This window comes from Scyliorhinus torazame, chromosome 19, assembly GCF_047496885.1.
Source record: "Scyliorhinus torazame isolate Kashiwa2021f chromosome 19, sScyTor2.1, whole genome shotgun sequence".
In the NCBI taxonomy this organism is placed as follows: Eukaryota; Metazoa; Chordata; class Chondrichthyes; order Carcharhiniformes; family Scyliorhinidae; genus Scyliorhinus; species Scyliorhinus torazame.
Genome location: NC_092725.1, coordinates 145,325,925 through 145,470,103, shown reverse-complemented (window position 1 = coordinate 145,470,103; position 144,179 = coordinate 145,325,925). Strand labels below are relative to the sequence as shown.

Genomic DNA, 144,179 nt, shown 5'->3' with positions numbered 1-144,179 from the left:
GCGGGTGTCCTCTCCACACACCTCCAGTTCCAGAAGCGCCGGGATCCGGCACAGCTGTCGCAGGGTCTCGCTGGTCAGCCAAAGTCTTCAGGAGCACGCTGGGTCCGGAAGCTCCTTGAAGGACAGGATGGTATCCACATGCCCTTATGCAGCACCTCCTTCACACCTCCTTCCTGGCTCGGTGGACGGCCGATGCCCCAGCCTGACTGGCTGGCCCCTGCTCCTGTTGTGCAGAGCCCACGACTAACAGCTCCTGTGCCTACAGCCTCCGAGCGTGTGCGAGGGCAGCTGGGGCCAGGGCCATTCCTGGCTGTGTGCCTACATTCATTCTCTGCAGGGGGAAAAGGAAAGACATGTTGGTATGGTGTGTATACCTGTGCCCATCCAAGTCCCACAGGCCCTGCACTGCAGCTCCACCCTCCGCATGCTACCGCCCCCCGCCACCCCAATCCAACCGCCACACCTCGGCTATTCCCACCGACACTTTACCTTCAACACTGCACCCCTGACCCCATTGGTGACTGGCACCAGAGGGGGCCCTCTAACCTCACCACCCGTCCCTGTCAACACGGGTCCGATGGTTGCCCTAACCCATGTCAGCCATATTCTCTGCCACTCCTGTCCTGCTCCCTCCAGTGGGGGCTCCAGTGGGTGTCCTCCTTGGGAGGGTCGTGTGTTACCCCGCCAGCAGGGTGGCACCGTGTTGTGGGGTGGGAGGATCACCGTGTGCTACCGACCGCCCACGTGCTCAGAGGCTTGCGTGTGGCAGGGCCTATTGATGGGGCTGGGCACCTGTTGGGACCATAGCTGCCGTGTGCTGTGGGTTCTGTCTGTCACACCCAGGCTGTGGCAAGCTGTCCAGGGCAGGATGGATGGGAGCAGGGGCGCGGTGAGCAGGCAGGGTCTGGAGACGGCTGTTGGTCCTGCAGAGTGGGCCGGCTGATGGTTTGAGTATTTAGTGAGGCCTCTGCCCTGACTGGGGCAGTGTGCCAGGGAGGGTGCCAGAGGTCACGGTGCAGGTGTCCTTTGTTTGGGGTGAGCTCTGCTGTTCCCCTGCAGTGGGTCTGAGCTTCTGATGAGTGAACTGAGGAGTGGCAGCACCTGGTGGGCCACTGATTGGTGACTGATTGAGCTTGGCCACGCCCATCCCGGTGATGGGTCAGCGGGGGTCGGAGGGTTTCCAGGGGGGCGGCCTGGGTGGGCTCCCTGATGACCAGAGGCTCTGTGAACATTTCCAGGACACAGTGAGCAGGCAGCAGAGTGAGCAGCCAGGGCCTGGAACAATGGTTGCCTCTCAGACTGCAGCAATGGGGGTCCGTGGCCGGCCACCCTGATCCCGGGTGGGGACCCCCCCGAATCCAGGGCCCGTCACCGAGTCACTCCCTGCGACGCTCCCCAGCCCTGACGGACACCCCCCCCCCCCACCCAGCGTGGCTGCCCGGCCCCTGTTTTTCGTGAACCGTGCTCGTGTCACTTCCGCCTGATGGGGGGCGGAGCATCGCGGAGGCCCGGAGAATACTGCACCAATCCCGGTTATGATACGTTAACGGACACAAATGCACGGGGTGTGGAGCGCGTTATCGTCACCAGCGGGGCTCCGGGGACTGGCGGTCAGCTCAGCGCTCAGCGCCAACCCCAATTTGCTCATTCGCCACCCTATTGTGAGATCCTCTTCCCACATCTTTATGAACCATTATTATAGTATGTTCTATTATTATTAATGATTGTAGTATGTATTCGTAAATGGAGCATGTACCTCGGTACACGTGACAATAAATCAAATCCCGTCATTGCGAGACGGAGAATCCACCCCTTTGACCCTATAACCATATTTTGTCTATCTATTTATCGAGACATTTCGAGAGATGTGAGCAATTTTCATCACAAGGATAATTTTGTAATCTGATCACCTCAGACATACTGAGAGCATCAGTGTGACCATGTGTCAATCTGCTCCTCAAACATGTCCTCCATTTCAGTATACTTCCTTCCCCACAGATCACAGAAGTAGCTCATATATTTTGCAAGATCTTTAAGTTATTATTTTATACGTTGGGAAAATAAGAAAATAACCCCCAGGTTTTCATATTGATGCATTCAAAAGATGGCACAGTCTGTGCGATTGGCTAAAATTTCCACCGGATTTTCCCGATCTATTGTTACAAATCATGGTGCAGTGGCATAAATAGTGGTTCAGACCATTTTCCTGAGATTGCTACTGAGGATGGTGGGAAATTGAGAGAAGCCACGATATCTCAAAGGTAGGCAAAGTAATGGAAAGGGTACTGAAGGATAGGATTTCTGAGCATCTGGAAAGACACTGCTTGATTAGGGATAGTCAGCACGGATTTGTGAGGGGTAGGTCTTGCCTTACAAATCTTATTGAATTCTTTGAGGAGGTGACCAAGCATGTGGATGAAGGTAAAGCAGTGGATGTAGTGTACATGGATTTTAGTAAGGCATTTGATAAAGTTCCCCATGGTAGGCTTCTGCACAAAGTAAGGAGGCATGGGATAGTGGGAAATTTGGCCAGTTGGATAACGAACTGGCTAACCGATAGAAGTCAGAGAGTGGTGGTGGATGGCAAATATTCAGCCTGGATCCCAGTTACCAGTGGTGTACCGCAGGGATCAGTTCTGGGTCCTCTGCTGTTTGTGATTTTCATTAATGACTTGGATGAGGGAGTTGAAGGGTGGGTCAGTAAATTTGCAGACGATACGAAGATTGGTGGAGTTGTGGATAGTAAGGAGGGCTGTTGTCGGCTGCAAAGAGACATAGATAGGATGCAGAGCTGGGCTGAGAAGTGGCAGATGGAGTTTAACCCTGAAAAGTGTGAGGTTGTCCATTTTGGAAGGACAAATATGAATGCGGAATACAGGGTTAACGGTAGAGTTCTTGGCATTGTGGAGGAGCAGAGAGACCTTGGGGTCTATGTTCATACATCTTTGAAAGTTGCCACTCAAGTGGATAGAGCTGTGAAGAAGGCCTATGGTGTGCTCGCGTTCATTAACAGAGGGATTGAATTTAAGAGCCATGAGGTAATGATGCAGCTGAACAAAACCTTGGTAAGGCCACATTTGGAGTACTGTGTACAGTTCTGGTCGCCTCATTTTAGGAAGGATGTGGAAGCTCTGGAAAAGGTGCAAAGAAGATTTACCAGGATGTTGCCTGGAATGGAGAGTAGGTCTTACGAGGAAAGGTTGAGGGTGCTAGGCCTTTTCTCATTAGAGCGGAGAAGGATGAGGGGCGACTTGATAGAGGTTTATAAGATGATCAGGGGAATAGATAGAGTAGACAGTCAGAGACTTTTTCCCCAGGTGGAACACACCATTACAAGGGGACATAAATTTAAGGTGAAAGGTGGAAGATATAGGAGGGATATCAGAGGTAGGTTCTTTACCCAGAGAGTAGTGGGGGCATGGAATGCACTGCCTGTGGAAGTAGTTGAGTCGGAAACATTAGGGACCTTCAAGCAGCTGTTGGATAGGTACATGGATTACGGGAAAATGATATAGTGTAGATTTATTTGTTCTTAAGGGCAGCACGGTAGCATTGTGGATAGCACAATTGCTTCACAGATCCATGGTCCCAGGTTCGATTCCGGCTTGGGTCATTGTCTGTGCGGAGTCTGCACGTCCTCCCCGTGTCTGCGTGGGTTTCCTCCGGGTGCTCCGGTTTCCTCCCACAGTCCAAAGATGTGCGGGTTAGGTGAATTGGCCAATGATAAATTGCCCTTAATGTCCAAATTGCCCTTGGTGTTGGGTGGAGGTGTTGAGTTTGGGTAGGGTGCTCTTTCCAAGAGCTGGTGCAGACTCAAGGGGCCGAATGGCCTCCTTCTGCACTGTAAATTCAATGATAATCTATGATTAATCTAGGACAAAGGTTCGGCACAACATCGTGGGCCGAAGGGCCTGTTCTGTGCTGTATTTTCTATGTTCTATGTTCTATGTTCTATCTGTTTCTCCCAGACTTTCTACATTTTTTTCATATTTTTAATCTTTTTCTTGTTAATAGGTAGCAGTAATAAATCTAATTCTGACAGCAAAAGTGTACTCTCAGCTGGTGAGGGAGTCTCCTTTGAATAAGGTAGAGGCAGAAGTTTCAATAGCGAATGGAAATCACAAGGCCAACAAATTGCTGTCTCACAGACCAACAAACGGTTCTATTGGACTTTGTTTAATTTCCGATAGATTTTGCCGTGTACGTTGCTGGAGGTATGAGATGGAAATGATGCAGCAAAGCTCTCTACAGTGCAGCAGGGGTTGGAGTGAGTGAGGCAAACTGTTTATCGCCTTAACTGATTAGACTAGTGGGTTCAATTTCAAATCACGTACAGAAAGAGTTCTACAGAGAGGGACCAAAAGGTGGAATTAAGGGAGGGAGAGGAGAATCATAGAATTTACAGTGCAGAAGGAGGCCATTCGGCCCATCGAGTCTGCACCGGCTCTTGGAAAGAGCATCCTACCCAAGGTCAACACCTCCACCCTATCCCCATAACCCAGTAACCCTACCCAACACTAAGGGCAATTTTGGACACTAAGGGCAATTTATCATGGCCAATCCACCTAACCTGCACATCTTTGGACTGTGGGAGGAAACCGGAGCACCCGGAGGAAACCCACACACACAGGGGGAGGATGTGCAGACTCCGCACAGACAGTGACCCAAGCCGGAATCGAACCTGGGACCCTGGAGCTGTGAAGCAATTGTGCTATCCACAATGCTACCGTGCTGCCCACAAAAATCGAATTGAACTTTCACCATCTGCCGCAGTGGGATTCAAACCTGGGTCCTCAGAGTATTACCTTGGGTCGCTCAATTACTAATGCAGCGACAATACCACTACACCACTGCCTCCCCAGAAGAGGCAGAAAGAAAAGTATTTTTTGGAAGAATGAGTGAATAACAAGGGGATATAGTTTAAGGTGAAAGACAGGAGGTGCAGAGGGGATTTGAGGACAAATATATTCACCAAGAGGGTGATGGGAGTCTAGAATAGACTGCCTGGGAGGGTGGTTGAGGTAGGAAAACTCATAACCTTTAAAAAGTATGTGGATGAGCACTTCAAAGATTTCAGGGCTATGGACCAAGTGCTGGGGTAAGCGTAGGTTTAGTGTAGTTTTGTTGGTGCTGACTCTATGGGTCAAAGTGCCTCTTCTGTACTGTATGACTAGAACTCCACACTTTTATACCTCAGCACCTCCACACACACTCCACACCTTTACCACCTAGAATGACAATTGCAGCACATAAATGGGAATATCATCATCAGCACACTCCCCTCCAAGCCCCACCACCATCCTGACTTGGAAATATATCGCCCTCCTCCACTGCCACTGGGTCGAAACCCTGGAACTCCCGTGCAGCATTGCTGGTACCGCCAGCAGACAGTGCCAACAGTGCCCCGTGAACGAATAGTGAAAAGATTCAGTGTCACAGAGGTTGAATGGCAGGAATTAAAACTTAGCTTGTTGTTAAAACGGGACATAGATTTGAAATGACTTCATTTAACTTTCGACAAGAACAACAATTATTTTTTTTAACATAATAAATATCCAAAGGTGTGCATCACAGAAACACAACAAAACAAAGTTTGACACCAAGCCACGGTGAGGATATGTTAAGCCAGATGTGTGAAAGCCTGGTGAAAGATGTAGGTTTTAAGGATAATTTTAAAAGGAGACAGTGAGATCGGAGGTGGAGAGGTTTAGGGAGCTTAGGGTGTGGGCAACTGGTGGCACTGCCAGCCCAGCTGGTACGGTTAGAATCCGGGATGGTCAGGAGGACTGAATTTGATGAAGATAGGTATCTCAGAGAGTGGTGTGGAGGAGATCGCAGAGATAGGGAGGGGCAAGGTCATGTAGGGATTTGAATAAAAGGAAGCAAATATTTTAATCAAAACATTGTTCGGCTGGAAGCCAAGATTGGACAGCGAGCGCAGAGGTAATGCCGTAGACCAGACTGATCACAAATTAAACAGTTTTAGATTACCTAAAGTTTGTGGAGGTTCGAGTTTGGGAGAGCAGCCCAAACATGTTGGATTTGCCAAGTCAAGAGGTAAGAGAGGAATAAATGAGGGTTTCATTAGCAGTTGAGCTGAGGCAGGGTGAAGTCAGGAAATGTTACGAGAATGGAAAACTTTGTGATAGTACAATGATGTGGTTGAAAGCTTATTTCAGAGTCAAATATGATTCCAAGTTTGCAAACAGATCGCGTGCGGTGGAGGCAGCTTCAGTCGAGACATCCAGTGGCGAATTCGACTGTTATTTGAAAAAGAACAACGTGCGTGGCTATGCTGAGAACTCAGGAGAATGACACCAAGTAAATTGATCATTTGGAGAGCCAGGGCCGACACAATTGGCCAATTGGCCTCCTTCCGCACTGTAACAATGTAATTCTGTGATTCCGAGTGTTTTAACGTCAGACTGTTACCGGAGAGAGGCATGAGGTTGGCAGCTGGGGAACAGAGTGGAACAGGAATGGAAGGCTTTATTTACATTTAGATACTAACTAACATATCTTCCCATATTTAATTGGTGAAAGTTCCTGCTCACCCAGTACTAGATGGTGGAAATTTCCGCCCCGCCAGCTGGCGCGGAAATGACATCTCGGGGCGGCGCATGCGCGGGAGCGTCAGCGGCCGCTGACAGTTTCCCACGCATGCGCAGTGGAGGGAGTTTCTTCCACCTCCGCTATGGTGGAGACCGTGGCGGAGGCGGAAGGGAAAAAGTGCCCCCACGGCACAGGCCCGCCCGCGGATCGGTGGGCCCCGATCGCGGGCCAGGCCACCGTGGGGGCACCCCCAGGGGCCAGATCACCCCGCGCCCCCCCCAGGACCCCGGAGCCCGCCCACGCCGCCTTGTCCCGCCGTTCAAAAGGTGGTTTAATCCACGCCGGCGGGACAGGCAATTTATCAGCGGGACTTCGGCTCATCTGGGCCGGAGAATCGAGCGGGGGGGCCCGCCAACCGGCGCGGCCCAATTCCTGTCCCCGCCGAATATCCGGTATCGGAGACTTCGGCAACCGACGGGGGCAGGATTCACGGCAGCCCCCGGCGATTCTCCAACCCGGTGGTGGGTCGGAGAATGACGCCCCACATCACAGTAACTTCATTTGAAGCCTACTTGTGACAATAAGCGATTTTCATTTCATGTCATAAGTGTGCGATACAAAGTGACCTGTGGCATTAACCGGTGATATCGACCATGTTGAGTTTAAGTGTTCGAAACACAATGCTGTTTCTGGAAATGACAAGAGGCGAACGCTGAAGTTAGCTGTGGTGACACTGTCATAAAAGCACAGCTCAGCTCCTCCCCTGCAATTGGTCATTCTGTCGCTTTAGGATTTGCTTGGTGGTTTTATCTTTTGCTTTTTATATTCCAGGATGATGATGGCATTGTGCCATTTTAACTAAAGTGGGAGAGAGGGGATTGAGAACATTTCATCTTTGCAAATAGCAGCAATTTATAAAATTGATGTGAAGTTAGAAAAAGTGACCTGTGGATGTCGTTTCCCGGCACTCTACCCACAATGTGAGAGGTGCAGGGGGAGATTTTCAGTGGTCTGTTGGGTGGAAACACAGCCATTGACCTGAACGTTTCTGGGAAGACTTGACTGCCTCATTTCAGTCAACACAAAACAAAAGGGACATTCCACAAACAACCTGTTTAAAGCCATTTTCAGTGATTTCAAATCGGGTTACTCAGATGTGGTGGATTGGTTCACAGATGCAGTACAGGACGTTTCCTCTGGTTGTTGAGCCGACAACCAAAGATCATGGAATAGAATAACGGGCAGCACGGTAGCATTGTGGATAGCACAGTTGCTTCACAGCTCCAGGGTCCCAGGTTTGATTCCCGGCTTGGGTCACTGTCTGTGCGGAGTCTGCACGTTCTCCCCGTGTGTGCGTGGGTTTCCTCCGGGTGCTCCGGTTTCCTCCCACAGTCCAAAGATGTGCAGGTTAGGTGGATTGGCCAAGATAAATTGCCCTTAGTGTCCAAAATTGCCCTTAGTGTTGGGTGGAGGTGTTGACTTTGGGTAGGGTGCTCTTTCCAAGAGCCGGTGCAGACTCGATTGGCCGAATGGCCTCCTTCTGCACTGTAAATTCTATGATAATCTATGAAACGGGCCGGACATTCAGGACTGGGATGAGGAGTGATTTCCTCACTTGGAGGCTGGTGAATCTTTGGAATTCTCCATCCGCGAGGGCTGCGGAAGCTCAATCATTGAGCATGTTCAAGACAGAAATAGATAGATTTCTGGGTTATTAATGACAGGAAGGGATATGGGGGTATCGCAGGAAAGTGGCCTTGAGGATCGTTAACAGCCGTGATCGAACTGAATGGCAAGACTGGCTGGGCTGGGCTGAATGGCCTACTCCTCTATATTCCTAATAAAATGCTATCTTTGTGATCAACCCCGTTTTCCATTGTATTAAACAAACCTTACCAAATGAACACTTACATATATCAAACAATATTTTTAAATGGAAATTTTATTTGATAAAGTTACATTTTAAAACATTGCCTGGTTGCGCTGATTCGTGGCAGATCTTGCATTCAGAAATAGACAAGTGAGTTTGGGTGGAGACTCGGGGTAAAGAAGAGACTTTTCAAAATGGGTGCAGTCTGGGTGGCACGATGGCCCAGTGGTTAGCACTGCTGCCTCACGGCGCCGGTTTCCCAGGTTCGATCCCGGCCCCGGGTCACTGTCCGTGTGGAGTTTGCACATTCTCCCCATGTCTGCGTGGGTCTCAAAATCCAAAGATGATGTGCAGGGTAGGTGGCTTGGCCACGCTAAATTGCCCCTTAATTGGAAAAAAATAATTGGGTACTCTAAATTTACATTAAAAAATGAGTGAAATTTGGGTACAATATGCACCAGAATCACTGACTGTTCACAAAGCAGAAACTCTATTCCAAATAATTCGAGAATAACCACAAAGTTAACAAAAATAAATATTCATGAAGTCAGATCACATCTTACAAAATAATTGCCAAGCACAGTGTGAAAAAATCTCAAACTGGTTCATGTCTCCTCTTCATGACCATGGAGAACAAGAACAGCTTATTCACTGAAAATATTCTGATATGTGACTGTTTCTAACCTAGGTCTCCGTTCAGAACAGGCTTCAGGCCTACCCGCACAGTTCAGTGGGGAACCAGGAGTGTGCAGTCCAGCAAAGCACCCTCCTTAACATCGAGCAAGAAAACTCAGCCGTAACGGGAGCTGTGGATCATCTCCCTGAGACATTACTGCAGTGCCAACAGATTGTGAACCTCATAGTGCTCCCTGTGAAAACGGACAAGCTGGACACCCCTCAGAATGAGACGCCTACTCACCAAACGGGGACAGAAACCAACTCCGCGAGCTCCACACCTCGCAAACTGAAAGAAGACAGGCTTCAAGGAACACCCGTGAAAACCGCTCATCAGCCACCCCTGCCACCTCCACCCCCACCCTACAACCACCCTCACCAGTATTGTCCTCCCAATCCTTTTGTACGCAGGCGTAGGTACTCCAGTGGATCACGGAGCTTAGTGTAGTCGGCCTCACACAAAACATTCTTAAAGCCAGATCAAGTCTGTTTTTATTTCACGGGTTCTTAGCCAATGAAAACTCCATCTGTCATTTTCCTCTGTCTGCATTATTCAGATGGTAACCTTGCCCTGTTCTTAGCACAGTGACTCAGATCTCTGATGGGTTGTCAAATTGTACATACTGTGTAAATAATGTTTTAATTTTTGAATGTTTTCCATGCCAAGCTATCTCTCCCTTGCCTCTAATTCCCATTGCCTAAATTTCTGCGCTGAATGCATCAATGAAGAAGGCATGGTCGATTCTGTGACCAGCTTCAATGCAAATACTTGGTTGATCTATCAGAAGATGTATTTGAATGGTGTGTGGGTTACTCCCTCACTTCCCTCCCTCTGATCACCCGACACTTGCCCGAGACTGGGCAACCTGCTGAACCCTCAGTCGGTCAGACTATAATGCTCATCATCGCAATTTACTACTTCATTTAATACTCAGCAATTTGTTTGTGTTTGATTAACAAATGAGCGTGGGTATTTTAAACCTGCTTCATCGCCAGTCTGTGCGCAGTATATGGTAAAACTGTTTAGAAATTTAGGGGTTAAGATTCCAGGATTCATTAGTCATCCCTCAGCAGAACAACCCTGTACCTGAGAAATCAAAATGGACTTTTCCTGGCTTGAAGACAGAAACACCCAGGAAACAACTTCCCGAGTGCAGACTACTCATTTCCTCATGCACCTCGTGTTTGGTAAACATTTGATGAGAATTGTGTATCTTTGGAAGACAAGTACACAGCTTTGATAACTTCCAGATTGTAAAACTCACCTAATGTAAAGGCTGCTTTGATGGAAACATTCCCATGTTACTGTAGATAATCCAAATTCACAGATTGCATTGACCATCATTGCTGTTAATAAGCTTTTGGTAGGTTAAAGAAAGCAGAGTAAGTTTTTATATTGAGTTTTCATGCACAGCTGTTTTTAAATGTATCTGAATTTATAGATCACTTCAGTTTAGAATAGAATCTTCAGGAATTTTATATTTTCTTTTGTCACCATTTTGATTGGTTGGAGTACCTCGCTCATCGCATCCGCAATGTAGATAATACAACAATAGAGCAACATCTGACGGAAAGATTAAAAGGTTTAAACAGTTGCATTGTGTTTCAAAGAACAGTGGGTGAAGCAATGGAACTGGAATAGAGATTCTGCAGTAGAGGCCTCTGTAATGGAAACGATTTTCATTGGGATGCACATGTCAGTGCATTCAGAAAACAAACTCTTATCATGATGAAGCACCATGGTGCTCCTCGTCAAAGTATTGGTACTTGTTGCTTCAAGTATTCTTTTGGAGTGAAATAACACTGGTCACGTTTGACTTTACATATTGTTCGATAGTGTTGTAAAAAATACTTTAATGAAAGCCCTCCAGGATCTCAGTAATGTGGATTGTCACATAGATAACTTTGAAAGAAGTATGATATTTGGTCCGATAATGCACACTTTTCATTGAATCACAATTTAGTCTCTTAACAACTGGCAACTCTACCATTTCAGTATAAAACCGATACTCCACATTGACAGTATTTTTCAGTCCATGGTTCAGTATGTGCTAGAATAGGCTGTGTGTTTGAAAATCACTGTTGGTGCATCTGACCTACATTTAGACAGTTGTAACTTGTGTAATATATATAAGAACAGGAAGATAAGTAAAACTATTTTTGTGGGATCTGATCGAATTTTGAACATTTCACATTGTGTCCTCACTACTCCACATTTATGCCAAGGTTTGTATATCCCAGTAATTGCTATGTGACCAGACCTACTGAACTGATTTTTCTCTTTGTCCATTACTGTGTGTGCTTTGGCTGTTGCTGCAGATCCGAGTCCATCACTTCCGTTTTCATTTTATTTTCTGCCCCTTTTAAAATTTCTGTTCCACTTACCTCTCCAAGGCCCTTCGTTTCATGCTGCCTCTTTCATTTCTCCCCTCTCACATTCTCGATCTGCTCTCCCAAATCTCTACCCAAACCAGGCACCACTATGCAATCTTCCTTTTCTACTGATTCTGTCCCAAGCTTGACTCCCTCTTGGGCAAGCCTACAACTTTCCTCTGCGCCTCTCTTGGCATCCTACATTGATCCACTACGTATGGATAGCAATTCCAGTTGCACCATCTTACTCTCTCACCAACCCTCCCATCCAGTGCACCCACTGAGGTCTAGTCTTGCCAATTTCCTTCCTATTCAACTCACCTCTCCCAGTGCCAGTCCTGTGAACTTTGACAAGTCAAAGCCTCCGTGGCCTCTGAAATAAGGAGTTAAGTAAGTATCAAGGTGTCATCATCCTTCAGAAGTCTCCATTAAGGCCGTGATGGCAATACAATACTATACAAAGTAAGGTAATGGATGGCAAAGTCCTTGTTCACAGGTGAATGGACATTCTGTTGTGGAAAATATCTTATGGTTCATCTGTTTCAGAATGTCACTTTTGGTTTTGGAAATTAAAGTTTTGACTGTGATGAATGAGGGCATCTGGTACAGGAACTGATGAGAAATCTGATGAGAATTCACCAAGCCTGGAGGTTATTCCACTTAAACTGGTGAGGGCCAAGTTAATGTAAGAGACCAACAGCGAGCAAGGCAGGTGAACTCATTTAGCTAGAGAACTGGGGACATGTCTGCAGTTATTCCAGTAATGGGTTAAGAATTAAGGAAAGCTTTGGAATTGAAAGGTAGTTAATTTGCATTTTTACCCGGGGAACAGGCTGTTTATGTCACATTGCCATGGGGATGGGTGGTGCTTAGTGAGAGTCGTGCTCTGAGTTTATCTTTGGGAATTCAGTTAGGGCGTAGCCAGCAGGCAAGACTGGTTGATGCTGAGAAAAGCGGCTATGAGACTATCAGCTTTTGGGTCTTATGTAGCTGGTGGGTCCTTGGAAGTCGAGAGATGAAGAAAGACCTGAGGCAGAGTAAATGCTAAATCTATCATCCATGATGCAGCCTGTGATTGAGAGCTTACTTTGTATAGTATTGTATCGCCACCACGGTCTTAATGGAGACTTCTGAAGGATGATGACACCTTGCTACTTACTGAGCTCCACTTTCAATAAGACAATTTGGAAAGGGGAAAAATGACGGTTTGTTTAGTTGGAAACTGAAAGAAGAAATTGACAGTAATTCCCAATAAAGGACAGTTGCAGTTCTGGAAGTAATCAGCTTGGTTGCCATTTGAAACCGTAGCAATGGGCTGTTGGAAACCGAGGGTATTTCCTGATGTTTTAAGTCACTGTGCAGGAGTAATGGGGATGTCCATGCTCGAACTGTGGAATCCAGGGTCATGAGGGCAGTGAAGTAATTGGAGAGTCGTTTAGCCAAAAGCTAATGGAAAGACTCCATGGAATTCTGCACTACAGCAAACAGCTGAAACATTGAAGAGGAATCAGAGTGAATCCAGAGATTCTGCCTTTTCAGTTTGTCCCCAGAAAAGTGAATGGAATGTAAAGGTTTTCTAACATAAGGGAACTCTTGGGGGAGAAGCGAGTTTATTTCAATTTCCTTCACTGCCCATCGAGACTGCCACGTTGACAGAGTGATGCTTTTCATCACCTTACACGTTGGCCTGACCCCCGACCCCTCTGGAACCTTCTTTTCCTTTGAGTTAGTTCCAGCTCCTTACCACTCTTTCTCTACTGCCTTCCCAAATGCAATAAACATTTCTAATAATAATAATAATCTTTATTAGTGTCACAAGTAGGCTTACGTTACACTGCAATGAAGTTACTGTGAAAATCCCCTAGTCGCCACATTCCGGCACCTGTTCGGGTCCACAGAGGGAGAATTCAGAATGTCCAATTCACCTAACAAGCACGTCTTTCGGGACTTGTGGGAGGAAACCGGAGCACCCGGAGGAAACCCACGCAAACATGGGGAGAACGTGCAGACTCCGCACAGACAGTGACCCAGGCCGGGAATCGAACCCAGGTCCCTGGAGCTGTGAAGCAACAGTGCTAACCACCATGCGGCCCACTTGAGATATCTTCACTGTTTTCCTACCTTAGCCTCAGCACTGAGCGACCTCTCATTCCCGATGATTAAAACCTCCATCTCAATCCATCATACCATCTCCCATCTGCATCCATTGTTCTCCAGGGAAACTCCTCAAACCATTTTCAGTGTCACCTCTTTGATCTTGCCATCTCAAACAACCTCACTAGTCCCTTTAGTACTTATCACAGGCTTACTTACCTCCAAAACTTTCAACTGTCTAACCTTTGACCCTCTACCACAACGATTCTACAGCTACTGGTCTGTCCCATTGAAACTATTACTCTCTGCCTGCCCAATCCTTCTAGTCTCATTTCTGCTCACTTATGTCCAAGAGTCGCAAATTCAAACCAACTTAATGGGCAATTGGTTCAGCATTTCACTGCCAGATCTGGCTGTGAGGTATTATTGGTTCTTGCTCACATTTGGAAAAACTGCTCACAATTCCACAAGACCGTAAGACATAGGAGCAGAATTAGGCCACTCGGCCCATCGAGTCTGCTCCGCCATTCAATCATGGCTGATACTTTCTCATCTCCATTCTCCTGCCTTCTCCCCATAACCCCCGATCCCCTTATTGATCAGGAACCTATCTATCTCTGTCTTAAAGACACTCAGTGAATTGGCCTCCACAGCCTTCTGCGGTAAAGTGTTCCACAGATTCACCCCCCTCTGGCCGAAGGAATTCCTCCTCATCTCTGTTTTAATGGATTGTCCCTTTAGTCTGAGATGGTGTCCTCTATTCTAGTTTCTCCTACAAGTGGAAACATCCTCTCCACGTCCACTCAATCCAGGCCTCGCAGTATCCTGTAAGTTTCAATAAGATCCCCCCTCATCCTTCTAAACTCCCAACGAATACAGACCCAGAGTCCCCAACCGTTCCTCATACGACAAGCTCTTCATTCCAGGGATCATTCTTGTGAACCTCCTCTGGGCCCTTTCCAAGGCCAGCACATCCTTCCTTAGATACGGGGGCCAAAACAGCTGGGGTCTGACCAGAGCCTTATACAGCCTCAGAGGTACATCCCAGGTCTTGTATTCTAGCCCTCTTGACATGAATGCTAACATTGCATTTACCTTCCTAACTGCCGACTGAACAAACCTGCACGTTAACCTTAAGAGAATCGTGAACAAGGACTCCCAAGTCCCTTTGTGCTTCTGATTTCCTAAGCATTTCCCCATTTAGAAAATAGTCTATGCATAAATTCCTCCTTCCAAAGTGCATAACCTCACACTTTTCCACATTGTATTTCATTTGCCACTCCACTGCCCACTCTCCTAGCTTGTCCAAATCCTTCTGCATCCCCCTTTATTCCTCAATACTACCTGTCCCTCTACTGGGGCGAAATTCTCCCCAAACGGCGCGATGTCCGCCGACTGGCGCCCAAAACGGCGCCAATCAGACGGGCATCGAGCCGCCCCAAAGGTGCGGAATGCTCCGCATCTTTGGGGGCCGAGCCCCAACATTGAGGGGCTAGGCCAACGCCGGAGGGATTTCCGCCCCGCCAACTGGCGGAAACGGCCTTTGTTGCTCTGCCAGCTGGGGCGGAAATGACATCTCCGGGCGGCGCATGCGCGGGAGCGTCAGCGGCCGCTGACAGTTTCCCGCGCATGCGCAGTGGAATGAGTCTCTCCTGCCTCCGCCATGGTGGAGACCGTGGCGGAGGCGGAAGGGAAAGAGTGCCCCCACGGCACAGGCCCGCCCGCAGATCGGTGGGCCCCGATCGCGGGCCAGGCCACCGTGGGGGCACCCCCCAGGGCCAGATCGCCCCGCGCCCGCCCCCAGGACCCCGGAGCCCGCCCACGCCGCCTTGTCCCGCCGTTCAAAAGGTGGTTTAATCCATGCCGGCGGGACATGCAATTTATCGGCGGGACTTTGGCCCATCCGGGCCGGAGAATCGAGCGGGGGGGGGGGAGCCCGCCAACCGGGGCGGCCCGATTCCCGCCCCCGCCGAATATCCGGTACCAGAGACTTCAGCAACCGGCGGGGGCGGGATTCACGGCGGCCAACGGCCATTCTCCGACCCGCTGGGGGGTCGGAGAATGACGCCCCAGATCTTTGTATCATCTGCAAACTTAGCAACAGTGCCTTCAGTTCCTTCTTCCAGATCATTAATGTATATATTCCAGTGTAACTTGGAATGCAAAGATAATCTCTGCCTTCGGTTTACTATTACTAAAGGTCTTCTTAAACCCCTCTCTCTTCTAACTGTACATTGAACAACAGGCACTAACAGTTCATGAACTTCTTTGTCACTGACATTGAGATCATCTGATCAATTGCCTCTGTCACTTCCCTCTTCTAGCCCACTGGGAAAAACTGTTCTCCAAGACTGCTCCCCATCTGACCCACATCCTAGCCCTAAACATGAATCTTTATCTTCTCCCCAATTACCTCTCATACTGTCTGAGTTCATCTTGTCCATGATGCCCACCTCCTGCTTGCTTGGCCTATTCCCAGTAAACTACTGACCACCCATGGCCCCTGTGATAGCTGACATTGTTAACAAACTCTCTCTTCAAATATTACCCTCCTCACCTTCAAATCTACCATCATCATCTCTTCAAAGCTCTGTTTTGATTGATCCATCCCTGCAAAAATCCTCCCCATCTACAACCTTCTTTTCCTCTCCAAAGTCTGTCAACTCCCAAATCATTGTCCATCTTCTCGGAACTCCGTGTTTGAATCTCTTCCACTTTATTTCTGCCCTTGCTACAAAACAGCTCCTTTGTGACTATGCCAAAGTTAAACTTTTCTTCCTTGACCTTCTCAACCTGCCTGAAACCTTTGACAAGGTTATCCACACCATCCTCCTCCAACACCTCTCCACTGTCACCCAGCTGGGTGGAACTGCACTCACCTGGTTCCACTTTCATCTCATGGCAGTGTTTTGCACTGACTTCTCTTTCTACTCCTGAGCAGTTGCCTCTGGTGTTCCCACAAGATCTAGTTGTGTCCCTTCCAATTTCTCATTTACATGCAGTACACTGGCAACATCATTCAAAACATTTCATCAGTTTCCATATGTACACTGGATATACCCAGTTCACCCTCACCATCAACACTCTTGGTTCCTCCACACGCTCTAAATTATCACTTGACCAACATTCAGCACTGGATGAGCAGAAATATCCTTCAAATAAGTGTTAGGAAAACTGGGGCGACATTCCCCGACCCTCCGCCGGGTCGGAGAATCGGCGGGGGCTGGCGTGAATCGCGCCCCCGCCGGTTGCCGAAGTCTCCGGCACCGGAGATTCGGCGGGGGCGGGAATCGGGCCGCGCCGGTTGGCGGGCCCCCCTGCTCGATTCTCTGACCCGGATGGGCCGAAGTCCCGCCGATAAATTGCCTGTCCCGCCGGCGTAAATTGAACCACCTACCTTACCGGCGGGACAAGGTAGCGTGGGCGGGCTCCGGGGTCCTGGGGGGGGCGCGGGGCGATCTGGCCCCGGGGGGTGCCCCCACAGTGGCCTGGCCCGCGATCGGGGCTCAGCGATCCGCGGGCGGGCCTGTGCCGTGGGGGCACTCTTTCCCTTCCGCCTCCGCCACGGTCTCCACCATGGCGGAGGCGGAAGAGACTCCCTCCACTGCGCATGCGCGGGAAACTGTCAGCTGACGCTCCCGCGCATGCGCCGCCCGGAGATGTCATTTCCGCGCCAGCTGGCGGGGCAACAAAGGCCGTTTCCGTCAGCTGGTGGGGCGGAAATTCCTCCGCCGCCGGCCTAGCCCCTCAATGTTGGGGCTCGGCCCCCAAAGATGCGGAGCATTCCGCACCTTTGGGGCAGCGCGATGCCCGTCTGATTGGCGCCGTTTTGGGCGCTAGTCGGCGGACATCGCGCCGTTTCCGGAGAATTTCGCCCCTGAAGTCATTGTCATTCTAAATATTTGTTTAGAAAGGCCTGGATTGATTTGAAGCAGTCAGCATGTGTTTGTTCAGGGAACACTGTCTGAATAAGTTGGTTGAAATGCTTGTTTTTAAAAAAATGTATTTTATTACGAACATGTATCAAAACAGGTTACAGCGAACAAACACTCCAGGAAACATGCTTCCCTACAGTCAACTATACAGTCTGGACAGATTTTTCCTCTTTTTTCACCCCCTCCCCCCACCCTCCCACGCGATGAACAGCCTCTCAAACACGGTCACAAACATCCCCCACCTTCCCTCAGACCCCCCTGAAGAGCCCCTTAACTCATACTTTATCTTCTCTAATCGCAGGAAGTCGTACAGGTCGCCCAACCAAGCTGCTACCCCCGGTGGCGATGCCGACCGCCACTCCAGCAAAATTCGCTGCCGTGCAATCAGAGAGGCGACGGCCACGACATCGGCCTTCCTCCTCTCCATGAGCTCCGGCTTCTCTGAAACCCCAAAGATCGCCACCAAAGGGTCCGGGTCCACCTCGTCCTCCACTATTCTGGCTAAGGCCGCGAATACTCCTGCCCAGAATCTTCCCAATTTTCCACAACCTCAAAACACGTGCGCGTGATTGGCTGGCCCCCGCCCACACCTCTCACACTCATCTGCTACCCCCTGAATGAACCCTCTCATTCTCGCCCGAGTCATATGCACCCTGTGCACCACTTTAAACTGTATCAGGCTCATCCCGCTCGCCTGGTTGAGGGAGCAGCAATAAGGGTTGGTGAGGGTAGTGAAGTTGGTGCACTCTATATTGATTTTAGCAGGATCCCACATGGCAGATTGGCCGGGAAGGTAGGATCCAAGAGAAAGTGGCAGCTGGATCTCATGATATTTATAATCATCTGGAAAGGAATAATTTGATTAGGGATAGTCAACACGGTTTTGTGAAGGGTAGGTCGTGCCTCACAAACCTTATTGAGTTCTTTGAGAAGGTGACCAAACAGGTGGATGAGGGTAAAGCAGTTGATGTGGTGTATATGGATTTCAGTAAAGCGTTTGATAAGGTTCCCCACGGTAGGCTATTGCAGAAAATACAGAGGCATGGGATTCAGGGTGAAATAGCAGTTTGGATCAGAAATTGGCTAGCTGTAAGAAGACAAAGGGTGGTGGTTAATGGGAAATGTTCAGCCTCGAGTCCAGTTACTAGTGGTGTACCACAAGGATCTGTTTTGGGCCACTGCTGTTTGTCATTTTTATAAATGACCTGGAGGAGGGCGTAGAAGGATGGGTGAGTAAATTTGCAGATGACACTAAAGTCGCTGGAGTTGTGGACAGTGCAGAAGGTTACAGAGGGACATAGATAAGCTGCAGAGCTGGGCTGAGAAGTGGCAAATGGAGTTTAATGCAGAAAAGTGTGTGGTGATTCATTTTGGAAGGAGTAACAGGAATACAGAGTACTATGCTAATGATAAGATTCTTGGAAGTGTGGATGAGCAGAGCGATCATAGATCCCTGAAAGTTGCCACCCAGGTTGAGAGGGTTGTTAAGAAGGCATACGGTGTGTTAGCTTTTATTGATAGCGGGATTGAGTTTCGGAGCCATGAGGTCATGTTGCAGCTGTTCAAAACTCTGCTGTGGCCGCATTTGGAGTATTGCATGCAATTCTGGTCGCCGCATTATAGGAAGGATGTGGAAGCATTGGAAAGGGTGCAGAGGAGATTTACCAGAATGTTGCCTTGTATGGAGGGAAGATCTTATGAGGAAAGGTTGAGGGACTTGAGGGTGTTTTCGTTAGAGAGAAGGTTAAGAGGTGACTTAATAGAGGCATACAAGATGATCAGAGGATTAGATAGGGTGGACAGTGAGAGCCTTTTTCCTCATATGGTGATGGCTAGCACGAGGGGACATAACTTTAAATTGAGGGGAGATAGATATAGGACAGCTGTCAGAGGTAGGTTCTTTACTCAGAGAGCAGTAAGTGCGTGGAATGCCCTGCCTACAACAGTAGTGGACTCGCCAACATTAAGGGCATTCAAATGGTCATTGGATAGGCATATGGACAATAAGGGAATAGTGTAGATGGGCTTTAGAGTGGTTTCACAGGTCGGCGCAACATCGAGGGCCGAAGGGCCTGTACTGCGCTGTAATGTTCGATGTTCTATGGATCAAATATTGTCCCTGTGGCAAGACGTGAATCGTAATGATCAATGGGGGTTTTGAAATGCAACATAGGTGTAATTAAGGTATAATTCACATCGCAGGTATAATTAAGGATTTTGCATATTATATAAAAATTGGTTGTGTGGTTGATGAAAGTTGTGGTGATCAATGGACCTGTCAGGTGGGCAAAAAAGTGACACATGGAATTCAATCTGGAGAAGTATGAATTGATGCATTTGGATAGGGTAAACAAGGCAAGGAATGCACAAAAACTGCTGAGCAATGCAAACAAGCAAAGGGACCTTGAGGTCTGTGCCCAGAGATTCCTGAAGGTAGCAAGGCTGGTCAATAAAGTGGTTAAGAACACATATGGGATATTTTCCTTTATTAACTGAGGCTTGTTTACAAATCCCTTATGACTTTGCCCCTCACTATCTGTGTAACATCCCCCAGTCCTCCAAACCTCCCAAGATGCCTAATTTGGGCCCCTTGAGCATTCCCAATTATAATTGCTCCACTATCAGTGGCCTTACCATCAGCTGCCAAGGCCCTAAATTATGTAATCTCCTCTCTAAACCGCTTTGCCTTTCTTTCCTCTTTTAACATGCGTCTTAACACCAACCTCTTTGGCAAAACTTTCGTCATCTGCCCTAATATCACCTTATGTAACTTGGTGTTAATTTTGTTTGATGTCACTCCTATGAAGCACCTTGGGACATTAAAGGTGCTATATAAATACAAGTTGTTGGTAGTGTTGTTGTTGTTGCTATTGTACTTTCACAGGTTTACCTGTAGCTAGTTTATAAAAAAGTACATAAATTGGATGTTATTTTTGTTAATCCTTCATCTAACTTGGGATTTATAGACAATCCCTTCCAAATATTGATTAATTCTGATGTGGAGATGCTGGCGTTGGACTGAGGAAGGAGCAGTGCTCCGAAAGCTAGTGTTTGAAACAAACCTGTTGGACTTTAACCTGGTGTTGGAAGACTTCTTACTGTGATTAATTCTACAGTGAGAGGGCTCCCATGGGGGAATATTAGGTCAATAATGTGATTGAAGGGTTTAAGAATGATCAGAGACTTTGTGGAACATTATGGTTTTGGTTGTGTTGATACCACAGTTAAGTTACCCATCAAGGACAAATAACAGGGACTGGCATCTATATTTCTGCTTGATCGGTGCCTGGGAGAAAGCGAATCAGCTGTTCTCCTCCCCTGGCAGTAAAAATGTGAAACAGACCTTTTATAAAGTTGGTTGATTTGAGGTCCATCACACATTGCAAAGAGAGTTGGAGTGGCACCTGTCACCGGGGAAGGCTGAGGGTTTTAGAGATAATAATGAATTCTTGATTTTGTTTTATTTGGAGAAGGAAAGGGATTTAATATTCCTTAAAGTAAAGAATAAACAGATGGTTCTACATAGACATAGCCACTGGACGGGGTTGGGCTAAATGTCCCTTATTTTGCTTTGGATTTTTCTGGGTTTCAAATCTTAGATGTGACAGTGGATTTTCTCTGTCTTACGTTTTTACCTCTTTCCCACCACAGACTTGAATTCAGTTTATTACTTTTCCAGAAAGTGGAGTTCCATGGTCGGTTCCACTGAAATTTGCTTTTTGCTTTGAAACACAAGGACAAATGTTCCTTTAAAAAGCATTTAGACAGTTACATGGGCAGGGTGGGTTTGGAGGAATATGGGCCAAATGCAGGCGAGTGGGACTAACTTAGTGATAGAAACTGGGCGGCATGGACAAGCTGGGCCGAAGGGCCTGTTTCTACACTGTAAACATCTATGATTCTAAGTAAAGAGTCAAAAAGTCAATCCAATTTTCCACATCATCCAAGCCATATTCCTGGAACTGATTAAGAGCTTTTCATGTTTCCCTCAATGTCCAGGCACTTTTTTCTATGAATCAGATATTCTTTAATTCCAATCTTTGTACTAAGTGAACATCCATTACATATGATGGTCACCAGATAACCGGCTGCAAGGGGGCAGCACGGTGGCGCAGTGGTTAGCACTGCAGTCTCACGGCGCCGAGGTCCCAGGTTTGATCCCGGCTCTGGGTCACTGTCCGTGTGGAGTTTGCACATTCTCCCCGTGTTTGTGTGGGTTCTGTCCCCACAACCCAAAGATGTGCAGGGTAGGTGGATTGGCCACGCTAAATTGCCCGTTAATTGGAAAAAATGAATTGGGTATTCTAAATATTAGGAAAAAAAAGATAACCAGCCACATTTTCTGAATGTATGTCAGTGGGAAGCACGCTGACAATTCAGATCGCGAGTGACTTTTCTGATGTGCACTTGTTTGTAAACAAGATTCCTGCCACCAGCACATCCTCTGCAATCATGTCCAATGACATAACTGTGACGCTATGTTCAGTATCTGGTCCACATGATTTTCTTTAAAATTGCCAAACTCAAAAAGTAATAAATCATCACAACATATGTGAATGACAGAAGGTTTGATTCTAATTTACAGAGAAGACCTCACAATGTTATTGCCTTGCAAGTTCCACTTACAACTTCCTGCCCCAACCTGACTCTGATCAATTGTTTCAAGACATTAAGCAATAGTAACAGGGCAGGATTAAGATATTGTCAGTGTTTAGTTTCCTGTTTTTGCTCTGTAACACTTGAGGCTTTAGTGACAACTTTGATGAACGTATTGCCTGTGAATGCAGGAATGCCGTGCGATCCCAGATGTGTACATTTCCAAGAGGCAGCAGACCCCGTTAATATTAAATATTGAAGCAGCCACGAAAATGAAGTCCAACTTAATTGTGTTTATAGTGTTTCCATAGGTTTCCAAGCATTGTCTTCGCTCAAGGAACAGAGTATTGCAATTGAAAGCACTTTTACTGGAAAGCTTTCGAGTGTGTTGTTTACGGGAATTGTGTGAAGTGAAGATGTAAAATAGAATGATTGTGTTGATAATCGAGGATTTACTGCTATAGTAATTAGTGAATATTTTTAAATTCGTTTTGTCTTCCTAAATGAAAAAAAAGCACAGAATCGTCATTCAGCTTCGATAATGTTTGCAGCTGTGGTTATATTTTTAAAGAAAATGTGTGTTTAGAAAAAAAGAAAAAATCCTTCCGAGGAATGTTTTGTCCTGGAGCAGGTGTGCGGGGATACAGCACGAACAAAGAACACTGGGAATGCAGCCAAAGTGTTAATAGTTACCACAGGTTCCTCTCAATGTTAGTCACAAACAACCAGACAGGTCAACAAATTGTTTAAACATCAGGAACAAAGATAAATGAGCCGTGGGGATGGGAATTTGGGGAGAGTTCGCAAGCTGACACTGGGTGAAGAGGGTATATAATCAATGGCAAAAGATTTGGGGGAACACATTGCATTGTCTTCCATTCCCCTTCCCCATTCCATCGTAATGATTCAGTGACTGCCCTGTGGACTTTGGCTGTTTCTCCTCTGGCTAATGTGACTTGTTTATTTAAATATTTAAAGTTACAGCTGATAGAAAACCATGATTCTCATCATTGAAGGTCAGTGTATTCATTTGGTCCAGAACACAAAATCTGGGTTAAAGGCTTAAATCAGTTGCACTGTGAGGAGAATATTATTCTAATTTATATTATTATTATTATTTCTGAAATTAGATTCATTTAGACTGCTCCTTCCAGCAACTTCCGTTTAATTATAGTGATGTGAAGAAGCCGGAGCCGCTGCCAGAGATTACTTTCTGCTTCTCACTTAAAGCACCAAACCGCCAGTTGCAGTACCGTTAGTTATTTATTTTTTCATAAAAAGCTGCGTTGATTGGAATGTTTATTGTGCAGATTTTCAACAGGCATAGCAATCTCCAAATTGCACAGGCAATGGACTAAATCCACCAGGCTCAGCACTTCCCCCCCGCCCCGGGTTCCTGCCAATCACAGAATTAGAAGTCCAGCGATGAAGGGCAGGGATCATTGTCGAAATATCGAGTGTCAAAGCAATCATTTCTGAAGATTGGTGCAGCAGGCACCTCAGAGTCCTGGGTTCTGAATCACCAGCACTGATATTTTGAAAATTTCTTCTCTCTGCCTGCCCTAAGGATCTAATTAAAATGGATTGGTGCAGTCTGAACCTTATGGTTATTTGTAATACATTAAAATGTAACGTTATGCAGAACATCAAAAACATTGTTTAGACAGTCTTATCCTAGGGGTTTCTGTACAAAAGCAGTGAGAACACATCTGGTTTCATGTAAAACACAACTCATTGTTTACCTACACCAACAGAGAGAAAGTCAGCAGAACAGAGATTGTTCCGTTCCTCTCAGCCCCAACCCTGGTCCCAGTGACTCCATTTCTTGCTCATTGAAACTGTGAGTAAAGTTCAAATTGCAGTTTGGATTTTACAGAAGGCCAAACTCCCAGGTTTCTGATGCCACAAACTGGGTGATTTTGGTTCACATCAATGCGATCTCTGTCTGCGAATTGAGCCAAGGGTAAAAGGAGAGTCAGAAGGCTGTATCCCTTGCCCACTTGCTCTCAAGATTGAAGATGGGATATTTCTGACACAACACAACACTGCTTCAATGGAGCACTGCACTCGAGATGCTTTTGGAGTATTTATCCACCACATTCACAAATTAACCTGTCAATGCAAAATGAGGGGATGTTTTTCTACTCACTCATAAAGTGTGCAATTACACAAAGGTATGGCATGTTGACGTGGTGGTGATATTTGAAGATATCCACTCGACACCTGGCTCTTACACAGACACATCACAGCAACTATGGGTCCTGAGATTTGCCATTGTTTGAATATTGTTAAATAATCACAACACTGCTCCTCCCATTGTGTGTCCCCTTAATATTAAAGAAATCTAATGGTTTGTGAAGGTTTTTCCCTTTACTTCTTTTATTCAACTTGTTAGACATTTGCTTTATTCAAGTGAAATATTTATGTTTCAATAAAATATAAACTGAAAAGGGACCTTTTAACACCTGCTGTCTGATTCTCCATGCCGACTATTACTTGTCACCGAGCAGAGTAAAGTTAAATTAAATTTACTGTTTGGAAACTATCCAACTTACAACTGGTAAACGCACATCCTGATGACATTGTTGTAAACTCAATTAAAGGCATCATGACCTCAACCCCTCTGAATCCAGGCTGGAGGAGGCCCAGGACAGTGTATTTTTCTAATTTGTAAAAGCTCCGTGTGAGCCAGGAGGAATGGGAGCGACCTGCACTTGGCTGTGCCCAGCTCACCAAAGACTTGCTTACTCTTACATACTTTAGCAGGAATCTTCCTGTGGGCCCTCAGAGCTGCCTAACCTCCCCCCCTTCTCAGTTTGGACCGCTGACTATCGGTGGTGATATAATTCCGACTGACATTAGGCAGATGTCAGTGCTGGGAAATGTTAATGAGGCTGCAAAGTTCAAATTTCCCAAGCATTGGCCTCCAGGATTCACAGCAACCATCAACCTGCACTCCCTTCGAGTGAGATCAGGTTAAAGGGAGCAAATGGATTGTTGTCAGGATGGTACAGATTTAACCAATACTTTGAGAATTGAACTGGTGCCTAATCCAAAATGCAAAGCCCTTCAAAGGTAACATTGGAGTTTGAAAATGGTGGCATGGCAAAAAGTAAGCAAAATAATAAAATTGCTCATCGGAAACTTTGGAGGTGTGGCCTTGATGAAAGCACAGTGAGAAAGACTGTGGCCTTAATGCGGCGACTTGTGCTGGATTTGCATCGATAGGTCTGGCACTGTTCCAGCACAGCTAAATTAGATTTCCCTGAAACAGTTTGTTTGTGGATCCACAGGAAGACTTCTGTCATATAGGTGCTGGGAAGATCTGGGCAACGTATGTAGGGGTGACACGTGGTTAGCACTGCTGCCTCACAACGTCACGAATCCGGGCTTAATTCAGGCGGAGTCTGCACTTTCTCCCCGTGTCTGCGTGGGTTTCCTCCGGGTGCTCCGGTTTCCTCCCACAGTCCAAAGATGTGCAGATTAGGTAGATTGGCCATGATAAATTGCTCCTTAGTGTCCAAATATGTGCAGGTCATGCTATGTGGTGTTATGGGGATAGGGTGTGGGAGTTTCAGATGGTCGATGCAAACTTGAAGGGATGAATGGCTTCCTTCTACATTGTAGGGATTCTATGGTTCACTGAAATGGATAACGGACTTCAAGGAGGGGTGAGGGGGGAACAATCCCTTTCTGGCCCTAGAATGTGAGAACTGAGAGATTAACTCCCAGATCCCGGGCGAGATTCTCCACTCCCGCGCCGGTTGGGAGAATCGCCTGGGACGCCAAAATTTCCCGGGACGCCGGTCCGACGCCCTCCCGCGATTCTCCCAAGCGGCGGGAACGGCCCGGTCGAGTTCCGCGGGCCGCAGGCCGGAGAATCGCCGGAGACATCGAAAATGGTGATTCTCCGGCACCCCCGCTATTCTCAGGCCCGGATGGGCCGAGCGGCCAGGCCAAAACGGCGGGTTCCCCACGGCGCCGTCCACACCTGGTCGCTGCCGTCGTGGGCGGTGCGTGAACGCTGGGGGGGCGGCCTGCGGGGGGGCGAGGGGGTATCCTGCACCGGGGGGTACCTCAAATGGGGTCTGGCCCGCGATCGATGCCCACCGATCGTCGGGCCGTCCTCTCTGAAGGAGGACCTCCTTCCTTCCGCGGCCCCGCAAGATCCGTCCCCCATCTTCTTGCAGGGCGGACTTAGAGAGGACGGCAACCACGCATGCGCGGGTTGGCGCCAGTTATGTGGCGCCGGCCGCGTCATCTATGCGGCGCCGCCTTTACATGGGCGACAAGGCCTGGCGCGTGTAGATGACGCGGCCCCGATCCTAGCCCATTGTCAGGGCCTGAATCGGTCGGGATCGGGGCCGTTTCGCGCCGTCGTGAACCTCGACGGCGTTCACGACGGCGCGGCCAATTTGGCGTGGGAGTGGAGAATCCCCCATTTTCCTGGCCCAAGACAGTGAGCTGAACCCGACTGCCAGGTGGGGAATGCTATTTGGCCAGAGTTAAGACCATGCTTGGGGACCATGTGAACTGCAAGGTAAGTGAGGACGGGTAAAATGTACATGTAATTTCACTTTTATGTCCTTTGATTAATTCAAAAGTAGTGTAAATTTTCTGATAAATCTCTGAAACTTTAGTTATTCATGAACAATATTACATTGTCTTGTGCATTAATTATATGAACTTACAGAATATTCTAATTGCTAAAGGGATGATGAGGATCTCACCTGGGGTGTCATTCTCCGACCCACCACCGTGTTGGAGAATCGCCGGGGGCTGGCGTGAATCCCGCCCCCGCCGGTTGCCGAAGTCTCCGGCACCGGATATTCGGCGGGGGCGGGAATCGCGCCGCGCCGGTTGGCGGGCCCCCCGCTCGATTCTCCGGCCCGGATGGGCCGAAGTCCCGCCGATAAATTGCCTGTCCCGCCGGCGTTGATTAAGCCACCTTTTGAACGGCGGGACAAGGCGGCGTGGGCGGGCTCCGGGGTCCTGGGGGGATGCGGGGTGATCTGGCCCCGGGGGGTGCCCCCACGGTGGCCTGGCCCGTGATCGGGGCCCACCGATCCGCGGGCGGGCCTGTGCCGTGGGGGCACTCTTTCCCTTCCGCCTCCGCCACGGTCTCCACCATGGCGGAGGCAGAAGAGACTCCCTCCACTGTGCATGCGTGGGAAACTGTCAGCGGCCGCTGACGTTCCCGCGCATGCGCCGCCCGGAGATGTCATTTCCGCGCCAGCTGGCGGGGCGGAAATTCCTCCGGCGCCGACCTAGCCACTCAATGTTGGGGCTTGGCCCCCAAAGATGCGTAGTATTCCGCACCTTTGGGGCGGCGCGATGCCCGTCTGATTGGCGCCATTTTGGGCGCCAGTCGGCGGACATCGCGCCGTTTTGGGAGAATTTCGCCCCTGATCTATTTTACAGACTAGTCTGTAGATCAACAGGGATAATGAACCCAAACAATAAACATGTTGGAATATTTTAAAGCGGATGAAATAGTCAAACATCCCATCACATCATTCACATTTGAGCCAAAGAGCAACTTGGACAAGATGGAGTTGGGATTGAACCTTGGCTTTGGTGGTCTGAACAAAGAAAGCTTAACGACAGAGAATGCTGAGGTTTCCACGAGCTGTAACTCACAGCTCAAGCAGTGACCCCGACCTAGGAACCCACATGCCTACAAAATTATGAAAATGAAATGAAATGAAAACGCTTATTGTCACATGTTAATCCCAGAGCTGAAGGGGTTGGATTACGAGGAGAGGTTGAGTAGACTGGGACTGTACTCGTTGGAATTTAGAAGGATGAGGGGGATCTTATAGAAACATATAAGATTATGAAGGGAATAGATAGGATAGATGCGGGCAGCTTGTTTCCACTGGCGGGTGAAAGCAGAACTAGGGGGCATAGCCTCAAAATAAGGGAAAGTAGATTTAGGACTGAGTTTAGGAGGAACTTCTTCACCCAAAGGGTTGTGAATCTATGGAATTCCTTGCCCAGTGAAGCAGTAGAGGCTCCTTCATTAAATGTTTTTAAGATAAAGATAGATAGTTTTTTGAATAATAAAGGGATTAAGGGTTATCGTGTTCGGGCCGGAAAGTGGAGCTGAGTCCACAAAAGATCAGCCATGATCTCATTGAATGGTGGAGCAGGCTCGAGGGGCCAGATGGCCTACTCCTGCTCCTAGTTCTTATGTTCTTATGTCGGCTTCAAATGAAGTTACTGTGAAAAGCCCCTAATCGCCACATTCCGGAGTCTGGTACGGGTGAGGGGCATAGACAGAGTGGATAGTCAGAGGCTTTTCCCCAGGGTAGAGGGGTCAATTACTATGGGGCATAGGTATAAGGTAAGAGGGGCAAGGTTTAGAGGAGAGAGAGGAGCAGATAGGTAGACAGATTTTGGAAAAGAGTAAAAGCAACAGGGTTGTGGTGATGGGAGACTTTAACTTCCCCAATATTGACTGGGACTCACTTAGTGCCAGGGCCTTAGACGGGGCCGAGTTTGTAAGGAGCATCCAGGAGGGCTTCTTGAAACAATATGAAGACAGTCCAACTAGGGAAGGGGCTGTACTGGACCTGGTATTGGGTAATGAGCCCGGCCAGGAGGTAGATGTTTCAGTAGGGGAGCATTTCGGGAACAGTGACCACAATTCAGTAAGTTTAAAAGTGCTGGTGGACAAGGATAAGAGTGGTCCTAGGGTGAATGTGCTAAATTGGGGGAAGGCTAATTATAACAATATTAGGCGGGAACTGAAGAACCTAGAATGGGGGCGGATGTTTGAGGGAAAATCTACATCTGACATGTGAGAGGTTTTCAAGTGTCAGTTGAAAGGAATTCAGGACCGGCATGTTCCTGTGAGGAAGAAGGATAAATACGGCAATTTTCGGGAACCTTGGATAACGAGAGATATTGTAGGCCTCGTCAAAAAGAAAAAGGAGGCATTTGTCAGGGCGAAAAGGCTGGGAACAGACGAAGCCTGTGTGGAATATAAGGAAATTAGGTAAGTAAATTTGATTAGTAAGTTTGCAGACGACACAAAGGTTGGTGGAATTGCGGATAGCGATGAGGACTGTCGGAGGATACAGCAGGATTTAGATTGTTTGGAGACTTGGGCGGAGAGATGGCAGATGGAGTTTCATCCGGACAAATGTGAGGTAATGCATTTTGGAAGGTCTAATGCAGGTAGGGAACATACAGTGAATGGTAGAACCCTCAAGAGTATTGAAAGTCAAAGTGATCTAGGAGTACAGGTCCACAGGTCATTGAAAGGGGCAACACAGGTGGAGAAGGTAGTCAAGAAGGCATACGGCATGCTTGCCTTCATTGGCCGGGGCATTGAGTATAAGTATTGGCAAGTCATGTTGCAGCTGTATAGAACCTTAGTTAGGCCACACTTGGAGTATAGTGTTCAATTCTGGTCGCCACACTACCAGAAGGATGTGGAGGCTTTAGAGCGGGTGCAGAAGAGATTTACCAGAATGTTGCCTGGTATGGAGGGCATTAGCTATGAGGAGCGGCTGAATAAACTCGGTTTGTTCTCACTGGAACGAAGGAGGTTGAGGGGAGACCTGATAGAGGTATACAAAATTATGAGGGGCATAGACAGAGTGGATAGTCAGAGGCTTTCCCCCAGGGTAGAGGGGTCAATTACTAGGGGGCATAGGTTTAAGGTGTGAGGGGCAGGGTTTAGAGTAGATGTACGAGGCAAGTTCTTTACACAGAGGGTAGTGGATGCCTGGAACTCGCTACCGGAGGAGGTAGTGGAAGCAGGGACGATAGGGACATTTAAGGGGCATCTTGACAAATACATGAATAGGATGGGAATAGAGGGATACGGACCCAGGAAGTGTAGAAGATTGTAGTTTAGTCGGGCAGCATGGTCGGCACGGGCTTGGAGGGCCGAAGGGCCTGTTCCTGTGCTGTACATTTCTTTGTTCTTTGTATGCACACCATGGGAATCTGTTCTCACTCAGAGCATTTACTGGTCATAAATAACTAGGACTTTGATAGCAGAGTCTTAAATGTTCCAGAGAGGTACAGACTGTGTCTCCAGCCAAGGTAAGAAAGATTGGATCATTTGTGACTATTGAGTCAATTCCATAGAATTATATAGAATATACAGCAAAATTATAATTGTTTTCGCTGGAAAGACGGAAGCTGATGGGAGACCTGATAGAGGTCTACAAAATGATGAGAGGCATAGACAGGGTGGATAGTCAGAGGCTTTTTCCAAGGGTGGAAGTTTCAAGGGGGCACAGGTTCAAGGTGAGAGGGGGAAGGTTTAAAGGAGATATGCGGGGAAGCTGGTATTTGGCAACATTTAAGAGATCTCTGGATGGGTAGCTGAATAGGGAGGAAACAGAGGGATACGGACCGAGTAAGGGCAGAAGGTTTTGTTTTCAGTTAGGGCAGCATGGTCGGCACAGGCTTGGAGGGCCGAAGGGCCTGTTCCTGTGCTGTACTTTTCTTTATTCTCTGTTCTTTGTTCTATACAGCATCAAAACCATTTAGCCAGTCCATACCAGCATTTATACACAAACCTTCTCCTATCCTTCATCCTCTAAATCAATCAGCATAATCCCTGATTCCCTTCTTTCTCGTAAACTTATCCAGCTTGTCTCTAAATCAATTTGGGGCTGGTTTAGCACAGTGGGCTAAACTGCTGGCTTGTAATGCAGAACACAGCAGCAGCACGGGTTCACTTCACGTACTGGCCTCCCCGAACAGGCACCGGAATGTGGCAACTAGGGACTTTTCACAGTAACTTCACTGAAGCCTACTTGTGACAATAAGAGATTATTATTAATTTGCTTCAGCTACTCTCTGTGGGAGCACCTTACACATTCTCAACACTGGATAAAGAAGTTTCTTTTAAATTCCCTATTTGATTTCTTGCTGGCTACCTTCTATTTATAGCCTCTAGTTTTGGGGTGACAGAAAAACTTGGAGCAGGAGTAGGCCATCTGGCCCCTCGAGCCTGCTCCGCCATTCAATGAGAACATGGCTGATCTTTTGTGGACTCAGCTCCACTTTCCGGCCCGAACACCATAACCCTTAATCCCTTTATTCTTCAAAAAACTATCTATCTTTATCTTAAAAACATTTAATGAAGGAGCCTCTCCTGCTTTAGTGGGCAAGGAATTCCATAGATTCACAACCCTTTGGGTGAAGAAGTTCCTCCGACATGGCAGCACATTGGTTAGCACTGCTGCCTCGCAGCACCATGGACCTGGGTCGGCACGGTGGCACAGTGGTTAGCACGGCTGCCTCACAGTGCAGGGACCCGTGTCAGCACGGTGGCACAGTGGTTAGCACTGCCGCCTCGCAGCGCCAGGGATCTGGGTTCGATTCTGACCTTGGGTGAATGTGTGGAGTTTGTACTTTCTCCCTGTTACCCTTTAGTCTGAGATGGTGTCCTCTGGTTCTAGTTTTTCCAACAAGTGGAAACATCCTCTCCACGTCCACTCGATCCAGGCCTCGCAGTATCCTGTAAGTTTCAATAAGATCCCCCCTCATCCTTCCGAACTGCAACGAGTACGGACCCAGAGTCCTCAACCGTTCCTCATACGACAAGCTGTTCATTCCAGGGATCATTCTTGTGAACCTCCTCTGGACCCTTTCCAAGGCCAGCACATCCTTCCTTAGATACGGTGCCCAGAACTGCTCACAATACTCCAAATGGGGTCTGACCAGAGCCGAATACAGCCTCAGAAGTACATCCCAGGTCTTGTATTCTAGCTCTCTTGACATGAATGCCAACATTGCATTTGCCTTTTAAACTGCCGACTGAACCTGTACGTTAACCTTAAGAGAATCGTAAACAGGGACTCCCAAGTCCCTTTGTGCTTCTGCTTTCCGAAGCATTTCCCCATTTAGAAAATAGTCTATGCCTAAATTCCTCCTTCCAAAGTGCATAACCTCACACTTTTCCACATTGTATTCCATCTGCCACTTCATTGCCCACTCTCCTAGCCTGTCCAAGTCCTTCTGCAGCCCCCTTGCTTCCTCAATACTACCTGTCCCTCTCCAGATCTTTGTATCATCTGCAAACTTAGCAACAGTGCCTTCAGTACCTTCTTCCAGATCATTAATGTATATTGTGAAAAGTTATGGTCCCAGCACAGACCCCTGAGGCACACCACTAGTCACCGGCTGCCATCCTGAAAAAGACCCCTTCATCCCCACTCTCTGCCTTCTGCCAGTCAGCCAATCCTCTATCCATGCCAGGCAGCACGGTAGCATAGTGGTTAGCGCAATTGCTTCACAGCTCCAGGGTCCCAGGTTCGATTCCCGGCTGGGTCACTGTCTGTGCGGAGTCTGCATGTTCTCCCCGTGTGTGCGTGGGTTTCCTCTGGGTGCTCCGGTTTCCTCCCACAGTCCAAAGATGTGCAGGTTAGGTGGATTGGCCATGCTAAATTGCCCTTAGTGTCCAAAATTGCCCTTAGTGTTGGTTGAGTGGGGTTGCTGGGTTATGGGGATAGGGTGGTGTGGGCTTGGGTAGGGTGCTCTTTCCAAGAGCTGGTGCAGACTCGATGGGCCGAATGGCCTCCTTCTGCACTGTAAATTCTATGAAATCTTACCCTGAACACCATGAGCTCTTAACTTATTTAACAGTCTCCTATGCGGCATCTTGTCAAAGGCCTTCTGGAAATCTAAATAAATCACATCCACTGGTTCTCCCTTGTCTAACTTCCTTGTTACCGCCTCAAAGAACTCTAACAGATTTGTCAGATATGACCTCCCTTTGACATAGCCATGCTGACTCAGTCCTATTTTACCATGCATTTCCAAGTGCTTCGCAATCTCATCTTTAATAACAGACTCTAAAATCTTACCAATGACCGAAGTCAGGCTAACCGGCCTATAATCTACCGTTTTCTGCCTCCCTCCCTTCTTAAACAGTGGTGTTACATTCGCCACTTTCCAGTCCTCTGGGACCCTTCCTGCCTCCAGTGATTCCTGAAAGATCACCACCAATGCCTCCACAATTTCCTCAGCTGTCTCTTTTAGGACCCTGGGGTGTAGTCCATCCGGCCCAGGTGATTTATCCACCTTCAGACCTTTCAGTTTCCCCAGAACCTTCTCCTTAGTGATGGTCACTGCACTCACCTCTGCCCCCTGGTTCTCCTGGAGCTCTGGCATTCCACTGGTGTCTTCCACCATGAAGACTGGTGCAAAGTAACTATTCAGTTCCTCTGCCATTTCTTTGTTTTCTATAATTACTTCTCCAGCCACATTTCCCAGTGGTCCAATGTCTATTTTTGCCTCTCTCTTACCTTTGATGTATTGAAAACATCTCTTCCTAACTTCCTTTATATTACTAGCTAGCTTGCGCTCGTACTTCATCTTCTCCCCCCTTATTGCTTTTTAGTTGTCCTCTGCTCGCTTTTAAAGGCTTCCCAATTCTCTGGTTTCCCACTAATCCTCGCCATTTTGTATGCTTTTTCCTTAGCTTTTATGCTGTCCTTGACATCCCTCATCAGCCATGGATGCCTTGTCCTCCCCTTAGCATGTTTCCTGCTCCTTGGGATGAATTTCTGTTGTGCCTCCCTCATAACCCCCAAAAACTCCTGTCCTTGCTGTTCCACTCTCTTCCCTGCTAGGCTCCTTCTCCAATCAACTCTGGCCAGCTCCTCCCTCATGTCTTTGTAGTTACCCTTATTTAATTGTAATACCGTTACATCTGATTGCATCTTCTCCCTCTCAAACTAGGTAAATTCTATCACATTGTGGTCACAGCTCCCTAAGGGTACCTTCACCTTACGTTCCCTAATCACCTGCCTCATTACACATCACCAAATCCAGAATTGCCTGTTCCCTAGTAGGCTCTGTCACAAGCTGCTCCAAAAAAACATCTCTTAGACATTCCACAAATACCCTTTCTTGAGATCCACTACCAACCTGATTTTCCCAGTCCACCTGCATATTGAGGTCCCCCATGATTATTGTAATATTGCCTTTTTTACAGCCTTTTCTAACTCCTGATGTATTTTCTGCCCCACATCCTGACTATTGCTAGGGGGCCTGTACATAACTCACATCAGGGTCTTTTTACCTTTGCGATTCCTCAAATCTACCCACAGAGATTCTATGCCTTCCGATTCTATATCGCTCCTTGCTATCGATTTAACTTCATTCCTTACTCACACTGCAACCCCACCCCCTTTGCCCGTCTGCCTGTCCTTTCGATAGGCCATATATCCTTGGATATTTAGATCCCAGCCCTGATCCCCTTGCAGCCACGTCTCTGTGAGCCCACAACATCGTACCGGCCAATTTCAATGTGCGCAACAAGCTCATTGACCTTGTTCCGTATCCTGCGCGCATTTAGGTACAACACCCTCAATCCTGCATTGGCCACCTCCCTTTTCACACTCTCCTCAGTCACTGTACCCTCTACTGTGCCCCTTTTTGATTTTTGACTATGGCTTCTCTGCCTTACACTTTCCCCCTTACTGCTTTTTGTTTCTGGCCCCGTTTTACTTCCCTCCGACGTCCTGCATTGGTTCCCAACCCCCTGCCACATTAGGTTAAACCCTCCCCAACAGCACTAGTAAACACCCCTCCCCCCCAGGCCATTGGTTCCAGTTCTGCCCAGATACAGACCGTCCGATTTGTACTGGTCCCATCTCCCCAGAACCGGTTCCAATGCCCCAGGAATTTGAATCCCTCCCTCTTGCACCATCTCTCGAGCCATGCATTCATCCTATCTATCCTGACATTCCTACTCTGACTAGCTCGTGGCACTGGTAGCAATCCTGAGATGACTACCTTTGAGGTCTTACTTTTTAGTTTAACTCCTAAATCCCTGAATTCAGCTTGTAGTACCTCATCCCGTTTATTATCTATATATCTATATTGTTGGTGCCTATGTACACCACGACAACTGGCTGTTCACCGTCCGTCCCCCCCGTCCCGTCCCGTCCCGTCCCCCCCCCCCCCCGTCCCCGTCCCCCCCAGAATGTCCTGCAGCCGCTCCGAGACATCCTTGACCCTTGCACCAGGGAGGCAAGATAACATCCTGGAGTCTCCATTGCATCCGCAGAACCGCCTGTCTATTCCCCTTACAATTGAGTCCCCTATCACTATAGCCCTACCATTCTTCTTCCTGCCCCCCTGTGCAGCAGAGCCACCCACGGCGCCATGAACCTGGCTGCTGCTGCCTTCCCCTGGTGAGCCATCTCCCTCAACAGTATCCAAAGCGGTATATCTGTTTTGCAGGGAGATGACCGCAGGGGACACCTGCACTGTCTTCCTACTCTTGCTCTGTCTTTTGGTCACCCATTTCCTATCTCCCTCAGTAATTTTCACCTGCGGTGTGACCAACTCGCTAAACGTGCTATCCACAACTTCCTCAGCATCGCGGATGCTCCAAAGTGAGTCCATCTGTAGCTCCAGAGCCGTCAACCGGTCTAACAGGAGCTGCAACTGGACACACTTCTTGCACGTGAAGGAGTCAGGGACAGTGGACGTGTCCCTGAGCTCCCACATGAAAATGAAATGAAATGAAATGAAAATCGCTTATTGTCACAAGTAGGCTTCAAATGAAGTTACTGTGAAAAGCCCCTAGTCGCCACATTCTGGCGCCTGTTCGGGGAGGCTGTTACGGGAATTGAACCGTGCTGCTGGCCTGCCTCGGTCTGCTTTCAAAGCCAGCAATTTAGCCCTGTGCTAAACAGCCCCGGTAACGCACAAGGAGCATGACACGGTTTGGGATTTCCTGCCATGTCTTAAACCTTAGGTTAACTTATACAACTACAATTCCAAAAAACAAAAGAATAAATAAATAAATAGACAAATGAAAAGTAAAACTACTTACCAGTCACTTACCAGGGATAAAAAGCACCTCCTCCCCACCCAGCTTTGAATTCCCACCTAGATTCAAATTCCCAAACTCACTCTTTGCTGTCTCACTCTGGCTGTGTCTTCTCTGGCTCACTGGGAGAACTCACTGGGATTGAGTTAAAGTTGTTCTTTTCAAATTGCCTGAGTTGACTCCCCCCCACCTGCTTTTAGATCAAAGTAGCTTAAGGTGACTGACACTTAACTGCGGGGGGAGGAGGGGGAGGGGGGGGGCAGTGGGGGGAATCTATGTGTTGAGCCAGAGGAAATGGGCGAGGTACTAAATGAATACGTTGCATCAATGTTCACCAAAGAAAGGGACTTTGTGGAAGGTGACTCTTGGGTCGGGTGTGTGGACAGTCTGGATCACGTTAACATCAAAAAGGAGGAGGATCTTTTAAAAGATAGTAAGGTAGATAAGTCTCCTGTGCCAGATGGGATTTACCCCAGAATACTGAGGAAAGCAAGGGAGGAAATTGCTGGGACCTTGACTGACATCTTTGCATCCTCATTGGCTACAGGTGAGATCCCAGAGGATTGGAAAATAGCTAATGTGGTATCGCTGTTTAAGATAGGTAGCAGGTATAATCTTGGAAACTATAGGCCGGTGAGCCTCACGTCGGTAGTCGGTAAATTATTGGAGAGAATTCTCAGGGACAGGATTTATACCCATTTGGAAATAAATGGACTCATTAGCGATAGACAGCTTGGTTTTGTGAAGGGGAGATCGTGCTTCACTGACTTGATCGGGTTTTTTGAGGAGGTGACAAATTGAGGTGATTGATGAGGGGAGGGTGGTGGATGTTGTCTGCATGGACTTCAGTAAAGCCTTTGATAAGGTGCCTCATGGCAGACTGTTACAAAAGGTGCAGTCACACAGGATCAGAGGTGAGGTGGTAAGATGGATACAGAACTGGCTCGGTCACAGAAGGCAGAGGGTAGCAGTAGAAAGGTGTTTTTCTGAATGGAAGGTTGTGACTAGTGGTGTTCTACAGGGATCTGTGCTGGGACCTCTGGGGCGTCATTCTCCGAACCCCCCAGCGGGTCGGAGAATGGCCGTTGGCCGCCATGAATCCCGCCCCCGCTGGTTGCCGAAGTCTCCGGTACCGGAGATTGGGCGGGGGCGGGGATCGGGCCACGCCGGTTGGCGGGACCCCCCGCTCAATTCTCCGGCCCGGATGGGCCGAAGTCCCGCCGAGAAATTGCCTGTCCCGCCGACGTAAATCAAAGCTGGTATTTACCAGCGGGACCAGGCGGCGTGGGTGGGCTCCGGGGTCCTGGGGGGGGCGCGGGGCGATCTGACCCCGGGGGGTGCCCCCACGGTGGCCTGGCCCGCGATCGGGGCCCACCGATCCGCGGGCGGGCCTGTGCCGTGGGGGCACTCTTTCCCTTCCGCCTCCGCAACGGTCTCCACCATGGCGGAGGCGGAAGAGACTCTCCCCACTGCGCATGCGCGGGAAACTGTCAGCGGCCGCTAACGCTCCCGCGCATGCACCGCCCCGAATGTAATTTCCGCGCCAGCTGGCGGGGCGGAAATCCCTCCAGCGTCGGCCTAGCCCCTCAATGTTGGGGTTCGGCCCCCAAAGATGCGGAGCATTCCGCACCTTTGGGGCGGCGCAATGCCCGTCTGATTGGCGCCGTTTTGGGCGCCAGTCGGCGGACATCGCGCCGTTGGGGGAGAATTTTGCCCCTGTTGTTTGTAGTGTACAGAAACGATTTGGAGGAAAATGTAGCTGGTCTGATCAGTAAGTTTGTGGATGACACCAAGGTTGGTGGAGTGGCAGATAGTGTTGAGGATTGTCAGAGGATACAGCAGGACATAGGTTGGAGGCTTGGGCAGAGAAATGGCAAATGGAGTTTAATCCAGACAAATGTGAGGTGATGCATTTTGGTAGGTCTAACATAGAGGGGGCATATACCGTAAATGGTAAAACTCTTAGGAATATCGAAAGTCAGAGAGAGCTGGGCGTGCAGGTCCACAGATCATTGAAGGTAGCAACACAAATGAAATGAAAATGAAAATTGCTTATTGTCACAAGTAGGCTTCAAATGAAGTTACTGTGTAAAGCCCCTAGTCGCCACATTCCGGCGCCTGTTCGGGGAGGCTGTTACAGGAATCGAACCGTGCTGCTGGCCTGCCTTGGTCTGCTTTCAAAGCCAGCGATTTAGCCCTGTGCTAAACAGCCAAGTGGACAAGGTAGTCAAGAAAGCAGACGGAATACTTGCCTTCATTGGACGGGGCATCGAATATAAAAACTGGCAAGTCATGCTATGGTTGTATAGAACCTTAGTAAGGCTGCGCTTCGAATATTGCGCACAATTCTGGTCGTCACACTACCAGAGGGTGTGTAGGCTTTGGAGAGGGTGCAGAGGAGGTTTACCAGGATGCTATCTGGTCTGGAGGGTGTCAGCTATGCGGAGAGGCTGAATAGACTAGGACTGTTTTCATTAGAAAGACGGAGGTTGAGGGGTGACCTGATAGAGGTCTACAGGATTATGAGGGGCATGGATAGAGTGGATGGGCAGGCACCCTTTCCCAGGGTGGAGGGGTCAGTCACCAGGGGTCAGAGGTTTAAGGTCCGTGGGACAAAGTTTAGAGATGTGCGAGGCAGGTTTTTTACACAGAGGGTGGTGAGTGCCTGGAACGCGTTGCCAGGGGAGGTTGTAGAAACAGATACATTAACGGTGTTCAAAAGGCATCTTGACACATGGATAGGACGGGTATAGAGGGATACAGCACAAGGAAGTGCTGAGGGTTTTGGCCAAGGTTAATATCGTGACCGATACAGGCTTGGAGGGCCGAAGGCCTGTTCCTGTGCTGTATTGTTCTTTGTATAATTTTAAAACCCCTAATTAGCATTCTCTTTTCAATAGAAGACACACAGCGTACTGATCCTTTACTGATAAGTGTTACTAAAATCAGTCCCTAGCTTCAGCATAACCTCACTATTTTTCAATTCTATCCGAGAAATAAACCCAAATGAATTACTGACTTTCATCATAACGTTTAGTGACTATATAATATATAATATATAATATATAATATATAATGTATAATATATAATATATAATGAGGACACCAGCATCCACAGTCAGCCAAAGCTGAGCTACAATGATTTTCGGTAAAGATCTCTTTGCTCTTCTAAATATATATTACATTTTGTTCTCCAATAAACCATTTAAGTTTGAACCGTGCAGAGGTTATGAACCTTCAGTTGCGGCGGTAACCACCACAGAATTACTGACTCTGGCACTGACCAACTTATTGCAAAATGGCTGAAGCGCAAGTTACTCATCATTCCTCTGAGACAGGTAAGGTATTGCTGCCATCTAGTGTCAGAAATATTGTATTGCCCTTGCCATCAAAAAATAATCTCTCGGCACATTTACAGTGCAGACACAAATTAATTTTAGTCACGTCAGCATTCTCTAAGGTTCGACTCACTCTGCAGTATTGACACACATGATTACCTGATGAGGCAGGTCACACGCTGCTCCGGCAACACAGGCAGGTCAAGGCAGGAAAAGTAATGAAGACCCTAATGTTTGTCCAAACCCAGCCAGTTGTTTCAGACAATTAATCACCCAAGTGATCGCGCATGATGCTTTTTTTTCGCAAAGAGCAGCTATTCACCCTCCCGGCTCCAGGAATTACCTTGGGTTCTGTGTAATCCTAGCCAGCACTTTAAGAACAAAGAACAAAAAAAAGTACAGCACAGGACCAGGCCCTTCGGCCCTCCAAGCCCGTGCCGACCATGCTGCCCGACTAAACTACAATCTTCTACACTTCCGGGGTCCGTATCCCTCTATTCCCATCCTATTCATGTATTTGTCAAGATGCCCCTTAAATGTCACTATCGTCCCTGCTTCCACCACCTCCTCCGGTAGCGAGTTCCAGGCACCCACTACCCTCTGTGTAAAAAACGTGCCTCGTACATCTACTCTAAACCTTGCCCCTCTCACCTTAAACCTATGCCCCCTAGTAATTGACCCCTCTACCCTGGGGAAAAGCCTCTGACTATCCACTCTGTCTATGCCCCTCATAATTTTGTAGACCTCTATCAGGTCTCCCCTCAACCTCCTTCGTTCCAGTGAGAACAAACCGAGTTTATTCAACCGCTCCTCATAGCTAATGCCCTCCATACCAGGCAACATTCTGGTAAATCTCTTCTGCACCCTCTCTAAAGCCTCCACATCCATCTGGTAGTGTGCCGACCAGAATTGAACACTATACTCCAAGTGTGGCCTAACTAAGGTTCTACACAGCTGCAACATGACTTGCCAATTCTTATACTCAATGCCCCGGCCAATGAAGGCAAGCATGCCGTATGCCTTCTTGACTACCTTCTCCACCTGTGTTGCCCCTTTCAGTGACCTGTGGACCTGTACACCTAGATCTCTCTGACTTTCAATACTCTTGAGGGTTCTACCATTCACTGTATATTCCCTACCTGCATTAGACCTTCCAAAATGCATTACCTCACATTTGTCCGGATGAAACTCCATCTGCCATCTCTCCGCCCAAGTCTCCAAACAATCTAAATCCTGCTGTAAACTCTGACAGTCCTCATCGCTGTCCGCAATTCCACCAACCTTTGTGTCGTCTGCAAACTTACTCATCAGACCAGTTACATTTTCCTCCAAATCATTTTCTATACTGCAAACAGCAACGGTCCCAGCACTGATCCTTGCGGAACACCACTAGTCACAGCCCTCCAATTAGAAAGGCCTTACTGAAGTCCATATAGACAACATCCACTGCCCTACCTGCATCAATCATCTTTGCGACCTCCTCGAAAAACTCTATCAAGTTAGTGAGACACGACCTCCCCTTCACAAAACTATGCTGCCTCTCACTAATACGTCCATTTGCTTCCAAATGGGAGTAGATCCTGTCTCGAAGAATTCTCTCCAGTAATTTCCCTACCACTGACGTAAGGCTCACCGGCCTGTAGTTCCCTGGATTATCCTTGCTACCCTTCTTAAACAGAGGAACAACATTGGCTATTCTCCAGTCCTCCGGGACATCACCTGAAGACAGTGAGGATCCAAAGATTTCTGTCAAGGCCTCAGCAATTTCGTCTCTAGCCACCTTCAGTATTCTGTGGTAGATCCCATCAGGCCCTGGGGACTTATCTACCTTAATATTTTTCAAGCCGCCCAACACCTCGGGCGAGATTCTCCGACCCCCCCACTGGGGGGTCCCTCCACTGCGCATGCACGTGAATGCCGTCAGCGGCCGCTGACGCTCCCGCGCATGCGCCGCCCGGAGATGTCATTTCCGCGCCAGCTGGCGGGGCAACAAAGGCCTTTTCCGCCAGCTGGTGGGGCGGAAATTCGTCCGGCGCCGACCTAGCCCCTTAAGGTTGGGGCTCGGCCCCCAAAGATGCGGAGCATTCCGCACCTTTGGGGTGGCGCGATGCCCGTCTGATTGGCACCGTTTTGGGCGCCAGTCGGCAGACATCGCGCCGTTTCCGGAGAATTTCGTCCCTCGTCTTTTTGGATCTCAATGTGACCCAGGCTAGCTACACACCCTTCCCCAGACTCAACATCTACCAATTCCTTCTCTTTGGTGAATACTGATGCAAAGTATTCATTTAGTACCTCGCCCATTTCCTCTGGCTCCACACATAGATTCCCTTGCCTATCCTTCAGTGGGCCAACCCTTTCCCTGGCTACCCTCTTACTTTTTATGTACGTGTAAAAAGCCTTGGGATTTTCCTTAACCCTATTTGCCAATGACTTTTCGTGACCCCTTCTAGCCCTCCTGACTCCTTGCTTAGGTTCCTTCCTCCTTTCAAACAAAGAACAAAGAAATGTACAGCACAGGTTCTAGGTTCTTCAGTTCCCGCCTAATATTGTTATAATTAGCCTTCCCCCAATTTAGCACATTCACCCTAGGACCACTCCTATCCTTGTCCACCAGCACTTTAAAACTTACTGAATTGTGGTCACTGTTCCCGAAATGCTCCCCTACTGAAACATCTACCACCTGGCCGGGCTCATTACCCAATACCAGGTCCAGTACAGCCCCTTCCCTAGTTGGACTGTTTACATATTGTTTCAAGAAGCCCTCCTGGATGCTCCTTACAAACTCTGCCCCGTCTAAAGCCCCTGGCACTAAGTGAGTCCCAGTCAATATTGGGGAAGTTGAAGTCTCCCATCACCACAACCCTGTTGCTTTTACTCTTTTCCAAAATCTGTCTACCTATCTGCTCCTCTATCTCCCGCTGGCTGTTGGGAGGCCTGTAGTAAACCCCCAACATTGTGACTGCACCCTTCTTATTCCTGATCTCTACCCATATAGCCTCACTGCCCTCTGAGGTGTCCTCTCGCAGTACAGCTGTGATATTCTCCCGAACAAGTAGCGCAACCCCCGCCTCCCCTTTTACATCCCCCTCTATCCCGCCTGAAACATCTAAATCCTGGAACGTTTAGCTGCCAATCCTGCCCTTCCCTCAACCAGGTCTCTGTAATGGCAACAACATCATAGTTCCAAGTACTAATCCAAGCTCTAAGTTCATCTGCCTTACCCATAACACTTCTTGCATTAAAACATATGCACTTCAGGCCACCAGACCCGCTGTGTTCAGCAACTTCACCCTGTCTGCTCTGCCTCAGAGCCACACTGTCCCTATTCCCTAGTTCTCCCTCAATGCTCTCACCTTCTGACCTACTGCTCCCGTGCCCACCCCCCTGCCATACTAGTTTAAGCCCTCCAGTGTGACACTAGCAAACCTCGCGGCCAGGATATTTATGCCTCTCCAGTTTAGATGCAACCCGTCCTTATATAGGTCACACCTGCCCCGGAAGAGCTCCCAGTGGTCCAGATAACAGAAACCCTCCCTCCTACACCAGCTGTTTAGCCACGTGTTTAGCTGCTCTATCTTCTTATTTCTAGCCTCACTGGCACGTAGCACAGGGAGTAATCCCGAGATTACAACCCTCGAGGTCCTGTCTTTTAACTTTCTGCCTAGCTCCCTGAACTCCTGCTGCAGGACCTCATGCCCCTTCCTGCCTAGGGGCTGGTTTAGCACAGGGCTTAAAAGCTAGCTTTTAAAGCAGACCAAGGCAGGCCAGCAGCACAGGTTCAATTCCCGTACCAGCCTCCCCGAACAGGCGCCGGAATGTGGCGACTAGGGGCTTTTCACAGTAACTTCATTTGAAGCCTACTTGTGACAATAAGCGACTTTCATTCTTTCTATGTCATTAGTACCAATAGGTACAACGACCTCTGCCTGTTTGTCCTCCCCCTTCAGGATGCCCGCCACCCGTTCAGAGACATCCTGGACCCTGGCACCAGGGAGGCAATATGCCATCCTGGAGTCTCTTTCACGTCCACAGAATTGTCTATCTGTGCCCCTGACTATAGAGTCCCCTGTGACTATTGCTCTTCTGCGCTTTGACACAGTCTTCTGAACATCAGAGCCAGCCGTGGTGCCACTGCTCTGGCTGCTGCTGTTTTCCCCTGATAGGCTATCCCCCCCGACAGTATCCAAAGGTATACCTGTTTGAGAGGGGGACAACCACAGGGGATTCCTGCACTGACTGCCTGCCCTTTCTGGTGGTCACCCATTTCTCTGCCTGCACCTTGGGTGTGACCACATTTATATGACTGCTATCTATGATGCTTTCCGCCACCTGCATGCTCCTAAGTGCATCCAATTGCTGCTCCAACCGAACCATGCGGTCTGTGAGGAGCTCCAGTTGGGTGCACTTTCTTCAGATGAAGCCATCCGGGACGCTGGAAGCCTCCCGGACCTGCCACATCTCACAGTCAGAGCACTGCACCCCTCTAACTGACATTGCGTCAATTAATTAGTAAATTAAAGTTAAATGTTTTTTTTTTTAAAGTTACTGTTAACTATATGTTTCCTAGCACTAGATTTCTACTATAAATGTGAAAGCTAAATACAGTACTCTCCGATCTCTGGCTTAGATACCCCTCTAAATTATAATTAAGTAATTATGTTTAATTAGTTTACCAGTGCTTAATTTTTTTAATTTAGTGAAGATTCCCAACCAGCCAATCAGGTCACAGCTTTTCTGTGATGTCACTTCAGTTGCCCCCCCCCCCCACACACACACAATTTGAAAAGGTAATAAAAGTAAAAATGAGTAAAATCACTTACTTACCTTCTGAGGGTCTCAGATGCTCTCAGGTTCTCTCCCTGCTGATTAAAAGTTACAGGCCAGAAGAAAGAGAGAACAAAACAGTAGGGAAAAAGCACCTTCTCCCACTCTGCACCGAATTACCTCACTGCCCCAATTACCAAGTTTCAAATTCCCACTCTGGATGTGTCTCACTCACTCAGGCTGTGTCTCTTTGACCTGCGCAATGCTTACTGAGTGCGCTTTCTGTCTGTCTTTTATACAGATTTCAGGATGACTCACACTACTTAAACTTCAAAGAGAAGAGTACAATGTGTACCTTTGTGCCCCTAAACAGGCCTCAGGTGACTGCCAGATAACTGCCTCTCAGCAATTAGGGAGGGGGCAGCTTCAGCCAATCAGACACTAATCTGCACTGCACTTTTAACTGAAAAACTGCAGAATTAGATTTACCACTTACCTTTCCTGGTTACCTCACTGCACCAAATTACCAAGTTTCAAATTCCCACTCTGGATGTGTCTCACTCACTCAGGCTGTGTCTCTTTAACCTGCGCAATTGTATTATTTAGTTTACATTGTCTCTCCTCTTTTCTCCGACTAAAATGCCTCACGTGACACTTCTCCACATTCAGTTGCCTCATTCATGTATTTTCCCAATTCACCAATCTGTCTCCATCATCCTTCATATTGCGCATTACATTTCCAGATTTAATGTCAACTGCAAACTTTGCAATTTTGCCCTGTATACCGAAGATGAGGCCATTCATAATATTTAAAAGGTAGTGCTGATCCTAACATTGATCTGAAAATGAAATGAAATGAAAATCGCTTATTGTCACAAGTAGGCTTCAAATGAAGTTATTGTGAAAAGCCCCTAGTCGCCACATTCCGGCGCCTGCTCGGGGAGGCTGGTCCGGGAATTGAACCGTGCCGCTGGCCTGCCTTGGTCTGCTTTCAAAGCCAGCGATTTAGCCCTGTGCTAAACCAGCCCCGATCTCCGGGGAATAGGACTATAAATTTGCCTTCAATCTATAAAACACCCATTCACCATTATTCTCTACTTCTGTCTCCACCAGTCCCTTGTCCCTACTGCCATTGGATCTTTAAACCCTCAGCTTCATTTTGTCTTACACACCTACATTAAACCTCTAACACAGGTGAGGCCTCAGCTGCAGCATTGGCTCAATTTTAGGCAGTAGAATTTCATCATGAGTACTGAACCAGGCTTGATAAATAATCTCAACAGTAAGGGAACATTTCTCTGACAGTGTACGTTACACGGGGGGACCACTTTTGTCAGTGGACTAGATAGATACAGATTTAGATTTATTGTCACATGTACCAAAGTACAGTAAAAAGTATTGTTCTGCTTCCAGTCCAGACAGATTGTTCCATACATGAAAAAACATAGGACGTACATACTGTGTCAGGAAACCCTCCTGCACACATTGGACAAAAACAGACCCATCTAAAGTACTCGAACTATAGCGTTTCCAATCAATATTTGGAAAGTTAAAGTCCCCCATAACAACTACCCTGTTGCTTTCGCTCCTATCCAGAATCATCTTTGCAATCCTTTCCTCTACATCTCTGGAACTTTTCGGAGGCCTATAGAAAACCCCTAACAGGGTGACCTCTCCTTTCCTGTTTCTGACCTCAGCCCATACTACCTCAGTAGACGAGTCCTCATCAAACGTCCTTTCTACCATCGTAATACTGTCCTTGACTAACAATGCCACCCCTCCCCCCTCTTTTACCACCTTCCCTGAGCTTACTGAAATATCTAAATCCCAGCACCTGAAACAACCATTCCTGTCCCTGCTCTATCCATGTCTCCGAAATGGCCACAACATCGAAGTCCCAAATAACAGTGGACCCAGCACCGATCCCTGAGGCACACCGCTGGTCACAGGCCTTCAGTTTGAAAAACAACCCTCCTCAACCACCCTTTGTCTTCTGTCGCCAAGCCAATTCTGTATCCAATTGGCTACCTCACCCTGGATTCCGGGAGATTGAACCTTTTACAACAACCTACCATGCGGTACCTTGTCAAAGGTCTTGCTAAAGACCATGTAGACAATGTCGACTGCACTGCCCTCATCTACCTTCTTGTTACCCCTTCAAAAAACTCAATGAAATTGGTGAGACATGACTTTCCCCTGACAAAGTCATGCTGACTTTCCCTAATTAGCCCTTGCCTGTCTAAATGCCTGTAGATCCTGTCCCTCAGAATACCTTCTAACAACTTACCCACTACAGAAGTTAGGCTCACCGGTCTGTAGTTCCCAGGCTTATCCCTACAGCCCTTCTTAAACAAGGGCACAACATTTGCTACCCCCCAATCTTCAGGCACCTATCCTGTGGCTGTCGATGATTCAAATATCTCAGCTAGGGGGCCGGCAATTTCCTCCCGAGCCTCCCACAACGTCCTGGGATACATTTCATCAGGTCCCATGAAGCTTAAGGCTGTCTCACATTCTGTGAGAAATCCCAGCAAACTCAACGGTTTCAATCCGTCTCCTCACTGGAACCAACACTTTTTCCTGTTTTTTGGTGACATTCCGCTCATTGGGCAGAATTCTCCAGCTGTTGGGTTTGCCTGTTCCTGCCGGCACTGCACCCCACCCACGGGTTTCTCAGTAGTGTGCGGTGACTTCAATGGGAAGTCCCATTGATAAGCAGTTGAAGTAAAGATTCCTTCCTCCAACCTCCGGTTGCGGCGATGCGGAGCTACGCCGCGCGTTTCGGCAGCTCCCGCGAAAACGGACTTTCAGGCTCTCCAGAGGAGCCCCAACGGAGCTTTTTTCAGATTAATCCCGTGTGGGAAGGAGCAGTTCGGTTCCCCCCTACAATATTTGTCAGGGAGCAGCGGTGGAGCAACGAGGAAAGAGGCCATGGAGCAGAGATCAAAACGAGGGGAAGAAGGAAAGATGGCAGAGGGCGGCGGGCGAGCAGCGTGGGGGCCAGACCAGGAGGAAGGTAAGGAGGAGGAGAGACTCCCACACGGGGGAGATCAACGGGAAGCCGGGGTCAGCAGCAGTCAGCTGACTCACGGAAGTAATATGGGGGGAGCAAAAGTGCTAGATGTGGATCTAGCGGGGGGGGGGGGGGGGGTGGGGGGGGGGGGGAGAGGGGGGGATTCTAGGGTTGCTGCTGCACTGTCCGAGGGGGAACTGAAAATGGAAGAGGTGGTCGGGGCGGTGGTTTCCCGCCTGGGGGACTGGAGGGTGCGGGCGGCGCGAGCACGGGACTGGCCTTAGATAGGAGATGGCTAGTCGGCGGGTGGGGGGGGTACGTAACCCCCCAATCCGGCTGATCACGTGGAATGTGAGAGGCCTAAATGGGCCGGTTAAGAGGGTCCGAGTGTTCGCGCACCTAAAGGGACTGAAGGCAGACGTGGTCATGCTTCAGGAGACACATTTGAAGGTGGCAGACCAGGTCAGGTTCAGGAAGGGATGGGTGGGACAGGTGTTCCATTCGGGGCTGGATGCGAAGAACAGAGGGGTGGCAATACTGGTGGGAAAGGGGGTGTCGTTTGTGGCCAAGAACATAGAAGCGGACAAGGCAGGCCGATACGTGATGGTGAGTGGTAGGTTGCAGGGGACGAAGGTGGTACTGGTGAATGTATATGCCCCAAACTGGGACGATGCTGGATTCATGAAACGGATGTTGGGGCGTATTCCGGACTGGAGGTAGGGAGTTTGATAATGGGTGGGGATTTTAACACGGTGCTGGACCCAACATTAGATCGTTCCAGATCTAGGACGGGGAGGAGGACGGCTGCGGCCAAGGTGATTAGGGGGTTTATGGATCAGATGGGGGGAGTAGATCCGTGGAGATTCTCCAGATCTTTGGCCAGAGAATTTTCTTTTTTCTCCCACGTACATAAGGCCTACTCCCGGATAGATTTTTTTGTTTTGGGCAGGGCACTGATCCCGAAAGTGGAGGGAACGGAGTATTCGGCCATAGCCATTTCAGACCATGCCCCGCACTGGGTGGAGCTGGAGCTGGGGGAGGAGAGGGACCAACGCCCGTTGTGGAGGCTGGATGTGGGACAGCTAGCAGACGAGGAAGGGTGCGGGGGTGTATTGAAAGGTATCTGGAGGTTAACGACAACGGGGAGGTGCAGGTGGGAGTAGTATAGGAGGCGCTGAAGGCGGTGGTCAGGGGAGAGTTAATCTCCATCAGGGCTCACAGGGCGAAGAGAGAGGGCAGGGAAAGGGAGAGGTTAGTGGGGGAGATTTTAAGGGTGGACAGGAGCTATGCAGAGGCTCCAGATGAGGGACTACTCAGGGAGAGACAAAGTCTCCAGATGGAGTTCGACCTGTTGACCACAGGGAAGGCAGAGGCACAGTGGAGGAAGGCACGGGGGGCAATATATGAATATGGGGAGAAGGCGAGCCGGATGCTGGCACACCAGCTCCGTAAGAGGATGGCAGCGAGGGAAATAGGTGGAGTCAAAGATGGCAGGGGAACTACGGTGCGGAGTGCAGGGAAAGTGAATGAGGCTTTTAAGGTCTTTTACGAGGAACTGTATAGGTCCCAGCCCCCAGGGGGAAAAGAGGGGATGTGGCGATTCTTGGATCAGTTCAGGTTCCCAAGGGTGGAGGTGCAGGAGGTGGCGGGTCTGGGGGCACCAATTGGGGTGGAGGAGCTGGTTAAAGGACTGGGGAGCATGCAGGCAGGGAAGGCCCCGGGGCCGGATGGGTTCCCGGTGGAGTTCTACAGGAAGTATGTAGACCTGTTAGCCCCGTTGCTGGTAAGGACCTTCAATGAATCAAGGGAGGGGGGGACCCTGCCCCCGACAATGTCGGAGGCGATGATCTCTTTGATCTTGAAGCGTGATAAGGACCCACTGCAATGTGGGTCGTATAGACCGATCTCGCTCCTTAATGTAGATGCTAAGTTGCTGGCAAAAATGTTGGCCATGAGGATTGAGGACTGTGTCCCGGGGGTGATTCACGAGGACCAGACGGGATTCGTAAAGGGTAGGCAGTTAAATACTAATGTGCAAAGGCTCCTAAATGTGATAATGATGCCATCGGTGGAGGGAGAAGTGGAGATAGTGACAGCCATGGACGCGGAGAAGGCCTTCGATCGGGTAGAGTGGGAGTATCTCTGGGAAGTGTTGAGGAGGTTTGGGTTCGGGGGAGGGTTTATTAGTTGGGTTAAGCTCCTGTATAAAGCCTCGGTGGCGAGTGTGGTCACGAACCGACGGAGGTCGGAGTATTTCCGGCTGTATCGAGGGACGAGGCAGGGGTGCCCCCTGTCCCCTCTGCTGTTCGCTTTAGCAATTGAACCTTTGGCCATGGCGTTACGAGAGTCGGGGAAATGGAAGGGGGTGGTTCGAGGGGGAGAGGAACATAGAGTGTCGCTGTATGCAGACGACCTGTTGCTGTATGTGACGGATCCAGTGGAGGGGATGGTCGAGGTTATGCAGATCCTACGGGAGTTTGGAGACTTTTCGGGCTATAAGCTCAATGTGGGAAAGAGTGAGCCCTTTGTGGTGCATCCAGGGGATCAGGGAAGAGGGATAGACGACCTACCGTTGAGGAGGGCGGAAAGGAGCTTTCGATATTTGGGGATTCAGGTAGCTAGGAGTTGGGGGGCACTGCACAAACTTAATTTGACGCGGTTGGTGTAACAGATGGAGGAGGATTTTAAAAGGTGGGACATGTTGCCACTCTCGCAGTCGGTTAAAATGGTGGTCCTCCCGAGATTTCTTTTTGTATTCCAATGCCTCCCAATTGTGATCACTAAGGCTTTTTTTAAGAGGGTAAGCAGGAGCATTACGGGATTTGTGTGGGCGAGCAAGACCCCGCGGATGAGGGCGTTCTTGGAGCGTAGCAGAGATAGAGGACGGTTGGCATTGCCGAAGCTGGGTGGTTATTATTGGGCAGCCAACGTGGCAATGATCCGTAAGTGGGTGATGGAGGGAAAGGGGGCGGCGTGGAAGAGGTTGGAGATGGCGTCCTGTAAAGGAACGAGCCTGGGGGCGCTGGTGACGGCACCGCTGCCGCTCTCGCCGACAAGGTACACCACGAGCCCGGTGGTGGCGGCAACGCTAAAGATCTGGGGGCAGTGGAGACGGCATAGGGGTGCGACGGGAGCTTCGGTGTGGTCCCCGATCAGAGACAACCATCGGTTTGTCCCGGGGAGGATGGACGGGGGGTTTCAGAGCTGGCATCGAGCAGGGATTAGAAGAATGGGGGACCTGTTCATTGACGGGACGTTCGCAAGTTTAGGGGCGCTGGAGGAGAGGTTTGGGTTACCCCAGGGAAACGCTTTCAGGTACATGCAAGTGAGGGCGTTTGTGAGGCAGCAGGTGAGGGAATTTCCGCTACTTCCGGCACAGGGGATTCAAGACAGGGTGATCTCGGGTGTATGGGTCCGAGAGGGCAAGGTGTCGGCGATATACCAGGAGATGAAAGAAGAGGGGGAGGCTTTGGTAGAGGAGCTGAAGAGTAAATGGGAAGAGGAGTTGGGGGAGGAGATTGAGGAGGGGCTATGGGCTGATGCCCTAAGTAGGGTTAATTCCTCTTCCTCATGTGCCAGGCTTAGCCTGATACAATTTAAGGTGGTTCATAGAGCGCATATGACGGGGGCGAGGCTGAGTAGGTTCTTTGGGGTGGAGGACAGATGTGGGAGGTGCTCAGGAAGTCCGGAAAAACCATGTCCATATGTTTTGGTCATGTCCGGCACTGGAGGGGTTCTGGAGGGGAGTTGCGGGAACAGTATCTAAGGTGGTTAAAGTCCGGGTCAAGCCAAGCTGGGGGCTAGCACTATTTGGAGTAGTGGACGAGCCGGGAGTGCAGGAGGCGAAAGAGGCCGGCATTCTGGCCTTTGCGTCCCTAGTAGCCCGGCGAAGGATCTTGCTAATGTGGAAGGAGGCGAAGCCCCCCAGTGTGGTAGCCTGGATAAATGATATGGCTGGGTTTATCAAGTTGGAGAGGATTAAGTTCGCCTTGAGAGGGTCTGCGCAGGGGTTCTACAGGCGGTGGCAACCGTTCCTAGACCATCTCCTAGATGTAGGTCGGATAGCAGCAGCAGCAACCCAGGGGCGGGGGGACATCATTCGTGGGAGGGGGGGGTTCCTGTGGGGGGCATGTGAGCAAGAAAGCACATGAATGATCCGGAAACTGACATGTACGGGAAGAATCCATTGTACAAAGTTCTGTATTTTATTGACTTGCCATGTTCATGTCTTGCCACGCGAGTTCTTTTCTTTTCATTGTTACGGTGGGGGGGGGGGGGGGGGGGGGGGTTTGTAAGGTGGAAAATGTTGTTATTGAAAAATTCTTCATAAAAATATATTTTTTTTAAAAAAGATTCTCTCCTCCAGTGCTCGACGGTCGGTGTGGACGCGATGGGCCGAATGGACTCTTTCCCTGCTGTAAAACTCTCTCAGAACGGCGCAATGCCGAGAAACACAGGACTGGGGCTCTCGAGCATTCGGCCTATTGTCTCCATCTTTATGGCTCTGTTCACAGGGCAAAGGCCGTCCCCAACAATGTTTAACCCATTGCAGAAGCGATTCTCCCAGAAGCGAGCGCGTTTCGCCATGTGTTTCCCGGCCTTCACAGTGCGACTGGCATTGTATAAGGGGCCTGAACGGAGAGCACACAGCCGAGGCCGGGAATTGCCCCATTTGTACACTGGAGACCTCCGCTCGCCGGAACTCACCAATGTAGCGAGGGATTAAATGGCATCCCAATTTCTGAGATCCCCAAAACAATCCTAACTTTCCCCCAGCCCAAATGCACTACCAGGGACCCCCCACTGTGCACACCCCCAGCACAATCACGCACTTAAAATGCCAGCCTGGCACCTTGGCAGTGCCCATGTCATGATGGCAGTGCCAGGGTACCCAGGTGGCACCACCCTGCACAAAGGGTATGCAGCTGGAAGCCTCCAAGCCCCTGGGAAGCCCCCACGAGTGCCGTTCCGTCTGCTCGCCCGAGGTCTCTGCTGGGATGGGATTGAATCCCAAAGCCTCAGGTACCTTGGGAATCTGCACATTAGAGTGAGACTAACTGCCTCACAATGGGCGGGATTTACATTGCAACATCTCACGAGATCGCTTTGGATCTCGCGAGGTGTTGCGAGCCGGGTAGATTCGGGGAGCGAGGACTCCGCGGCGAGTGGCTTTTCTGACGCAGTACGTTGGGTCGCATCCCTAATTCAAAAACAAGAAATGGATTTGGCTGGTCCAACCTGTGTCATCCTTGGATTGAGCACTGTGTTTCTCTTTCCCAAAGCGCCCAGACCTGCAGCACATGCTTCTAACATGTGATCTGGGCCATGTTACACATTTATCCTCCTTGTTTTATATAAAGTTCAGAGATGGTCTCTCTGTCTGATATGGCATTCGGATTAACTGGACGGAGGTGCTTCCCACATCAAGAACAGGCTGTTCAAATTCCATCAACGAAATCAGGAACAGCCTTCTGATCAATTCAAATGGATCCAATTGCTAATTTAACCAATGTACTGGATGAAGACCAGTGTCATTAAATCGGACAGCTCCCTCAAAAAGCTGTTTGGTTTCCTTGTGTGCTGTACAATTCTATTTGTTTCAAAGCACGCTAAATATTTTGAGAGTTTTAGAAAATATCAAACCAGTTGTTATGCAATTGTTTTTATTATTTAATGCAGGATTAAACAGATACAGAGATACCACTTCAAGACAATTGAATGCAATTAATCCATTCATCCAAAGGGTGCATTAAGTATGATTACATTTTTTTTGACATTATACAAGTTTATAAGTACAAACAAAAGAGAGATGTTCCATACAGCTTTCATCGTTCCATCTGCCTCCAACACCTGAAAATAAATGCCACAGTTTAGATACTGTATGTAATCTCTTACAAATGGTATTGATCAGTGAATCATACTGTTTGTATGAAATGATTTGATTCTAATTTTGCCCTTTTAATATAAGTATTTATCTCACAGTCATTAACTTAGGCTTTACAGTGAAATTTCCCAAGAGCAGCTCAACACTTCCCTTAATGACAGGACAAAGTTCATACCGTCCATCACTCAAAGAATACTTCAGTCCCAGATAATAATTCAAACTATTTGTAGAAAGAAAAGGATTGATTTGACAACAAAGCATCGTCAAGTGCAGGATCTTTTCAACGTTCTGAAACAGTGCTGCCTGTCCATTGTACAAACTGGAGTCTTTTCTAGTGAAGGATTAGTTCCACTAAATGGACAGGAGATTCCTATTCAAAACAAGGACTTGGTGCAGTTGCAGGCTACCCCAATGCTGCTGATTCCAAAATGGTGGGAATTTGTGCTCAGGACAATGATCTTTTCATGAATTGTACGATTGGCAAACAGGAAATGACTTAGTCTGGTTGATGCCACAAAAAAATATAGAAAAACAGCCCTAAAGGTACAGGGCACTGAGAGAGAAAACTTCAGACAGCCAAGGTCATGCCGAGTTTCGAGAACTGTACCTTCAGCTCTGTTTACGGGTGTCAGTCATTTCAACATCTAAATGACATATTTTTTACCTTCATCCGTATTGAGTGCTGTGATAGACTTTGAGAGAACATTGACAGACTGGAGCATGCGAGGGCCTGTGGTAGATGAAAATTAATGTTGAATAGTGTGAAGTGATTGAGGTGTTGGGTGCTCCGAGGTACAGACGAACCAACACGATTGCGATTGGTTCAACGCAGTTTTATTCCAACTAACTATTTACACATCTGACTTGGTACTCAGCACGTGGTGACTGTGTGAGTGTCTTGCTAATGAGGTCCTGGCCCTGTGCTGTCTCCAGATGGACTTGCCAGGAGGTGTCTTGTTTCTTGTCTTATACTGTGTCTGCTCTTGTCTGTGATTGGCTGTCGTGTCATGTGTGCTAATTGGTCTGTTGGTCTGTCTATCATTATGTATGTGTTATGATGTATGTTTGAATATCATGACATCCCCCCTTTTTTTACAAGATTATGTGCCTATGTGGTTATAAATATAAATGTGTCCTGAGTGCAGCTAAAGGTGTGTGTGCGTAATATTTACATCATGTACATGGGGCTTAACTATATACAAGGGGCAATGTCAGGTGTGACATGCTAACGAGGTTGTACCATAACAAAAGAAGAATAACGTTGAAATTTGGACCGATCAAATGAGGCCTGGAACGAGAAAACAGTGACATGTTATAAAACAGTGGTTGCTAAAGTTTGACGTGTGAACAGTCTCATAAGTCCAGTCTAGTAGGTGGGCGACGAATTCGGGTTGACCGCCTCAAGGGTGGGTCGATAACCACCGGCTGAGGTGCGAGACTGGCCACGGGCGGTGACAGAAGGGGCATGGTATATGGCAGCTCCACGAAGTCGCTATCAGGAACCAGTGAAGGACATGGCATCTGTGTAGGGTCCCGTTGCGAGCGTGGAAGTAGGCGAAGGGCTCGGCGATTGCGCCTACGCACGGATCCATCCGGCATGCGTACCAGGAACGAGCGGGGAGCCACGCGTCGGAGAACTTCGGCAGGTGCTGACCAGCCACCGTCTGGTAGGTGGATGCGGATGTTGTCTCCAGGGGCCAGGGAGGGAAGATCAGTTGCCCGTATGTCGTACGATCTCTTCTGGCGAACGCGCTGCAGTTGCATCCTATGCAGTACCGGAGCATGGTCTATTGTTGGTGCCAGGATGGAAGGCACAGTGGTTCTGAGGGCGCGACCCATCAGCAGCTGTGCTGGCGAGAGACCCGTGGCTAGTGGGGCCGAGCGATAGGCCAGCAGGGCGAGGTAGAAGTCCGACCCGGCAGCAGCAGCCTTGCAGAGGAGCCGCTTGGCAATGTGAATGCCCTTCTCCGCCTTTCCATTGGACTGGGGATGCAGAGGGCTGGACGTCACGTGTGTGAAGCCATACGAAGCAGCAAAGGACGACCATTCATGGCTGGCAAAACAGGGCCCATTGTCCGACATGACAGTCATCGGAATGCCATCGCGAGCAAAGGTGTCTTTGCAGGCCCTGATGACAGCAGACAACGTCAAATCGTGCAGGCGTATGACTTCTGGGTAGTTGGAGAAGTAGTCAACCATGATGACATAGTCCATGCCGAGCACGTGAAACAAGTCGACACCCACCTTCGCCCAGGGGGACATCACCAGCTCATGGGGCAGAAGCGTCTCAGGAGGTTGCGCCGGCTGAAACCTTTGGCAGGTTGTACAGTTGAGCACCATGTTGGCAATATCGTCACTGATGCCCGGCCAGTATACCGCCTCTCGGGCCCTCCGTCTGCACTTCTCGACCCCCAAGTGGCCTTCGAGTATTTGATCGAGAACCAGCTGGCGCATACTGTGCGGAATCACAATCCGGTCCAGCTTCAGAAGGATCCCATCAATGATGGCTAGGTCGTCTCGTACAGTATAGAACTGCGGGCACTGCCCTTTGAGCCATCCTCCCGTCATGTGGCGCATCACTCGCTGTAAAAGGGGGTCGGCCGCTGTCTCTCGCCGGATATGGGCCAGACTGGAGTCGTCAGCCGGCAGATTTGCCGTAGTCAAAGCCACCTGTGCCTCGACCTGACATACGGACCCCTCCGCATCTGGCGACGTGCTCACTGCTCTGGATAGGGCATCCGCCACGATGAGGTCCTTCCCTGGAGTGTAGACCAGTTGGAAGTCGTACCTCCTGAGTTTAAGTAGGATGCGCTGGCGGCGAGGGGTCATCTCGTTCAGGTCCTTGTTTATTATGCTGACCAGGGGGCGGTGGTCAGTTTCAACCGTGAACCGTAAGACCATAGACGTAATCGTGGAACTTATCTAAACCGGTTAGCAAGCCCAGGCATTCTTTTTCGATTTGCGCGTAGCGCTGCTCTGTGGGGGTCATGGCCCGCGATGCATAGGCCACTGGGGCCCATGATGCCGTGTCATCCCTCTGCAGGAGCACTGCTCCAATGCCGGATTGGCTGGCATCAGTTGAGATTTTGGTGGCACGAGACGTGCCAAAAAACGGCAACACTGGTGCCGTAGTGAGTTTGCGTTTGAGCTCCTCCCATTCCAGCTGGTGCGTGTGTTGCCACTGGAACTCTGTGGATTTTCTGACGAGGTTGCGCAGAGTCGTCGTGTGGGAGGCAAGGTTGGGAATGAATTTCCCCAGGAAGTTGACCATGCCAAGGAAGCATAGGACAGCCTTCTTGTCGGCCGGCTGCGGCATGGCTGTGATGGCGCTCACCTTGTCTGCATCCGGACGGACCCCTGACCAGGAGATATGGTCCCCCAGGAACTTCAACTCGGTCTGGCCAAAGGAGCACTTGGCTCGGTTGAGGCGCAGGCCGTTTTCCCGTATGCGGGTAAAAACGTGTTGGAGACGATGTATGTGGTCCTGCGGTGTGGTGGACCAGATGACGACATCGTCCACATATACGCGCACCCCTTCGATGCCTTCCATCATCTGCTCCATGATTCTATGGAAGACCTCGGATGCCGAGATGATGCCAAATGGCATCCGGTTGTAGCAGAATCTGCCGAAAGGGGTGTTAAAAGTACATAGCTTTCGGCTGGACGGGTCCAGTTGGATCTGCCAAAATCCTTTAGAAGCATCCAGTTTCGTGAATATCTTCGCCTGGGCCATTTCACTGGTGATTTCCTCCCGTTTAGGTATGGGATAATGTTCCCTCATAATATTATTATTGAGGTCTTTGGGGTCTATACAGATGCGGAGCTCGCCAGAGGGCTTCTTGACACACACCATGGAGCTGACCCATGGCGTGGGCTCCGTGACCCTGGATAGGACCCCTTGGTCCTGGAGATCCTGCAGCTGCTGCTTTAGGCGGTCTTTAAGTGGTGCAGGAACCCTGCGAGGTGTGTGAATGACCGGGATGGCGTCCGGTTTGAGGCGAATTCGGTAGGTGTATGGCAGTGTTCCCATGCCTTCGAATGCCTCCTGGTTGTGGGCGAGGAGCGATTGGAGCTGTGCGGTGAACTCTGCATCCGGGAAGTCAGACGTGCCGTCTGGAGAGAGAGAGAGGATTCGTTGCACAAGGTGGAGAGCCTTGCATGCCTGTGCGCCCAGCAGGGAGTCCTTCGATGAGCCAACTATCTCGAATGAGAGTGTGGCCGTGTGTGTTTTGTGTGTCACCTGGAGCTGGCAGGATCCCATGGCCGGGATAACGTTCCCGTTGTAGTCGACCATCTTGCACCGGGATGGCTGGATTGGTGGTCTGACCTTTATGGCATAGAAGGCTGACCATGCTATGAGGTTGGCGGAGGCGATAGTGTCCAGGCAGAAAGTGATCAGCGATCGGTTGACCGTTAGGGTGGCACTCCATTCATCGCCCGGATTGATGGTGTTGACCCGGTCGCTGTGGTGAGGCCAAGTCGATTTCAGCAGGAGCGGAGCAGGCTAGTCCATTTCAGCGGGGGCAGTGCGGAAGTGATTTCTGGGAGGTAAGTTTCTCCTTTAAATTTTTTTTAAAAATTCTAGTGTTTAAGGTGGGAACAGGAAGTCGACCAGCGGACTTCTGGGAAGACCCTCACCAATAAATTCTGGTGGAGAGGAAACCCGAGACACTACATGTGTAGTGTCTCCCACCCGCCCTCCTCCTCTAACCTAATAATAAAACCCTTTGGTGTGAGGTAAGTACCATATTTTATTATTGTTATTAATATATTTTTTTTTAATATAAAAAAATTTAATTTAGTTGTTAGCCAGATCTTGGTAGAAAGTTAGAGGAATGGCAGGGAAGGGAGTGCAATGTTCCTCCTGCAGGATGTTTGAGGTGAGGGATGCCGTTAGTGTCCCTGCTGATTTTACCTGCAGGAAGTGCTGCCATCTCCAGCTCCTCCAAGACCGAGTTAGGGAACTGGAGCTGGAGTTGGAAGAACTTCGGATCATTCGGGAGGCAGAGGGGGTCATAGATAGCAGCTTCAGGGAATTAGTTACACCAAAGATTGGAGATAGATGGGTAACTGTAAGAGGGACTGGGAAGAAGCAGTCAGTGCAGGGATCCCCTGCGGTCGTTCCCCTGAGAAACAAGTATACCGCTTTGGATACTTGTGGGGGGGGGACTTACCAGGGGTAAGCCATGGGGTACGGGCCTCTGGCACGGAGTCTGTCCCTGTTGCTCAGAAGGGAAGGGGGGAGAGGAGCAGAGCATTAGTAATTGGGGACTCGATAGTCAGGGGCACAGATAGGAGATTTTGTGGGAGCATGAGAGACTCACGTTTGGTATGTTGCCTCCCAGGTGCAAGGGTACGTGATGTCTCGGATCGTGTTTTCCGGGTCCTTAAGGGGGAGGGGGAGCAGCCCCAAGTCGTGGTCCACATTGGCACTAACGACATAGGTAGGAAAGGAGATAAGGATGTCAGGCAGGCTTTCAGGGAGCTAGGATGGAAGCTCAGAACTAGAACAAACAGAGTTGTTATCTCTGGGTTGTTGCCCGTGCCACGTGATAGTGAGATGAGGAATAGGGAGAGAGAGCAATTAAACACGTGGCTACAGGGATGGTGCAGGCGGGAGGGATTCAGATTTCTAGATAACTGGGGCTCTTTCTGGGGAAGGTGGGACCTCTACAGACAGGATGGTCTACATCTGAACCTGCGGGGCACAAATATCCTGGGGGGGAGATTTGTTAGTGCTCTTTGGGGGGGTTTAAACTAATGCAGCAGGGGCATGGGAACCTGGATTGTAGTTTTAGGGTAAGGGAGAATGAGAGTATAGAGGTCAGGAGCTCAGATTTGACATCGCAGGAGGGGGCCAGTGTTCAGGTAGGTGGTTTGAAGTGTGTCTACTTCAATGCCAGGAGTATACGAAATAAGGTAGGGGAACTGGCAGCATGGGTTGGTACCTGGAAATGTTGTGGCCATTTCGGAGACATGGATAGAGCAGGGACAGGAATGGATGTTGCAGGTTCCGGGGTTTAGGTGTTTTAGTAAGCTCAGAGAAGGAGGCAAAAGAGGGGGAGGTGTGGCACTGCTAGTCAAGAGCAGTATTACGGTGGCGGAGAGGATGCTAGATGGGGACTCATCTTCCAAGGTAGTATGGGCTGAGGTTAGAAACATGAAAGGAGAGGTCACACTGTTGGGAGTCTTCTATAGGCCTCCAAATAGTTCTCGGGATGTAGAGGAAAGGATGGCGAGGATGATCCTGGATAAGAGCGAAAGTAACAGGGTAGTTATTATGGGAGACTTTAACTTTCCAAATATTGACTGGAAAAGATATAGTTCGAGTACATTAGATGGGTCGTTTTTTGTACAGTGTGTGCAGGAGGGTTTCCTGACACAGTTTGTTGACAGGCCAACAAGAGGCGAGGCCACATTGGATTTGGTTTTGGGTAATGAACCAGGCCAGGTGTTGGATTTGGAGGTAGGTGAGCACTTTGGGGACAGTGACCACAATTCGGTGACGTTTACGTTAAGGATGGAAAGGGATAAGTATGCACCGCAGGGCAAGAGTTATAGCTGGGGGAAGGGAAATTATGATGCCATTAGACGTGACTTGGGGGGGATAAGGTGGAGAAATAGGCTGCAAGTGTTGGACACACTGGATAAGTGGAGCTTGTTCAAGGATCAGCTACTGCGTGTTCTTGATAAGTATGTACCGGTCAGGCAGGGAGGAAGGTGCCGAGCGAGGGAACCGTGGTTTACCAAAGAAGTGGAATCTCTTGTTAAGAGGAAGAAGGAGGCCTATGTGAAGATGAGGTGTGAAGTTTCAGTTGGGGCGATGGATAGTTACAAGGTAGCGAGGAAGGATCTAAAGAGAGACCTAAGACGAGCAAGGAGGGGACATGAGAAGTATTTGGCAGGAAGGATCAAGGAAAACCCAAAAGCTTTCTACAGGTATGTCAGGAATAAGCGAATGACTAGGGAAAGAGTAGGACCAGTCAAGGACAGGGATGGGAAGTTGTGTGTAGAGTCTGAAGAGATAGGCGAGATACTAAATGAATATTTTTCGTCAGTATTCACTCAGGAAAAAGATAATGTTGTGGAGGAGAATGCTGAGCTCCAGGTAAATAGATTAGATGGCATTGAGGTACGTAGGGAAGAGGTGTTGGCAATTCTGGACAGGCTGAAAATAGATAAGTCCCCGGGACCTGATGGGATTTATCCTAGGATTCTCTGGGAGGCCAGGGAAGAGATTGCTGGACCATTGGCTTTGATTTTATGTCATCATTGGCTACAGGAATAGTGCCAGAGGACTGGAGGATAGCAAATGTGGTCCCTTTGTTCAAAAAGGGGAGCAGAGACAACCCCGGCAACTATAGACCGGTGAGCCTCACGTCTGTAGTGGGTAAAGTCTTGGAGGGGATTATAAGAGACAAGATTTATAATCATCTAGATAGGAATAATATGATCAGGGATAATCAGCATGGCTTTGTGAAGGGGAGGTCATGCCTCACAAACCTTATCGAGTTCTTTGAGAAGGTGACTGAACAGGTAGACGAGGGTAGAGCAGTTGATGTGGTGTATATGGATTTCAGCAAAGCGTTTGATAAGGTTCCCCACGGTAGGCTATTGCAGAAAAAACGGAGGCTGGGGATTGAGGGTGATTTAGAGATGTGGATCAGAAATTGGCTAGCTGAAAGAAGACAGAGGGTGGTGGTTGATGGGAAATGTTCAGAATGGAGTTCTGTCACAAGTGGAGTACCACAAGGATCTGTTCTGGGGCCGTTGCTGTTTGTCATTTTTATCAATGACCTAGAGGAAGGCGCAGAAGGGTGGGTGAGTAAATTTGCAGACGATACTAAAGTCGGTGGTGTTGTCGATAGTGTGGAAGGAAGTAGCAGGTTACAGAGGGATATAGATAAGCTGCAGTGCTGGGCTGAGAGGTGGCAAATGGAGTTTAATGTAGAGAAGTGTGAGGTGATTCACTTTGGAAGGAATAAAAGGAATGTGGAATATTTGGCTAATGGAAAAGTTCTTGAAAGTGTGGATGAGCAGAGGGATCTAGGTGTCCATGTACATAGATCCCTGAAAGTTGCCACCCAGGTTGATAGGGTTGTGAAGAAGGCCTATGGAGTGTTGGCCTTTATTGGTAGAGGGATTGAGTTCCGGAGTCAGGAGGTCATGTTGCAGCTGTACAGAACTCTGGTACGGCCGCATTTGGAGCATTGCGTACAGTTCTGGTCACCGCATTATAGGAAGGATGTGGAGGCTTTGGAACGGGTGCAGAGGAGATTTACCAGGATGTTGCCTGGTATGGAGGGAAAATCTTATGAGGAAAGGCTGATGGACTTGAGGTTGTTTTCGTTGGAGAGAAGAAGGTTAAGAGGAGACTTAATAGAGGCATACAAAATGATCAGGGGGTTGGATAGGGTGGACAGTGAGAGCCTTCTCCCGCGGATGGATATGGCTGGCACGAGGGGACATAACTTTAAACTGAGGGGTAATCGATATAGGACAGAGGTCAGAGGTAGGTTCTTTACGCAAAGAGTAGTGAGGCCGTGGAATGCCCTACCTGCTACAGTAGTGAACTCGCCAACATTGAGGGCATTTAAAAGTTTATTGGATAAACATATGGATGATAATGGTATAGTGTAGGTTAGATGGCTTTTGTTTCGGTGCAACATCGTGGGCCGAAGGGCCTGTACTGCGCTGTATTGTTCTATGTTCTATGTTCTATGTCGTGATGGGGAGGCTGAATGGTCCGCACGTTCCTGCGAGGTTGTCGGAGATGTGGAAGATCAACAGGTTGAGCCGCTCGACAGTAGGCAGCGTAGTGGCCCATCTTGCCACAGCGTAGGCATTGTCGGGTTTTTGCAGGACATTGCCCTTTTAAATGTGCAGCTCCACAGTTGCCGCACGTCATGACGTCATGGCGTTCGTTACGCCACTGCGCATACAGTTCGGTCTTGCGTCGGGCGCGCCTGCGCAGCACGTCCCTCAGTGTTGCCGTAGGTTTTGGCGCGTACAAACGCGGGAAACCTCAAAAAGCACGCGAGACGGCCGCCCTCGTCCGGACCGCGGGCCGGGAGAAACTCGATTGCCTGGATGCGTTCGGCCTCTTGGGCGGCCTGGCTTGCCGATTCGATCGCGTGGGACCCCCTCCGTGCCGATTCGGTCGCCTGAAATTGGGCATAGCGGCTGGTCGCATTCTCATGCAGGACACAGGCTTCAACTGCAGATGCTAAGGTCAGGCCTTTAATTTTTAGAAGCTGCTGGCGTAGGCCACTGGAGGCAACGCCAAAAACGATCTGGTCCCGGATCATGGACTCTGAGGTGGTGTCGTAACCGCAGGACTGCGCGAGTATGCGGAGGTGCGTCAGGAAGGACTGAAAGAGCTCATCCTTTTTAAAAAATATATATTTTATTAAAGTTTTTCAATCACAATTTTTTTCCCCTTACAAATCAAAAAAGAGAAATTAAAAGTACAAGTAACATAATAACTACAATCTACCATTAAGTAACTAACTAACATGGTAAACTAACCAAATAACATAAAGTGATACTCCCCCCCATCCCCCCTCCCCCTCCAAAAACCCAAACATCTTACCCCCCCGCCCCCCCTTCCCCCCCCCCCCCCCCCGCCCCCTCCCCCCTGGGTTGCTGCTGCTGGTCATCTATCTTCCCTCTAACGTTCCGCTAGGTAGTCGAGGAACGGTTGCCACCGCCTGGTGAACCCTTGAGCCGATCCTCTCAGCGCAAACTTTATCTGCTCCAGTTTTATGAACCCCGCCATATCGCTTAGCCAGGCCTCCAGTCCGGGGGGTTTCGCTCCCTTCCACATGAGTAAAATCCTACGCCGGGCTACTAGGGACGCAAAGGCCACAACATCGGCCTCTTTCGCCTCCTGCACTCCCGGCTCATCCGCAACTCCAAATATAGCTAACCCCCAGCCTGGCTTGACCCGGACCTTCACCACCTTCGCGATCACTCCCATCATTCCCCTCCAATACCCCTCCAGTGCCGGGCACATCCAAAACATATGTGTGTGGTTTACCGGGCTTCCGCCGCACCTCCCACACTTGTCCTCCACTCCGAAGAACCTGCTCAACCTCGCTCCCGTTATGTGTGCTCTATGCAGCACCTTAAATTGGATCAGGCTAAGCCTGGCACACGAGGAAGAGGAATTTACCCTGCTTAGGGCATCAGTCCACAAACCCTCCTCAATCTCCTCCCCGAGCTCTTCTTCCCATTTTCCCTTCAGTTCGCCCACCAGCTCCTCCCCCTCTTCCCTCATCTCTCGGTATATCTCTGACACCTTGCCCTCCCAGACCCACCCCCCCGAAAGTACTCTATCCTGGATCTCCTGTGTCGGGAGCAGCGGAAATTCCCTCACCTGTTGTCTTGTGAACGCCCTCACCTGCATATACCTAAAGAAATTTCCCCGGGGCAGCTTATACTTTTCCTCAAGCGCTCCCAAGCTCGCAAACGTCCCGTCTATAAATAAATCTCCCACTCTCCTGATTCCCAACTGGTGCCAGCTCTGAAATCCTCCATCCAGCCTCCCTGGGGCAAACCTATGGTTGTTCCTAATCGGGGACCCCACCAAGGCTCCCAACACACCTCTCTGTCGCCTCCATTGCCCCCAGATACTTAATGTTGCCGCCACCACTGGGTTCGTGGTAAATGTTTTTGGTGAGAGCGGTAGTGGTGCCGTCACCAGCGCTTCTAGACTCGTCCCTTTACAGGACTTCATCTCTAGTCTTTTCCACGCCGCTCCCTCTCCCTCTATCATCCATTTACGAATCATCGCCACATTGGCGGCCCAGTAGTAGTCGCCCAAATTCAGCAGCGCCAGTCTCCCTCTGTCTCTACTACGTTGTAAGAACCCCCTCCTTACCCTCGGGACCTTCCCTGCCCACATGAAGCTTGTGATGCTCCTGTCTATTTTTTTTAAAGAAGGCCTTAGTGATCAGTATAGGGAGACATTGGAACACAAATAGGAACCTCGGGAGGACCATCATCTTAATTGCCTGCACTCTGCCCGCCAGTGACAGTGGCTGCATGTCCCACCTTTTGAAATCCTCCTCCATTTGTTCCACCAGTCGTGTTAGATTAAGTCTGTGTAAGGTTCCCCAGCTCCTGGCTATCTGAATCCCCAGGTATCGAAAGTTTCTTTCCACTCTCCTTAGCGGTAGGCCATCTATCCCTCTACTCTGGTCCCCAGGGTGTATCACAAAAAAATCACTCTTTCCCATGTTGAGCCTAAATTCCTTAGAAATCTCCAAACTCCCTCAAAATCTGCATGACCTCTGTCATCCCCCCCACTGGGTCCGCCACATACAGCAATAGGTCATCCGCGTAGACTGACACTCGGTGTTCCTCTCCCCCTCTAATCACCCCTCTCCATTATCTGGAGTCTCTCAGCGCTATGGCCAGTGGTTCAATTGCCAACACGAACAGTAATGGGGACAGCGGGCATCCCTGTCTTGTTCCCCTGTATAGTCGAAAATACTCCGACCTTTGCCACCCCGTGACCACACTTGCCGTTGGGGCCCCATAGAGGAGTTTGACCCAGCTAACAAACCCGTCCCCGAACCCGAACCTCCTTAACACCTCCCATAAATACTCCCACTCCACCCTATCGAATGCCTTCTCTGCATCCATTGCCGCCACTATCACTGCCTCCCCCTCTACTGGGGGCATCAGTATCACCCCAATAGCCGTCGCACGTTGACATTTAGTTGTCTCCCCTTTACGAATCCTGTCTGGTCTTCGTGCACCACCCCCGGGACACAATGCTCTATCCTCGTTGCCAGCACCTTTGCTAGCAACTTGGCGTCCACATTTAACAGTGAGATAGGCCTATAGGACCCGCACTGCAGCGGATCTTTATCCCGCTTCAAAATTAGCGATATCGTCGCCTCCGACATTGTCGGGGGTAGGGTCCCCCCTTCTCTGGCCTCGTTAAAAGTCCTTACCAACAGCGGGGCCAGCAAGTCCACATATTTTCTATAAAATTCCACCGGGAACCCATCTGGTCCCGGGGCCTTCCCTGCCTGCATGTTCTCCAGCCCCTTGGTAACCTCGTCCACCCCAATTGGTGCCCCCAGGCCTCCCACCTACTGCTCCTCCACCCTCGGGAACCTTAATTGGTCCGAAAACTGCCGCATCTCCTCTTTTCCCTCCGGGGGTTGGGACCTATAAAGTCTTTCGTAAAAGGTCTTAAACACCTCGTTTATCTTCCCTGCTCTCCGCACCGTAGCTCCCTTTTCATCTCTAATTCCCCCTATCTCCCTCGCCGCTGTCCTCTTTCGCAGCTGATGGGCCAACAGGCGACTCGCCTTCTCCCCATATTCATATCTCATCCCCTGTACCTTCCTCCACTGCGCCTCCGCCCCCCTAGTGGTCAAAAGGTCAAACTCCGTCTGGAGTCGTCGTCTCTCCCTGTATAGTCCTTCCTCCGGGGCCTCCGCGTATTCTTTATCTACCCTTAAAATCTCCCCCAGAAATCTTTCCCTTTCCTTGGCCTCTATTTTCCCTTTGTGGGCCCTGATGGAGATCAGCTCTCCTCTGACCACCGCCTTTAGTGCTTCCCATACTACTCCCACTCGGACCTCCCCGTCGTCATTCGAGGGGCGACTTGATAGAGGTTTATAAGATGATCAGGGGAATAGATAGAGTAGACAGTCAGAGACTTTGTCCCCGGGTGGAACAAACCATTACAAGGGGACATAAATTTAAGGTGAAAGGTGGAAGATATAGGAGGGATATCAGAGGTAGGTTCTTTACCCAGAGAGTAGTGGGGGCATGGAATGCACTGCCTGTGGAAGTAGTTGAATCGGAAACATTAGGGACCTTCAAGCAGCTATTGGATAGGTACATGGATTACGGTAAAATTATATAGTGTAGATTTATTTGTTTTTAAGGGCAGCACGGTAGCATTGTGGATAGCACAATTGCTTCACAGCTCCAGGGTCCCAGGTTCGATTCTGGCTTGGGTCACTGTCTGTGCGGAGTCTGCACGTCCTCCCAGTGCCTGCGTGGGTTTCCTCCGGGTGCTCCGGTTTCCTCCCACAGTCCAAAGATGTGCAGGGTAGGTGGATTGGTCATGATAAATTGCCCTTAGTGTCCAAAGTTGCCCTTGGTGTTGGGTGGAGGTGTTGAGTTTGGGTGGGGTGCTCTTTCCAAGAGCCGGTGCAGACTTAGGGGGCCGAATGGCCTCCTTCTGCACTGTAAATTCAATGATAATCTATGATTAATCTAGGACAAAGGTTCGGCACAACATCGTGGGCCGAAGGGCCTGTTCTGCGCTGTATTTTCTATGTTCTATGTCATTGGCCTCCAGGTATCTCTCGATACATCCCCGCACCCTTCCACAGACTCCCTCATCCGCCAGCAATCCCACATCTAATCGCCAGAGTGCATGCTGCTCCCTCTCCTCTCCTAGTTCCAGGTCCACCCAATGTGGGGCATGATCTGAGACAGCTATGGCTGAATACTCAGTTTCATCCACCCTCGAGATCAGCGACTTTCCCAAAACAAAGAAATCTATCCGGGAATACACCTTGTGAACATGGGAGAAGAAGGAGAACTCTTTGGCCTTCGGCCTAACAAATCGCCATGGATCCACTCCCCCCATTTGGTCCATAAACCCCTTAAGCACCTTGGCCGCTGCCGGCCTTCTTCCGGTCCTAGATCTAGATCTATCTAACCCTGGGTCCAGCACGGTGTTGAAGTCTCCCCCCATTATCAGGTTTGCTACCTCCAGGTCCGGGATACGTCCCAGCATCCGCTTCATGAATCCCGCATCATCCCAATTCGGGGCATATACGTTAACCAACACGACCTCCGTTCCCTCCAGTCTGCCACCACCATCACATATCTGCCTCCGCTATCTGCTACAATGCTCCTAGCTTCAAATGATACCCGTTTCCCCTCCAGTATGGCCACCCCTCTGTTCTTTGCATCCAGCCCTGAGTGGAACACCTGTCCCACCCATCCTTTCCTTAACCTAACTTGGTCCGCCACCTTCAGGTGCGTCTCCTGAAGCATGGCCACGTCTGCCCTCAGTCCTTTCAAGTGCGCGAACACTCGGGCCCTTTTAATCGGCCCATTTAGGCCTCTCACGTTCCACGTGATCAGCCGAACTGGGGGGCTACCTGCCCCCTTCCCGTGTCGACTAGCCATCACCCTCTCTAGGCCAGTCCCACGTCCCGGTTCCGCGCTCCCACCCGTTCCCCAGGTGGCGCATTCCAGCCCCGACCACCCTTTCTTTAGCCAGTTCCTCTTTGATTTCTGCAGCAGCAACCCAGTTATCCGCCCCCCCCCCCCCCGCTAGATCCCCATCTAGCATGATTGCTCCCCCATATTACTTCCGAAAGTCAGCTGACTTCAACTGACCCCGGCTTCTCCCGCTCACTCCTTGACCCCCCCGTGTGGGGAACTCCCATCTACCTTGCGCCTATCTTCCCGCCATCACCTTTCTGGCGCGGGAACAAGGACAGTAAGCCCCGTATTCTCTATAGTTGTCCCGCCTCTTGTGGCGCAGCTCCCTCTACCGCCTATCCCATTCCCCATCCCCCGCCTATGTCTCTTCTTTCCCCCCACCGGCGCCCACATTTCTTAGTGTCCCCCCCTTCCCAATTTACATCCCTATATACATCGGCATTGTCATTTCCCCTCAAACATCAGTCCCTCAGTTCCGATCCAGTTTCTTGTTTTTAATAAAGGTCCATGCTTCTTCCGCCGTTTCGAAGTAGTGATGTCTCTCCTGGTACGTGACCCACAGTCGCGCCGGCTGCAGCATCCCGAACTTCACCTTCTTCTTGTGTAACACCTCCTTGGCTCGATTAAAACTCGCCCTCCTTCTCGCCACCTCCGCACTCCAATCCTGGTACACCCGTACCAACGCATTCTCCCAACTACTACTTCGTACCTTTTTGGCCCATCTCAGAACCACTTCTCTGTCATTGAAGCGATGAAATCGCACGATCGTCGCCCTAGGTGGTTCTCCCGCCTTTGGTCTCCTCGCAGGGACCCGATGAGCCCCTTCCACTTCCAAGGGGCCCGAGGGGGCCTCAGCTCCCATTAGCGAGCTTAGCATCGTGCTCACGTAGGCCCCGCAGTCCACTCTTTCCACTCCCTCGGGGAGAACCGGGATCCGAAGGTTCTTTCTCCGTGATCTGTTTTCTAGGGCTTCAATCCTTTCAATGCACTTTTTGTGGAGCGCCTCGTGCGTCTGCGATTTGACCGCCAGGCCCAGGATCTCGTCTTCGTTGTCCGTCACCTTCTGCTCCACCACGCGGAGCTCCATCCCCTGGGTCTTTTGTGCCCCAAGCCCCTCAATTGCCTGTAGCATCGGGGTCAGCACCTCCTTCTTAAGCAGCTCCACACACCGTCTTAAAGATTCGTCTTGGTCCGGCCCCCATGTCGCCTGGGCTCTCTCCGCCGCCATCTTGCTCCTTTTTTCTCCTGTCCCTGTCTTCGAGGATTCTTCGCGATCTGGCCGCCGCCGCCGATATTTTTCTCTTTCGTTGGGGGGACGACGACTCCCTGTTGTCTCACCCCACACCGGGTTTTGTCCTGAAAAAATTCCCCGTTGGGGCTCTTAAAAGAGCTCGAAGGTCCGTTCGAGCTGGAGCCGCCGAAACGTGCGGCTTAGCTGGTCATCGCCGCAACCGGAAGCCGAAAGAGCTCACCCTTACCTTGCAGGCGCTGCTGAAAGACATACCTCTCAAAGCTTTCATTGACCTCAATGTTGAAGTGCTTGTCGTGTTTGAGGAGGACCGTGTCATACTTAGATTTGTTCTCGCCTTCCGCGAACACCAAGGAGTTGTATACATCGATGGCGTGCTGACCTGCGGTAGTGAGGAGCATGGCAATCTTTGTTTCGTCCGAGGCGCCCTGTTTTTCATTGGCTTGCATGAACAGTTCGAATCGCTGCTTGAAGAGCTTCCAATTTGTGCCCAGGTTCCCAGCGACTTGCAACGGCTGCGGTTTGTTGCGGGTGTCCATGGCTCAGGATGGCAGATTTGCCGGTAGGTACGATTCACTCCTGGTATCATGTGGTGTTGGGTGCTCTGAGGTACAGACGAACCAACACGGTTGCGATTGGTACAACGCAGTTTTATTCCAACTAACTATTTACACATCTGACTTGGTACTCAGCACGTTGTGACTGTGTGAGTGTCTTGCTAATGAGGTCCTGGCCCTGTGCTGTCTCCAGATGGACTGGCCAGGAGGTGTCGTGTTTCTTGTCTTATACTGTGTCTGTTCTTGTCTGTGATTGGCTGCCGTGTTATGTGTGCTAATTGGTCTGTTGGTCTGTCGATCATTATGTATGTGTTATGATGTGTGTTTGAATATCATGACAGTGATGAATCTTGACAAGTAAAATGAGAAGATGAAATATGAAGGACGCAGTTGGAAAGGGGCTGGAGGAGCAGAGAAACCAGGAGAAAGGTGTTAAGAAGGCACATGGGAAGCTAGGCTTCATAAATAGAGGCATAGGACTGATTCTCCTGCCGCATCTGCCTGGTGACTGGAGAATCCCGCCCGAGGTCAATGGATTTTCCATTGCCGGCGTCTCGCCCGTGGCGTTCTTGCAGCGGGCGGGGTGGAAGAATCCAGCCCGTAGATTGCAAAAAGCAAGGAGGTTATGCCAGACCTTTATAAAAAAAAATTCATTCCATCACAATTGTGTCGGGTGGGATTCTCTGACCCCCCGCCGGGTCGGAGAATCGCCAGGGGGCGGCGTGAATCCCGCCCCCTCCCGGCCGCCGAATTCTCCGGCAGGGGCAGGAATCGCGCCGCGCCGGTCAGCAGGCCCTCCCCCCGGCGATTCTCCGGCCCGTGATGGGCCGAAGCCCCGCATTTGATAAAGTTCCCCATGGTAGGCTTCTGCACAAAGTAAGGAGGCATGGGATAGTGGGAAATTTGGCCAGTTGGATAACGAACTGGCTAACCGATAGAAGTCAGAGAGTGGTGGTGGATGGCAAATATTCAGCCTGGATCCCAGTTACCAGTGGCGTACCGCAGGGATCAGTTCTGGGTCCTCTGCTGTTTGTGATTTTCATTAATGACTTGGATGAGGGAGTTGAAGGGTGGGTCAGTAAATTTGCAGACGATACGAAGATTGGTGGAGTTGTGGATAGTAAGGAGGGCTGTTGTCGGCTGCAAAGAGACATAGATAGGATGCAGAGCTGGGCTGAGAAGTGGCAGATGGAGTTTAACCCTGAAAAGTGTGAGGTTGTCCATTTTGGAAGGACAAATATGAATGCGGAATACAGGGTTAACGGTAGAGTTCTTGGCATTGTGGAGGAGCAGAGAGACCTTGGGGTCTATGTTCATACATCTTTGAAAGTTGCCACTCAAGTGGATAGAGCTGTGAAGAAGGCCTATGGTGTGCTCGCGTTCATTAACAGAGGGATTGAATTTAAGAGCCATGAGGTAATGATGCAGCTGTACAAAACTTTGGTAAGGCCACATTTGGAGTACTGTGTACAGTTCTGGTCGCCTCATTTTAGGAAGGATGTGGAAGCTCTGGAAAAGGTGCAAAGAAGATTTACCAGGATGTTGCCTGGAATGGAGAGTAGGTCTTACGAGGAAAGGTTGAGGGTGCTAGGCCTTTTCTCATTAGAGCGGAGAAGGATGAGGGGCGACTTGATAAGAGGTTTATAAGATGATCAGGGGAATAGATAGAGTAGACAGTCAGAGACTTTTTCCCCAGGTGGAACACACCATTACAAGGGGACATAAATTTAAGGTGAAAGGTGGAAGATATAGGAGGGATATCAGAGGTAGGTTCTTTACCCAGAGAGTAGTGGGGGCATGGAATGCACTGCCTGTGGAAGTAGTTGAGTCGCAAACATTAGGGACCTTCAAGCAGCTGTTGGATAGGTACATGGATTACGGGAAAATGATATAGTGTAGATTTATTTGTTCTTAAGGGCAGCACGGTAGCATTGTGGATAGCACAATTGCTTCACAGATCCATGGTCCCAGGTTCGATTCCAGCTTGGGTCATTGTCTGTGCGGAGTCTGCACGTCCTCCCCGTGTCTGCGTGGGTTTCCTCCGGGTGCTCCGGTTTCCTCCCACAGTCCAAAGATGTGCGGGTTAGGTGAATTGGCCAATGATAAATTGCCCTTAATGTCCAAATTGCCCTTGGTGTTGGGTGGAGGTGTTGAGTTTGGGTAGGGTGCTCTTTCCAAGAGCCGGTGCAGACTCAAGGGGCCGAATGGCCTCCTTCTGCACTGTAAATTCAATGATAATCTATGATTAATCTAGGACAAAGGTTCGGCGCAACATCGTGGGCCGAAGGGCCTGTTTTGTGCTGTATTTTCTATGTTCTATGCTGTCATGCCAGTCCCGCCAGCGTGAATCAAACCACCTCCCTTACTGGCGGGCCTGGCGGCGTGGGCGGGCTCCGGAGTCCTGGGGGGGGCGCGGGGCAATCTGGCCCCGGGGGTGCCCCCATGGTGGCCTGGCCCGCGATCGGGGCCCACCGATCCACGGGCAGGCCTGTGCCGTGGGGGCACTCTTTTCCTTCCGCCTCGGCCAGAGCCTCCGCGAAAGTGACACCCTCCGCTGCGCATGCGTGAGGATGACGTTAGCAGCCGCTGACGCTCCCACGCATTCGCGGACTTCCGCCGACCGGCGAGGTCGCTTCGGCTCCGGCTGGCGTGGTGCCAAAGGCCTTTCCCGCCAGCTGGCGGCGCGCCAACCACTCCGGCGCGGGCCTAGCCCCTCGAGGTGAGGGCTTGGCCCCTAAAGGTGCGGAGAAATCCGCACCTTTGGGGCGGCCCGACGCTGGAGTGGTTCACGCCCTCCATCCCGCCGGAACCCCCCGGGTAGGGGACAATCCCGGCTCAGTTCTGGGCACCAGACTTTAATAAGGATGTGAAGGCATTAGAGAGAATGTGGAACAAATTTCCGGGTGGTTCCAGGTCTGAAGGCACTTCAGTGATGAGGGTCGGTTCGAGGAGCTGGCAGTGTTCCCCTCCGAGAAGAGATAGTAAAGAGGATAAAAGCAAATTACTGCAGATGCTGGAATCTGCAACAAAAACAGAAAATATTGGACAATCTCCGCTTCTTCCTCGAAAGAAGCCCGAACAATCCCCACCACCACCACTCTCCTCCGTCTGACTAACCCTGTCTTTTCACTCAACAATTTCTCATTTCCTCCAAACCAAAGATGGTTGCTATGGGTAACTGCATTGATTCCAGTTTTGCCTGTCTCTTCATGGGGTATGTGGAACATTCCTTGTTCCAGTCCTTCCCTGGTCCCATCCCATAATTCTTTTATTCGTACATTGACGACTGTTTCGGTACCACTTCATGTTCCCGTCTGGACCTGGAAAAATGTATCAATTCCGGCTCCAGTTTCTGGGGATAGGCTGTCCCTAATATCCATTACAAACCCACTGACTCCCACAAAGACCTCGAGCACAGCTCTTCACACCCCACATCCTGTAAGGACTCCATCCCATTCTCCCAGTTCCTTTCCTCCGTCGCATATGTTCCGATGATGCCACTTTCCAAAACAGTGCTGCTGACGTTTGTTTGTTAGTTTGTTTGTTATTTACAGCACAGAATGAGGCCATTCGGCCCATCGTGTCTGCACCGACTCCCGAAAGAGCAACCCAGCTCGTCCCATTCCCCAGCCCTATCTCCGTAACCCTCTCAATTCATCACTTTCAAATATATATCCAGCTCTCTTTTGAAACCTCCTGTGGAATCCACCTCCACCACTCCCCTAGGCAGCGGAGTCCAAACCTCAACTACTCTCTAAGTAAAGATGGTTCTGAGTAAAGAAAGAAGACATATCTTCAATCTTCCATAATCCATGATTTCCCACCCACTGTGGTCGACAAGACTCTCAACCGTGTCCGACCCATCTCCCACACCTCTGACCTCACCCCTTCCCCTTCCTCCCAGAACCAGGAGAGGGACCCCTTGTCCTCACTTTTCACCCCACCAACCACCGCATTCAAAGAATCATCCTCCGCCAGACCCGCCAACTCCAGCATGATGCCACTGCCAAACACATCCTCCCCTCACTCCCCCTGTCAGCATTTCACAGGGACTGTTCCCTCTGGGATACCCTGGACCACTCTTCTATCACTCCCAACACCTCACCCTCGTCCCATGGCACCTTCCCATGTAATCACAGACGGTGTAACACCTGCCCCTTTACCTCCTCACTGCTCATCATCCAGGGGCCGAGACACTCTTTTCAAGTATGGCAGCGCTTCACGCGCACCTCCTTCAATCTGGTCTACTGCATTCTCTGCTCCCAGTGCAGTCTACTCTACATTGGAGAGACTAAACGCAGACAGGGTGACCGCTTTGCAGAACATCTCCGGTTCGTCTGCAAGCCGGACCCAGACCTTCCTGTCGCTGCCATTTCAATTCACCGCCTGCTCTCACACCCACATGTCCGTCCTGGGCCTGCTGCAATGTTCCAGTGAAGCCCAGCGCAAACTGGAGGAACAGCACCTCATCTTCCGGTTAGGCATGTTACAGCCTCCGGACTTAACACTGAGCTCAGCAACTTCAGACTGTGAACACTCTTCTCCACCTTCACCCCATTTTTATTTCTATCCATTTATTTTAATTTCTTCCATAGATCTGTTTTTCCCTCACCATTTCTCCTCCCCCACCCAACCTGAGCCATCTGTCCTTTAACACACGGCTCACCTTCGTTCTGCCATTCACACATTATAATTTCTTTATGTGCCACTATCAGCTCCTTTCTTCGCCTTAATGACGCATTTACATTCCTTTTGTCATTTTGTCCATGGCATCTTTGTCAATCTCCACCTATCACTGGCCCCTATTCAGCCTCACCGCTCTACATGCCCCCCCCCCCCCACAACAGTATAAATCTGACCCCATTTCCAGCTCTCTCCAACTTTGACAAAGACTCGAAACGTTGGCTCCTTCACTCTCCACAGATGCTGTCAGACCTGCTGAGATTGTCCAGTATTTTCTGTTTTTGATGGCAAAGAGGATATTTATCAGGGATGTTTAAGTTATGAGGGGGAGTGGGGGTCGAGACAGAACAGAGAAATTGTTTCCACTCGCAGAGCGGTTGGGAAACAGAGTGCGCAGATTTTATTCGATTGGCAAAAGAAACATCAATGACAAAAGAAAAGATTATTTCCTGTGTTGAGTGAATGGGATCTGAATGCACTGCCTGAGACTATGTTCGAGGGAGACCAAAGCGTGGCTTCCAAAATGGGAGATTTGTTAAAAAGATGCAGGCTACGGGAAAAGGGAAATGGCACAAGCTGAGCTTCTCTCCCAAAGACACGATGGACTGAATGACCTTCTCCCCTGCTATAACCACAATGGGCTGAATGGCCTCCTCCCCTGCTATAACCATTCATGATTCAATAAAACCCTGCAACTCTTCACCTCAAAGCACTAAAGTGTACCTTCCTCACATTGTCCAAAGCAGCTCAAAAACAAACCATTGTCACCACTTTCTCAGGGGTAATTAGGGGCGAAGAAGAAGTTCTGGCCACCTTGTTATTGGCGATATCGCAAGAACGAATGAACATTCAAGCTGCTGAAAGTCCCACCCAGCAGCCAACACAATGTTCATCCAGTTTTCTAAACAGTTTTGAGCCAGCCACAAAATAAGAAAAATTATCACAGCTTTATATCTTCCTGAACCTCTTGATCCCTAAAAAAAACAACTTCTTCGGCAAAACAGAAGTAATGACTGGGAAACATGAAATCAAAAAACGAAACTGGGCCACAATGTTCTGTTTCATCAACATAGGTATGGAACATGAGACAGATAATGAGCAGGAGAACTGCACGGTTCGAATGGTCAGGCACTGCCTGCTGACACGACTTGTAAAAAATGTAAATATGGAGGAAAGCATGTCCTGATACCTCAGTCCAGAAATTGGCATGGGTTGTGCTTACCGTTCCTGTAATCCCTGGGATAAAGTGAATGGGTGTCTGCAGCACAGGTCACCAGCCCACACACTCATTTTCAGGCGCTATCTTACTTTTAGATGCACATTTGTCACGAGGTGGTCAGAAAGACCTTCTATGATTGTGTGCTGCGTATGAGAGAGCCTGTGCAGATTATGTCTGAGTGAGCATGGACAACCTGGTACCATCTAGACCAATATATGCCATGGCAAATCATCTCATCATGTTCCTCATATAAAAGCTGCTTCAGAATAAACTTCAATGTTGCTCTGATGCTTCCTCGGATTAGAACATAGAACATAGAACAATACAGCGCCGTACAGACCCTTCGGCCCACGATGTTGCACCAAAACAAAAGCCATCTAACCTACACTATGCCATTATCATCCATATGTTTATCCAATAAACTTTTAAATGCCCTCAATGTTGGCGAGTTCACTACTGTAGCAGGTAGGGCATTCCACGGCCTCACTACTCTTTGCGTAAAGAACCTACCTCTGACCTCTGTCCTATATCTATTACCCCTCAGTTTAAAGTTATGTCCCCTCGTGCCAGCCATTTCCATCCGCGGGAGAAGGCTCTCACTGTCCACCCTATCCAACCCCCTGATCATTTTGTATGCCTCTATTAAGTCTCCTCTTAACCTTCTTCTCTCCAACGAAAACAACCTCAAATCCATCAGCCTTTCCTCATTAGATTTTCCCTCCATACCAGGCAACATCCTGGTAAATCTCCTCTGCACCCGTTCCAAAGCCTCCACGTCCTTCCTATAATGCGGTGACCAGAACTGTACGCAATACTCCAAATGCGGCCGTACCAGAGTTCTGTACAGCTGCAACATGACCTCCTGACTCTGGAACTCAATCCTTCTACCAATAAAGGCCAACACTCCATAGGCCTTCTTCACAACCCTATCAACCTGGGTGGCAACTTTCAGGGATCTATGTACATGGACACCTAGATCCCTCTGCTCATCCACACTTCCAAGAACTTTACCATTAGCCAAATATTCCGCATTCCTGTTATTCCTTCCAAAGTGAATCACCTCACACTTCTCTACATCAAACTCCATTTGCCACCTCTCAGCCCAGCTCTGCAGCTTATCTATATCCCTCTGTAACCTGCTACATCCTTCCACACTATCGACAACACCACCGACTTTAGTATCGTCTGCAAATTTACTCACCCACCCTTCTGCGCCTTCCTCTAGGTCATTGATAAAAATGACAAACAGCAACGGCCCCAGAACAGATCCTTGTGGTACTCCACTTGTGACTGTACTCCATTCTGAACATTTCCCATCAACCACCACCCTCTGTCTTCTTTCAGCTAGCCAATTTCTGATCCACATCTCTAAATCACCCTCAATCCCCAGCCTCCGTATTTTCTGCAATAGCCTACCGTGGGGAACCGTGGGGATTGATGAAGACGTGACTAGTTATCACAGTCCTGAGCAGGGTCTATAAGTAATAAGACCCTAAGCTTAATATGGGTAAGGAATCAGCGGCCTACCACATTTGTTGGCTCAAACCCGAAGTGATGAGTGTCACTGGGTGTTTTCTTATTGAGACACTGTAAACCTCTGATCCAATGAGAAATAGGGGCGTTTCACAATAACTTCATTTGAAGCCTACTTGTGACAATAAGCGATTTTCATTTCATTTCATTTAAAAATGTTAACCCATCCAACAGGGCTATTTCTGAGCATCATTCTATCGTCACTCAATGAAACATGGCCTCTTTGCTTCAGTGTAAGAGTCAGTCCTTCATTATGTCTGGAATCTGTTTGCATGAGGTGCATTTGGGACACATTCAAAATAGAAAACATACCTCCACGGTTAATGTGCACACAGTTCTCGTTTTCCTCCATATTGTCAGGTTGGCCTTTTTTCCACTTTGTGAAATCTGTGGGAGATCCATCGCTCCACAGAAATAGACCCTCCTGTGTGAGAAATGTCCTCATGATTTTAAGGTCTATGTATCAGTGAAGCAAGCAAATAACTTGTAATGTTTATTTTAAATGGATGAAAACCTTGGTTAAAAAAAAGCAGAACCTTTTAAAGGGCCCTACGATGGCATCACTCACATTGATGCAAAGACCATAAGAAATAAGGTCACTTTACCTGGTAACAATCGCTAAGGCCAATCCAAGTTTTAGGTTGTGATGGGTCGTCAGCCTTGATCAGATTTTGAATGAACTGATTGTGTTTATTGCCGTGTATGGAGGCAAGGTGACTACGTGGCTCAATTTGTTGACATTGCATCTTAAACAGAAAAGAAAATAGTTTCAATTTTTGGCTTTTTTAAACCTCATTTGACATGCTTGGTCTGTGGTTTTGTTGTATGATTTACCCTGGAAGGGCTGAAGGTTTCAGGGGACGCCAATCAAACCGATCTTGCCATTTAACCAAATAGCTCATGGAATATGACACCAATATTCACATGAATGAAGCAGTAAGAACACAACTCAAGTTCTTAATCGTAAACACCTAATCTAGGTGTTTTGTGTAAGGAGTATTGAAAGAGACTAAAACACTAACATTTTACTACTGATGTGTTCACCTCCTGATCCCCATTCTCAACTCTTTGTTCTCTTTTATTTGCAACATTTCCATTTTTCTAAGTACTGTCAGCCTAAAGGAGTGGTCTGTGGGAGGGGGGTGATCCGCTGACTGCAGGGACATCATTTTACTTTGGGAGCTCACTTGGTTGTCGCATGCTGACCTCCACATCTGAGGCTGGTCTCTCATGTACCTCGCCAGCTAACTCCACCACCCTCTACTCTGCAGGATGAGAGCCCTGAGGTTCGAGATGTTACCTCCGGTCTTATACCGCTCTCTCCTGTCCTTTCCTCGGGGACACAAAGAATATGGGGAGGCACATGGAGGTGAGTTACCCAGGGGTCTGGAGCTGGTGGCCTGTGTGTGCCAGGCACCTGGCCAAAGAGGACAACACAGGTGTTGGAGGTTTGCTGCAGGGAGGGATGTGAGGGAGATGCAGACAGATGGGTTTTGATTGGCCTCTGGGAGAGTGTGGTAGTGATGTGAGGAGTGGGGGACGGGAGTGATGCCAGGGGAACAGAGGAGGTGACTCACCCCAGCTGCTCTGAGGAGATTGTTCATCTTCTTCCTGCACTGCATGACGGTCTGCCCAGTGAGGCTGCTTGCACTGACTGCCTCTGCCCCTTCACCCAGGCCCAGTTAAAGATAATGGGCTGGAGCCTTCTGCCCACCATGGGAAAGAGGGTATCCTGCCTCTCCTCCACTGCATCCAGAATCCTGTCAATGTCCGGGTCCAGGAAACTCGGGAGCAGCCTCCTTGCTGCCACCTTCCCAGCTGGAATGAGACTGTGTGATAAGCAGCTACAGCTTGTCAAACCCTCCAGCACCAATTCCAGCCCCACTAACCCAACGGGAATGGGAATTTATCTTGATTGACCTGGGTATAGTGTAGGCCTATTGGCATGTCCTAATACCCCCAACGGGAACGAGAATCCCGTGTGATTCAGTCCCGGCATCAACACATCGACTCCCAAAAGGAGAATTCCAGCCTCTGTCCCCTTGTCTTTACTCCCCAGCCAGCAAGAATGAATACTCTCTATCTTCTCTATGAGTTCCCCTTAATATATTGTAAACTTTGATCAAATCACCCCTTAACCTTCTAAGTATCAGAAATTACAACCCTATCTCACCACATAGTTAATTCCTGGAGTCCAGATATCATTCTGCACTCCCTCCAAGGCCAATATATTTTTCCTGAAGTGTGGTGCCCAGAACTAGTCATAATATTCCAGTTGTGGTTTAACCAGGCTTTGTCTTTCTGAAGCATTGTTTGTAACTGCTTATACCCTCATCCTTTAGATATGTAGACCAGCATTTAAACTTGTGGATCATTTTCTAGACTTGTTGATGCAATTTTAATGATCCACATGTTCTTGGAGACTAACTGTCTTTGCACTTCTGCTGTGTTTCACCATTCAGAGAGTTCCTTGTTCTATCTTTTAGTCCAAAGTGGTCAACTAACAATTGCTTACATTGAAAGCCATTTGCCACCGTGTTTTCCATTCACTTAGCCCATCAATATATCTTCAAAATTTTATGCTTTCACCTTCAATGCTTACACAGCTGCCTATCTCTGTGACATTGCCAAATTTGAATAGGGCTCTCTATCTTACCTAAATCATTAATAACTTGGGGCCATGACACAGATCTTTGTGGGACACCAGTAGTTATTTTCTATCAATTAGAGACCTGCACATTATCCCTTTGACAAAGAGTCATCCAGACTGGAAACGTCAGCTCCCTTCTCTCTCCACAGACGCTGTGAGACCTGCTGAGATTGTCCAGTATTTTTAGTTTGGGTTTCAGATTCCAGGATCTGCAGTAATTTGCTTTTATTTATAAGCACATTATCCCTTCTCTCCGTCTCCTTCCATTCAGCCAACTTCTTAACCAGGTCAATAATTAACCTTTGATTCTATAAGTTACATGTCTCTGTGTCAGGATGGCGTGTTGCTTGGAGGGGGAATTTCAGGTCGTGGATGTGGTGATGTGGGCACACGGGGGGTTAATGTAAATACATGTAGGCTAGCTAGACACTAGAGGGAGCACCAGAGACATGACACACACTCAACCACTAGATCAGTTAGCTAGGACACGACCAATGGACATTCACGATACACACAGAGGTGACACCACCACAGGAGAGCATTACACCAACCCATATATAAAGGACACCACACACGTGATCTGCCTCTTTCCAGTGGAGACAGTCAGTGAGTACAGGCACAGGGTTGATTCAATATTACACCCACCACGTGGATTGCAGCAACTGGTTAGTCAGTCTGGGCAGCTATAGTAGGATTAGCAGTAGTGTTGAACCCGAGTAATAGAGTCGATTTCAGCGGGAGCGGTGCGTTAGTGATTTCTGGGAGACCTTCACAGGAGCAGGCTAGTCAATTTCAGCGGGAGCAGTGTGCAAGTGATTTCTGGGAGGTAAGTTTCTCCTTTAAAAACACTTACCTTTGCAGGAGCAGGCCAGTCGATTTCAGCGGGAGCGGTGCGTTAGTGATTTCTGGGAGACCTTCACAGGAGCAGGCAAGTCAATTTCAGCGGGAGCAGTGCGCAAGGGATTTCTGGGAGGAGCAGATGGAGTTTCAGCGGGAGCGGAACGCAGAGGCAGCTGGTGGGTGAGTATTTAGGTAAACACTTACCTGGTCCCGTTTTCGGTCCCTCTTTGCTGTTTTATTTTTAATTTTAGTGTTTAAGGTGGGAACAGGAAGTTCGACCCGCGGACTTCTGGGAAGTCCCTCACCAATAAATTCTGGTGGAGAGGAAACCCGAGACACTACACGTGTAGTGTCTCCCACCCGCCCTCCTCCTCTAACCTAATAATAAAACCCATTGGTGTGAGGTAAGTACCATATTTTATTATTATTATTAATATTTTTTTAAATTTAATTTAGTTGTTAGCCAGATCTTGGTAGAAAGTTAGAGGGATGGCGGGGAAGGGAGTGCAATGTTCCTCCTGCAGGATGTTTGAGGTGAGGGATGCCGTTAGTGTCCCTGCTGATTTTACCTGCAGGAAGTGCTGCCATCTCCAGCTCCTCCAAGACCGAGTTAGGGAACTGGAGCTGGAGTTGGAAGAACTTCGGATCATTCGGGAGGCAGAGGGGGTCATAGATAGCAGCTTTAGGGAATTAGTTACACCAAAGATTGGAGATAGATGGGTAACTGTAAGAGGAACTGGGAAGAAGCAGTCAGTGCAGGGATCCCCTGCGGTCGTTCCCCTGAGAAACAAGTATACCGCTTTGGATACTTGTGGGGGGGGGGACTTACCAGGGGTAAGCCATGGGGTACGGGCCTCTGGCACGGAGTCTGTCCCTGTTGCTCAGAAGGGAAGGGGGGAGAGGAGCAGAGCATTAGTAATTGGGGACTCGATAGTCAGGGGCACAGATAGGAGATTTTGTGGGAGCGTGAGAGACTCACGTTTGGTATGTTGCCTCCCAGGTGCAAGGGTACGTGATGTCTCGGGTCGTGTTTTCCGGGTCCTTAAGGGGGAGGGGGAGCAGCCCCAAGTCGTGGTCCACATTGGCACTAACGACATAGGTAGGAAAGGGGACAAGGATGTCAGGCAGGCTTTCAGGGAGCTAGGATGGAAGCTCAGAACTAGAACAAACAGAGTTGTTATCTCTGGGTTGTTGCCCGTGCCACGTGATAGTGAGATGAGGAATAGGGAGAGAGAGCAATTAAACACGTGGCTACAGGGATGGTGCAGGCGGGAGCGATTCAGATTTCTGGATAACTGGGGCTCTTTCTGGGGAAGGTGGGACCTCTACAGACAGGATGGTCTACATCTGAACCTGAGGGGCACAAATATCCTGGGGGGAGATTTGTTAGTGCTCTTTGGGGGGGTTTAAACTAATGCAGCAGGGGCATGCAAACCTGGATTGTAGTTTTAGGGTAAGGGAGAATGAGAGTATAGAGGTCAGGAGCACAGATTTGACGTCGCAGGAGGGGGCCAGTGTTCAGGTAGGTGGTTTGAAGTGTGTCTACTTCAATGCCAGGAGTATACGAAATAAGGTAGGGGAACTGGCAGCATGGGTTGGTACCTGGGACTTCGATGTTGTGGCCATTTCGGAGACATGGATAGAGCAGGGACAGGAATGGATGTTGCAGGTTCCGAGGTTTAGGTGTTTTAGTAAGCTCAGAGAAGGAGGCAAAAGAGGGGGAGGTGTGGCGCTGCTAGTCAAGAGCAGTATTACGGTGGTGGAGAGGATGCTAGATGGGGACTCATCTTCCGAGGTAGTATGGGCTGAGGTTAGAAACAGGAAAGGAGAGGTCACCCTGTTGGGAGTTTTCTATAGGCCTCCAAATAGTTCTAGGGATGTATAGGAAAGGATGGTGAGGATGATCCTGGATAAGAGCGAAAGTAACAGGGTAGTTATTATGGGAGACTTTAACTTTCCAAATATTGACTGGAAAAGATATAGTTCGAGTACATTAGATGGGTCGTTTTTTGTACAGTGTGTGCAGGAGGGTTTCCTGACACAATATGTTGACAGGCCAACAAGAGGCGAGGCCACGTTGGATTTGGTTTTGGGTAATGAACCAGGCCAGGTGTTGGATTTGGAGGTAGGAGAGCACTTTGGGGACAGTGACCACAATTCGGTGACGTTTACGTTAATGATGGATAGGGATAAGTATACACCGCAGGGCAAGAGCTATAGCTGGGGGAAGGGCAATTATGATGCCATTAGACGTGACTTGGGGGGGATAAGGTGGAGAAGTAGGCTGCAAGTGTTGGGCACACTGGATAAGTGGAGCTTGTTCAAGGATCAGCAACTGCGTGTTCTTAATAAGTATGTACTGGTCAGGCAGGGAGGAAGGGGTAGAGCGAGGGAACCGTGGTTTACCAAAGAAGTGGAATCTCTTGTTAAGAGGAAGAAGGAGGCCTATGTGAAGATGAGGTGTGAAGTTTCAGTTGGGGCGATGGATAGTTACAAGGTAGTGAGGAAGGATCTAAAGAGAGAGCTAAGACGAGCAAGGAGGGGACATGAGAAGTATTTGGCAGGTAGGATCAAGGAAAACCCAAAAGCTTTCTATAGGTATGTCAGGAATAAGCGAATGACTAGGGAAAGAGTAGGACCAGTCAAGGGCAGGAATGGGAAGTTGTGTGTGGAGTCTGAAGAGATAGGCGAGATACTAAATGAATATTTTTCGTCAATATTCACTCAGGAAAAAGATAATGTTGTGGAGGAGAATGCTGAGACCCAGGCTATTAGAATAGATGGCATTGAGGTACGTAGGGAAGAGGTGTTGGCAATTCTGGACAGGCTGAAAATAGATAAGTCCCCGGGGCCTGATGGGATTTATCCAAGGATTGTCTGGGAGGCCAGGGAAGAGATTGCTGGACCTTTGGCTTTGATTTTTATGTCATCATTGGCTACAGGAATAGTGCCAGAGGACTGGAGTATAGCAAATGTGGTCCCTTTGTTCAAAAAGGGGAGCAGAGACAACCCCGGCAACTATAGACCGGTGAGCCTCACGTCTGTAGTGGGAAAAGTCTTGGAGGGGATTATAAGAGACAAGATTTATAATCATCTAGATAGGAATAATATGATCAGGGATAGTCAGCATGGCTTTGTGAAGGGTAGGTCATGCCTCACAAACCTTATTGAGTTCTTTGAGAAGGTGAATGAACAGGTAGACGAGGGTAGAGCAGTTGATGTATATGGATTTCAGCAAAGCGTTTGATAAGGTTCCCCACGGTAGGCTATTGCAAAAAATACGGAGGCTGGGGATTGAGGGTGATTTAGAGATGTGGATCAGAAATTGGCTAGCTGAAAGAAGACAGAGGGTGGTGGTTGATGGGAAATGTTCAGAATGGAGTACAGTCACAAGTGGAGTACCACAAGGATCTGTTCTGGGGCCGTTGCTGTTTGTCATTTTTATCAATGACCTAGAGGAAGGCGCAGAAGGGTGGGTGAGTAAATTTGCAGATGATACTAAAGTCGGTGGTGTTGTCGACAGTGTGGAAGGATGTAGCAGGTTACAGAGGGATATAGATAAGCTGCAGAGCTGGGCTGAGAGGTGGCAAATGGAGTTTAATGTAGAGAAGTGTGAGGTTATTCACTTTGGAAGGAATAATAGGAATGTGGAATATTTGGCGAATGGTAAAGTTCTTGGAAGTGTGGATGAGCAGAGGGATCTAGGTGTCCATGTACATAGATCCCTGAAAGTTGCCACCCAGGTTGATAGGGTTGTGAAGAAGGCCTATGGAGTGTTGGCCTTTATTGGGAGAGGGATTGAGTTCCGGAGTCAGGAAGTCATGTTGCAGCTGTACAAAACTCTGGTACGGCCGCATTTGGAGTATTGCGTACAGTTCTGGTCACCGCATTATAGGAAGGACGTGGAGGCTTTGGAGCGGGTGCAGAGGAGATTTACCAGGATGTTGCCTGGTATGGAGGGAAAATCTTATGAGGAAAGGCTGATGGACTTGAGGTTGTTTTTGTTAGAGAGAAGAAGGTTAAGAGGAGACTTAATAGAGGCATACAAAATGATCAGGGGGTTAGATAGGGTGGACAGTGAGAGCCTTCTCCCGCGGATGGAAATGGCTGGCACGAGGGGACATAGCTTTAAACTGAGGGGTAATAGATATATGACAGAGGTCAGAGGTAGGTTCTTTACGCAAAGAGTAGTGAGGCTGTGGAATGCCCTACCTGCAACAGTAGTGAACTCGCCAACATTGAGGGCATTTAAAAGTTTATTGGATAAACATATGGATGATAATGGCATAGTGTAGGTTAGATGGCTTTTGTTTCGGTGCAACATCGTGGGCCGAAGGGCCTGTACTGCGCTGTATCGTTCTATGTTCTATGTTCTAAGTGTAAATAGTTTAATAAACGTGTTGAATTTATCTCCATGTCTGAACCTTCCTTTGTCAGGTGCACCACAAGGAAGCCGCTTATGTTACACCGAGAACGTAACAAATCAGTGGAGATCCCGTATCTCTGCTACTTTTGGCATCGAGATCAGTTTTGTCCAACTCACAGCCCATTGATGAACTTGCTCTGAACTTGTTGGATATTTAACTGGTTTATATTTGAAAACTGCCGTGAACTGCTCAGCGAATCACAGGCGGGTTTCGCCCTCCCTGTGATCGAGGCAGAGAGAAACCGCCTGTGATGGGACAAGCAGAGACGTTTTGGAGGCAAGGTCCAGCGATTGGAACCTGAGGCACCCAGAGTGGCAGGAGCCAGGCAGGCCAGAGGTCAGGGTGGGGGGGGTGAGGCATGCCAGAGGTCAGGATGGGGGGGGGGGGAGGCAGGCCAGAGGTCAGGGTGGGGGGGGGTGAGGCAGGCCAGAGGTCAGGGTGGGGGGAGGCAGGCCAGAGGTGAGGGTGGGGGCGGAGGCAGACCAGAAGTCAGGGTGGGGGGAGGGGCAGGCCAGAGGTCAGGGTGGGGGGGGGTGAGGCAGGCCAGAGGTGAGGGTTGGGGGTGGGGGGGGAGGCAGGCCAGAGGTCAGGGTGGGGGAGGAGGCAGGCCAGTGGTCAGGGTGGGGGGGGGGGGAGAGGCAGGCCAGAGGTCAGGGTGGGGGGGGGGCAGGCCAGAGGTCAGGGTGGGGGGTGAGGCAGGCCAGAGGTCAGGGTGGGGGGGGGAGGCAGGCCAGAGGTCAGGGTGTGGGTGGGAGGCAGGCCAGAGGTCAGGGTGGGGGGGTGAGGCAGGCCAGAGGTCAGGTTGGGGGAAGACAGGCCACAGGTGAGGGTGGGGGGGGGAAGAGGCAGGCCAGAGCTGCGGGGCGGGGGTGGAGGAGGGTGCAGGCAGGCCAGAGCTGGCGGAATGGAGGCAAGCAGGCCCAAAAAGGGGCCCAGGTTAGCTCAAGCATGGTCGAGCTCATTGAGCCCTTGTGGCCTAGAGCAGAGGACAAGGCAGCTAGAACACGTGTGAGGCTGAAAAGGGCCATCCCATCGCAACCCAAGTCAGACTGCAGACTGTGTGAGAGAGTTCGGTGGCAGGAAGAGGCGGCGCGGGCAGGGGGGTGGGAGACCAGTATGAGGTTGGCAGAGAGAGAGTGAGGGGGAGAGAGTGGGAAAAGGAGAGAGTGTGAGAGGGAGAGGGAGTAAGAGGAAGGGAATGTGAGAGGGAGAGAGAGTGAGAGGGAGAGAGTGTGAGGGGGAGAGAGAGTGAGAGGAAGGGAGTGTCAGAGGGAGAGAGAGTGAGTGGGAGGGAGTGTCAGAGGGAGAGAGAGTGAGAGGGAGGGGGAAAGGGAGAGAATGTGAGAGAGAAGGGGGAGAATGAGAGGGGGCGAGAGAGAGTGGGAGAGAGAGAGAGTGGGAGAGAGGAAGAGAGTGAGAGTGGGAGAGAGAGGGAGAGTGTGAGGGGGAGAGAGAGAGTGGGTGAGAGAGGGAGAGTGTGAGGGGGAGAGAGAGGGAGAGTGTGAAGGGGAGAGAGAGGGAGAGAAAGAGCGTGGGAGAAGGAGAGAGTGACAGTGTGAGTGTGAGTGACCCAGGTGATCGAGGTGGTGGGTTTGGTGGCTCGCTGAATTGGATTTTGTCAATGAATTAGTGTGAGAGGAGGTTTAACATGGTGGCTGGACACTGATTAAAAGGCTGTTGTATCGCGGCTGATGTCAAGTTCATGTTTCTATGGGCGGGATTGTCTGGCCGTGCCCGGCGATCGGAGAATCCCGCCCAAGGTCAGTGTAGTTCTCCATTGTACGCGGTCCACCCATGGCGATCCTGCAGCGGATGTGGCGGCAGCGGGAGAATGCAGTCCGTGACTCTGGTGTGTTGTTGGAGCTGCATTCATTATTCCATTCCACTCCTGATCTGTGCCTTGTCGATGATGGACGGGCTTTGGTGAGTCAGGAAGTGAGTTACTCTGCAGAAATCCCGGCCACTGACCTGCCACTTCATTCAGATGGTTTGTCCAATTCAGATTCTGATCAATGAATCAATTAGGGAGCATATTGCGGAGCTGTTGACAAATTTTCCAGGTCTCTCTGAACACGGCATTAGTCGCGGGGGACTGGAGATCGCAAATGTGATGCCGAGAAAAATAAGTTAATATGAGACAGTCAACATGGCTTTGTCAAGGACAGGTCATGTCTGACAAATTTAACTGAGGTCTTTGACAAGGTGACACAGGCAGTAGGTGAGGGTAGTGCCATGGATGTTGTATATTTGAACTTTCAGAAAGCATTTGATACAGTGCCACATGGCAGGTTGGTTAGCAAATTAAACATGTTTAAACTGGTGTCCCAGGGCTCAGTATTGGACCCTTGCTTTTTCTGATTTATAGAAATGATTCAGAATTGGGCGTTGAGGGCAAAATCTCTAAATTGGCAGATGATACTAAGCTCGGGAGAATAGTGAATTGTGAGGATGATGCTGAGTAATTTCAGAGGGACATTGACAAGTTGGCCAAATGGGCAGACACCTGGCAGGTGGACTTCAACGCAGTGAAATGTGAGATATGCATTTTGGTAAAAGAAACACGGGGAGACAATACAGGCTCAATGGTACAACTGTGAGGGGAGTCCAGGAGCAGGGCGACCTCGGGGTTCAAGAGCATTATTCTCTGAAGGTGGCCAGGCAAGTTGAAACAGTTGTTAAGAAGGCTTATAGCATCCTTGGGTTTATAAATAGAGGCACAGAGTATAAAAACAAGGAAGTGATGCTGCACCTCCACAAATCATTGGCCAGACCACATTTGGAACATTGTGTTCAGTTCTGGGCACCTTCTGTAAGAAAGGATGTTAAATCCCTGGAGAGAGGGTGGAGGAGATTTACTAGAACGATACCAGGAATGAGGAATTTTAGATACAAGGGGAGATTGGAGAAATTGGGCTTGTTCTCCTTGGAGCAGAGAAGATTAAGAGGCGACCTTATTGAGGTGTTCAAAATTCTGGACAATTTTGACAGGGTAAAGGAGGATATTCTGCTTCCACTAGTTGGTAAGTCAGTGACTAGGGGTCATAATTTCAAGATGGTCAGCAAGAGAGTTCGGAGTGAGATGAGGAGAAACTTCTTTACTCAGAGAGCTGTTGGGGTTTGGAATGCGCTGCCTGGGAGAGTGGTGGAGGTGGATTCTATACGTTTCAAAAGAGAGCTGGATATATATTTGAATTTAGAGGGTTACGGAGATAGGGCTGGAGAATGGGACTAGCTGGGTTGCTCTTTCGGGAGCCGGTGCAGTCACGATGGGCCGAATGGCCTCTTTCTGTACTGTAAATAACAATGGTAACCACCAGGATATTGATATGGGGTTTTCAGGAAAGGCAGTGTCATTGTGTATTTTGTTTGAGTGGCATATCTGTTAACTCCCTCAAGCCCTCCGCTAAGTAACAAATCAAACGTGTGGTGGAATAAACACTGAGCTCTATACTATCGAGAACAAAGCAATGCACTTCATCAGCCCCTGCTGCTCGAATATCTACCTACTCCACAGCTGTAATGTGCTCTAACTACACGATACACTGCAGTAACTCCAGTTCTTCCAGGTATTCACCTTCACCATCCTGGAAGAACAAAAGTATAAGACACACGGCAACAGCATTAACCTCTCCTATTTCAGAATCACAGAATAATACAGCGCAGAAAAGGCCCTTCGGCCCATTGAGTGTACACCACCGCACAAAGGCCCTGATCTGCCAATCTTAATCCCATTTGCCAGCACTTGGCCCATAGCCTTGAATGTTACGACGTGCCAAGTGTTCATCCAGGTAATTGTTAAAGGAACCCGCCTCTACCACCCACCCAGGCAGTGCATTCCAGACCGTTATCACACTGGGTAAAAAAGATTTTCCTCAAATCTCCCCTGAATCTCCTGTCTCTCACCTTGAACTTGTGTCCCCCTCGTAACTGACCCTTCAACTCAGGGGAACAGCTGCTCCCTATCCACCCTGTCCATGCCCCTCATAATCATATACAACTCGATTAGGTCACCCTCAGTCTTTTCTGCTCCAGCGAAAACAACCCAAGTCTATCCAACCTCTCTTCATAACTGAAATGTTCCATCCCAGACAACATCCTGGTGAATCACCTCTGCACCCCCTCCAGTGCAATCACATCCTTCCTATAATGTGGCGACCAGAACTGCACACAGTGCTCCAGCTGTGGCCTCACCAAAGTTCTATAAAACTCCAACATGACCTCCCTGCTTTTGAAGTGCAAAGGGACTTGGGAGTCCTAGTCCAGGATTCTCTAAAGGTAAACTTGCAGGTTGAGTCTGTAATTAAGAAAGCAAATGCAATGTTGTCATTTATCTCAAGAGGCTTGGAATATAAAAGCAGGGATGTACTTCTGAAGCTTTATAAAGCATTAGTTAGGCCCCATTTAGAATACTGTGAGCAATTTTGGGCCCCACACCTCAGGAAGGACATACTGGCACTGGAGTGGGTCCAGCGGAGATTCACACGGAGGATCCCAGGAATGGTAGGCCTAACATACGATGAACGTCTGAGGATCCTGGGATTGTATTCATTGGAGTTTAGGAGGTTAAGGGGAGATCTAATAGAAACTTACAAGATAATGAATGGCTTAGATAGGGTGGATGTAGGGAAGTTGTTTCCATTAGCAGGGGAGACTAGGACCCGGGGGCACAGCCTTAGAATAAAAGGGAGTCACTTTAGAACAGAGATGAGGAGAAATTTCTTCAGCCAGAGAGTGGTGGGTCTGTGGAATTCATTGCCACAGAGGGCAGTGGAGGCCGGGACGTTGAGTGTCTTTAAGACAGAAGTTGATGAATTCTTGATTTCTTGAGGAATTAAGGGCTATGGAGAGAGAGCGGGTAAATGGAGTTGAAATCAGCCATGATTGAATGGAGGAGTGGACTCCATGGGCCGAATGGCCTTACTTCCGCTCCTATGTCTTATGGTCTTATGGTAATCTATGCTTCGATTAATAAAGGCAAGTGTTCCATATGCTTTTTACACCACCCTATTAACCTGCCCTTCTGCCTTCAGAGATCTCTGGACAAACACGCCAAGGTCCCTTTATTCCTCAGAACTTCCCAGTGTCAGACCATTCATTAAATATTTCCTTGTCAAATTAACCTTCCAAAGTGTATCCTCTCACACTTTTCAGGGTTAAATTCCAGCTGCCCCTTTTCTGCCCATTTGACCAGCCCGTCTGTATCTCCCTGTAGCCCGGGACACTCAACCTCACTGTTACCCACCCGGCCAATCTTTATGTCATCCGCAAACTTACTGATCCTAACCCCCCACATAGTCATCTACATCAGTTATATAAACGATGAATAATAGGGGGCCCAGCACGGATCCCTGTGGTACCCCACTGCTCACTGTCTTCCAGTCACTAAAGCAGCCGTCTGTCATCACCCTCTGTCTCCTACAGCTAAGCCAATTTTGAATCCACCTTACCAAGTTCCCCTGTATCCAGGTGCATTTACCTTCTTTATATCTCCCATGTGGGACCTTGTCAAAGGCTTTGCTGAAATCCAGGTAAACTGATTTCTGCATCAATGGCTCCGAAGTGGAGATGGTCGATAACTTTAAGTTCCTGGGGGTCACCATCACCAGCAGTCTGTCCTGGTCCACTCACATTGATGCAACAATCAAGAAAGCCCAACAACGGAAACTAAAGAAATTTGGCATGTCTGCATCGACTCTCACAAACTGCTACAGATGTGCGAGAGAGAGCATCCTATCCGGCTGCATCACAGCCTGGTATGGCAACTGCCCGGTCCAAGATCGCAAGAAACTGCAGAGTGTGGTGAACTCAGCCCAACGCATCACACAAGCTTGCCACCCCCACATTGATTCTGTCTACACCTCCCGCTGCCTCAGGAAGGCAGACAGCATTATCAGAGACCCCTCCCACCCAGGCTTTGCCTTCTTCCAGACCCTTCCATCAGACAGAAGGTACAGAAGTCTGAAGACCCGCACATCCAGACATAGGAACAGCTTCTTCCCCACAGCTACTAGACTCCTCAACGACTCCCCCTCGGACTGATCTGTTCCCTGTAAGAACACTATTCATGACGCCCTATGCTGCTCTTGCTCAGTATTTGCTTTGTTCGGCCCCTTGTTCCGCACTGTAACCAATCACTGTTTGTCGATGTAGCATTTGTCAATGTTCTCTGTTGATTATTCTTTTTGTCTACTATGTACGTACTGTGTACGTTCCCTCGGCCGCAGGAAAATACTTTTCACTGTACTTCGGTACATGTGACAATAAATCAAATCAAGTCAAATCAAACTACATCAACTGCATTACCCTCATCTACATACTTAGTCCTGTGCTCAAAAACATCAATCAAATCTGTTCGGCATGACTTCCCTCTGACAAAGCCATGCTGACTATTCCTGATCACATCTTGCCTCTCCAAGTGAAGATAGATTCTCTCCTTCAGAATTTTCTCCAATTGTCTCCCACCACTGACATGAGACTCACTGGCCTGTTGTTCCCTGGCTTATCTCTACAGCCTTTCTTAACTAGTGGGACCACATTCACAGTTCTCCAGTCCTCTGGCACTCCCCCCGTGGCCAGAGAAGAATTAAAAATTTGCATCAGGACCCCTATGACCTCCTCCCTCACCTCCCTCAGCAGCCTGGAACACTATTCGTCCAGACCTGGAGATTTCACCACTTTTAATCCTGCCAACACCTCCAATACCTTGTCCCTCCCTATGGCAACTTGCTCAATAACCTCACAGTCTCTCTCCCCGAGTTCCATATCTGCCTCATTCTCTTGGATGAAGACAGACGTGGAATATTCATTTAACACCTACCAATGTCCTCTGGCTCCACCCATAGATACCCCCTTGGTCCCTAATGGGCCCTACGTTTCCCTGTTTATCCTCTTCCCATTGATATATTTATGGAATATCTTGGGATTTTCCCTACTTTTACCAACCAGAGATTTCTCACCTCCCCTCTTTGCTCCCCTAATTGCTTTCTTAAGCTCCATCCTGCACTTTCTGTACTCCACTAATGCCTCTATTGATTTGCTACCCTTGTACTTAGTAAAAGCCTCTCTTTTCCTTCTCATCATATCCTGAATGTCTCTGGTCATCCATGGTCCTCTGGGCTTGTTACTGCTTCCTATTACCCTAGAGAGAACATGTTGTACCCTCCCCATTTCCTCTTTGAACACCTCCATTTCTCTTCTGTAGATCTTCCCACCAGTAACTTGTTCCAATCTAGCTTGGCCAGATCCTGCTTTATTTTACTAAAGTCTGCCCACCCCCAATTCAAGACCTTTTTCTGCAATTTGTCTCATTCCTTGTCCATAACAAACTTAAATTGCACCATGTTGTGGTCGCTATCACTAAAATGCTCCCCCACCATCACCTCAACCACCTGTCCAGCTTCAATTTACAACAATATTCCACACCATCCTGACTTGTGACTGTTGTCAGTAATGTGTCACATCTTCATTGTCATCGGAACTCCATACCTGATTATATTGTAACGGTCTCTACACTATACAGTTTCATGGTTCTAGACGTCTATCATTACCCGAGTCAGCTCAAGAAGTTAGACATAAAGAAAATAAAATTGAGACATTTTGTCTTACCTCAGCTTCTATCCAGGTTTTTTTCATCTTGGGGAAGAATTGATAACAAGATGATAAATATTGATAATGAGTCCATCCAGGGAGACAAGCTCCTTTGTATTTCTGGCCCAGGACTTCAGACTGAAAATCGGGAATTGTGTCAAAATATGGATGAGCTTGATCCAGTTTCTGTTTTGCTGCAGACGAGTATGGATAAGGTTTTTTATGGTGGGCCAAAGATGCCATTTCTGATGAAGATGCCTCTACTTGGTAAATTGGAAGAGGTTCTTCAGGGTATGATGGAGACATGGTTTTAGCATGAGTTCCAACTTCAGGATAAGGTGGTATTCTCATTCGAGGATAAAGCAGGGGTTTAATTCTAGGATCAGGTGAAGATTTCACTTTTTGATGAGGTGGTGACAGCTTTCTAGAATAAGGCTGGGGTGCTGGTTCAGCGTAAAGTTGAGATGTCATTTCAGGATGAGGTGGGGATATCGCCTCAGGGCGAAGCAGGAATCCCATATCTGGTTGCGTTGGAGATCGCATTTCTTGATAATGAAGAGGTGCCGCTTCAGGATACAATGATGATGTTGCTTCAGGATGAGGTGGAGACATTGTTGCAGGATAAGGGGAAGGTACCAGTTTAAGATAAGCTGAAGGTTTCGGCAGGAATGACACTTCAGGGTGAGGTGGAGACTTCACATCAGGATGAGGTGGAGAGAACTCTTCAGAATGAGGTAGCGATGTTACTTGAGGATAAGGAGGAGGATGCAGTTTAGAAAATGGCAGATGTGCCGTTTCAAAATAAGATGAAGACATCATTTCAGGGGCACGCATTAATAGCCCTTCAGGATGAGATGGAGGAGCTACTTTAAGTGATGGTCGGAACTTCATATCATGTGATGGGGAGGACCTTGTGTCATGTGAGGGCATGTCCAATGAGGGCAGGGTGGCCCTATCAGGTGATGGGGGAGGTGCCACATGCAATTGGAGAGGTGCTAATTCAGATACGGGAATAGGTGCCACATCAGATGAAGGTGGACGTGCCTTGGAAGTGGATACCACCACCTCAGAGGATACTAGTGGTCCCACTACAGATAAAGATGGAGGTTCCTTTTCAATAAAAAATGGAGATGTCAATTCTGGTGTTCGTGGTGATGCCACTTCAGGTGAAGATGGTGATGCCACTTCAGGTGAAGGTGGTGATGCCAATTCTGGTGTTCGTGGTGATGCCACTTCAGGTGAAAGTGGTGATGCCAATTCTGGTGAAGGCGGTGATGCCACTTCAGGTGAAGGTGGTGATGCCAATTCTGGTGTTCGTGGTGATGCCACTTCAGGTGAAGGTGGTGATGCCAATTCTGGTGAAGGTGGTGATGCCAATTCAGATGTTCGCGGTGATGCCAATTCAGGTGAAGGTGGCGATGACACTTCAGGTAAAGGTGGCGATGCCACTTCAGGTGTTCGTGGTGATGCCACGTCTGGTGAAGGTGGTGTTGCCACTTCAGGTGTTCGTGGTGATGCCATATCTGGTGAAGGTGGTGATGCCATGTCTGGTGTTCGTGGTGATGCCACGTCTGGTGAAGGTGGTGGTGGCATGTCTGGTGGTGATGGTGATGCCATGTCTGGTGTTCGTGGTGATGCCACGTCTGGTGAAGGTGGTGGTGGCATGTCTGGTGAAGGTGGTGTTGCCACTTCAGGTGCTCGTGGTGATGCCATATCTGGTGGTGATGGTGATGCCTTGTCTGGTGAAGGTGGTGGTGCCACGTCTGGTGATCGTGGCAATGCCACATCTGGTGAAGGTGGTGATGCCATATCTGGTGGTGATGGTGATGCCATGTCTGGTGTTCGTGGTGATGCCACGTCTGGTGAAGGTGGTGATGCCATGTCTGGTGAAGGTGGTGTTGCCACTTCAGGTGTTCGTGGTGATGCCATATCTGGTGGTGATGGTGATGCCATGTCTGGTGAAGGTGGTGGTGCCACGTCTGGTGATCGTGGCAATGCCACATCTGGTGAAGGTGGTGATGCCATATCTGGTGGTGATGGTGATGCCATGTCTGGTGTTCGTGGTGATGCCACGTCTGGTGAAGGTTGTGATGCCATGTCTGGTGAAGGTGGTGTTGCCACTTCAGGTGTTCGTGGTAATGCCACATCTGGTGAAGGTGGTGATGCCATATCTGGTGAAGATGGTGATGCCACTTCTGGTGATCGTGGCGATGCCACATCTGGTGAAGGTGGTGATGCCACATCTGGTGAAGATGGTGATGCCACTTCTGGTGAAGATGGTGATGCCATTTCAGGTGATCGTGGCGATGCCACGTCTGGTGAAGGTGGTGATGCCACATCTGGTGAAGATGGTGATGCCACTTCTGGTGATCGTGGCGATGCCACATCTGGTGAAGGTGGTGATGCCACATCTGGTGAAGATGGTGATGCCACTTCTGGTGAAGATGGTGATGCCATTTCAGGTGATCGTGGTGATGCCACGTCTGGTGAAGGTGGTGATGTTAATTCTGGTGAAGGTGGTGAATGCACTTCAGGTGAAGATCGAGCTACCAGTTCAGGAGAAGATGGTGAAGCTACTTCAGATGAAGATGGTGATGCTACTTCAGATGAAGATGGTGATGCCACTTCTGGTGAATGTGGTGATGCCACTTCTGGTGAAGATGGTGATGCCACTTCTGGTGAAGGTGGTGATGCCACATCTGGTGAAGATGGTGATGCCACTTCTGGTGAAGATGGTGATGCCACATCTGGTGAAGGTGGTGATGCCACTTCTGGTGAAGGTGGTGATGCCACATCTGGTGAAGATGGTGATGCCACTTCTGGTGAAGATGGTGATGCCACTTCTGGTGATCGTGGCGATGCCACTTCTGGTGATCGTGGTGATGCCACATCTGGTGAAGGTGGTGATGCCACATCTGGTGAAGATGGTGATGCCACTTCTGGTGACCGTGGCGATGCCATTTCAGGTGAAGGCGGTGATGCAAATTCAGGTGTTCGTGGTGATGCCAATTCAGGTGACGTTGGTGGTGCCAATTGAGGCGAAGATTGTGCTGATACTTCAGGTGAAGGTTGTGGTGTCAATTCAGGTGATCGTGGTGATGCCATATCTGGTGAAGGTGGTGATGCCACGTCTGGTGAAGGTGGTGATGCCACTTCAGGTGATCGTGGTGATGCCATTTCAGGTGAAGCTGGTGTTGCTTCCCCAGGTGAAGGTGCTGGTGCCAATTGAGATGAAGGTGGTGATGCCACTTCTGGTGATCGTGGCGATGCCACTTCTGGTGAAGGTGGTGATGCCACTTCTGGTGATCGTGGTGATGCCACTTCTGGTGAAGGTGGTGATGCCACTTCTGGTGATCTTGGTGATGCCAATTCAGGCGAAGATGGTGATGCCACCCCAGGTGATTGTGCTGGTGCCAATTCAGGTGCAGATGGTGATGCGAGTTCTGGTGTTCGTGGTGATGCCACTTCGGGTGAAGGTACCAATTCAGATGATTGTGGTGATGCCAGTTCAGGTGAAGGTGCCAATTCTGGTGATCGTGGTGATGCCACTTCAGGTGAAGGTGGTGATGCGAGTTCTGGTGTTCGTGGTGATGCCACTTCGGGTGAAGGTACCAATTCAGATGATTGTGGTGATGCCAGTTCAGGTGAAGGTGCCAATTCAGGTGATCGTGGTGATGCCACTTCAGGTGAAGGTGCCAAGAAAGTCTGGGATGAATGAACAGGATAATGTGCAGATGCTGCATCTGGTGCAGATGGTGCTCGCCCTTTAGGATTTGGCACTGGCTGCATTCCAGGAGAAATAAGCACTATCCCTTTAGACAAAGGTGGAGCTGACACTTTAGCCGAGGGTAACAGTGCCTTTTTTGGATACGGTGATGCTGCCATTTGAGTGTAAGGTGGAGATGCATCATCCGGATAAAGAGAATGCATCACTTCAGTGGAAGGCTGAGCGAGAACTTCTGAATAATACTGTTGCTCTATTTCATCATTACTGACAGGATGTGATGAAGGACCACCGATGGTGATTCCAGGATCAGGAAGAGGTTCCACCATGCGATTAAGAGGCTGCATAACTTCAGGAAAAGGGTGATATTCCTTTAGTTTATCATTCTCAGGATAAGGATAAGATGCTCCATCAGGATAAGGGTAATTTTGTTGGTTGTCTGCATACTCGCGATAAAACACTACCTCGGAAGGATTTGGTGATACCACATGCAATGGACTCTGTGTCTGCTGATGGTTGTTAGAAGGATTGGCAGCTTTCTTGTCCGCTGAATAAGGTTGTTCTAATGTTTCTCGCTTCTTCAACACACTCAATAAGTTCTGAATATCGGAAGCTGTTGTTAAATTAGATAAACAAGAGTGAAAAAAAACACACAGAGAATTTCCCACAAATACTATTACTTATACTTGAGTGTAGGTACGTCAATATGACATCATGGCATTTTGAAACACGCGCCGTGTCCTCACAAAGGTGAAACTATTCATCAGGAAAGGAACCAAAGAGCGCAATTCAACCAGAACATGTCTAAGGGCTGAATTCTTCCGCCCCGCCCAACACAAAACCGGCACGGACGGGATGGCTCGGCCGAAGAATCCCGCTCCAAGTGTCATTTTGGGTGAGTTTGGAGGGTTATTCCTGGTGGCTTTTGGAGAACCACACCAGTATTCAACCACACTCAGTCATTTTTTGGGGTCTTGGGGAACTCCTCCCCGGTTTCGCCCACACTACGATTCTCCACCCTCGTTGCAGTCTCGCTCGAGTGACACGAGGCTGGTGAAAAGCGGGAGAGGTCGAAAGCGAGAACCGCACCAGGCGCCAAACAGTTTGCGATGCAACCGGCCCACTTCTGTAGGCGAAATCGGGATCTCGCCGTAGCATGGCCAATCATCACCATTTAGCCCCATTTCCATACAATCAATGAGTCATGCCTTATCCAACGGCCTCCCGTCATTCAGCGGCCTCCCCAGCAAGTGGTCACGCTGGCGCCAATTAGAAAAACGTGAACCTGGCGGAAGGGTTTCTGCGGGAGGCCGAGGAGGGGAGTAGCCATCTGTGCTCACAGGCAAAGGGCCCGGGGTCGCTGGGCTTGCTGCTCCAGTGCTCAGTGGGGGATGGGGGACCCTCACTGGGTGGGGTGGAGGGGCACCGTATGGAGGGGTGGGCCATCATGGGAAGGGGAAGGGGAGGCATGGGGGTAGGGGGGCAATCGGCACGGCACCAGCATGCCAACATGCCAACCCTGAATCGTGTGTACCCGTACTGGGGGCAACCCTAGTCCCTGCCCATCTCTCCCGACCGACCACCCATAACCACCACAGACCACTGAGGTATCTGATCGTGCGGCTGAAGGCTCTCGCTCTAAGGGAATTAGCAATCGTGGTTAAGTGAGCACTTCACACATCACAAGAGGATCGCTTGGGTGGGTGGGCCATGTAGCACGTGGGAGTTATTACCAGCGTCCCAATCAGACCCTGGGGCGAAATTCTCCGGAAACGGCGCAATGTCCGCCGACTGGCGCCCCAAATGCCGCAAATCAGTCGGGCATCGCGCTGCCCCAAAGTTGCGGAATGCTCCGCATCTTTGGGGGCAGAGGCTCAATCTTGAGGGGCTAGGTCGGCGCCGGATGAATTCCCGCCCCGCCAGCTGGCGGAAAAGGCCTTTGGTGCCCCGCCAGCTGGCGCGGAAATGACATCTCCGGGCGGCGCATGCACGGGAGCGTCAGCGGCCGCTGACGGCATTCCCGCGCATGTGCAGTGGAGGGAGTCTCTTCCGCCTCTGGCATGGTGGAGACCGTGGCGGAGGCGGAAGGGAAAGAGTGCCCTCACGGCACAGGCCCGCCCGCGGATCGGTGGGCCCCGATCGTGGGCCAGGCCACCCCACGAGCGGGGGGGGGGGGGGGGGGCCGCCAACCGGCGCGGCGCGATTCCTGCCCCGCCAAATCTCAGGTGCCAGAGACTTCGGCAACAGGCGGGGGCGGGATTCACGCCAGCCCCCGGCGATTCCCCGACCCGGCGGTGGGTCGGAGAATTTCGCCCCTGATGTCTGGACACTGCGGGAGACAACACCACACACGCAGCACCAACATCTGAACACCCAGGGGATGGGACACAGCTCCGGGGAGATGTCCACGGCTGGAGGGTGGGTGAGGGGAGGAGGAGATGCCTGGAGAGATGGGCCAAGGGTTCAGAGGTCAGGCCGCATTGCGGATGGAAGTGACAGAGGCGTCATGCTGGTTGTGCTCAAGGTTTTTAATGTGTTAGAGGTGGCATACAGTTCCCCACTCTCCCGAAGGTGCCGCTCCACCTTCCCCACCACCCCCTCACCCCCCACCCCCCCACCTCCCCCCAACCTCCTACCCACTCCCCGACCCTCTCTCCTGGTGCCCTCAGTGATCCTCAACATGCTTCACCTTCCGAGCTCTAATAATAATCTTTATTATTTCACAAGTGGGCTTACATTAACATTGCAATGAAGTTACTGTGAAAAGCCCCTAGTCGCCACATTCCGGCGCCTGTTCGGGTACAGTGAGAGAGAGTTCAGATTGTCCAACCTACCTAACCTGCGCGTCTTTGGACTGTGGGAGGAAACCGGAACACCCGGAGGAAACCCACGCAGACACGGGGAGAAGGTGCAGACTCCACACAGACAATGACCCCGCGGGGAATCGACCTGGGACCCTGGCTCTGTGAAGCCACTGTGCTAACCACTGTGCTACCATGCAGCCCATATCGCTACATCCAGGTGTGTCCCCAGGATGCACATCTGAGGCGGGGGCAGCCAGCTGTTATCTCAACGTGTAGCCTTCAATGCCCCGGTGCGCATCCTCTGGGGCTCTGGGGTCAGAGAGGCTCACTAGTCGGCAGCACAGGTGCAGCTGTGCCACCCAGTCCCGCGTGCTGGCTGCGAGGCGCAGCCTCATCAGTGAGGGAGCTGGTGGCCTCCATCCCCAGTCCATAGGACAGGTCTGGGTTGGCACCCAGTGCCCCCTCCTCCCGCTCAGTGCCCATAGGGCCATAGGGTTCACTTTGGGACGGTGGGGCAGTTGGTTTGAGCCCCGGCTGCCCCTGCATCATCTGGCTCTGCCAGTCCTGGCGGTTCCCCATGATCTGCATCATGGTGTCGACACCCTCAGGGATTCTCCTCAGTGACTGGGACAAGCTCCGCAGCGTCTTGGCCATTCCCATCTGAGAGCGGGACGTGTCCCGCAGAACCTCATCAAGGTCGGCCTGGTACTGGGTCACATCCTCCAGCGAGTCAGACATTCTGCTGAGACCTTCAGCCATGGCCGTCCCCGACTGCGCAAAGTCCCCGACGTCGTGCACCAGGCTCCCACTGCGGTCGCCACCCTCGCAGTGTTGGCCTCGGTGCCACTCATTGCCGGCTCCATCCCCCGTGCCCGTAGCCTCTGGGACCCTCCAATCAGCGATTGACCTGAGGTAGTGTCGCTGACATCTCCCTCTGAATGTCCGGCCGCTCCCTAACGTCTCCATCAGCTCAAGGTAACCCTGTACCAGAGGCTCAGCATCAGGCTGAACCCAGCTGGGTCCTGGGAATCCGCAGCCCTCCTGTGTCATCTGGGCGTTCCTGCCTCCATCTGATGTACATCAGCAGCTGTGGGGTGCTCACCAGATTGTGCCCCTAAAGCCTGACCCCTAACGTTTCCCACCGAGGTGTGTGTATCTGTACTGGGGGAGGGTGGGGATGACAGCTGTGACGCATCGATCGTGGCATCCTCGGAGTTCTCCTCCGAGGTGTTCTCCTGGGAGTCAGGAGAGGGGGCCGCCCGGGATGGGCCTGCGTCGCCGGCTGGAGGACCTGCGGGAGAATGGACATGAGGTCAGTGGGAGGGATGGGTCAGTCAGTAAGGCAACAACAACTCACGTTTGACAGGTCCCCTGGGTGGGGCCCGGTGATTCCTCATCTCTGCTAACCTCCGCATTGGTGTCTGCTCTGTCCTCGGCCACACCCATCACCTCCAGAGCCCGCTCCTCGAAGGTGGCGAGAATTCTTAAGACTGGCACCCCACCGCCAGTCAGGGCCCTTTCCCAGCGATTGTGGGAGAGTTTCTGCCGCAGAGACACGGAGAGGTCATCATTAACCACACGCATGGTTCGCAATGGTGGGGGGGGGAAGGGGTGTGAAGGAAGGCTTGGGGGGGTTGAAGGAAGAGGGGGGGATGAAGGGCGGGTTGGGGGCCATATGGAGTTTTGTGTGCTGAACCTGACCCCACAGCCCACCCCCTGGCTACCTCCCGCCACTCCCCCCAGTCCTAGCAGAAGCCCCCCCGGCCAGCGGCAGGATCTCGGCTGACCGTGGCAGCGCTGGACACTGTCCGCAGCCGGCAGGTCAGCCCATCGCAGGTGGAGCATCGCGGGTGGGCGGGCTGGTGGCATTCCGACGGCGTTGCAACTGCGCACAACGCGCGTCCCAATTACGCCGATTTGGAGAGGGCAGAGCATTGCGTACTGGCGTCAAACGGACCCCTGACTAGACTCCGGCGTCGGAAGCCATTCTCCACCTGATCGCTGATCCCGATTCGGTGTCGAGCTACGGAACATCCCGCCCTTTGCCTTTCAATGTTCCTCTTTGTACAGGTGCTGACAGACCTGCTGAGGGATTGACATCAAATGCTGGACAGGTTGATCATTGGGTCTACCACGTTTTAAATGTAAATTACTGTGTAGCGTGTCTTCCCTAAATTGTGTCAATCCAAATAACATTGATGTGCTGGATCTTGCTGTGAAACGAGTCGATCAGCTGTGTGAATCGGACAGCAATTTATGACAAACACATATCTGCAATCAAGCTCAGGAATCCAGAAGTATTTGGATGGAATCTAATCCTGCTCCTGGAGACAGGAATCATGGTGGTCAGGCCCAATAAATCAGAAGGGGTCGTGCTTCAGTCTCCCAATGATGGGAAGCCTGTTGTGATTATGTCGGAGGTAGAAAGGGACCTACATGAGAAACTCGACCACTCACAGTGTGATGTCTGTTAGGCCCAATAATCGGCCAATTATCCATGGACCCACTCGAAATTAGCCTTCCTGTGCCTCCTGAAGGGCGCACAGCAAACCAGCGGCCTACTGTGAGGACTCCTTCTTCACATGCGCTCAATGCCCAATAGAGGGACCCAGCATGAGGAAGACCCCCTGCTCCCTCTCTCGTGAACTCCTCCCCACGGCCCCCATCTTGCCTTCACTCACCTGAATGCAGAAATCCAGCCAGTCGTTGCTGAGGATTCTGGAACGCCACCAGAAACAACAGCTGCTCCCTCTGCCATGGCCAACAATGACCAGCCTCTGATTGGCCAACAACGTTCGGGATGGGGGTGGGGTTTCTGCCGCCAGGGTCCTAAGGAAGGTCTGATGTTGGTTGGCCAAGTGGCTAATGGACACTTAATTTGCTCAGGCCTCCCCAAGGATGTGAAATAGGCTTCCCGCTAATTCTGTAACCAAGGTGACAACCCATTGCCAACATTGAATTCAGTCCATAATCTGAGTTTACTCGGTAATCATCGAATCATGGAATCATGGAACCATCGAATCATAGAATCATCGAACCATAGAATCATAGAATCAAAGAATCATAGAATCATTGAATCATAGAACCATAGAATCATAGAATCACAGAATCATAGAATCATCGAACCATAGAATCATGGAATCATTGAATCATAGAATCATCGAACCATAGAATCAAAGAATCATAGAATCATAGAACCACAGAACCATAGAATCATAGAATCATAGAACCAGAGAATCATAGAATCATAGAATCACAGAATCATAGAATCATCGAATCATAGAATCATCGAACCATAGAATTATAGAATCATAGAATCATCGAACCATAGAATCATTGAATCATTGAATCATCGAACCATAGAATCATCGAACCATAGAATCATCGAATCGACAGCACAGAGACAGGCCCTTTGGCCAAAATGTGCAAGAAACCAGCCTCTCGCCACTGCACGCCCCATTTAAACCTATTGATAACCAAGTTCCTGTTTGTTGTTGTAGATATGGGCCGGAATTCTCTGGCCATTGGGATTCACAGTTCAGTGAAGTAATTTCAATCTGGTTATTATTCAAATGGCATGTTAAGTCTTAATTATATTACCAAAATGAAGCAAATACATGACTGAAGCCGTCCATGTCCATATTCAGCAAGACCTGAACAATATCCAGACTTGAGCTGGCAAGTGGCAAGTAGCAGTACGCCACACAAATGGCAGGCAATGACCATCTCTTACAAAAGACAATCTAATCATTGCCACTTGGGATTCAATGGCATTAGCACCACTGAACCCCCCACTATCAACATCAAGAAAGACAAGCACAGGGTTGTGTTTGTTATATTGAGAATGATGAGGAATGCTGGATAACTAGAATGCGAGAATGATCTGGAAGAAGGAACTGAAGGCACTGTTGCTAAGTTTGCAGATGATACAAAGATCTGTAGAGGGACAGGTAATATTGAACATAGAACATGGAACATAGAACATACAGTGCAGAAGGAGGACCTTTTGATCACTAAGGGCAATTTATCATGGCCAATCCACCTAACCTGCACGTCTTTGCATTGTGGGAGGAAACCGGAGCACCCGGAGGAAACCCATGCAGACACGGGGAGAACGTGCAGACTCTGGACAGACAGTGACCTAGCAGGGAATCGAACCTGGAACCCTGGCGCTGTGAAGCCACAGTGCTATCCACTTGTGCTACCGTGCTGCCCGAAGCAAGGGGGCCGCAGAAGGATTTGGACAAGCTAGGAGAGTGAGCAATGAAGTGGCAAATGAAATACAACGTGGAAAAGTGTGAGGTTATGCACTTTGGAAGGAGGAATTTAGCCATAGACTATTTTCTAAATCGGGAAATGCTTCGGAAAGCAGAAGTACAAAGGGACTTGGGAGTCCTTGTTCACGATTCTCTTCAGGTTAATGTGCAGGTTCAGTTGGCAGTTAGGAAGGTAAATGCAATGTTAGCATTCACGTCAAGAGGGCTAGAATACAAGACCAGGGATGTACTTCTGAGGCTGTAAAAGGCTCTGGTCAGACCCCATTTGGAGTATTGTGAGCAGTTTTGGGCCCGTATCTAAGGAAGGATGTGCTGGCCTTGGAAAGGGTCCAGAGGAGGTTCACAAGAATGATCCCTGGAATGAAGAACTTGTCGTATGAGGAACAGTTGAGGACTTGGGTCTGTACTCGTTGGAGTTTAGAAGGATGAGGGGGGATCTTATTGAAACTTACAGGATACTGCGAGGCCTGGATAGAGTGGATGTGGAGAGGATGTTTCCACTTGTAGGAAAAACTAGAACCAGAGGACACCATCTCAGACTAAAGGGACGATCCTTTAAAACAGAGATGAGGAGGAATTTCTTCAGCCAGAGGGTGGTGAATCTGTGGAACACTTTGCTGCAGAAGGCTGTGGAGGCTAAATCACTAAGGGTCTTTAAGACAGCGATAGATAGGTTCCTGATTAATATGGGGATCAGGGGTTATGGGGAAAAGGCAGGACAATGGCGATGAGAAAATATCAGCCATGATTGAATGGCGGAGCAGACTCGATGGGCCGAGTGGCCTAATTCTGCTCCTATGTCTAATGGTCTTATATCCTGCTGGATGGCAACGAGGAAATATGGGGCTGGGGTTTCTGGCAGGCATTGTTATCCTGCTGTCAGGTCTAGATGGAGTTCTTGGGCCTGACCATGTCTCAGTATGCCTGCTGTCAGAACCTTCTTGAAGGCAGTCTCTTATTTGGCCATATCTGTATGGTGAGGCTGTGGAATGCCCTACCTGCAACAGTAGTGAACTCCCAACATTGAGGGCATTTAAAAGTTTATTGGATAAGCATATGGATGATAATGGCATAGTGTAGGTTAGATGGTTTTTGTTTCGGTGCAACATCGTGGGCCGAAGGGCCTGTATTGCGCTGTATTGTTCTTTGTTCTATGTACTCGCTGTCGCATGAAGGACGATGGTGGGATCGAAAGGCTGGAGTTCAACCAGAGGCCCTGCAGTGATGTTCGCCCAGCCAGTCCGCGGGAGGAGGTTGGCGCTGCCAAGTCAAGTAGACGATTGTTTATGTGCCTATCCTCAGTCCTCAACATTGAAATTTGCAAATAAAATGGCCCAAAGCCAGCCAGGGATTTGGAAAACCCTGGGGGGGGGATTCACCGAGCCCGCGCCGGGTCAGAGAATCGGGGGGGGGGGGGGGGGGGGATTCACCGAGCCCGCGCCGGGTCAGAGAATCGGTGGGGGGGGGGGGCGCAAGAATCCCGCCACGCTGCTCCGACGTCGGGCCGCCGATTCTCCGGTGACCGGACAATCGGCGGCATTCCCACCCGCGCGGTCGCCGCGGCGCTGGTTGGGGGCCATTGAAAGCGCCCCCCCCCCGCGGCGATTCTCCATGCTCGACGGGCCGAGTCCCGCCGGCGTGGTTTACATGTGGTCCTATCCGGCGGGACCGTCCGGCTGCGGGGGCCGTCCTGGGGGGGGGGGAGCCAACTCCGGGGGGGGCCTCCACTGTGGCCAGGCCCCCGATCGGCGGGCGGGCTCATTCCGGGGGGGGCCTGTGTTCCTCCGTGCCGGGATCCTGTCGGCCTCGGCCATGTTGAGCGGGGGCCGGCGCGGAGACGGCAACCACGCGCATGCGCCGGCGCGGAGACGGCAACCACGCGCATGCGCCGGCGCGGAGACGGCAACCACGCGCATGCGCCGGCGCGGAGACGGCAACCACGCGCATGCGCCGGCACGGAGACAGCCGGCGCGGAGACGGCAACCACGCGCATGCGCCGGCGCGGAGACAGCCGGCGCGGAGACAGCCGGCGCATGCGCACAGCCCTCTGGCGTCGTTCTAGCCCTCGAAGAACAAGAGAATTACTGGGCCTGGATGCCCGTTGACGCCGGCGTCGCTCGCGCCGGTTTTGACGTCGACGTCAACACTTGGCCGCGATATCGGAGAATCCCGGTTCCTATGCCTGAGCAGCAGCTGTGACCTTTCACGCCTTTTACCCCGATCAGTGGCAATGGCGTCTCCAATCGTGTCTCCATTAGGCTGGGAATTTTTGTTTTTCGAGAGGATTCCAGATTGGAAACTGCATCCAAGTCAGTTTCACATCAACAGGAATATTGAATGGTCAGGACTGGAAAAGACTATTGTGTTCCAACTAGCTAGTCCCAAGGAAATACAAGGAAATGGTGCAAAAAAAAAAGATACACATGACAAATGCCTGGTTGGTAATAATACAAACCAGAATGAGACTCAATATAAAAACTTCAGAAGGGAAGTGAAAGTGAAAGTGAGAACGATGGAGAGAATATGAGAAAATACTGGCAGCTGACAGAAAAAGAGAGTATTTTAAAAGAGAAAAATCTTCTACAAGCAAATAACTAGTAAAAGGGCAATAAGTGGAGGGGAGGGAAATGGTAAACGACTACCTCGCATCTGCTTTAGCAGCGATGTCGCCAAAGTCACGGCAAAAGAGAAAGTTACTGACATACTTGATGGGCTATTAATTGATGATGAAGAAATATTAGAACCATAGAATTTACAGGGCAGAAGGCGGCCATTCGCCCCATCAAGTCTGCACCAGCCCTTAGAAAGAGCACCCTACTCAAGCCCATGCCTCCACCCTATCCCCGTAACCCCACTTAAGCTTTTTGGACACTAAGGGCAATTTATCACGGCCAATCCACCTAACCTGCACATCTTTGGACTGTGGGAGGAAATCGGAGCACCCGGAGGAAACCCACGCAGACACGGGGAGAACATGCAGACTCCACACAGACAGTGACCCAAACCGGGAATCAAACCTGGGACCGTGGCGCTATGAAGCAACAGTGCTAACCACTGTGCTACCGTGCTGTCTGAGCTTAAGTTGGTCCTCTCATACTTGGGATAGCTCACTTCACTGCAATCCCTTAAATTCCACAGCCGGTCCTCAGAGTACAAGTGAGAGAGGTGTCGGGTAACCTTGCCCTCTCTCTTCTCCATTTCAGTGCTAGCTGCAGCCTGAAGAACACATGTGCCAGTGAGGTTTTCCGACCCATTCCATCATTCCGTTAATTAGGAATCCTTACTCTGACAGAATGGATCTGTCAGTTTACCTGTCTCCTGAATTGCTCAGGGAGCAGGTTGTCAACTGGTTTGCTCCAGTAAAAAGACTGTGCCCACTGGGCAGAGAGGCGGGGAGCAACCCCCAAAACTGCCCCCCAATTGGAACAGGATTCTGCTCTCTGACCTTGAATGGCCCCATCCCAGTTCCACACATTTCAGTGGGTTCAACCCAGTGTAATTGCAGGAATTTTACTGCCAGGGTTTTTCAGACTCATTTGGAATAACACTTATCTGAAAAAGACTTTTGAAATGCGGCTATTAGCTTTTCTTTAAAAAAAATTGAGGAACAATAAATGGACATTGTAAAAAGTGGAATGTGTGAGTTGGGTAGACAGGTGGCGCTGAAGCAGGCCGGACAACACACTTGTTCAGGTTGCAAGGTCTGGCTTCAACCTATCAGGTCATAGATCTGGGAAAAACCCATGCTAACTAAATTGGAGCCACCTTCCAATAAAAACATTAATATCACAAAACGCACATCATGGGGCGGGATTTCCTGAAAATGGGGCTATGTCCCCACGCCAGCGGAAAAATCAGCGCCAATGACTCCAGCGTCAACGGCCCCCCCAATGTTAGAAATTAGGTTCTTAGGAACCCAGGGCGAGGTGCGAATCCCAGTGTGTGGGGGAAGGGGTGTGGGGGGAGGGGTCTGGGGGAAGGGGTGTGGGGGGATTGGTGTGGGGGAGGGGTGTGGGGGATTGGTGTGGGGGAGGGGTGTTGGGGAGGGGTGAGGGGAGAGGGGTGTGGGGGGAGGGGTCTGGGGGAGGTGTGTGGGGGAGGAGTGTGGAGGGAGGGGTATGGGGTGTGGAGTGTAGGGGAGGGGTGTGGGGGGTGGGGGAGGGGCGTGGGGGAGAGGTCTGAGGGAGGGGTGTGGGGAGGAGTGTGGGGGGATTGGTGTAGGGGAGGGGTGTTGGGAGGGGTGTGGGGTGAGGGGTGTGGGGGGACACGTCTGAGGGAGGGGAGTAGGGGGAGGGGTGTGGGGGGAGGGATGTGGGGGAGGGGTGTGGGGGGATTGGTGTGGGGAGGGGTGTTGGGGAGGGGTGTGGGGGAAGGGGTGTGGGGGGAGCGGTCTGGGGGAATTTGTGTGTGGGAGGGGTGTGGGAGGAGGGGTGTGGGGAAGGCTGTGGGGGAGTGCTGAGGGGTGTGGTAGTGCAGCCCCTTTAAGGGTGCGGGCCTGGCGAGCCCACGTGACCAGCTCTGAGCCAATTACACAGGAGCACGCAAAACCTGGCCAATAGCGAGTTAGTGTGGTAATGTGGAAGCAGTGGACCGTGCAGTGTGGCCCCTGGGGCTGGAGAGACAAGACCCAACCTGTTGTGTTCTGTACATTTACCAGCCTTTTGTTAAAAGACGTGCTGTTAGGTAATTTGGAAATTCTGAATTCTCCCTCTGTGTACCCGAACAGACGCCGGAATGTGGCGGCTAGGAGCTTTTCACAGTAACTTCATTGCAGTGTTAATGTAAGCCTACTGGTGACGATAAAGATTATTATTATAAGCCCCTTTGTTACTACTGGAATCCTCCAGAGTGTCACCCGAGAGACCCTGCAGCTTCAGAGAAGATTCAGACCGGTTTCAGTGCGGTAACCACGAGTCTGCCTCATTAACAGGGTGCCCCCTCAGCCTTCAGTCAAAAAGAACAAAACCCCACGCAGGAAGGAAGGAGGGAGACGAGAAGTGGAGGGGGCAGTAGAGGAGAGATGGGGCGAAGAGAATTGAGTGTCAGAACATCAGGAGGTGACGAGGTCCAGGGAGAGAAGAGGACACAGGAGGGGGAGGGCTGAAGGTACGGAGAGAGGTGGAGGAGGAAGGAGAGAGAAAAGGAGAGGTAGTGATGGCGGAGACAGGTGACAAGCATTAGATTTTCCTGGCAAATCTTTTTATGATGGTGAAGTTAAGCGATAAATATTAGTTCAGACACTGCTAGAGCCATCTGCTCTTATTCAAATATTTTCAAGGGATCTTTTGCATTTATCTGAGCAGAATGAACCCTCCTTTTATCATCACACAGCAGCTCCAGCAGTGTAGCACTCCCTCTACTGCACCAGAGTCAGCTCCAATTAGAGGCTAAATTAAGGAAATTCTGAGCTTCTGCAACTAATTGGAGATTTCTAGCATGATCGAACCATCCACTAATCACGTACTTTAAAGAAGTGAACAACTCTGAACTAGCAGTGGCTACATTTCATTAATGGATAAGGAATAATGGGCGGGATTCTCCCACCGGGCGTCTAAGTGCCAACGCCAGCATAAAAACAGGAGTGTTTTACTCCGGTGTCGGCGCCCATTCCGAGACCGGATTCTCCGGGACACAGTGGGGGAGCACGGCACTGGCGGCCCACGCTGCTCCAGCTGCCGTTCCCGGCCTGAACCCGGCACCGCGGGGTCCGCGCATGCGCAGTGGCCTTCTCCCCCGCGCCGACCCCGACGCCAAATGGCACAGGGCTACAGGAGCCGGCGCGGAGGAAAGGAGGTCCCCCGGCAGAGAGGCCGTCCTGCCGATTGGTGGGCCCCGATCGCGGGCCAGGCCACTACGGCGACCCCCACCGGGGTCGGACCCACCCTCCCCCCCACCCCCACCCCACAGGCCGCTCCCGGATCCTTCGACGCCGAAGTCCCGCTGGCTCAGAGGATGAGAACAGCACATGTGGGACTCGGATTTTTGGTGACGGCCGCTCGGCCCTTCTGGGCCGGAGAATCAGTGCGCGGCCCATGTCGACCCGGGCCGGAGAGTCGACGCATACCCCAACCAGCACCGCGGCGATCACACCGGCACCGATTCTCCGCACTGCAGAGAATTGCATCCCGGCATCGGGGCTGCGTGGTGCGATTTGCGAGGCGCCACACCGAGTCTCCGGCCCCCCGCCGGGTCGGAGAATCGCCGGGGGTTGGCGTGAATCCCACCCCCGCCGGTTGCCGAATTCTCCGGCACCGGAGATTTGGCGGGAGCGGGAATCGATCCGCGCCGATTGGCGGGCCCCCCCCCGCCGATTCTCCGGCCCGGATGGGCCGAGGTCCCGCTGCTAAAATGCCTGTCCCGCCGGCGTGGATTAAACCACCTCTCTTACCGGCGGGACAAGGCGGCCCCGGGGGGTGCCCCCACGGTGGCCTGGCCCGCGATCGGGGCCCACCGATCCGCGGGCAGGCCTGTGCCGTGGGGGCACTCTTTCCCTTCCGCCTTCGCCACGGTCTCCACCATGGCGGAGGCGGAAGAGACTCCCTCCACTGCGCATGCGCGGGAAACTGTCAGCGGCCGCTAACGCTCCCGCGCATGCGCCGCCCGGAGATGTCATTTCCGCGTCAGCTGACGGGGCACCAAAGGCCTTTCCCGCCAGTTGGCGGGGCGGAAATCAGTCCGGCGCGGGCCTAGCCCCTCAAGGTTAGGGCTCGGCCGCTCAAGATGCGGAGGATTCCGCACCTTTGGGGCGGCGCGATGCCCGTCTGATTTGCGGTGTTTTGGGCGCCGGTCGGCGGACATCGCGCCGATACCGGAGAATTCCGCCCGACATTTTCCATATACCTTTATGAGCGACAGACCAAAAATTTCCAGAAATGACCAGACAACTAGCCAATCAGATATTCAGAAAACTAGCCAATCAGATATTCAGAAAACTAGCCAATTAGAACTCACCTATAATATTGATCTGTTAATATTTCTTAAGCAAAATATTTAATTGATACAAATGACAAGAAGGATGTAATAATCTGGTTGGGAAGGATATAATCTGGTTGGGAAGGATATAATCACTGTGTTTAATGGGCCCATAGGGAATGAGAAAATCCAAAAGGCACTTGATGTAATAAATAAACTTGACTTGAAATTAAATAAATTACTGTGAAAGGCTGTCTGCAACCCCCCCGCCAAAGGGGCATTAGAGATAGAGCTGCCAACCGCTACCACACACTGGGTGCTGCCAGGTACTCCCTCTAAACCCCCCCCCCCCAATAAATTCTCCAGTTTATGGGGCTGGTTTAGCACAGGGCTAAATCGCTGGCTTTGAAAGCAGACCAAGGCAGGCCAGCAGCACGGTTCAATTCCCGTACCAGCCTCCCTGAACAGGCGCCGGAATGTGGCGACTAGGAGCTTTTCACAGTAACTTCATTTGAAGCCTACTTGTGACAATAAGCGATTTTCATTTCATTTCATTTCAGTTTCTTTTGGCGTCTTTACCCCTTCAGATTGATTCCCTGACTTTAACGGACATTTGCATCTTCAATAAAACCAGAATGAAATGTCCTGTTTGGCCTATAAGGTGGCAAAAAGGGGAAGATTTATCAGGAACCCTGCTTAGTCCTTCAAGCATGGTCAGTTTAGTGGGGTGGGGGGAGGGGGGAATTTTCCCACCCCCTCCTCCTCGGAGTAGAGTTTTGAGGACTGGAGCAAGTGGACCCTGTGCGATTCCAGTGTGACTGGGTTTCTGTGCAATATGCAAAACAACCTCACTGGTCTGAGCACCTTTCCTGGCCAAAGGATGTGTTCTTTAACTACATCTCTCCACCGGTGATGTTTTGCTGCCAACATAAACTCATTGCAATGCATTCAGATTCCTGAAAGTACAGACGTAACTGGTGTTTTATGCTTCTGCAATTGATAACCCGCAATATTCCAGTTAGTGTAGTGAATGAGGGAAGCTGCTGAGTGCAGAAGCGGAAAAGCTCAGGTTTAAACAAGCAAGTTATATTAACCAGGTGCTACAGCGCGCCAGAATCACAGCCGACTCCTCTCGGATATCCAATTATTCTGCCAAACAAACTACAGACCGAACAAAATATTATTCATATATCTCCTGCCCTGCAAAGTTCATTTGTAAAAGTGCACCTTTTTGTATTCCGCGTTATGCAAAAGAGGAGCTTATACTTTGTACAGAATTATTTTAGAAAATTGCTGTGATGTACAATTTGTTCATTAACTGTTGTGACTTTGGGCAGGATTCTGTCTGCAGCTTCTGAATGCCACTCGCTGGCTTGCATGGAGGTCAGAAACCTCCACCGTGCAGTAACTGGCCAATTAGTGACCAGACCGCACATGCACAGTCCAATGAGGAATGGTGGATGGATTGCCAATGCTAGAGGGCCAATTGGAAGCCCAACAGTTTGGAAGCAGCAGCAGGATTCCAGGGTCAGTAAGTGGGAGTGAGGGTGCCGCAAAGTGGGAGACTCAGGGTCAGTAAGTGGGAGAGAGGGTGCCGCAACGTGGGAGACTCAGGGTCAGTAAGTGGGAGAGAGGGTGCCGCAAAGTGGGAGACCCAGTTGTGCTGAGTCTCCACCATTTGGTTTAGTCTCTGGCTTGATTTGGAAGGTTGGGTTTCCTTGTACTTCTGCTTGCTGAGCGCCGCTGGTTTGTTGCACGGAATGGTCCCATTAATATTAACACATGGCTCCTCAAGTGTGAATCGGAAAGGAAATGATTTCTTGTGCCCATTTGTTTGTTTCCTCCATGGCACATTCCTGATGACTGTGCAGGTACAGTCCCATGCAAATTGGAAGCAACATTGTTCAGGATTTCTGCCCACCACTTAGCTGCAGTCTAAGGGTGGAGGCTCCCTCTACCAAGGGTTCCTGGGCTGGTGGCTTGGTTGAAACCCAATGCACTGCAGAGGCTATGCCAAGTGAGTTCAAATGTATTGGCTTCTGCAGTGATAAGTGTGGGCCGCACTGGAAGAAGCCAGAGGAGAAAGTGACCAATTTTCATTTACATAAAAGCAGATCGCAACAGCTCCACCCCCAACAGTCCCTCCAACCCTAAGCACTGAATAGGAAATGGGTATGGGGAAAACAGAAAACCACATCTCAAATGGGGGGGATCTTGTGACACCTGTTCCATGCAGGTTAGGTACTTTCCCAGTGACCCTAAATGTCCCAAGAAACTGCGGTGCCCTGAAGTTCAAAATTATATTTTTATCCATCCCACCCATCCCCTTCCACACTGCACAGGTTTCACAGAATTTGCCATTTGTCAATTTCCTCCATCTAATTTCAGGACAAGACAAGAGAGCTTGTGTAATGGTTCAAAGAATTAAATGGTTCTCATTATCACAACCACTACTTGTTGCTATTAACACGCATTATACTTCATCAAAAATTAACACAGAGGAAAATATCATGCCGGATGTCTGATTGAAATTACCTGTAACATCAATGAAAAGTCTTGCGCTGATCAGGAAAATGATCCCCAATATCATGTTTGTATGATGGAGCTCTTTACTTGCAGCCTAAAAGAAAAATGCTTAACGTTAATACATTTTAAATGTAATTCATGTAAAGAGAGAGAATTTCCAATTGTATTGCTCTATCTTTCTCCCAGTTGCACAGTGTGACGGTTTACATTGGGAATTATATATACACCAGCTTCTGCACCACATTTGCAGCCAAGGAAATCAGATACAATTGGTAGATTAACACTGATGTCAAAATAACTGCAAGCCAGGTTTGGCTTCTTATTGGAACGATCAGAAAGAGGAGGTGGGGTTGGTGAAGATTCCACAGGATGACACTATCAGTGGTGTATGATTCCAACACTCACAATGTTTTCCAAACCTTTGAATCAGATCATTAATGACTGCCTTTTTCAAATTCGGATCAGGTCGAAAGCTTTGACCCTGGTAACATAAAGGAGGGAACAAGATTTCAGACAAAAGGGCAGCATCGTCAAACAAATGCTTTTAAATTCACGCTGACTCTGATGTCTATCCCCATTTTAGGCATCAGTAACTTGTTAACTATTTAATAGCCTGAGACACTGTGAGCAGAATTCCAGAACAAACTGTTTCTATTGAACACAGAAACCATTGATCAGCACATCATGAAACAAAAGTAAGTAATAATTAACCACGATGTGAACACGTTTTTGATTTCAAGGTTATTGCCCATGTTCATCTTGGTTTCCGTTGAGCGTGTTTAAGCTTCCACTGAAATGTTCCAGGATATCAGGTGCACAGCAATTGCCAACACAAAATACTTTCCTTACAAAGCTGACGGTTCAAATCAAATGCATTGCAGCCAACCATCTCACACCCTGAAAAATGATAGGAAGATACCTTGAGATTAATGAAGCAATATGCAGAAGCTGAGGCATGTGCTGGGTTTGGTGGGGGAAAGTGGAGAGTGGATTCAGAAACCAGCGACTAATGAAATATAACAGGGGGCCAGAAATCAGTTAATGTGGATCAGTGTCTTTGGATAGAAAAGGATTACATGAAAATTTGAAAGGATGTAATCGCAGAGTATTTAGAATTACATAACATAGGACCCGATCTACCCATAAGACATAGGAGCAGAATTAGGCCACTCGGCCCATCGAGTCTGCTCCGCCATTCAATCATGGCTGATATTTTCTCATCCCCATTCTCCTGCCTTCTCCCCATAACCCCTGATTCCCTTATTAATCAAAAACCTATCTATCTCTGTCTTAAAGACACTCAGTGATTTAGCCTCCACACCCTTCTGCGGCAAAGAGTTCCACAGATTAACCACCCTCTGGCTGAAGAAATTCCTCCTCATCTCTGTTTTAAAGGATCGTCCCTTTAGTCTGAGATGGTGTCCTCTGGTTCTAGTTTTTGCTACAAGTGGAAACATCCTCTCCACGTTCACTCTATCCAGGCTTCGCAGTATCCTGTAAGTTTCAATAAGATCCCCCCTCATCCTTCTAAACTCCAACGAGTACAGACCCAGAGTCCTCAACCGTTCCTTATTACGACAAGTTCTTCATTCCAGGGATCATTCTTGTGAACCTCCTCTGGACCCTTTCCAAGGCCAGCACATCCTTCCTTAGATACGGGCCCAAAACTGTTCACAATACTTCAAATGGGGTCTGACCAGAGCCTTATACAGCCTCAGAAGTACATCCCTGGTCTTGTATTCTAGTCCTCTCGACATGAATGCTAACATTGCATTTACCTCCCTAACTGCCGACTGAACCTGCACGTTAACCTTAAGAGAATCGTGAACAAGGACTCCCAAGTCCCTTTGTGCTTCTGATTTCCGAATCATTTCCCCATTTAGAAAATAGTCTATGCCTAAATTCCTCCTTCCAAAGTGCATAACCTCACACTTTTCCACATTTATTCCATCTGCCACTTCATTGCCCACTCTCCTAGCTTGTCCAAGTCCTTCTGCAGCCCCCTTGCTTCCTCAATACTACCTGTCCCACTACAGGGGCGAAATTCTCCCCAACGGCGCGATGTCCGCCGACTGGCGCCAAAGACGGCGCCAATCAGACGGGCATCGCGCCGGCCCAAAGGTGCGGAATGCTCCGCATCTTTGGCGGCCTAGCCCCAACATTGAGGGGCTAGGCCGACGCCAGAGGGGTTTCCGCCCCGCCAGCTGGCGGAAATGGCGTTTGTTTCCCCGCCAGCTGGCGCGGAAATGCGGCGCATGCGCGGGAGCGTCAGCGGCCGCTGACAGTTTCCCGGCGCATGCGCGGGAGCGTCAGCGGCTGCTGTCAGTTTCCCGCGCATGCGCAGTGGGGAGAGTCTCTTCCGCCTCCGCCATGGTGGAGGCCGTAGCGGAGGCGGAAGGGAAAGAGTGTCCCCACGGCACAGGCCCGTCCGCGGATCGGTGGGCCCCGATCGCGGGCCAGGCCACCGTGGGGGCACCCCCCCGGGGTCAGATTGCCCCGCGCCCCCCCCCAGGACCCCGGAGCCCGCCCACGCCGCCTGGTCCCGCCGGTAAATACCAGCTTTGATTTACGCCGGCGGGACAGGCAATTTCTGGGCGGGACTTCGGCCTATCCGGGCCGGAGAATTGAGCGGGGGGTCCCGCCAACTGGCGCGGCCCGATTCCCGCCCCCGCCCAATCTCCGGTACCGGAGACTTCGGCGGGGGCGGGGGCGGGATTCACGGCGGCCAACGGCCATTCTCCGACCTGGCGGGGGGGTCGGAGAATGACGCCCCTGATCTTTGAATCATCGGCAAACTTAGCAACAGTTCCTTCAGTACCTTCTTCAAGATCATTAATGTGTATGTTCAGTCATCTCCTCCTAAATAGGGCAACTTCGCCACCACAGAGGTCAAGCTAACTGGTCTATAGTTTCCTACTTTTTGTCTCTCTCCCTTTTTTAATAGGGGAGCTACATTAGTGTGTTACCAATCCACCGGGACCTTTCCAGAATCCAGGGAATTCTGAAATAACCAGTGCATCCACTTTCTCTGCCTCCACTCCTTGAATACCCTAGGGTGCAGGCCATCAGATCCAGGAGACTTATCGCCTTTAGGTGGCCCAGTAGTTTGCACTGCTGCCTCACAGCTCCAATTCCAGACTTGGGTGACTGCCTGTGTGGAGTTTGCAATTTCTCCCCGTGTGTGCGTGAGTTTCCTCCGGGTGCTCCGGCTTCCTCCACAGTCCAAAGATGTCCAGCTTAAGTGGATTAGCCATGATAAATTGCCCCTTAGTGTCCATAAGTTAAGTGGGGTTACTGGGTTACGGGGATAGGGTGGAGACGTGGGCTTAGGTAGGGTGCTCTTTCAAGTGCCGGTGTAGACACGATGGGCTGAATGGCCTCCCTCTGCACTGTAAATTCTATGATTCTAGCCCATTAGTTTGTTTAATTCCTTCTCCCTACTGATGGTTATTGCATTAAGTCCTCTGCATTAACTGCCTCCACCTGCGCTGTGGATGTTGGGGGGTGTAGCAAGACGTAGCAGCCTGGGTGAAGAAGTTTAAGAAGGTTTAGTTGCACAGTGTGGGCACAGGTGATAAACATTTGTACATCATGTTCTTCTCTGTAAATAAACTCGCTCTAAATTCACCCTTTCTATCGCTGTGATGAGCTGTGTTCCTGCTCGATGCCCTGGAGATCTTAGTGCCAGCTGCGTGCAGTCGATGGTATCCCTGCACCTGTGAAAAACAGAGATCTGTGCAAATGCCAATTCTCAGTCATCCTTGCTGTCGCCAAGCCCTCTTGTCTGTGACAGCCTTGGCAAGTGTCCTCTGGAGGGCTAGGATCTGGGGGACTCGGCCTGCATTTGGGGTCCATTGCACCCGCTGATGCTCCTCCCTATTTGGTGGCTGAGGGACCTGGCTGCCACCTTGATGGGAAGAAGCAGCTGGAGCAAGATGCACCCCCCCCCCCTCCGGCAGTGACACGGATGGATGCCAGCAAGTACCTCAGCCATGGAGTACAGCCTGAAAAACCAATGTCCAGTGTTGCCCTCAGTGCGTTGGTCTGTCGGTGCTACTACGCCAGTCTGAAGGTGGGCAGACTCTTCCATTGTGCCTTGAAATCTGAAGAATGTAACACTCGTCCCTTACTGATTATCCCGAGCTTGTCTTTGCAGCTTCAGCAACTCAGGCATGATCGAGCCCAAAGGTTCCTCATCTGACTCGGACTCAGCAGATTCCTGACTTCCAGCAATCCTCCGAGTGCTGGTTACCCTGGGATGACCCTGGGATGACCCTGCCTCTGGAGGGTGTGGCTGAGCACTGTGACACATCTTCTATTTCAGGGTTTGTCAATCCCATGTGGCTGTCAGGGCTGGAGTTGAACACCCAGATCTCTCTGTACATCAATTTTCCCCAGGGATTTTTCATTTACCGTATAGTTCGCTCTTGAATTGGATCTTCCAAAATGCATCACCTCGCATTTGCCCGGATTGAACTCCATCTGCCATTTTTCCGCCCAACTCTCCAATCTATCTATATTCTGCTGTATTCTCTGACAATCCTCCTCGCTATCTGCTACTCCACCAGTCTTAGTGTCATCTGCAAACTTGTTAATCAGACCACCTATACCTTCGTCTAGATCATTTATGTATATCACAAACAACAGTGGTCCCAGCACGGATCCCTGTGGAACACCACTGGTCACAGTTCTCCATTTTGAGAAACTCCCTTCCACTACTACTCTCTGTCTCCTGTTGCCCAGCCAGTTCTTTATCCATCTAGCTAGTACCCCCTGGACCCCATGAGACTTCACTTTCTCCATCAGCCTACCATGGGGAACCTTATCAAACGCCTTACTGAAGTCCATGTATATGACATCTACAGCCCTTCCTTCATCAATCAACTTTGTCACTTCCTCAAAGAATTCTATTAAGTTGGTAAGACATGACGTTCCCTGCACAAAACCATGTTGCCTATCACTGATAAGCCCATTTTCTTCCAAATGGGAATAGATCCTATCCCTCAGTATCTTCTCCAGCAGCTTCCCTACCACTGACTAAAAGTAAATTTAGAGTACCCAATTCATTTTTTCCAATTAAGGGGCAATTTAGCTTGGCCAGTCCACCTACCCTGCACATCTTTGGGTTGTGGGGACGAAACCCACGCAAACACGGGGAGAATGTGCAAACTGCATAGGGACAGTGACCCAGAGCTGGGATCGAACCTGGAATCTGCTTGGGTAGGATGCTCTTTCCAAGGGCTAGTGCAAATTCGATGGGCCGAATGGCCTCCTTCTGCACTGTAAATTCTATGAACATTTACCACACAAGTGAAAAGCATCTCACATCAGACCATTTCCCTTGATATTCAATGGCCTTACCATCGCTGAACACCACCCACCCTTCCACCAACAACCCACTATCTGGGGGTTGCCATTGGTTAGAAATTGGCCATTGGACCATCTATATAGATATTGGGCGGGATTCTCCGACCCCCCGCTACGGGCCGGAGAATCGCCGGGGGGCGGTGTTAATCCCGCCCCCGCCGGCTGCTGAATTCTCCAGCGCCGGGGTTAGTTGGGAGCGGGAATCGTGCCGCGCTGGTCGGCGGCTGCTGGCAGCGGCCCCCCCGGCGATTCTCCGGCCCACGATGGGCCGAGCGACCGCCCGTTTTAGGCCGGTCCCGCCGGCGTAAATTAGACCAGGTACTTACCGATGGGACTTGGCTCTGCGGGCGGCCTCCGGGGTCCTCAAGGGGCCACGGGGGGATCTGGCCCCGGGGGGGTGTTCCCACGGTGGCTTGGCCCGCGATCGGGGTCCACCGATCCGCGGGCGGGCCTGTGCCGTGGGGGCACTCTTTCCCTTCGCACCGGCTGCTGTGGACCTCCTCCAGTGCCGGTGCGGAGACGAACCCCCCTGCACATGCGCTGGGATGACGCCAGCGCACACTGGCGCTCCCGCATATGCGGCAACTCGCGCCGGCCGGCAGAGGCCCTTCTGCGCCGGCTGGCGCGGTGCCAACCCCGCCGGCGCCGGCCTAGCTCCTGAAGGTGGAGAGGATTCCATACCTTCCGGGCGGCCCGACGCCGGAGTGGTTCACGCCACTCCTCGGCACCGGGACCGCCCGCCCCGCCAGGTAGGGCAGAATCCCGCCCAGTGTGTCCCGTTGCGAATAATTCACCTCCTGACTCTCCAAAGTCTGACCACCTTCTACAGGGCACAAGTCAGGAGTACAATGGAATACTCACCACTTGCCTGGATGAGTGCAGGTACAACGAGGTTCAAGAAGATTGGGCAAAGCAGTTTGCTGGATTGGCACCCCATTCCCGTGCTTAAACATTCACTCCCTCCACTACCGCACAGTCGCAGCTGTGTGTACCATCTACAGGGTGCACTAATGCACCTTCAAAACCCACAACCCCTGCCAACTAGATGGACAATGGCAACAGCTACATGGGAATCCCCCACCTAGAGGTTCCCCTCCAAGTCACCGACTATCCTGACTTGCATCTATATCGCCGTTCCTTCACTGTCGCTGTGTCAAAATCCTGGATCTCTCTCCTGAACAATACTCTGGGTTACAGGCACCGCGTGGATTGCGGCAGCTTAAAATGGTGGTTCACCACGAGTGCCTCAAGGGTGATTAAGGATTGGCAATAAATGCTGGTCGATCCAGGGACACCAACATGCTGCGAATGAATATTTTTTAAAAATCTGCTGCAGAGTGTTTTCACTTGTCACCCTCCAAATTGTTTTATCTTCAAAGGGCCAATGTTCCAGAGGCCACAGAGGGAAGAAAATATTCCATCACTTTCTGGGGTGAATTGGAATTTGCTATGGAACCAGAGGGGTTTTGTCCCATATGCGGCACATCCAATTTGCAGAGTAGGTAGGCACAAGATTATGTCACAGGAAGGATTCTGGAGCGTGTCACAGACTTCTCAAGCTCCCACAGATTCCACCAACTGCACTCCTTGCAAGGACCCGAAGGCCTTGATTTTTATCCGAGAGCTGAGTAGCAGGAATCTCCTGGCTTGCCCCGCTGGCCTCAGGAAAGAGTGAGTGGGTTCTGGATCAGGCCAGCTGCTCACGGCTGGCTGTCGTGGGAGCGGTCAAGCGGGCCGGTTTAAAGGCCACCCTTGGTTCTCTCGGACTGTCCCAGCTGTAATCAAAAAAATAGAAAACAGCCTCTAGCCTTACCCCACGCACTCCATCACTCCACACAGGTCCTCCTCCGTTCCATCCTATTCCCCATCACCCATCCCCATGGTCCCTCATTCCTTTCCTTCCAATGTCTGCCTCTTCATTCACATCACATGGTCCCTCATACCCTCCATGCCAATTTATTCCCCTCCACCTGGTCCCACAAACTATCAATGCCAACACTTGGCACTTACACGCCCATTCATCGAGTGTACACCCTGTCTGGAACTAATGGATATTATAGTAACAACGCCATGTGTGAAAAAGCTTCTAGAAAGTAATTAATTCAGTTTTTTAACAAAATGGTTTTACTACAACCCTATAAACATGTCAATCAACCAGACGTTCAAAGCATCAGTCGCAACAACTGCAAGCAATTGATACCTCTTTATCTTAAATAAATAAATATTGAGCAATTGCGAAATAGGTCACAGTGAAAAATCTGTCCATAAAATTATGTTTTCCCCTGGATGCCTGTGATCTCAGCCAAGCCTCACTGTGCATTCACAGTATGGAGGGTATGAAAGGCCAGGAGGGTTGTTAAAGCGGCATAACTTACCATGGAGGGTATAAGGGGCCATGGGGTGGATAGAGAGGCATCGGTTGACATGGGTGCACAGGTAAGACCTTTTGAACATACCTTTCAAAAAGCTTCCTCATCGAGGTTCTGGTTGACCTCTTGGGGACCCTGAACTGTGACTCCGTGAAATGCTTGCCTTCTGCATGGAGATTGTGGAGGACCCGGAGATGTCTATCGCACAGTCCAATAGGGAGGGAAAGCAGGGTAACGGTTCCAATCCACACCAGTCTGCTCCCTCATCCCACCTTCAAAAATCCCAGGGGGCGCCGGGAATAGAGCTGGGATTCCTGGCGCTGGGTCATGACCTCCCTTGTTTGACCGGTCGCAATATCCGTTCACGAAATTTTGCCTAACTGTTGGCCTAATAAGAGGCACTTTATTTTCCACAAAACCCCCTCTGACAGCTGCAAATTGGGCAGTTCTTGTTGGGCTCGTCTCTTTTCCAGGAAGTGGATAGACGTTTTGGTTCATTAGCCGACAAATATTCCAATATTAAATCAGAGAGAGAGCAGAATGGGAAGCAGCTCTTGATGCTAACATCTCCTGTGCCTGCTGCAGAAATGCTCGGTGGCTCTGGTCTGCAGTTCCTGCTCTCAAGCGTGAATTTTACTCTGGGGGCAGTGTCCTCACACCGAGGCGTAAAGAAACGGCCGATACTTCCCTGGTCCCGGCAGCGCCATCGATAGCAGAGGTCATTGCTGGGATTGCAGCAAGGCCCTGAGGGAAGTCAGCTACTATGGAGCTGGACAGTGAGCAAAGTCCAGAGTCTTGCTGGGGCCAAGCACTTGGACGCTGGCAAGAACAGAGAACAGAGAACATACATTACAGCGCAGTACAGGCCCTTCGGCCCTCGATGTTGCGCCGACCTGTGAAACCACTCTAAAGCCCATCTACGCTATTCCCTTATCGTCCATATGTTTATCCAATGACCATTTGAATGCCCTTAGTATTGGCGAGTCCACTATTGTTGCAGGCAGGGCATTCCACGCCCTTACTACTCTCTGAGTAAAGAACCTACCTCTGACATCTGTCTTATATCTATCACCCCTCAATTTAAAGCTATGTCCCCTCGTGCTAGACATCAGCATCTGAGGAAAAAGGCTCTCACTGTCCACCCTATCCAATCCTCTGATCATCTTGTATGCCTCAATTAAGTCACCTCTCAACCTTCTTCTCTCTAACGAAAACAGCCTCAAGTCATAGATTATCATAGAATTTACAGTGCAGAAGGAGGCCATTTGGCCCATCGAGATTGCACCGGCTCTTGGAAAGAGCACCCTACCCAAGGTCAACACCGCCACCCTATCCCCATAACCCAGTAACCCCACCCAACACTAAGGGCAATTTTGGACACTAAGGGCAATTTATCACGGCCAATCCACCTAACCTGCACATCTTTGGACTGTGGGAGGAAACCTGAGCACCCGGAGGAAACCCACGCACACACGGGGAGAACGTGCAGACTCCGCACAGACAGTGACCCAAGCCGGAATCGAACCTGGGACCCTGGAGCTGTGAAGCCACAGTGCTAACCACTGTACTACCGTGCTATATTGCGGCATTTTCCTGAATCAAACTATTTCCCTTTGCACAGATGCTGCCAGACCGGCTCAGCATTCCCGGTAGGTTTTGCTTCTTTTGGGGATTTTTGGCATCTGCAGTATTTTGTTTTTGTCCCGGTATTGAAGGCCCTTTGTTGAATCTGCACCCCTCCGCTTTTGTGAAATCTGCAAACAAAGATGGCACAAACCTTTTCTTCTGTTTTACATTTTCGCACATTGGACTTTAAAAATTACCACAGGCGAAATTCTCCGACCCCCCGCCGGGTCGGAGAATCGGCGGGGGCTGGTGTGTATCCCGCCCCCGCCGGTTGCCGAAGTCTCCGGCACCGGAGATTCGGCGGGGGCGGGAATCACGCCGCGCCGGTTGGCGGGCCCCCCCGTTCGATTCTCCGGCCCGGATGGGCCGAAGTCCCGCCGCTAAAATTAAACCACCTACCTTACCGGCGGGACAAGGCGGTGCGGGCGGGCTCCGGGGTCCTGGGGGGGGCGCGGGGCGATCTGGCCCCGGGGGGTGCCCCCACGGTGGTCTGGCCCGCGATCGGGGTCCACCGATCCGGGGCGGGCCTGTGCCGTGGGGGCACTCTTTCCCTTCCGCCTCCGCCACGGTCTCCACCATGGCGGAGGCGGAAGAGACTCCCTCCACTGCGCATGCGTGGGAAGCTGTCAGCGGCCGCTGACGCTCCCGCGCATGCGCCGCCCGGATATGTCATTTCCGCGCCAGCTGGCGGGGCAACAAAGGCCTTTTCCGCCAGCTGGCGGGGCGGAAATCCGTCCGGCGCTGACCTAGCCACTCAATGTTGGGGCTTGGCCCCCAACGATGCGGAGCATTCCGCACCTTTGGGGCGGTGCGATGCCCGTCTGATTTGCGCCGTTTTGGGCGCCAGTCGGTGGACATCGCGCCGTTTCCGGAGAATTTCGCCCCACAAACCCGATTTAGTCTTGAATCTGCAATTTGGGAATTTCTTTTATCCCTTTAGTCTTTTCAATCTTCATTTTCTCCTAGACCGTACAATGTGTTAAAATCCAGGCTGACTGACGCCAAACCATTATTCCTTCAAATATCTTCTCCTTTATTTTAATTCTCTTCATGACCTTGGTGACAGCGAATACGATCTCCTGTTCTCTGCACCGAGTATGGTTTGATGTGAACTCTGCTGCTGGTAATTACTGCCGAATAACTTATCAGGTTTAAGTGCTTCAGTTTCTCTCGTCCGAGATGAAGAGAATTTATTTTATGCAGCGAGATGTTATGAATGGGCTGCTTTAAAGTACGTCGAAAGCAGATTCAAGAATGACTTTCAGATGGGAATTTGAGATACATTTGGAAAGGAAACATTTGCAAAGCTTTAAGGGGGGAAGAGAGGAGTAGAATTAATTGGACAGCTGCCTCACAGAGCTGCTGCCATCACATTGGGTCAAATGGCTTCCTCTGATATATGATTCGATGACACATCACAGCAATTAATTAAAATGGAACTTAATCAGAGCTTGTAGTTTTCATCCCTGGGTGTAAATGAAAATATCTACTGCACATCAAAGTATCAGTCTTTTTACCTGAACTGAATATTTATTCATATGGCATGTGCCAAATTGTTGCTAAATTCTGTCTGAACTTACAGCATTATTAAAACATGCAGCTGTGCAGAGAGACCTGGGTGTGCTAGTGCATGAGTCGCAAAATGTTGGTTTACAAGTGCAACAGGTGATTAAGAAGGCAAATGGAATTGTGTCCTTCATTGCTAGAGGGATGGAGTTTAAGACTAGGGATGTTGCAATTGTATAAGGTGTTAGTGAGGCCACACCTGGAGTATTGTGTTCAGTTTTGGTTTCCTTACCTGAGAAAGAACGTACTGGCGCTGGAGGGTGTGCAGAGGAGATTCGCTAGGTTAATCCCAGAGTTGAGGGGGTTGGATTACGAGGAGAGGTTGAGTAGACTGGGACTGTACTCGTTGGAATTTAGAAGGATGAAGGGGGATCTTATAGAAACATATAAAATTATGAAGGGAATAGATAGGATAGATGCGGGCAGGTTGTTTCCACTGGCGGGTGAAAGCAGAACTAGGGGGCATAGCCTCAAAATAAGGGGAAGTAGATTTAGGACTGAGTTTAGGAGGAACTTCTTCACCCAAAGGGTTGTGAATCTATGGAATTCCTTGTCCAGTGAAGCAGTAGAGGCTCCTTCATTAAATGTTTTTAAGATAAAGATAGATAGTTTTTTGAAGAATATGGGAATAAAGGGTTATGGTGTTCGGGCCGGAAAGTGGAGCTGAGTCCACAAAAGATCAGCCATGATCTCATTGAATGGTGGAGCAGGCTCGAGGGGCCAGATGGCCGACTCCTGCTCCTAGTTCTTATGTTCTATGCAATGGACCCTCTCACCATTTCCGAGGAGATAATGAAGCTGCTCGGGAAGTTTGGCTCCTTCTCGGGGTATGAATTGAACTTTGCCAAAAGCAAATACTTTCCGGTGGGGGGGGCGGGGGGGGGGGGGGGTGCGATCTGGGGAGGTTGCCCTTTCGCCTGGCCAGTTCCAACTTCCGTTATCTGAGATTCCGGGTGACTCATGATCGGGCCTCGCTCCATAAATTTCAGGGATCTGGTCAATGTGGTTAACACTGCTGCCTCACAGCTCCAGGGTTCCAGATTCGATTCCCGGCTTGGGTCACTGTCTGTGCGGAGTCTGCACGTTCTCCCCGTGTCTGCGTGGGTTTCCTACGGGTGCTCCGGTTTCCTCCCACAAGTCCAAAGATTGGCCATGCTAAATTGCCCTTTGTGTCCAAAAAGGTTAAGTTGAGTTACGGGGATAAAGGGGATTGGGTGGAGGTTTGAGCTTGAGTAGGGTGCTCTTTCCAAGGGCCGGTGCAGACTCAATGGGCCGAATGGCCTCCTTCTGCACTGTAAATTCTCTGATTCTATGACTGTGGGGAAGACTGATCTGAGGAAGTGAGAAAACCTCCAGTTGATCTTGGAGGGTTCAGTCAGTAAAGATGAACATCCTCCCAAGTTTTCTATTTTTGTTTCAGTGCCTTCCCGTCTTCCTTCCTAAATCATTCTTCGTGAAAGTCAGTAAAATGATATCTTCTTTCATTTGGGTGGGAAAAACCCCATGGGGGTTGTTGCAAAGGGATAGGCAGGCAGGGGGCCTGGCTTCGGCCAATCTGTTATTTTATTATTGGGTGGCGAATATTGAGGGGGGGATACAGGGGGACGTGTCAGCGTGGGACGGATGGAGAAGATCCAATTTGAGAGTCTTGGTTACAGCTCCACTCCGCTCTCGCCATCAAAATGACTTCCAATCCGGTGGTGGTGGCCACCTTCAGAATATGGAGGCAGTTCAGGCGGCATTTTTAGCTGGTGCTGTGTCCTTGTTGTTGGCCCCAATCTGTGGAGATCATCGTTTTGTACCGGCTGCCTTGGACTGGTCGATGGGGACTGAGGGAGGAGGGGGGGAGTGGTTTGGGGATTTGTTTACAGAAGGGAAGCTCGCTGGTTTTGAGCATCGAGTGGGCAAATACCGGCTTCCGAGAGCTAGCCTATTCCAGTATGATCAAGTACACTGCTATGTACACAAGGAGGTTTCTTCCTTCCCCTTGGCACCCTCACTCACGTTGATGTATGGGGTTCTTTCGGTGGTGGATGTATGGGAAGGGAGGCTATTGGACATTTATTGTTCGCTTGCGTCGATGGAACAGGTTGTACTGGATGAGGTCAGGAGGATGTGGTAGGGGGAGCTGGGTCAGGTATATGAGAGGGGGCGGGCGTGTGGAGCGAGGCTCTGCACAGAGTTAACTGCACCTCCTCGTGTACTAGGCTCAGCCTGGTTCAGTTTAAGGTGGTTCATAGGGCCCTGGTCAGATGGGCGCACACATAGCCTGGTCTTGTCCTGAGCTTCTGGGTTTCCTTCTTTAGCACCATGTTGGGAATTCCTGGGGCTGAGTTGGCACCTTGCCGTTTGGGGGTGATCTTTGGGGTTTCAGATTTACCGGCGCTTCAGATGGGGGTGAAAGCAGACGCCCTCACCTTTGCCTCGCTAATAACTCGAAGGTGAGTTCTGTTTGGACAGAAGTCTTCGGTCCGCCCAGTGCCATGGTGTGGTTAAGCGACTAGTTGGAGTTCTTACATTTAGAAAAAGTCAAGTATACCTTGCGAGGGTCGATGGTTCTGCCTGAGGAGGCAGCCTGTCAGGGAGCTGGTCACCGTAGATGGTGGACAGGTTTGGTTTTGGGGGGTGGGGGGGTACGAGGGTTGAAATATTGTAATTGTTATATGAATATGGCTGTGAAGGTTTTATATTGGAAAAACGTCTCTTCATAAAAATATTTTAAAAAGAAGATGAAAGAGCCTTTTTAAAATTTGGTACGGGATGTGGGCGTCGCTGGCTCGGCAAGCATTTGTTATCCATCCCTAATTGCTCCTTAACAAGGTGGTGGTGAGCTGTCTTCTTCAACCGCTGCAATCCCTGAGGTATAGGTACACCCACTGTGCTGTTAGGGAGGCAGTTCCCAGATGTTTCACCAGTGACAGTGAAGGAACGGCGATATATTTCCAAGTCAGGGTGATGAGTGACTTGGAGGGGAACCTCCAGGTGGTGGGGTTCCCAGGTATCTGCTGCTCTTGTCCTTCTAGACGGTAGCGGTCGTGGGTTTGGAAGGTGCTGTCTCAGGAACCTTGGTGAGTTTTGTAGATGGTACACACAGTTGTCACTGTGCGTTGGTGGTGGAGGGTTTGAATGTTTGTGGAAGGGGAGCAATCAAGCGGCTGCTTTGTCCTGGATGGTGTTGGGCTTCTTGAGTGTTGTTGGAGCTGCGCTCATCCAGGCAAGTGGAGAGTATTCCATCACACTCCTGACTTGTGCCTTGTAGATGATGGACAGGCTTTGGGGGGGTCAGAAGGTGAGTTACTCACCGTAGGATTCCTGGTCTTTGACCTGCCCTGGCAACCACAATATTAATATGGCTAGTCCAGTTCAGTTTCTGATCAATGGTAACCCCAGGAAGTTGATGGTGGGTGATTCAGCGATGGTAATGCCATTGAATATCAAGGGCCGATGGTTTGATTCTCTCTTATTGGAGATGGTCATTGTCTGGCACTTGTATGGAGCAAATGTAACTTACCACTTGACAGCCCAAGCCTGGTTATTGTCCAGGTCTTGCTGCATTCACATGAGGACTGCTTCCTTCCTGGCATTCGCAGAGGGGAATTGACCCTGCCTCCTCCAAAACAATGGGAGCCGGGTATTGAGGACCATGGGATGGGGATGCTGTAAGGCAATGGGAGGGGGTGCTGGAAGGCAGTGGGAGGGGGTCACTGGAGAACAATGTGAGGGGGTGCTGGAAGGCAGTGGGAGGGGGTCACTGGAGAACAATGTGAGGGGGTGCTGGAAGGCAGTGGGAGAGGGGTGCTGGCACACATTGGGAGGGGGGTTCTGGAAGACATTGGGAGAGGGGTTCTGGAAGACATTGGGAGGGGGGTTCTGGAAGACATTGGGAGGGGGGTTCTGGAGGACAATGGGAGGGGTGTTCTGGAGGACAATGGGAGGGGGATGCTGGAACACATTGGGTGGGGGGTTCTGGAAGACATTGGGAGGAGGGGTTCTGGAGGACAATGGGAGGGGGGTTCTGGAAGACATTGGGAGGAGGGGTTCTGGAGGACAATGGGAGGGGGGTTCTGGAGGACAATGGGAGGGGGGTTCTGGAGGACAATGGGAGGGGTGTTCTGGAGGACAATGGGAGGGGGATGCTGGAACACATTGGGTGGGGGGTTCTGGAAGACATTGGGAGGAGGGGTTCTGGAGGACAATGGGAGGGGGGTTCTGGAAGACATTGGGAGGAGGGGTTCTGGAGGACAATGGGAGGGGGGTTCTGGAGGACAATGGGAGGGGGGTTCTGGAACACATTGGGAGGGAGGTTCTGGAACACATTGGGAGGGGGGTGCTGGAGGACAATGGGAGGGGCTTCTGGAGGACATTGGGAGGGGGTGCTGGAGGACAATGGGAGGGGGGTTCTGGAAGACATTGGGAGGGGGTTCTGGAACACATTGGGAGGGGGGTGCTGGAGGACATTGGGAGGGGAATTGTTGGGACATTAACTGACATAAACAGACGAATTGAATACTCACTGCAAGTTTGATTCTCTTCTGTACAACTTTTATTATTGAACCCAATTCTTTAGCTCGGTGTTGATTTTAACAGTTACATAAGTTTCTGGACTCACAACTTGAACAAAAATACTACGCGAATAGAGAGAACCTGGCCAGGCCCAATCTGGAGCGTGTATGGCTGTGGCCTTTCAAACTCAGCGCTGCTCTTACGAAGGTTGATGCCCAGGGTTACCACTGTTGAATTGGGAAATACAACAAACAAACAAAGAACAAAGAAAAGTACAGCACAGGAACAGGCCCTTCGGCCCTCCAAGCCCGTGCCGACCATGCTGCCCGACTAAACTACAATCTTCTGCACTTCCTGGGTCCGTGTCCTTCTATTCCCATCCTATTCATGTATTTGTCAAGATGCCCCTTAAATGTCCCTATCGTCCCTGCTTCCACCACCTCCTCCGGCAGCGAGTTCCAGGCACCCACTACCCTCTGCGTAAAAAATTTGCCCCGTACATCTACTCTAAACCTTGCCCCTCTCACCTTAAACCTATGCCCCCTAGTAATTGACCCCTCTACCCTGGGGAAAAGCCTCTGACTATCCACTCTGTCTATGCCCCTCATAATTTTGTATACCTCTATCAGGTCTCCCCTCAACCTCCTTCGTTCCAGTGAGAACAAACCGAGTTTATTCAACCGCTCCTCATAGCTAATGCCCTCCATACCAGGCAACATTCTGGTAAATCTCTTCTGCATCCTCTCTAAAGCCTCCACATCCTTCTGGTAGTGTGGCGACCAGAATTGAACACTAAAATGCCTTCTAGTTTAGAAGGTACACAATTTTTCACACAAACAAATCTGTTGGTCATCTTTCCCCCTTTAGATCCACTGATCTGAGCGCAGTCGATCACAGAGAACCTTAGCCAGTTCTTCCCATCGGGCAGTCATTCAAGTTCAAGCTGCTTTACAACCAATCAGAAATTTGAACTGTACTACAATGCAAAAGCTTGTTCCATACGGGGAGGACAGGGAGACTTGGGCAGAGAAATGGCAAATGGAGTTTAATCCGGACAAATGTGAGGTGATATATTTTGGTAGGTCTAACAGAGAGGGAAATATACCATAAATGGCAAAACTCTTGGGAATATAGAAAGTCAGAGAGATCTGGGCGTGCAGGTCTACAGATCGTTGAAGGTGGCAACACATGTGGGAGTCAAGAAAGCAGACGGAATACTTGCCTTCATTGGCCGGGGCATCAAGTATAGAAACTGGCAAGTCATGCTACAGTTGTATGGAACCTTGGTAATATTGCGCACAATTCTGGTTGCCACACTACCAGAAGGATGTGGAGGCTTTGGAGAGGGTGCAGAGGAGGTTTACCAGGATGTTGCCTGGTCTGGAGGGTGTCAGCTATGCGGAGAGGCTGAATAGACTCGGACTGTTTTCACTAGAAAGATGGAGGTTGAGGGGTGACCTGATAGAGGTCTACAAGATTATGAGGGGCATGGATAGAGTGGATGGGCAGGCACTCTTTCCCAGGGTGGAGGGGTCAGTCACCGGGGGGGCATAGGTTTCAGGTCCGTGGGACAAGGTTTAGAGGAGATGTGCGAAGCAGGTTTTTTCGCAGAGGGTGGTGAGTGCCTGGAACGCGTTGCCAGGGGAGGTTGTAGAAACAGATACATTAACGGCGTTCAAAAGACATCTTGACAAACACATGGATAGGATGTGTATAGAGGGATACGGCACAAGGAAGTGTTCAGGGTTTTGGCAAAGGTTGGTATCATGATCGGTACAGGTTTGGAGGGCCGAAGGCCTGTTCCTGTGCTATATTGTTCTTTATTCTTAGTTTATAACAAAGATGAGATGAATTTGACAGAAATCCAATCTGAGTCTTCCAAAACAACTGAGTTATGAAAAGTATTGAGAGTCGGTTAATCAAGTTATTTCACAAAATATCTCTTGTAACATTGATTCAGTAGTAAAAATTGTTCATTGAAATTGGCGATAAAAAAGAGAGAAAAGAGATAGAATTTGAGCAACATTGAAGGAATAGAACAAAATAAAGGGACACATTGTGAGGGCAGATTTCTCAGTCCACTCTCCACCCCTTTCGGTTCTGTCGGAAAATGAACCATTTCAGCAGACAACTAATTTGTTGTAAGTCACCGGGAGAGTTGTGATTATGTACATGTCTACGTTGATTTATATATGGTTTCATTGTGAATTTGTGGGAATTTAACGAGACCAGTTAATTGTGAAATTTTAAGCATAATTCAGAGAAATTTGGAATAAGTGCCCCCCGCCCCCCGCATAAGGAACAGAACATTAGTGGGAACGACGCTGGACAAGGTCAGCAAGCCAGCGACATTATAATCTGTCCAGATCCAATGCAGGAGGCTTTGCGCAAGATGGCTGCCAATCAAAACTGCCGTTTGCCTCTGCTGCAAGCCTACCATTGCCTCGTGGTGAGTATAGGCGCCAGTTTTACCGATTTCTGTTATGTTCACCTCGCAGTAGTGTTCAAACTTGTCCAGGACTGTCTGGAAGTCTCTCTTGTCCTGCCCTTTGGAGTACTTGAAGGAGTTGAAGATTTCTGTTGCACTTTCACCCGCAATGGTGAGTAGAAGATCTATCTTCTCAGCATTGGCCACACCACTTGGGTCGGATGCTACCATGTAAATCTCAAATCTCTGCTTGAATGCACGTCAGTTGGCACTGAGATTGCCGTGGTACCTGAACTGCTGAGGAACCGGAATCTCGATCATCTTGCCTGGGTGCTGTTGCTGGTAGTCACGGATCTTGCTGAGTTGAGCTATATAGATTCAACAGGCAGTCCTGGTACCATGTTGTGTTATGTACTCTGGGATAACACAGGCTGCAACTCGATGCAGCTTTGACCAAAAGATACTCTAGACTTTGAAGTAAGTTCAATGTGATTTATTGAACCATTAGCACAGTTCCCTATGAGTTCGACTCTCCTGCTAATCTTGCTATAGTCACTCAGTCTAAACTAACCAGTCTGCTCTAAGCCATATGGTGGGTGTGATGCTTCTGATCTGCCCCTGTCCTACTCTCTAAGTGTCGCCTGTGGAAAGACACAGAGCATGTGTGCCCTGTCCTTTTATATATGGGTTTTGTAATGCCCCCTTGTGGTAGTGTCATCTTTGGGTGTCCTGACTGCCCATTGTTCATGTCTTATTCTAACTGTTCATTAGCTGCATGTTTGCATATCATGACATCTCCAGTCTTCCCTCTAGTGTTTACTTAGTCTTAGTGTATTTACATTAATCCCTTGTGTATTTACAGTGATGCATATCACCACAGCTTTGGAGAGGGTACAGAAGAGATTTACCAGGATGTTGCCTGGTACGAAGGGCATTAGCTATGAGGAGCGGTTGAATAAACTTGATTTGTTCTCACTGGAATGACAGAGGTTGAGGGGCGACCTGATAGAGGTCTACAAGATTATGAGGGGCATAGACAGAGTGGATAGTCAGAGACTTTTCCCCAGGGTAGAGGGGTCAATTACTAGGGGGCACAGGTTTAAGGTGTGAGGGGCAGGGTTTAGAGGAGATGTACGAGGCAAATCTTTTACACAGAGGGTAGTGGGTGCCTGGAACTCGCTGCCGGAGGAGGTGGTGGAAGCAGGGACGATAGTGACATTTAAGGGGCATCTTGACAAATACATGAATAGGATGGGAATAGAGGGATACGGACTCCGGGTGTGTAGAATGTTTTCGGTTAGACGGGCAGCAAGGTCGTCACAGGCTTGGAGGGCCGAAGGGCCTGTTCCTGTGCTGTACATTTTGTTGTTCTTTGTTATTTATTCCCCAAAGCCCATCCACCATCAGCAAGACTCAAGTGAGGGGTTTGTAGCTCCACTAGCACTCAGGAAACTGGACGCTATCCAGTACTAGGCAGGCAGCTTGGTTGACACCCCACCCAGCACCCTCAACATTCAGTCCCTCCACCACTGACCCGGGAGCAGTTGTGTGTGAGATGTGAACGATACACTGCTGCTGGTCCCCAAGGTTACTTTGGCAGCCCCCTCCACACCCATGCGCTGTAGCAGATAGAAGGACAAGGGCAGCACTGGCATGGTACCAGCTGGATCTGCAAGTTGCCGTTTACTCAAATCTCCCCCCACCCCGACACTCCCCGTAAATGGCTGTGCCTTCAGTGAGGCTGGGTCAGCACCCACAGTTACCTCCTTCTCTCCCAGCAGACTATATGGATTGCAATTGGGGGTGTGGGGGGAGGGCACTAAGGCAGCACGTCAGCACCTTCGGAAGGGATTTTAGGGATGGCAGTGTACATGCTGGATTTGCCATTGACGCTCCCATGACCGATTCAGCAAATGGTGAGGTGGGTACGGAACGTAGAGGGTTCACAACCTGGCGATGAGGATTGAGTCATTCGTGTATTTCTTGCATTGCAGACGGTCCTCCCCTGCCCCCTTGTCACACTGACCACCTCGGCCAACTCCTCCCAAGTGGTTGAGGTCAGTCTCTTGGGCCTCACCTCTCTCGGCCTCCGCAATCTGGAGGAGGGTCTCCAGGGGTGAATGATTGAACTGTGGGGTTATTTACTGGAATCATGGGGCAAGGAATCCTTTGCTGTCTGGTTGACGTTTGGAAATGGTGCCCGGGTATGAGAGCTAACCCTGCCTGCCCTGCCAGGTGATGCAAGACCATCCCTCTGGCTGCATAATTAATTCGATGAGCAGCGAATGATTCAACACACTCACCTGCCCTGCCCTCCAACTGGTGTTTCTTTGACATCCCACTCCTGCCCCGGGCCGAGGATCAAACAAGAAAACCTCGCCCTTATAATTGTAGAACTAACAGGATCAATAACAAAAAGCACAGAGGGACATCTATCGTTGAAAGAGACAGCCAGCATGTTTTCAGACAGCTGTTCAAACCTCTTTGAGCAGAGGTAACAACCCCACAGGAGATGGGGGGAGGGGGAGGGGGGCTGGTGACAGCTGGCATTTCACATGGCAATGGTGGTTCATGTCAGCTGCAAATGGTTAAGAGTTGGTGCCGATCTCCATAACACTTACGTGACCTGGATCATAAATTTCTATAATTATTCGCAGGTGCAGAATAGGCAGGTGGAGGCTGGCATCGAGGAAGATGGTTGTGGTTGCTGGAGGGCAATCATCTCAGTTCCCGTAACAGCCTCCCCGAGCAGGCGGCGGAATGTGGCGACTAGGGGCTTTTCACAGTAACTTCATTTGAAGCCTACTTGTGACAATAAGCGATTTTCATTTCATTTCATTTTCAGTTCCAGGATATCACTACAGGAGTTCCTAAGGAGTGCCCTAGGCCCAACCATTTTCAGCTACTTCATCATAAGGTGGAAATTGTGGGTACTTACTGACTGCACAATGTTCAGCTCCATTCACAGCTCCTCAGATAATGCAGCAAGACCTGGACAATATCCAGGCTTGGGCTGACAAGTGACAAGTTACATTCACGCCACACAAGTGCCAGGCACTGACCACCTCCTACAAGAGAGAATCTAACCAACAGCCCTTGACATTCACTGGCATTACCATCGCTGAATCCCCACAATCAACATCCTGGGGGTTACCATTGCTGAGAAACTGAACTGGACCCAGCCACATTAATACTGTGGCTACCAGAGCAGGTCAAAGTCTAGGAATCAGGCAGAGCAAAAAAGGTGACAAGTGTGAAAGGGGAAGTGGTCAATGCAGGACTGAGGGTGTTGTACCTTAATGCGCGCAGTACACGGAACAAAGTAAATGAGCTTGTTGCGCACATTGAAATTGGCCGGTACGATGTTGTGGGCATCACAGAGACGTGGCTGCAAGGGGCTCAGGGCTGGGATCTAAATATACAAAGGTATGTGTCCTATCGAAAGGACAGGCAGCTGGGCAAAGCAGGCGGGGTTGCATTGTTAGTAAGACAAGGTTCAGTCGGCAGTTAGGAAGGCAAATGCAATGTTAGCATTCATGTCGAGAGGACTAGAATACAAACCAAGGAAGTATTTCTGAGGCTGTATAAGGCCTCATTTGGAGTATTGTGAGTAGTTTTAGGCCCCGTATCTAAGGAAGGATGTGCTGGCCTTGGAAAGGGTCCAGAGGAGGTTCACAAGAATGATCCCTGGAATGAAGAGTTTGTCGTATGAGGAACGGTTGAGGACTCTGGGTCTGTACTCATTGGAGTTTAGAAGGGTGGGGGGGGGATCTTATTGAAACTTACAGGATACAGTGAGGCCTGGATAGAGTGGACATCGAGAAGATGTTTCCACGAGTAGGAGAGACTAGAACCCGAGGGCACCATCTCAGACTAAAGGGACAATCCTTTAAAACAGAGATGAGGAGGAATTTCTTCAGCCAGAGGGTGGTGAATCTGTGGAACTCTTTGCCGCAGAAGGCTGTGGAGGCTAAATCACTGAGTGTCTTTAAGACAGAGATAGATAGGTTCTTGATCAATAAGGGGATCAGGGGTTTTGGGGAGAAGGCAGGAGAATGTGGATGAGAAAATATCAGCCATGATTGAATGGCGGAGCAGACTCGATGGGCCGAGTGGCCTAATTCTGCTCCTATGTCTAATGGTCTTATGAGTCCTGTGGTGAGTAACCCACCTCCTGACCCCCCAAAGCCTGTCCACCATCAACAAAGCACAGTGAAATGAAATTAAATTAGATGAAAATCGCTTATTGTCACAAGTAGGCTTCAAATGAAGTTACTGTGAAAAGCCCCTAGTCACCACATTCCAGCACCTGTTCGGGGAGGCTGGTGCGGGAATTGAACCGTGCTGCTGGACTGCCTTGGTCTGCTTTCAAAGCCAGCTGTTTAGCCCTGTGCTAAACCAAGTCAGAAGTGTGATGGAATACTCTCCACTTGCCTGGATGAGCGCAGCTCCAACAACACTCAAGCAGCTCAACACCATCCAGGACAAAGCAGCCCCGCTTGATTGCTCCCCTTCCACACATATTCACCCCCTCCACCATGGAGTGGCAGCCGTGTGTACCATCTACAAGATGCACTGCAGTAACTCACCAAGGTTCCTTAGGCAGCACCTTCCAAACCCACGATCACTACCATCGAGAAGGACAAGAGCAGCAGATACCTGGGAACCCCACCACTTGGAGGTTCCACTCTAAGTCACTCACTATCCTGACTTGGCAATATATCGCCGCTCCTTCACTGTTCCTGGCACTATTTCCCACAGAACAGCCAACTTCATTGAACATGACATGTCCACTGTACAGCAGAGGGAGAACCATGTTCTATAAGAGCACCCCCAGGGAGCTATCAATCAGACCCATCTGCTGCTGAAGACTTCCCTCGAGGAACCTCTCACTTATCAACAGGATCAGAGCTTGCATACCCTCTCTCTGACTATCCACTCTGTCCATGCCGGTCATAACCATGTAGACCTCTATCAGGTCGCCACTCAACCTCCGTCGTTCCAGTGAGAACAGACCGAGTTTATCTAATCTCTCCTCATAGCTAATGCCCGTCATACCAGGCAACATCCTAGTAAACCACTTCTGTACCCTCTCCAAAGCATCCATATCCTTCTGGTAGTGTGGTGACCAGATTTGTACACAATATTCCAAATGAGGCCTAACTAAGGTTCTATACAGTTGCAACATGACTTGCCCAATTTTTATATTCAATGCCCCGACCGATGAAGGCCAGCATGCCGTCTGCCTTCTTGACCACCTTATCCACATGTGTTGCCACTTTCAGTGATCGGTGGACATGCCCAGGTCTCTCTGCCTGTCAATACTCGCAAGAGTTCTACCATTTATTGTGTAATTCCTACTTGCATTGGACCTTCCAAAGTGCATTACCTCACACTTGTCCGGATTAATCTCCATAAGAACATAAGAACCAGGAACAGGAGTAGGCCATCTGGCCCCTCAGGCCTGCTCCGCCAATTAATGAGATCATGGCTGAGCTTTGTGGACTCAGCTCCACTCTCCGGCCCGTACACCATATCCCCGAATCCCTTTATTCTTTAGAAAGGCATCTATCTTTTTCTTAAAAATGTTTAAAGAAGGAGCCTCAACTGCTTCACTGGGCAAGGAATTCCAGAGATTCACAACCCTTTGGGTGAAGAGGTTCCTCCTACACTCCGTCCTAAATCTACCTCCCCTTATTTTGAGGCTATGCCCCCGAGTTCTGCTTTCCCCGACCAGTGGAAACAACCTGCCCGCATCTATCCCATCTATTCCCTTCATAATTTTATATGTCTCAATAAGATCCCCCCGCATCCTTCTAAACTCAATTGAGTACAGTCCCAGTCTACTCAACCTCTCGTCATAATCTAATCCCCTCAACTCTGGGATCAACCTAGTGAATCTCCCCTGCACTCCCTCCAGTCGCAATGGAATCTGCCAGCTCCTACATCCTGCAGCTACAGCACATCGCCTATAAGAGATAGGATGTATAATCAGCTGGAAAGGGATAATTTGATTAGAGATAGTCAACACGGTTTTGTGAAGGGTAGGTCGTGCCTCACAAACCTTATTGAGTTCTTTGAGAAGGTGACCAAACAGATGGATGAGGGTAAAGCAGTTGATGTGGTGTATATGGATTTCAGTAAAGCGTTTGATAAGGTTCCCCACGGTAGGCTACTGCAGAAAATACGGAGGCATGGGATTCAGGGTGATTTAGCAGTTTGGATCAGAAAGTGGCTAGCTGGAAGAAGACAAAGGGTGGTGGTTGATGGGAAATGTTCAGACTGGAGTCCAGTTACTAGTGGTGTACCACAAGGATCTGTTTTGGGGCCACTGCTGTTTGTCATTTTTATAAATGACCTGGAGGAGGGCGTAGAAGGATGGGTGAGTAAATTTGCAGATGACACTAAAGTCGGTGGAGTTGTGGACAGTGCGGAAGGATGTTACAAGTTACAGAGGGACATAGATAAGCTGCAGCGCTGGGCTGAGAGGTGGCTAATGGAGTTTAATGCAGAAAAATGTGAGGTGATTCATTTTGGAAGGAATAACAGGAAGACAGAGTACTGGGCTAATGGTAAGATTCTTGGCAGTGTGGATGAGCAGAGAGATCTCGGTGTCCATGTACATAGATCCCTGAAAGTTGCCACCCAGGTTAAGAGGGTTGTTAAGAAGGCGTACGGTGTGTTAGCTTTTATGATGTGGAGATGCCAGCGTTGGACTGGGATGAGCACAGTACGAAGTCTTACAACACCAGGTTAAAGTCCAACAGGTTTGTTTCGATGTCACTAGCTTTCGGAGCGCTGCTCCTTCCTCAGGTGAAGAAGGAGCAGCGCTCCGAAAGCTAGTGACATCGAAACAAACCTGTTGGACTTTAACCTGGTGTTGTAAGACTTCGTACTTAGCTTTTATTGGTAGAGGGATTGAGCTTCGGAGCCATGAGGTCATGTTGCAGCTGTACAAAACTCTGGTGCGGCCACATTTGGAGTATTGTGTGCAATTCTGGTCGCCGCATTATAGGAAGGATGTGGAAGCATTGGAAAGGGTGCAGAGGAGATTTACCAGAATGTTGCCTGGTATGGAGGGAAGATCTCATGAGGAAAGGCTGAGGGACTTGAGGCTGTTTTCGTTAGGGAGAAGAAGGTTAAGAGGTGACTTAATTGAGGCATACAAGATGATCAGAGGATTGGATAGGGTGGACAGTGAGAGCCTTTTTCCTCAGATGGTGATGTCTAGCACGAGGGGACATAGCTTTAAATTGAGGGGAGATAGATATAAGACAGATGTCAGAGGTAGGTTCTTTACTCAGAGAGTAGTAAGGGCGTGGAATGCCCTGCCTGCAACAGTAGTGGACTCGCCAACACTAAGGTTATTCAAATGGTCATTGGATAGACATATGGACGATAAAGGAATAGTGTAGATGGGCTTTAGAGTGGTTTCAGTGGTTTCACAGGTCGGTGCAACATCGAGGGCCGAAGGGCCTGTATTGCGCTGCAATGTTCTATGTTCTAGAGTTAACATTTCAGGACTTTTAACACAACACAAGACAGACAAAGTGAGGCTGAAGCAGAATGAGCTGGCAGATTAACCTGTAGCCCAGACAATGAGCCACACAGCCCCCATAGCTGGATTAGTGTATTGGCAGCTTCAATAATGAAATGAAATGAAAATCGCTTTTTGTCACAAGTAGGCTTCAATGAAGTTACTGTGAAAAGCCGCTAGTCGCCACATTCCGGCGCCTGTTCGGGGAGGCTGGTACGGGAATTGAACTGTGCTGCTGGCTTGCCTTGGTCTGCTTTCAAAGCCAGCGATTTAGCCCTGTGCTAAACCAGCCCCTACCTTGGGCGGTATCATTGAGTTAGAGTTTCCTGTTCGGGAAGTTGATTGTACGCTCACCTGGTGTTGGATGGGTGCAGCTGATTGCTCTGAGCACCTGTGAAATCTTGGCAAAGATTTATTGCCATCTCACATTAATGTACCACGTCCATTGGGAACATTATGAACTGTGCAGTTTGTGTGAATAATACATCTCTCACCTGCTGGATGTGTCAGCGGACAACCAATTAGCTCATGCAGCTAAGACACCTGCCATTGCCTGAGCGGAGTTGTGAAGATTGGGATTGAGGACTGTGGCCATTTACGCTGATATTGGATGTTGAGTTTTTCTGGTGATTATCGTGTTCAGGGTGAGGTACCGTCTCTGTGGCCTCAGGAATGAAGAGTGGTTTTCCCTTGAATCTGACATTAGGTTTAGGAGTGAGGGAGAACCACAAACAAAGGCTTTAAATTTAAAGAAGGCTAATGTAGAAGGGATAAGAAATAAATTTACTGCAATACACTGGGTAAATGTACAAATTGTGGAACATACTCAAGGAAAGAAGAGTGGCACAGTGGTTAGCACTGTTGCCTCACAGCACCAGGGTCCCAGGTTCAATTCCGACCTCAGGTGACTGTCTGTGTGGAGTCTGCACGTTCTCCCCGTGACTGCGTGGGTTTCCTCCGGGTGCTCCGGTTTCCTCCCACAGTCCAAAGATGTGCAGGTTAGATGGATTGACCATGTTAAATTGCCCTTAGTGTCCAAAAAGGTTAGTTGGGGTTTGCGGGAATAGGGCGGGGGTGTGGGGCGAGTTAGGGGGCTCTTTCAGAGGGTTACATAGAGACATAGAACATACAGTGCAGAAGGAGGCCATTCGGCCCATCGAGTCTGCACCGACCCACTTAAGCCCTCACTTCCACCCCATCCCCATAACCTAATAACCCCTCCTAACCTTTTTGGACTCTAAGGGCAATTTAGAATGGCCAATCCACCTAACCTGCACGTCTTTGGACTGTTGGAGGAAACCGGAGCACCCGGAGGAAACCCATGCAGACACGGGGAGAAAGTGCAGACTCCGCACAGACAGTGACCCAAGTCGGGAATCGAACCTGGGACCCTGGCGCTGTGAAGCCACAGTGCTAGCCACGTTTACGACCGTGCCCTAAAGGGTTGTTGCTTCTTCCCCACAGCTACTAGACTCCTCAACGACTCCCCCTCAGATCTGTTCCTTGTAAGAACACTATTCACAAAGCCCTATACTGCTCTTGCTCAGTATTTGCTTTGTTCGGCCCCTTGTTCCGCACTGTAACCAATCACTGTTTGTCGATGTACCATTTGTCAATGTTCTCTGTTGATTATTCTTTTGTCTACTATGTACGTACTGTGTACGTTCCCCCGGCGGCAGAAAGTGGTGAATCTGTGGAATTCGATACCACAGAAAGTAGTTGAGGCCAAAACATTGTGTAATTTCAAGAAAGAATTAGATACAGCTCTTGGGGCTAAAGGGATCAAGGGATTATGGGGGGAGGTGGGATCAAGCTCGATGGGCCGAATGGCCTCCTCCTGCTTCTATTTTCTAGTTTCAGTGTTTCTAAACAGAGAGTTGAAATGAATGTGTTCTTTTCAGAGTGGACAGATGTAACCAGTGGAGTACCCCAGAGATCCGTTCTCGGTCCACCATTGTTCACGATTTACGTTAATGATCTGGAGGCAGGAAAGGAACAGAACGGAAGTTATCCAAATTTGACAATGATACAAAAATAGGTGGAAGGACATGTTGTGATGCGGATATTGGGATTCTGCATCAGGATATAGAGGGTAGATGATGAGATGTTTCCACTGGTGGGAGAGTCTCGAACACGGGGACTGTAGAATCTGTACAGAGTGATCACGAGGAAAGGAGGATAGGATGTAAAAATAATGGTTTATTAATACGTACAGTTAACTACTCCACTCGCCGCATCGTTTGTGCGGGTCCGGATGGGTGTACCGGCTAGGGGATCGATGTTTCCGTGTGGAGTGCCAGGGTGCTGCCGGTACGGCTGCCCGGCTTTGGGAACCAGGTCGGCTGCCTCTGCCTGTGGCTGAATCTCCATTTCAGAGTCAGACCAGTCTGCTTCCCCCATCTCAGGTGATTAAGAAGGCAAATGGAGTTTTGTCCTTCATTGCTAGAGGGATGGAGTTTAAGACTAGGGAGGTTCTGCTGCAATTGTATACGGTGTTAGTGAGGCCACACCTGGAGTATTGTGTTCAGTTTTGGTCTCCTTGAGAAAGGACGTACTGGCGCTGGAGGGTGTGCAGAGGAGATTCACTAGGTTAATCCCAGAACTGAAGGGATTGGATTACGAGGAGAGGTTGAGTAGGCTGGGACTGTACTCGTTGGAATTTAGAAGGATGAGGGGGGATCTGAAAGAAACATATAAAATTATGAGGGGAATAGATAGGATAGATGTGGGCAGGTTGTTTCCACTGGCGGGTGAAAGCAGAACTAGGGGGCATAGCCTCAAAATAAGGGGAAGTAGATTTAGGACTGAGTTTAGGAGGAACTTCTTCACCCAAAGGATTGTGAATCTATGGAATTCCTTGCCCAGTGAAGCAGTTGAGGCTCCTTCATTAAATGTTTTTAAGATAAAGATTGATAGTTTTTGAAGAATAAAGGGATTAAGGGTTATGATGTTCGGGCCGGAAAGTGGAGCTGAGTCCACGAAAGATCAGCCATGATCTCATTGAATGGCGGAGCAGGCTCGAGGGGCCAGATGGCCTACTCCTGCTCCTAGTTCTTATGTTCTTCTGTTCTTATCTTGGCGTCCTGGGGTTCAGTGACCGATGGGTCTGGCATTCAGTGACCGATGGGACTGGGGTCCCCTGACCGATGCGACTGGGGTTTAGTGACCAATGGGGCTGGGGATCAGTGACCGATGGGACTGGGGTTCAGTGACCGATGGGACTGGGGTTCAGTGACCGATGGGTCTGGGTTTCAGTGACCGATGGGACTGGGGTTCAGTGACCGACGGGACTGGGGTTCAGTGACCGATGGGTCTGGGTTTCAGTGACCGATGGGACTGGGGTTCAGTGACCGACGGGACTGGGGTTCAGTGACCGATGGGTCTGGGTTTCAGTGACCGATGGGACTGGGGTTCAGTGACCGATGGGACTGGGGTTCAGTGACCGATGGGTCTGGGTTTCAGTGACCGATGGGACTGGGGTTCAGTGACCGACGGGACTGGGGTTCAGTGACCGATGGGTCTGGGTTTCAGTGACCGATGGGACTGGGGTTCAGTGACCGACGGGACTGGGGTTCAGTGACCGATGGGCCTGGGGTTCAGTAACCAATGGGTCTGGGTTTCAGTGACAGATGGGACTGGGGTTCAGTGACCGATGGGTCTGGGGTTCACTGACCGACGGGTCAGGGGTTCAGTGACCGATGGGTCTGGGTTTCAGTGACCGATGGGTCTAGGGTTCAGTGACCGATGGGTCTGGGGTTCACTGACCGACGGGTCAGGGGTTCAGTGACCGATGGGTCTGGGTTTCAGTGACCGATGGGACTGGGGTTCAGTGACCGACGCGACTGGTGTTCAGTGACCGATGGGACTGGGGTTCAGTGACCGAAGGGACTCGGGTTCAGTGGACGATGGGTCTGGGGTTCAGTAACCGAAGGGACTGGGGTTCAGTGACCGATGGGCCTGGGGTTCAGTGACCGACGGGACTCGGGTTCAGTGGACGATGGGGCTGGGGTTCAATGACTGGTGATGCTGGGGTTCAGTAACCGATGGGGCTGGGATTCTGTGACCGACGGGACTGGGGTTCAGTGACCGATGGGTCTGGGGTTCACTGACCGATGGGGCTGGTATCCTGTGAATGATGGGACTGGGGTTCAGTGACCGATGGGGCTGGGATTCTGTGACCGACGGGACTGGGGTTCAGTGACCGATGGGTCTGGGGTTCACTGACCGATGGGGCTGGGATCCTGTGACCGACGGGACTGGGGTTCAGTGACCGATGGGACTGGGGTTCAGTGACCGATGGATCTGGGGTTCACTGACCGATGGGACTGGGGTCCAGTGACCGATGGGGATGGGGTCACTGACCGATGAGGCTAGGTTCAGCGGCCGATGGGACTGGGGTTCAGTGACTGATGGGACTGGGGTTCACTGACCGATGTGTCTCGGGTTCACTGACCGACGGAACTCGGGGTCAGTGACCGATGGGTCTGGGGTTCACTGACCGATGGGGCTGGGATCCTGTGACCGACGGGACTGGGGTTCAGTGACCGATGGGACTGGGGTTCAGTGACCGATGGATCTGGGGTTCACTGACCGATGGGACTGGGGTCCAGTGACCGATGGGGATGGGGTCACTGACCGATGAGGCTAGGTTCAGCGGCCGATGGGACTGGGGTTCAGTGACTGATGGGACTGGGGTTCACTGACCGATGTGTCTCGGGTTCACTGACCGACGGAACTCGGGGTCAGTGGACGATGGGACTGGGGTTCAGTGACCGATGGGACTGGGGTTCACTGACCGATGGGACTGGAGTTCAGTGATCGATGGGGATGGGGTCACTGACCGATGAGGCTGGGGTTCAGTGACCGACGGGACTGGGATTCAGTGGCCGATGGGGCTGGGGTTCAGTGACCGATGGAGCTGGGGTCAGTGACCGATGGAGCTGGGGTTCAGTGACCGACGGGACTGGGGTTGAGTGACCGATGAGTCTGGGGTTCAGTGACCGATGGAGCTGTGGTTCAGTGACCGATGGGGCTGGGGTTCAGTGACCGATGGGACCGGGGGTCAGTGACCGATGGGGCTGGATTTCAGTGACCGATGGATCTGGGATTCAGTGACCGATGGGGCTGGGATCCTGTGACCGATGGGACTGGGGTTCACTGACCGATGGGACTGGGGTTCAGTGACCGATGGGGATGGGGTCACTGACCGATGGGACTGGGGTTCAGTGACCGATGGATCTGGGGTTCACTGACCGATGGGACTGGGGTTCAGTGACCGATGGGGATGGGGTCACTGACCGATGAGGCTGGGTTCAGTGACCGATGGGTCTGGGGTTCAGTGACCGATGGGGCTGGGGTTCAGTGACCGATGGGGCTGGGGTTCAGTGACCGGTGATGCTGGGGTTCAGTAACCGATGGGACTGGGGTTCAGTGAACGATGGGACTGGGGTTCAGTGACCGATGGGGCTGGGATTCTGTGACTGACGGGACTGGGGTTCAGTGACCGATGGGACTGGGGTTCAGTGACCAATGGATCTGGGGTTCACTGACCGATGGGACTGGGGTTTAGTGACCGATGGGGATGGGGTCACTGACCGATGGGACTGGGGTTCAATGACCGATGGGGCTGGGATACTGTGACCGACGGGGCTGGGGTTCAGTGACCGATGGGACTGGGGTTCAATGACCGATGGGGCTGGGGTTCAGTGACCGATGGGACTGGGGTTCAATGACCGATGGGGCTGGGATACTGTGACCGACGGGACTGGGGTTCAGTGACCGATGGGACTGGGGTTCAGTGACCGATGGGGCTGGGGTTCACTGACCGATGGGACTGGGGTTCAGTGATCGATTTGGATGGGGTCACTGACCGATGAGGCTTGGGTTCAGCGACCGATGGGACTGGGGTTCAGTGACCAATGGGGCAGAGGTTCAGCGACCGATGGGACTGCGGTTCAGTGACCGATGGGTCTGGGGTTCAGTGACCGATGGGGCTGGGGTACACTGACCGATGGAACTGGGGTTCAGTGACCGACGGGACTGGGATTCAGTGGCCGATGGGGCTGGGGTTCAGTGACCGATGGAGCTGGGGTCAGTGACCGATGGAGCTGGGGTTCAGTGACCGACGGGACTGGGGTTGAGTGACCGATGAGTCTGGGGTTCAGTGACCGATGGAGCTGTGGTTCACTGACCGATGGGACTGGGATTCTGTGACCGACGGGACTGGGGTTCAGTGACCGATGGGTCTGGGGTTCACTGACCGATGGGGCTGGGATCCTGTGAATGATGGGACTGGGGTTCAGTGACCGATGGGACTGGGGTTCAGTGACCGATGGGGCTGGGATCCTGTGAATGATGGGACTGGGGTTCAGTGACCGATGGGACTGGGGTTCAGTGACCGATGGATCTGGGGTTCAGTGACCGATGGGGCTGGGATTCTGTGACCGACGGGACTGGGGTTCAGTGACCGATGGGACTGGGGTTCAGTGACCGATGGATCTGGGGTTCACTGACCGATGGGACTGGGGTTTAGTGACCGATGGGGATGGGGTCACTGACCGATGAGGCTGGGTTCAGCGGCCGATGGGACTGGGGTTGATTGACTGACGGGACTGGGTTTCAGTGACCGACGGGACTCGGGGTCAGTGGACGATGGGACAGGGGTTCAGTGACCG

The 144,179-nt window shown here is 50.1% G+C and overlaps 2 protein-coding genes across 4 annotated transcripts in view; one reads left to right on the top strand and one right to left on the bottom strand.

Annotated features, from left to right (window-relative positions):
- The window catches only part of iqsec3a (IQ motif and Sec7 domain ArfGEF 3a), a 738,133-nt gene extending 727,441 nt beyond the window's left edge, over window positions 1–10,692 (top strand). For 2 of the 3 annotated variants that reach the window (XM_072485388.1, XM_072485387.1), the window contains one exon: window positions 9,111–10,692. In XM_072485388.1, coding sequence (XP_072341489.1) covers window positions 9,111–9,545 — 435 coding nt within the window. In that variant the 3' untranslated portion in view covers window positions 9,546–10,692. The remainder of the gene's footprint in view (window positions 1–9,110) is intronic. The other variant, XM_072485389.1, reaches the window with a different exon arrangement.
- A 41,980-nt stretch (window positions 10,693–52,672) lies between these two features.
- Window positions 52,673–112,471, bottom strand: LOC140396588 (uncharacterized). The gene is made up of 6 exons (XM_072485380.1): window positions 112,317–112,471; window positions 112,119–112,203; window positions 91,885–96,203; window positions 76,968–77,108; window positions 76,675–76,786; window positions 52,673–52,876 (listed from the first exon to the last, which is right to left on the bottom strand). The coding sequence occupies exons 2-6, from the start codon at window positions 112,171–112,173 to the stop codon at window positions 52,803–52,805; spliced, it is 4,701 nt and encodes a 1,566-aa protein (XP_072341481.1). The 5' UTR covers window positions 112,174–112,203; window positions 112,317–112,471; the 3' UTR covers window positions 52,673–52,802.
- Between the last annotated feature and the right edge of the window lie 31,708 nt (window positions 112,472–144,179).

Coding starts and splice junctions, on each gene's coding strand:
- LOC140396588 (XM_072485380.1), bottom strand. CDS start 112,173: ATGATATTGGGGATCATTTTCCTGATCAGCGCAAGACTTTTCATTGAT. Junction 76,787..76,967: donor GCCTTAGCGATTGTTACCAG/GTAAAGTGACCT, acceptor TTTCTCACACAG/GAGGGTCTATTTCTGTGGAG. Junction 52,877..76,674: donor TGTGCACATTAACCGTGGAG/GTATGTTTTCTA, acceptor ATTTATTTTCAG/GTGTTGGAGGCAGATGGAAC.